The sequence below is a fragment of the Catharus ustulatus genome, chromosome 11 (genome assembly GCF_009819885.2).
Source record: "Catharus ustulatus isolate bCatUst1 chromosome 11, bCatUst1.pri.v2, whole genome shotgun sequence".
In the NCBI taxonomy this organism is placed as follows: Eukaryota; Metazoa; Chordata; class Aves; order Passeriformes; family Turdidae; genus Catharus; species Catharus ustulatus.
The window spans coordinates 9,058,460-9,180,355 of record NC_046231.1 but is presented as its reverse complement, the minus strand read 5'-3'; the positions used below and the strand labels follow the sequence as shown (position 1 = coordinate 9,180,355).

The window sequence follows — 121,896 nt, the reverse complement described above, 5'->3', positions numbered from 1 at the left end:
CCACACACATGTGGAGTTTCAATGAAATGAGAACTAGGTCAATGAAGAAATATAATTATGAGATATTACAGGTTTGGGTCTTTAAGGCAATATAAAGTATATTTCATTATTTGAAATTGTTTTGTTTTTAATAATTAAGTGTAAATATAAAAATGCCTAAGAGGGGAGTGAGAAAAAAATACTTTAATTGTAAAATTTACTTAAAGCTTCAACAGTTATCCTCTCCTACAGGAGTTAGCAAAAATATAAAAGACAAAAAAACCCAGACCTGGAAGGGGGAGGAAAGGCACAAACAAGGAGGCATGGGATTAAAGCAGCCCAGGAATGCAAACGTCTGTAACAAACTGAGTTTTGTTGCTTTGTTTCTTTAAAACAAAACAAAAAAAAAACCAAAAAAAAAAGAAAACAATCACCACCATCAATCAAACAACAAAAAAAAAACCAAAACAAAAAAATACAACCCCGAGTGGCCTTTTGTTGTTTCTTTAAAAAAAGAAGGAAGGGTAGAGGAGAGACCACTAAGGGGAGGAAGAGAAGGATGCAACTAGAAAACCCCATTGCCTGAAATGATGGCACTCTAGAAAACAAGGTGAAGGTTACTTCTCAGAGATGACAAGCTCAGTGTCTACACAAAGTACATGTACACTTTATACAAATGAAAATCTTCATTTGCCACCATAAACCTTTCTTTCAGAGGAACAGCTTTTGCAGATCAAAAGTTCTATGAGATCTCCCAAATGCCAAGAAAAGAAATTCTGAGCAATATAACTAGTAATGTCTCTTTATATGGATGTTAAGATGACAATTCAGAATATTTTCCAAACTAATCCTGAGAAAAATTTATGTTTACAATTTAAACAGTAATGTTATGTAAAAAGTATTAACAAATCCACTATTACAAATGTCAGTTTTCCTATATGGTCATCTATATATACACAATAAAATGGTAAGTATATGCAAAAATAATTAAAAAATCATGCACAAATTACTTTCACCTTTAAAGGCTGGGTTTCCCTCAAAATACAATTTTTTGCCTTTTTTTTCCTATTTTTTGTGTTTTATTTGTTTGTTACCACCCCCTAGACACACTGAGTACTATCTCTACAGGTCAGCATGAGCTGATGGGAAATACATTTATTTTACATTCAAGCTTTTATATCCTAAATGACCCTGTTGTAGCATATGACTTATCAAATGAGCAGCCTTTTTCCTCTTTAAAAAATTATTTTTTCCTTTTTTTCTCCATTTTTTTCTTTTTTTTTTCCTTTTTTTTTTTTTTTTGCAGTGATCAATCTTCATGTTCCGTTCCGTGGCGAGCTGGGAAAAAAAAATGCAGTTGCTAATCTATGTCTGAACAGTCTGAAGCTCCAGAAGAGATCCAAGGAGTCACTATCAAACTATCCTGTAGCATGAGATCATTGCACACAGAAGAACAGTCATAAAGTAGGCAACTATCTACAAAGGTCTGACAGGGCTGCATCCCTCTTGTGTTTCCTCTTTTTGCCGTGGAAAAACTGATGGTGTGATTTGCTGCCTTGGTGCTGTTTGTTTGTGACTGAGGTACCATGGCTTGAGTTTGTTGGACCTTGGAAGCCTTTGTTGGACGAGCGAAATAACCGTGCAGATCCATGCTGTGGAGGAAAGAGAACAGGGGTCAATCCCTGGAATGGGAATGAAGCGTGGCAGTCACACATCCCTGCTTCTGGACCATGAGTGTGGTGACTTCTGAATACAACACACTTGAAAAGCTTGCCATGGGCAGAAGAAACCTGGTCATTGCTGAGACAGCAGCACAGCACTGCCAATCTCCCACCTGGGTGGTTGTAAACAAATGTTCATCTCTAGCCCCAAACAGGTCCAGAGAGGAGCTGAGCGCTTGGAAATTTGGAAAGTAAAAAGATATTTTACAGAAATGTCCATAATCCAAGACAACACAGGAAGATTTCTCAAATCCAGGACTAATCTTATGCCACATCTTTTCAGAGCTGGGGTATGTCAGATCATGGACATACACATTCCAGCCTGGAATTGGTTCTGCCCAATAACACAAACACATGCTCATGACATAGCCAAGGCCAGGTGTGTGATTTGTCTTGTTAAAAGACAGATCATCAGCAAATAAGAGGAATGTCTTCAGAATTATTTTCAGGAAAAGTATTCCAGAAGGTTCTGGACTATGTTTCAAACATAAAACGTCTAATTTCTGAAAAAGTGTAAAAATTTAAACTGCATATCTCCAGGATATATTGTATATAGAGGCATAGAATATTTCCAAAATACTGAGTTGCCATAGAAGCATTCCTCAGTGTGGGAAATCTCCTAAATGCATAAGCTCTGATAGCATCTGAACATAAGGATGTTTGGCTGTAGGGAAAAATGAGGGGGAATGTCATGTAGCAGTAAAGAATCTTCACCTTCCTTAGTGGAAGACAGATAAACAAGTATCAACAGCTAAAGGAGCAGTCAGAGTTTTAAACACACATTTTTGCTAACTGCTTTCACTGTGTGTACGCACACCTCATCTCAAGATGTGCAATCAAAACTGGACCGACGTGCTTTTTGTAAAGGAAGAAATGGGTGCAACACAGCTGAATACCTCTGGAAAATTTGGTGTCCCAGAATAAAGTCAGACCAATTTAATCTGTTCTAAAGCTGGGAAAGCCATGGTTGCAAATTCATCTGTGCAATCTTAACAGAGAACCAGGTGGCTTTAGATCCAATCATTGCTGGAAACTTTTTAATGGGGCAAAAGGGAGGTAAAAAATGCAGTGTTTTCCTTTCCAGAACAAGTTATCCTTCCATGGGGGATATGTGTAATATTCAAATAATCTACACAGTTGTTGTTTTCAAACATTTCACAAACCTGAGATTTGTTCGTGTTGCTGGATGTATTGGCTGTTTGGCTATTTTGTGTTTTCCCACTTGACTGGGAGGTTTCCAGTGACACTTCTTGTGACCCCACTCTGTTTGTGGTAGACTGACGACAACTCAACTGTTTAGAGGTTTTGCAAGGTGTTCCATCAGAATCCTTCAGGAAAATGTAAAGGATTAGTGAGTTTTTCTTAAGCGTGAGTATTTCTAAAGGTGAATTTTCCTTTAAAAATAAAGTTAAGAGTGGACAAAACTGAAAACTTTTTTACTTTACTAGATATTAAAATTCTTTCAATCCAGAATTCTTATCGAGTAAAATAGATTTAAAGATGTATTGATGTCTGATTCTGGTTTTGAGATTTGCCTTTTATTTTTAACCAGAAGTTACAAACAGATTTTTTTCAAAGCTTTGGCCTGTTTGTATTTTAAAGCACATGGCTTAGGACTACCAGCCTGTTTTACTTTTGAAATACAATTTTCTCAGAAAAAAGAGGGCTGTGGAACTTTGTATCTACTATATTCACTTTCTTCATGTATTGTGTCAAAAACACACTGAAACTTGTATGTGTAGAAATTGCATAAGAGTTAACATCTTATGCAAGTTAGGATTCTGGATGAATTAACTGACTAGGACTGTGAGCTCCCAAAATGTATTTTGTGACAATACAAATCAGAAGAGAGAAAAAAAAAAGAACTTTTTAAAAGTGAAGTCAGAAAACCTCCAGTACTTACTACATCACTAGAGCTGGACAGTGTGGATGATGATGATGATAAAGGACCTGATGAAGAATTTGAAGAATGTTTACTAAGTGTTTCTGAAGTTTTATTTCTAGGTTTTCCCAGTGCTTCATTCTCTTCAGCAAGATTATTGTTGCATTTGTCCAGCTGCTGAGTATCTACTATCAAGGTTACTCCATTACCTAGTAAAAACAAAACAGAAGCATCACCACACATTTAAATGCAAAAATAAGTTGCTTTGGGTTTTTTTAATATAGCCTCTAAGATACAAAACATGAGTTATTTTGTTATTACAGGACATGCACAGATATCTGCACACATCCACACCCTAATTCCATGCAGACACATATGAATGCATCCCTGTTGTGCCACTGTAGGCCAGCATCTCCCAGAGGGGTGGTGGCTTCCCGACAGGGTCCATTAGTGCACTGAGCATTGCCCATGGTTTGAAATGGAAGTTAGGGACAGAAGACATGGAAGAAGGCAGTTACAAAGTTCAGATGTAGATTGTTTCATGCCATGCTTCAACAGCATTCAAACACTTAGATTAAAATTCTGTTCCTATATCCCTGATACTCAGCAACTACAATTTTTCTTCTGCTGGAGCTGCTAGGATCAGAACTCCAAATAAGCCTCATTGCTTTGTAGGATTTCCTACACTGAAAATTCAGGATACAAAACTTCCATATCTCACTAAGCACTGTCTTAAAAAAAAAAGAATTGGAGATTAAATCTGAACTAAATCAACAAGACAACCACTGTTACTGTCACCACTACTTTCCTAATACAGGGTTATTTTTCTTTTTTTGATTGTTGTTTTATCTCAAGTAAGACACTTAGGAGGTAGAGATTTGCATAATGTCCATGCATGCAGGCAGCTAAAAGGGAGATTATGGTAGCTCCTGGGACTGAGCACCAGCCATTCCTGGGGACAGCAGGGCCACCAGGACCTGCAGGCTGACAGCTCAAACGGCACAGCGCTCATTCAGCTGACAAATCACTGACACAAGATCTAAAAACAAATCACAAAATCCAGCCCAGTCAAAAGAATGGGTCCTTGCAACACCACCTCTGATTAACCACTAACAAGAGAACAATTCCAATAGGGAACATTCTAAAATTAACTGCAGAGTATTAAAATTATTCTGGTTTGAAAACTTCCAGACAGCAGATACACCTGCACCAAAAGAGAGTGGCAACTGGCTGCTGGAGTCAGAAGATGGCAATGGATGAAACGTGATTCAAAAGGGCATTGTCACCAAGTTCTCTGGCTAGATTTTTTGTTTCAACAAAATCAAACAAGATCATGATTGATATTTCAGGAGTTTTCTGCTTAGAAGACTTATTCCACTTATATAGTGAATCCTAGCTTAAGTATTGCTTCCTTAGACATATGGTATGTTAAAAATGAAAATTAAAAATGCAGAATTTAAGGATTCAGATCTAAACTAGCATGCCCAGCAATTCTTGTTAAAACCTTGTCCACATTTAAAGGACAAAGGAAGTGTGACACTGACAATGTGGTAATTAAATTGGAAGTTTTTCCAAAGTCTCTTTTTGGAAGGTAGCACTCTTTAGGCACCTCTCTACTGACCAAATCTATTGTGGTACAAAAAAGATGGGGACATTTTACTCTTGTACAAATCTGTCTTTTCTGGATGAAGAGACAGGAATACTGAACAAAAAAAATGAAATTGCTATTAAGAGGCACACATTGACTTATGTGAGGCGAAAACAGCAACAAAATCTATACAAGTAAAATGTGCAGGAAGTTTCCCCCCTCAGCCCTGCTGAGTCAAAACTCACCATTACATGAAGATTCTGTTCTGCTTTGCATTCCCCACTGCTTGGATATCCAGTCTCTGTAGGTGGCCACTTCTTGTGTTACTCTAATTATTCTCCCTAATATACTGCAAACCAGGGAAAAAACAAAACCATCACCACAATTAAATTTTAGACAGAGAAAAATATAAGCAATGAATGTTTCAGATTTAGACTTGGAGACTTTACCTTTCTGTTTCGTTGTTAGGATAATATTTAGCTATGGGGGAAACCGCATGGCTCAAAACAACATAGGCATAATCAAAAGCCTGCTTCACTTGCATGGCACCATAGGAACTTCTCCCAACATCATTACCTTAAAAAAAGAATATAAATAAATGAGTAAGATTGAAACTGTGGTTATCACCTTTCAGGCAGGAGACAGTAATCTGTTTTAAATATTGCCCTTAAGTCCCAACTAACTGCAGACACCTCTTACAGAACAGGATTAGCATAAAGCATAAATATTTGAAAGAGCTTAAAAGATTTACAGATATTTAGATGTAAAGAAGTCCAAACCAGCAATTCTCTGGGTAACAGTACAAGGCATGAAGAAAAAAAAAATCCTTTAGTGCATCTATGAAACATTTAACAGTACTGTTATTCCATTTTGGTTTCTGAGGATACCTGGCTGTAATGGATCCTCGATGTAGAGCATTGATGGTCTGTAGCCATCCAACATGCTTTTCTGCACTTCATCCTTGGCAACATAAGAGCCACCATCCTTTATTCGGATTCCAGTCTTCAGATAATTGAAGTGACGTCCATACAATTCAAAAAACTCTATTAAAAGAACACCATAGTTGGCATTGGGCATACAGGCATCTTCCCTGGGATGCAGCTATTAAGAAGAGAGAAAAAAAATTCATCCTTTTAAGACTTAAAATTTTTCTCCTTTTCACAGAAAACATGTCTAAATACAGTAATAAATAATAATAAAACAGGTATGTCTAAATATAGTATTTTTGCTTGATAAAGTAATTTGGCATCTTCAAAATAAGATGCTATGACAATTTTTATAAAATAATTGCCTCTTTAAAAAAAAGCTATCAAGTACTAATCTTTTTGATTTGAACTTTTAGTCCAATAAGTGAATTTCCAGCACTAATGGCAGGGTTCTTTTGAAAAAGGAGATATTTGCACCTCACAAACCTGGGTCTGCAATACAAATACAGACTTCTCATGTGGACAGCTACAATACAGGATCCCCTCTGCTGTTAAGTAAGAAGCCTGAGAGACTGTGAACAAAACCAGCTCAGACTTGTAACAGGTATGAAAACCTGACTTTTTAAAAAAAATTGTATTTTCAAATGAGCAAATGGAAGTGCTGTTACTCAGCATAAGAAAAAAATGGATTTGGTGAAATTTTGGTTTTAAACTATATGTGTGTTGCCCTTATTTCTTTTGTGCTCAGCAGGGAACTGAAAAGGCAACAGCAAACACCAAGTTCTACTTCCAGGTTCAGGTTTTAGAGTAATTGCAGTCTGGAAAAGTATGAACATACACTTGCAAGCACAGTTATACATAAAATTTAGTTCAGGAAAAAGAACAGGGCTGATACATCCAGAAATCAACTATTTCATATTTCAGTATTTCCCTCCCCCAGGCACAACAATATATATGTAGCTCATGCATTTTGTTCTATTAGATTTAAGAGAAAGTTGTAAAACATGTCTGTCTGGTATCAGCTTAGAAATCCAGAAAAGCAAGATTACACTGCATTCGTGAAAGCACACACAGGGTGTGTGACCTGGAGACCAAGTGTCATAAAGGACACCTGCAGTTAACACCAACCTTATGGAACAATTGTTCCAAGCAAGTTATACAATATTCAAGTTGTTTAACATGAATGACACATGTCATATCATGTGTATTAAAATCATATGTATCCCTGCCTGGCATTGGTATACCAACAGATGTTCCAAACATCTTTTTTACCAAAAGTATCAGAGAAAGAAGACAGGTGGGACATACCTAATTTTAAATGAAAAGGGGGTGAAATCCCAAAAAATTGATAGCTTAAATGATTAAATTTAAGGGTTGATCAAATTCTTTCTTAAGGTGATGCCCTTATGGACCAATGGCATTGATAGATTCCATTGAACTTACCTGAAGGAAACTGACAGCCATTAAAAAGAGACTGTAAGAACCAATTCCACCTGTAAATACTTCATTAAGGTCCCTCTGCAACAGGAACTGTTTCAATACTAAAACTAGAAATGGTAACACAGGATATTTCTGAAAGAGAAAAACAAAGCTGTTACAATACTGTGAGTGATGCAAGCATACAGTGGATACTAAGAGAGCATACTGAAACTATCTGTTTTATTATGTTTTATCTTAAAGCTAACTATAAATCTAATCTATAATTTTTAGTAACAGTGGAAAAGCCAATGCCCTGCCTGTGACCAACACAGGTATTTTACCTGTTTGACTCTGGTGGCAGATACCAACAACAGAAAAAAGTTATTACACCATAAAATCGGAAGTATTTGGGCCAAAAATATATGTATATGTACACACACTTGCTTTTCTCACACAAGTGAAAAGTACAGCAAAGGAAGAACTGTGGAGATACCCATGTCTGTCAAAGTGCACTGAGATTTCTGTCCTGGAAGTACTTTGGATACCCAGAGTTAAAGAAAGCCCTTCAGAATTACTACACCTAGGTAACATTTTCAAACAAGCGAAATACATTTGGGTAATTGATCCTTTAATGGGTTTATCTGCATGGATTCCCCTAAGAGGTGTGAAGAACACAGACCTTTGGGACAGTAGTGGAGGCTGGGCAATGCCTGCACTCTGTACACCCCCCACAAGGGAGGGGCAAAAGAGGCTCTATAATATCACTGCTTTTATCAAAACAGAGTCAAAAAGTTCCTCAGTGTCACAGATGAAATATAGGTCACGATGTCCGTGACTGCAAAAAGATTAAAAGGAAAGAAGAATTTTGCTGAGAATTTCTCTGCATGAGCCTTACAGTGAGAATTGTGAGCCCTATTTAACTGAAGATCCCTAACTAACTGAAGATCTTGAACTGTTAAGAACTTTCAGTCAGAAGCTGAAGTGTTGAATATGAGTATATACCAACATTTAAAGATGGGATTTTTCTCAGAAAACTGCATACTCTTAATAAAGGCTCCAACTGCCTCAGACTTCCTAAATAACCTGGATGAAGAGAAAGAGCCGTTTCCAAGCCTAATGCAAATATGACATCCCAGTTAGGTATTGTTATGTGGGACAAAATAAGGCCCAAGAGAACGCCCTGCAAGTGTTTACAGAGAGTGCCTCAAGAACACCAGTGAAGTCACTTGGCAAGAACACACCAGGTTTTCTCCAAGTCAAACAAAGGACCCTGCACAGCAGCACAGCCGCCCGTGCCACCTCTTCCCAGCTGCCCATGCTCAAGGCCAGCTGTGGCACAGCTGCACAGCCTTGGCTCAGCCTGCAGGGAAAACAGCCCTGTGGGAAAGCACCATGTGGGAAGCCTTGCTGGGAGTGCCTCCACTCAGCTGGAGAGCTGCTCCCCATCTCAGCTGTTCCTGCAGCGTCGGCCCGAGCCACTGCTGCTGATCCTGACCCTAATCCTGACCCACAGCCTCCACATCCTCACTGGCCACTGCTCAGCCAGGCACTGGCCAGTCTGGGAGCTGACCCCAGCTACTGGCACCAGACTGCTCTGCTCTTTGGGCTGCAGCCTTGCCCCCTGCACCTAATTAACTTGCCCCTGCTGCCACACAGAGCTCCTGCTCCATCCCCAGGGGCACAGACCCCTCTCACCCCCCGACCCAAGGCCAAAGGGTCACACATAACCCAGGCAACTTGTTTTCTACGCTTTCATACACAAAAATGCCTTCAGGCTTTCATGAGAAGACAATCTCCCATCTTGAAATTCTGAAGTGCATAGTTCAATGAACTGCAGCTAAAAGAGCAGAACACTTAAAATAGGGATTAGTGCATTTTCCTTAATTATTGTACCATTAAAACTACTTCACATTTTGTTCTTGTATTTTAGTATCTTCATGCCTTTTAAGACAATATATCTAAAACTTAAGAACATCCCTCACCATTATCAGACAACAAAAAACAAGAAAGTAAAAGTGCATCTCTAGTAATGATGTAGTCAAATTAAATCAGAAAATAAAATTAAGTTATCAAATACTCAGTTGTAGTCCCATGAGAGTGTTGCCTAACCTTGATAAAATCTTTGATGAGCTGGGCTGCTTTAACCCCATTCTGTACATTAAAGCTTATATCGACTTTTACTTCAGTGAAGGAATCTGTCAGTTTAATAATAGGTACCTGCAAAAGAAAGATACAGTAAGTCAACACAGATTTCCAAGACACACTTGGTTTCATTTATAACTTACATGCATCAGTAAACCTGAAATTTTTCATGAATTGATAGAGAGGAGGTAGGCAGTGAAATTAGGACTCCTGTTTATTGAACTCACTCGCCTTGCCAATCTGTTTACCTAAACTTTGCTTTTCTAACTCATAAGTGCTATTTTCAATTTACTGTCCTGCTGAACAGAACTTAATGCTTCACCTCCCAGGTGGTTTATTTTGGATTGGTTTGGGTGAGTTGCTGTTGCAGCAGCTCAGCGCTGGTGGGGACCACAGACACCAGAGGGAGATGAACACTGGAAACACAGAGAAATGATCTTGGAGACATCAGAAATGACACAACTCATGTCACTGGGGTCTTCATTTCCTCACCCAAATGAACTTCAATCAAGAAGTACAAGACATGGAGAGTACTCTGGTGTATCTCCACCTGAGTAACTGTCAAATTACCTCTCTCTACTAAAAATAGCTATGACTTAGATGCCCCAATATTCTTACATACTCTTACAATTAGCAAAAGGTAGGAAATTATAAAGGAATTAATCTATTTTTGGAAGACATACCACTACGCAAGACTGTACTTAGTACTTCTTTGCGAAAACTGATTGTACGTGCTTACTTGCAAAAAGAAAAAAGAAATTATTTACTTATGTAAAGACTCAGTCCAGAAATGCACTAGTCTAAACACATCAATGCACAACACTGACTAGTCCAATCTCTCTTAAAAGCAACATGTTGTGCATATGAAATATCAGACAATTTCCACAATAGAAAAAATGTTTTTCTTATTGTACTATCAATTATTTTGTTGGTAATAAAAATCATACAAAATAAAAAAGTTCTATATGTTCTATTTCAAATTTAATATACAAAATAGGTTCTGCTTATGAAAAGTCATTCTTTTAACCAATCTTTCTTTGATTAGAATTTTAGCTTAGAACAAAGAAATACCCTCTTCCCCCAAACTTACAGTTGCTTTATCTAGAACCTTTACTGAGTTTTCATCTGCTACATTGTGCTTTCTAAGAGCTTCTTCCAGAGTCCAAAGAGGTAATGTCTCCCACTTTCCAAACACAACTAAATCAATATCACTGAAATGGAAAAAAATATATTTTTTATATACAAATTAAAAGACCAATACACTTAAAATACAAACAATTGACATCTATATATAACTTGAATAAAGCTGACAGAACATAGCTTAACCAAATAATTAATTCTGATTTTTCTGAGGAAATGGTTGGAGATGAACTCTTACACTTAGGGAAATACAGATCATTTCAGGTTACCTAGATGAGGGAACAGATAACCATAAATCAATTAGGCTGTAAAGCCTAAGATTAGTCTCCCCAGGCCACAATGCAAGCAGAAAGGGATCTGCTCCTCTGGAGTGATTCAGAGCAAGAAATTAACTTGCTGTGAATCACCACCTTTGGGCTGTATTCATCAGGAACGTTGATGTAACAGCCTGACACCACAAGGAAAAGTCCTGTTTCCCATCCTCTATCCCCAGATGCATGGCCCTGTCTCCTCCTTTGCTCCAGGTCTGCTGTCTGCCTAATCCACTGCAAGTCAGTTCAACCTATGAATGGGTCTAGCAGAAACCCTCCTCATTCCCCCTTTAAAGAGCCCACAGAATGTTCTGGGGGAATTCCCTGCCTCTTTGGATCTCTGAGTTGGTTTTCTGGATGATCAGAGCACCAGAGGGCTCAGGGGAAGTCACTGGCCTGTAGTGCCAAGAACAGAGAGCAAGGAAAGGGAGAAGAAAACACAGCAACTTGGACTTCAGGGAGCAATAAGATATTAAATAAGATCAATAAGACCAATAAGACCTAATTAACTTCACGCACTAACTCAGTTCCTTGAAGGGGTGTATCCATCCCACCACACTTCCTCCCTATGCACACACAGAGTTATTTCACTACAACAGGGAATTCGATCACCCTAATTCAATCCCTGAACTCAAATCCAAAAGCTGGCTGGTGTCACATCTCAAGCCAGTGAGGGCTACTGTGAGAGGCTGAGCTTCTCCTTCTTTGCTCCCCAAGTCTTTGATTTCCCTGCTTGGCCAGGAACCATAAAGGAGGTGAGTGTGTAACACTACAGTTATGCCATCAGGATGCTTCAGTGATATGGAAAACTGTGTAACAGAAAGCACAGAAAAGTTTAGAAATACTTCCCCCTGCAACAGATTCTACATATCTGCTGACTGACGAACAGCACAACTTTGACAGTCCCAAAGAAAGTACATCTGCATTAGATGAGCTTTCTCCTGCCAGGCAGCAGCTCAGCCACAGACCTGACAAGGACAGGCAGCCCCCGGCCACTTTCGGAAATGCGTTCAAAACTGGCCTGGAGAGCAGGAAACACTGCTGGACATGTCTCTTATAAACTAAGTTAGTGTTAAACCCACTTCTGACAGGTAAAAACAAGACATTTTTCTGATGCACACCAAAAGAGAAAAAGCAGCTCTGTTGCCACCTTGAGCACAGACAGTGCCCTGCAAAGGGACACAGAGATCCAGCAGTAAAGCAGCTGTGTGCCCAAATCTCCAACAGCAGCTTAAGTTAATGGATACAGAGCAAATCCCAGCAAAGAGGCACAGCATTAAAAACACACTTCAGGCCTTTCAGAATCCCAGAGCCTGAAATCTAAACAAACTATGACTGAGAGGTAGGGAAAGCCTACGGCAAAGGGAAGCTTTGATAGAAGGCAACAGTGAATTAATGACCAACACACAAATGATGACTATTTTGAAAGTTTGGCAAGCACTGCCACAGGAAGGTTTTCTGTGGTTTTCTGTACTGTATTTGAAATACCTGCATTTTTTCTCCCTCAAAACCTAACCTCAAGAAAGGTGAAACAAATACTCAAGAAAGGCAGTATATGACAACAGAAAAACATTTTTGTTACATCTGAAAACAATCAAGCAAATATAGTAAAGTATCCATCAACTGGCCAGTAGTATCTCTCTAGCATTACCAGCATCAAACCAAATTTCATTAAGCCTACTTAAAATAAATTTTCAAAAGGCCAGGAATGAGACCAAATGTGAAAACAATGAGTATTTGTACACCTCACTTCTGGCTTTACAAACAAAAACTGAGAAAGTAAACTCCCTTACTACTCCTGAAACAAAAGCAGGGACTAAAGCATCTGTCAGGTTCTTTCTTTTACAAATAGAGATGAAACAATGATGAAGATATCCCTCACCTGCAGTCAGTACTAATGTCCTCCTGTTTCCAAAGTATGGAACTCAGTTCAAAAGTTATCCTCAGATTTATGCTATTTAAATGTGTTTATCCCCTGCAGCCATTTAAGCCTTTCACTCCATTTCTGTTTAGTTGTCATAAATACTCACAAATTCTACACAGAAGATACCAGTGTCACTGATTAAAGACTCTTTATGAAAACTAGCAATAAATTTGGAAAAGGTAGATGTTTACTATTGTACAGATTTCACAAAAGAAGACTGAAAGAAAGAAAACCAATTCTGCATGTAACATTTTCTCTTCAGCGCTAACATTAGCAGTGTGATGTTAAAGGTTTCAATTTAGTTGTCTGTGGAGATAAAATTTAGCTTTTCTTTTAGGGCCAACATCATCTTTTGGTATAATGAAGCCAAATCCCAGCATAAGCCTTTTTTGACCACATGGTAATTCAGACCCTTCTACTGATACATGCAAGATCTATACAGATGTGTTACAGTCAACAGTCTTATTTTTTGTATTTCTGTACACTTTGAAGAGAACTAATAGCTTAACACTTTCCTGGCATAACAAGTATTGACACAAGCAACAGATCCTGGGAGAGCAGATAAATAACCCCAGGGTTATAGGTTCAACAAGTTACTTTTTTTTTGTATGGAATTTACACTGAAAAAATACTAACCTTGTAGGTAAATATAAACCAGTTTTAAAACTTCCAAATATCTGCACCTGAAACAAAAGAAAAGGATATATAAGAAAACATACAGGAAGAAATAAGAATTTTTTCAGGCTTCAGAAGACAAAGAATTCTATTAAGCTGCTTGTAAAGGCTGGCTATTGCTACCCTCCATTGGTAGATTTTGGTATTGCTAACAGGCACTCAACACTTCTGTTAAAGCATACTCATCTTCAATGTATTACAAACAGCTGATCCTCATGGTTTTACTCATAAAACATTAATAACTTTGACTTTTCTAATAAAAAACTGCTTAGCAATGTAAAACTTGTTCCCAGGACCAAATCTGTCAAAAACCCAGAACCCAAGAATTTGGAATGCTTAACAACAACAGAACATTTAAGAAAAACAGTATCAGTTTAATATGCTTTTTGTTTTCACATCTCAAAGTATACCTCTCAGTATTTAAGTATTTTTGAAGTTTAACACATTTCCATTGCTTTGCATACTTTAAAATAAAAATCAATTCTATCATGACCCATTTTTTTCTGCATTACAAAGGAAGGAGCACAACTTTGTTTATTTCTGCTTAAACAACAAACAAAAGTTTCATAAAACTTCACATCCCACAGAATTACTTTATTAGCTGGATTTTTACTAGCACTGGAGGTGTAAATCATCAGGTTTCCCCTGTAAGCTGTCCAAAACCACGCTCTCATTGCCTTGCAGGGAGGTCGGACTCATGTGCTGGGTCTCAAAGGGCGGTTGGGGAGACTTCAAAGTAAAAAATATCTACACATTTGGGCTAATTTTCAGCCATTCTTCTGATGTGCTTCCTAGAGCCATCTTATACAGACTTGAGTATTCTGCTTTAATGAGTCTCATACAGCAGCTTGATTGCCACCTATTTGTATGTCAAGTGACCCACTTTTTATGTTTATTCCCTTCAGGATATGTAAAGGGGGAGACAGGAAAAGATGATGTTTTGCAAGTGTCTTAATACTTTAGTAGACTAAGAAGCAGTTTGAGTGCTTCTTCCTGATTATGTTTTATCACTTCTCTTAGCCTCTCACCGCATGCCCAATAAAAAGTACATGTTCAATTTAATATTGAAAGCTCATAGCTTCTCAAACTGGCAAAGACTGAGAAGTGCCACAGTACGAGCATCAATGTTGTACAAAAGCATAAAGGCATCACAAAGCTAAGAATGTAATAATAATATCACTATTTTTAATCCAGGATAGTAATAAAAGTACACTCTATGAAACTGGGTTCAGTCAAACCAGGGTTCATTTGGACACCAAAAACACCAGAAAAGTGCTTTTGCACAATAAAACAGCCACTGATGGGTTTGGAAAAAACTAAATGTGCTTTCACATTATCAAACAAAATAGTGTGTTAAGCTGAACAGCAAAGAGAGCCTTTACTGATTAAACAACCCTGAAAGTATTCATAAACTTACTGATACAACATATATGACCTTTACCAAAAGGAATGAGACAACATCTGCTCTTGTACAATAATCTGGAGTATGAGAAACACTGAACTATTAAAAAACAAACCCACACCCACACTTCAACCACTCTCTCACAAAAATTGGAAAGATAAAAGAGGAAGGGTGGGGAAATCAGAACACCAATTTTAAAGGATTTTGATTCATTACCAATTTGGAATTTAAACTGTTGAAGCTCTGTAGCCATGCATGTATTTAAAGCATCCCAAACACAGAACGCTATCATGGCTTAAGACATGAGCACTAGTTTTTGTGGTGTGCCAATGCTGCTGATCATGTTTTTACAGTTTGTGGACAGAGATCTGTATTTGCACTCATAAGATAACTTCAGTTTTCTCAGTACTGCAATGACTCCTCTATGTTATTGTTACTGTTTATCCCACATTTCTGTGAACTTATTCATATTAAATTCCACAGTTCCTGAAGGAGCTTTAATTACATTATTTGTCCAAACACATGCTCACTGAGCAAAACAGAACTTGGAAACTTATAAAAGCTTTATAAATTTCTGGTACCAAAATCCCTCTGTCAAAACAACAACAACAAAAAAATCCATCCACAGCTAATTAAATTTCTCTTTCTTCTACATCTTTCAGTAGAATTTTCTGAAGTTTGTCAAACTAAATAGTTCATCTCTCAACTTTCATTCCCAATCACAGTATTTTCATAACTGAAGTGTGTGAAGTATGCAACATTCCCTCTTTTCAGATCTATGCGGTCACATGGACATGAAGCTGAGGATATTATTACAAACGTATCCTAAATTTGACTGTGTAAGTACTTATTTATTTAGTAGCCACATTTTCCTACTGAACTGGTCAAAAATCTTTGTCTTGAAAAGTTTTCATTTAAATGTTTTGGGTTGTTTGCTTTCAGAGTAATTAAAGTGTTTCTTATGGTCAGAGTCCCGCTGATGCCAAGAACAGTTCTCACTTACTAGGAATGTTTCCTTCTAAGCACATTCCCTTGAGTAAGACAGCAAATGACACAATTGCAAACTTCTATAAATAAAGTAACAGTTTAGGATACCTAGTTTTACTCCCCTCCATCTGCTTTTTCAGCCTTTTCCTAAGTGGAACAGGGGAGAAAAAAAAAAAAAAGGACATGCTCAGGCACATTCCACATGTACATTCTCTGTACATTTAAATTCATGAAGCCTTATTTTCCTCTCCTTGGTATCTGATTTTTATGTATTTACATATTTTTAATGTCATACCTATGTGTTTAGTGAGAAACTACAAGCTAAATATGTATGTTTAACTTCCAAGTTTATTTTAGCTGGTTTGGCAGCATCAATGACTCAAAATGAACAGCTTAAACATTAACTCATCACTTTACACTACAGTTAGAGCTGAGGACATTGGACCAGATAACACTCCACCTTCTCAGAGCATGTACTCAAAACTTGAATCTTAGAAGTAGCTATACCAACACAGATTTTCAAAAGGTTAGTGATTAACTCAAAGGACTGAAAAATTACAACAAGAGACTGTCCAAGCTGAACACAGTTGAGTTCAGCAGTTCAGTTCCCAAGCTGATCTGGCAAAGCAAGTTTCAGAAAAATAACATCACAGTAATGCTGTTGTCACCATTCAGTTTCCTTTTAGCCTCCAGAAAACGGAAGGACATACAAAAGGAGAATTCTTCCTCTACGTAACAACTGCAGACAAAATGCAGTCGGGCTTTGAAGAACAGTTACTGACTTGGGAAAAAGGAACTGGCACGCTCTCTTTCTCTGACATTTTCTAGCACAGCAGAGAAAGACAGTCCTGGCAGTTGTAACTGGCACTAATTGAAAAGTGAACTTCAGTTTTTCAACTACACAGTGTGTGCTTCCTCACAGTCGCATTACAGCTAAGCCCAGTGATCAGATGTGGCTTGTGCAGGGCTTGTAATTTGCTTCCCCTCCTTAAATACCTGGTGGCTACAAAAAACTTTCAGCAGCTTAGAGAAAGACTGCTTTCTCAAGGATGCAAAATTGCATATATAAAAAAATATGTTATATATGTCTGTATGTAAAAGGGTTTTTTTAAAATACAAAATACTTTTACAGATCAAGCCTGTCCTACAGAGTATCTCTGGAAGCAGAATGTTCTTGTGCCCCATTCAAAGTGGTAGTGGTAACAAAGAGAGATCCCCTGGTAATAAATCCATTCACCCCATTAGACAGCTAAGTTTGCAGCACACAAACTTGCCTAGGAAACAGTAACATCTCTGGGCTGAAGCAATCAGTGGTTTTGTTGAAATTCTCTCCTCCAAGGCACTGGCAGGGTGTATCACAGCACACACTGTTTCATACCCACACTGCTCCCAACACTATTGCCTGTCAGATCGCTACCCCTGCTCTTGATTAGGGTCCACCTGACTATTCCACTGGGTTAGAGGAGAGCTGTGCAACACCTGTGACACATGCTGCTCTCTCACACAGTTCCCATGGAAAGGTTACTGCATTTGCTCAAAGAGAAAATTCCCAGACACCTGGAGTAATGACTCAACCACCTCCCTCCAGCTGTGAACAGGCAGCAATCAGAGTGAAGAGTGCTCCTTCCACACCATGCCCACTGATACATCACCCATAACAACAACCACTTTGAAAATGTGAGTATATTTTACACACTAACCCACACACCACATACAGAGCTTATACAGAATTCACATTCTGTCGTATTCTGCCAATTTCTAAAAAGTCACTCCAAAAAACAGGTTAACAAGATTTGAAATGAACAGTGGATTTAAGTCACTCATGTCAAAACACTGTCTTTTACTGTGGCAGGATCAAAGAGCATTCCTTATACTAGAGATTCTGCTGTCTGAATCTGGTTTGCTATTCTGGCTAACAAGCCCTTATTTTCAGCTACTGTTATCTACAAATAGATGACTACAGCTAGAAATTTACATTCTGGAAATGAACACAGTATTAGCAGAAGAATACAATTAAACTAGATTCAATTACGCCAGAAACCCAACTGTGTCCCCATAAAAACTATACTGACTTATAAACACAACCACTCTGTCTTCTCTTTAATCTAACCTTTATCAAAAAACCTACAACTCTGCATAGGAGAAACTCTCGTTTTGAATGAGTCTGTACTAGCAAAAACCCTCATTGGAAAGAGGCATTACAGATTTTAAGCTCAGTATACAGGACTACAGATTTGTTTCTTCCTAAACACAGAATCCTGAGTTTTTAAAAATTTGTAACATATACCAGTTTAGTATAACTGCCCATTAAAAATACCATGGTCTACATAATGTGACATTGCCAGTACATCACCTTAACAGATTTATCCAGGATCACAGGTCTTTGGACAAAAAGCTCTCCTACTAATGACAGGAGTTTCAGAAGATTTTTTTAATCACAATACATGCATGCATGTTTGATATGTTCCCATTCATCTTATCAAATAAATATTCATGACACTGAACATTGCCACACCTTTGCCTTCTCTTTGACTACAGCAGGACTAACTTGTCTTTGGTCCTATGTGTGATAGAAAATGTTGCCCTGCATTATTTGAGAAAGAAAGATCACCTCTCTCCTTTTACCAGAAGTCTTTTCATGTCTAACATAGAAAAATAAACAGCATTTGCAATATTCCATATAGCAAACAGGCACAAAATGTTGCTTTAACATATTAACAAATAAAACAGTGTCCTACTCACATCTGCATTAGGCCAGAGCTCTTTGATAACATTTTCTATTCTGGTCACCACTTCCATTCGCATTCTCTCTTCTTCAGGTCTGGGAGACATATACTTATAAAAGTCAATGATTTCTTCATGAAGACTAAAAAAGAAAAAAAACCCAAAAAGTCAGGAAAAAACCCACATACAAATGAAATATCAACTATTCTAGACAAAAATGCTTTTTAAGCTCCTAATTTCCAATTTCCTTCAGGGGCAATTTTAGAGCAGCATGTAATTAAAGAAAATCTGCATTCACAACACTCTTTAGCATTTAGTTCCACATTAGCTTCTTACGCCAAAAGGTCAATATTGCACTTGATTTGCTAAAAGCAGGGAAGCAAACCTAAATCCAAGTGCCTTCAATTCACATTGAAAGTCACACTCTATTCTAACGCCAGCATAACACAGAAATGGTTCAGTCTTCAACTATGAACGCAGCTGTAGCTCTGAGTACACACTTCACAAAAATTTAAACAGGAGGTTTTTAGCCAACACTTTCTAGTCAGCCCCTTGGCACCAGGCAGGGAGTTTCAGGCTGCAGTCTGTATTCAGTACCACGCTTGCAAAAGTTGACAGTAATTGTGCCAGTACTAGAGCTAGAAAAACTGCTTCTTTTACTGCTTATAGAAGTCACATAAACTAAAAATGTACTCTCCCCCCATAACCCCAGAAAATAAGTAGTACACTCAGTTGCTCAGAAGAGTGACTGACAGACAGTTAACCCATATATAATTTGCCATATTACATGTTTTTCATTGTCAGTAAGTTATGTTTACCTTGCCTGTAATGAGAGCTGAAATAAAAATGTCTTCATACAGTGCTACAAATTTCTGTATTTCTGTAGTACCAGAAGCACATCATCAACTTGAATAATAATGTAATTCCAGACACAGAGTAACTAAATTAATTTCATTTGTTTCCTGCAGTGACCATTATAGTAATAGCTAGTTATCTTTTAAGAATGTATTGTTTCTAGTTACCAAGTACAACTGCATCTTTCATTAAAGCTCTGAGGCACCACCAGAAGAGGGCAATTTATTAACACCAAGCCCTTAGCTGAAATGGGGAATCTAATACTTCCCTACTGCACTCACACTTAAATAAATCAAATATTAATAACTGGAAGCTGTATACAGGTGTCAACAAAACTGATTAAATTTTCCAACAGTTGTGTTTAACAGAGTCACAGCAGGCAAAAAACTCAAACCTCCTGTGTTCAGTTCTTCCAATACTGCAGTGCTATGAACAACACAAGCTTCTCTCCCTCCATCACCAAGTTAGGGGAACAGTCACAAAAGCCTGGCAGCTTGTGGTGGCCACCACCATGACTCTCTTTATAGATAAGGCTAAGAGAAAAATTCCTCTGACAGAGGAAATCTCTTACCTTGTCCTACAGCTGCTTTCTTGCTTTTCCTTGGAAGCGCACATCCTGGAATTAATATGCACAATCCAAACCACCACTTACACCTTATATCACAAGCTACTCTGCCTTCTGCATCTCAGCCATCTCCTGTTCTACTCTTCACTGGTATTCCATGTGTTGGCATTTTAACTTTCTTACAGTTACCTTCCCAGTGAAAGTACTGGATTCAGGTGAGAAGTATGTGATAAAGGACAAGCTGAGCACTCCAATGACCAAGTTCACTCTCTGGCCTCGATGCCAGTCACATGTACTGAATCACTAATTTAGTTTCTACATGGTTGACCATTAATCTAGCTTTCAAAACCAGAAGCAACAAGAAAAATGGGCAAAACCCCAATATTTAAACTCCTGAAAACAGAAATTATTTTTCAACTGTAATTTGGTGAACCAGCTTACAGGAAGACCTGAGAGTCAGATCTGTCTTTATGGGGTAAACAGTGGGGAACTGACCAAGAAACACAGCCCCTTTTCTGCCTCTGCTCCTCTGGACTAGCTGGAGCAGACTGGTTACATCCACAGGGCACATGATTTGCCCCAGAGCAGTGTTTTCAGCAAGTACTGAATGCCCACAAGCACTGCAAGCCACAAGGAGCTATACCATGTTGTCTGAGGGCACTGAATGCTGAGAGACATGCTGGGATGATACCAAGGGAGTATCCCTGGGGAGAAATTAATGAAAGGCACAGCACAAATCCATACTGCCCATCATTAGTGGGCCCAGCTGCTCCTGGGCTCATGCTTTATGGGAGTTAATTGTTGCCCTGTCCCATCAGGGAACTTTGAAAGAACAAGGCAATCAGAAAAGAGGTCCCCAAAGTGCACAGAGAGCCAAGCCATACAGACACTGCAGTTCTCAGGGCACTGCTCTTTATTAACTCCACTGACACTCTTAATACAAATAATTATATCAATTGGCACATTCTTTAGAAGCACATAAAATAATGATGTGTTGTCAGAGCCAGATGTATTTCTTTTTCTAAACATAAATAGCAGATGTCTGCATTTCTTCAAATGGGATCCTTTTGATTCTTAGGTAGTCATGAAAAGCTTTGTGACAAAACAAAAAATTAAGCTACCTGCAAACACACAAATTTACATTACACATGCACAGAATGATAGTAAACACTGCACATGTAGAAAAAAATGAAATCTGAGCTCTTTCAATGATAGAAGAACAGCTTTAAGACTTTACTAGAGAGAGTTCTTATCGGCACTCCAGTTGGAAATAGTACAGACATATCTGTGCTTCATCTGCTGCAAGACTGCCTGCTGCCAGGACCTCCTGTGCTGCACAGAGCCATGGTGTGCAGAAGGCAGGCAGAAACTACAGGGGCTCAAGACTACACCTGGATCCCTATTTCCCTGCCCAAAAACAGGCTGCTGCCAAAAAATACAGGAATGATTAATTAAAGCGAAGACAAACAGACACAGGCACACGTGGATTTCAGAGCAGTAGAACATGACTTAGAGGCGTGACTCCAATTACTGTGGAGTTAATTCATGGTGTATTGAAAATTAAAACTCAAGGTTATTCACTGTCTTAATCAACATCTATTATAGTCACTATTATTCAAAACAATTTGTTAGGATTAATGGAGTCTGTTTACAAAAGTCTCTAGTGAAATTTTCTATATTTAGCCAAAATGAAGATCAAAGAGACTGAGATGTTCTTTTTGGCATCATAACAGTATTTTATTATTTAATACCATTACATTCATCATTAATTTCAGATAAAAGTTCTTAAAAGGAGACTTGTTTATAAAAGGAAATTACACTGTAATAAACCTGATTTCACTATTGAAAGATATTTCATTTGGCTTTATAGCCATACTAAGCATACCCAAAATATACTTAAGATGCATGGAGAGAATTCTCTGCCATGCATAAGAGCATTAGCTTGCCATTTTTGTTACAGCAAATAGGAGTAAACAAGTGGGTCTTTGTTCTGTACTGCAGGAAATCTTCATACAAGTAGAAAAGCAAAATAAAAAGTTCTCTTACGCTTTCTCTAAACAGGTTTTAAAGCAAAGTTCTACCTGCATCACACCTGTTTTCAAGTTTGGTAAGCTGATTCCATCAGAATTATAGAGAAGCCACTCAATTTAATTTCATGTTCACCTGAGAGGGATAGTGATGCATCATTAAAAAATAAACTGTGGCTGCAAAAGTTGTAATCACAAGAATGACTTCCTATGGTAATATCACTGAATAGCCCCAAAGGAACACAAGACTCTGAGACTCGAGTCTTTTAGGTGAAAAGTCACAGCTTTTGTGAGGTGCAAGTACCATGGAACACAGTGTATTACATTACTTTCTTAGTTTGATCACAACTTACTTCATTTTGCAGCACAACTTGTGGGCTCTAAATGTACAACTCGGGAATCTCAAGCTCTTTTACATAAGATGTTGTTCTGGAGTATGAATCTTGCTGCATGTCCGGCAATCAATTAAAAAATAATCACATATGAACAAAATGCAATTTCTGTTTGATATGCAGAGCACACAGATAACGTGGCCAAGCACGTACACTTGATGTGCGCACTTCAGCTCCCTGACACCTAAACCAGCATAACTCTCTCCTGCTGCAAGTCCAGAACTGGAACCAAGACTGGCACTGGGAGGGACATCACACTATGAAACACAACTGGAGATACTACAAGTGTCACTTCCCTGCACTCAGATCCAGATGCAGAATAAATGAGCAGCTCACTGTCCTCACAGATTTTGGCAGCCTGAAGAAAGGCAGCCTGACTGAACCAGTGCCCAGGGCCCTACAGCCACACCAGTAGCTGCCTGGTGGGACCATTCCCTCAGCCTTCACTGTCCTGAGCAGCTGAGCAGCAGAGCCCAGTCCTGCTAAAGTAGAGCCCAGTTCTGGTAAAGTACAGCCCAGCTGTGCTAAAGCAAAGCCCAGTCCTGCTAAAGTAGAGCCCAGTTCCGGTAAAGTACAGCCCAGCTGTGCTAAAGCAAAGCCCAGTCCTGCTAAAGTAGAGCCCAGTTCTGGTAAAGCACAGCCCAGCTGTGCTAAAGCAAAGCCCAGTTCTGCTAAAGTAGAGCCCAGTTCTGGTAAAGCACAGCCCAGCTGTGCTAAAGCAAAGCCCAGTCCTGCTAAAGTAGAGCCCAGTTCTGGTAAAGCAGAGCCCGGTCCTGCCTAAAGCAGAGCAGCCAGCAAGGTCAAGATCATCCTGACCCATTTTGCTTAATCACAGCACAGCAGTTAAGTGTTTGCTTTGTGTGTCAACATGCCATATTATGCTAACCAGAATAATTGGTTTCAATTGAAAAAATTCCTGCTTTGGTCACTCTAGAATTCTGCTACACTTCCGCTCTCCTCTGGCTCTTCTTCATTCTTCATTGCACAGAAGAAATTACACAGGCATGCATGTTCCAATTTCTCTCATCAGGGCGTTACCCATGGCTTCTGCTCCAACTGTTCAAAATTCTGCTCATCCATCCCAAAGAGCTTGTCTGCTCTGGGCTTATATACTCCTTTGCACACAAAAGGCTATTTGCAACACCACTGAAGATAATTTGAAACAGTGCTTATCAACTATACACTAAAAAATGATCTCGTGCTCATGCACTACAGTTTGGTTCTGGCAAAATTTCTGAAGGAAGTTTCATTTGCAGAATTACGAAAATCTAAATTATTTAGAAACTCTGTGTGGATGTTGGGCTGAAGCAAGCAATGAACACACAGGTAACTTTCATCCTCCCAAACTGTATGCTTTAAACTTTAAGAGTTTAAGGTATATTTGCAACATAGTCCTGCAGCACTAAATGAACCCTTTGTATCTGAGTTTCCTTTGGAGAAATAATTCCTAAAAGACAGTATTTAATTGCCCCTATCATTTGAGGTCTCCTGTGGACTAAAAAAAAAACAAAAACGAAGGAAACAAGGAGAAATACCGTAGAATTTTAGCCACTGAAAGCATCAGTACTTAAGAGTCCAAACTGCAGCCATCCCTTCACTCCCAAAAGGAAAGCCAGCCTTGCACAGGAGAGACAATAACTTCAGTTTGAAGCCTCCAAAGGTATTTTACGAAGAAAACTGATAAATTCTGCCAAAATTTCCTTAGTTCCATGAACTAAACAAATCGTTTACCCCTACCATTCATGACCTGCTTGGCTCTGAAATTGTTTTGAACAACAATTGTACTAAAGACACAGAGAGCCCAGTCCTCACTCTCCCCCTAACAATTGTATTGGGGAATTCAACACCTTCCTAAATTAACCTTCAATTTTAATACCGATATTCCACAGCTTAATAAAATATTTTCTAGATTACTATTACCATCTACATGTGTAGAATAATGAAGTAGGAACAACAGCAGACACTGTAAAGATCATAAATTATTTTCCCACCTACAAACTCAGGCAAAACCAAACATTAAGAGTCCTAATGGGAAATGTAAATATGAAGCATCTGCTGAGGTCCTTTCCCTACACCTGGGCCTCCATAGCAGACAAATCCTTTTAATATTTGCTGGCTTAAGCTACTGAAAAAAAACCACTTAACTGCATTTGCAGGTGATTTAATAGGCACTTAAGTTTCATGGTGACTGACACATCAGTCTTCATAAGAAAATAAAATTATGCATAATAAAGGAAACAATTTTCAAAAGCCTCAGAGACTTTGACCATAATTTTTCATACCACTAGTTACTGAACCATATCAATATATTATAGGTCACATACATACAGTAACCATATTTTGAGACACACATGCCCTAAGGGAGCTTTAAAATCAAACATCTCAAAACATGTCCATAATAGCAACTTGACAAAACCAGGAAAGTTTAAGGAGCTGGGTTTTTGACAGCACATTTTTTTTCTTCAGTTCACCCATTTTAATTACAGCTTCACAGACCGTCTTTTCACAGTTTACCTAAAAACAGACATGCGGAAAAAACAGGTATTACACTGCCATATGACTGCTAAACATCACTAAAAATCAGGATGTCCACTGTATAAACAGTTTTTTAAGGTGCAAATAGAGAATTTCCCTGTGCAGACAGGTAGGCAAATGAGATTTATATCTGTCCCTGTCCATTATAGCCCAGGTGCTTGTTAAGACTGCGTGGCTTCCAGACACAGGGTCTGTTATAATAGGATTACACAAACCACCCTAATCCATCCAGGGCAAAGTTAGCCAAGCTAAATCCCACCACTTTAATCAGTTCAGGTACAGAGTCACTTTTTCTCAGAGCTGTGGGGAGCCCAAGGAGGAGCCCTCACCCCCTGAGCTTCCCCAGATGGCAAAGGGTGAAAAGATGCAAGCAGAACTCCTTCAAAGGGCACTGCTACACCCAAAAAATCAGCTTACCCTTTCTAATATTTGCTGTCTGCTGAGAAATTCACAGAATTGCCTTTTACGACCAAGGAAGAGCAAAATTTCCACAAATATGCATATGATTAGGGAACCCTGATCTTGTTCTCAGGACAAAAGTCTTTTGGGATTAATCTGATCATGTTGATACTGAGTTTTGAAAACATGGAGATAGTTTGTTCACTTCTACCAATTAGGGTGGACTGATTATGCATGTTTCTTCAAAAGATGTGGAGAAAAAAAAAACCAAAACCACTAAATGTACACTACAAAACCTACACTTTCTATCCTGTGAAAAATACTGGAAAGCCTATTTCTTCCTCCCAGTCAACACCCACTGCCCCCAGATCCCTCAAATTTGTGTTGTTTTTCTCACTTATGTTCTGTATTGTACATTAATTTACAGGTTTAACATCATAAAAGGCATTAAAATAGCACAGCTTTGTAATAACAGCATAGTGTAGCAGAGACATTAAAACATTGGCCAAAGAAGAAATGTGGACAGCTCTTTTTAATTATTTAAACTGGTATCGCTATCTTTCCAGTTTTTTGGGTTTTTTTATAGACCCTTTGTTTCAATCAGCATGAGTGCTCGTTTCTTTAAATTGATTTGAGTTACTTCTAACTAAAATTCTCAAGCATATTCTTTAGTCAAGAAGTAATGCACAGACTCTTTTCCTACCAAGGTAAAGTGAGCATCTTTAGTCTGTTTACAAATTTCATTGTGCGCTTTGCCTTCCTAAAATACGCTTGGATGTACTAGAATTTTTCCTACAGAAATTTGCATTTCAAGAGTGAGAAAAATCCTACTGAACTTTAATTATAAATCAGATGCCTGAATTAGTCCTACCAGTAAGTGATTTGAAGTGTAACTCGGCAACTAATCCACTGGCTTTTAAACCCATGCCATATGCATGCTCAGTCTTCCTCTTTATTTTTGCAGCATTTCCAGCAAAACATCAAATGCCAACTGGAAAGACTGTTTTGAGAAATACCCTTACTTCCCACTGGCTTTCTTTTTTTTTTTTTTTAATCACACTGTACATAAAAACAATCTGGCTGAATCATTGCATGTGTGGGAATAACCTTCTATTTCTTCCCTGGAAAGCATCTACATATCATCCCTCCTGTAAGCAAGTGCTGTGAGTCTTGCTTCTCTTCCCTCAGGTGATGGAAGATGCATTTTGCTAACAGAGGAGTGAAAAAAAAAAAGAAAAAAAAGAAGAGAAACTGCTATCTCAACTATCTGAAAGAAAAAGTACTTACAAAACAAAATGATGAAGCAGGAGAAAAAGGTTTTGTGCAGAAAAAAAGAGAGGGAAGAGCAGCAATTGGAAGAAGCTGGTTTTTTTCAAAATGACAAAGAGTTCAACACTAGTAGTAGCTAATTATCTTGAAACACACCAGTAATTCTAACATCTCCTACAAAAGACAGCCACAGCTTTTCTTTAGCTCACTTGCAAAACAGTGTTCGTCTGCTGGAACAGTTGCACATACAGACTATGCAGTTTGCAATCTCATCATTTAAAATACAGAGATACATACTTTCAAAGCCTTAAAGTGCAACTATTAACATGCACTTTGTATGTTCTGAAATTACAGCTTCAGGGAAATTTCCAAACATTTAAAACCACAGAGAAGATGAAGGTATCTTTTTCCAACAGTGAGGAATTAGTAAGTCCTCGGCCTGCCAATTCCCTTGGCTTAAAAGGGCACTCAAAAAGACCAGACTACAGTTTATAAATTTGCTTTAAAACAATAGTTTAACAAATAAAATTAACAATCAGTATCAACAGTAGTTCAATTAATATTAGCTAAACTTTCCCAGCAAAACATCAACATTTGGGTCTCTATTAGAGCTTTAACAAAAGCTACAGCTACTAAATTACAGTAAGATGTGAATAGTTCTGACCCCCTCTGAACCAGCACAACAGGTATGAGCAGGGAGTTTTAAAACAAATAAAGGTCTATTACATCACTTCTGCAAATCACACCAGTGGTGTTACTTTTAAACCAAACCAGAAGGAAACAGCAGCTCAGGTAATCTGCCTTTCTGTCTGTCTCCATAAAGCCAGGCAGCACAGATCTTTATAGAGCTCTAGCATATTGCTCCTATTTTGTGAGTGCAGTAAATATTATCCCATAAACAAACAATCTGTGACCTTCTGATAACTAGCACCACATGCTATCTGGGCAGAGGCGATGCTAACACACTCCCAGCAGACTGATGAGCACTCCCGGTGGATAACGGGCTTGGGAAAAAACCTCCACCTGGAAACTCTGATGGGAGCAAAAACCTGCAGCACCTGGCAGACCTTTGCCACCATGTGCACAGCAGCAGGTCACCCAACAGGAAGCTTGGCAATCCTTGCACAGGGTTTTGTCACACAGAACAGTGTGGAGAAAACTCTACTTCCACACACACAGTGGGTTCTGCCTGGCAAATAGTCTTGTTTATGACTTGATAAAATATTTGACTTGTAAGATTAGTTAAATGAAAGAATGGAGAGCAATGTAATTATTAACTGCTGTCTCTTTCCATCAGAGTAGATTTACATTTTCAAATGTCCACTCCAAACAAGCCCACACCTGACCCCAAGAAGGAAGGGACACTACCAGGCTTACCCTGCTCAGCTCAGAGCCAAGACAAAAGGCAGTCTGAGGTCCGGGTTTCACACTTGGCCACACAGAACAGTTACACACCCTGAGCACTGTGCTCACTCCAGAAACCCTCTGCACATCCATCTGTGCAGCAAACCTGCTTTGGAACTGCTCAGTAGGCAGGGCAACCAAGAACAGAATAAGACTCTGAGCACTTCTTCAGGAACATGGGATGAAACTGAAAATAATTTAATATCAAATATTAAGTCAAATAAGTAGGCACAGTTGCAGTGCATTAATAACTTTTCAGCTCCAAGATAAGAACATTTTCAAATTAAATCTGAAGCGTCAGAATGCCATCTGGAAAGTCAATGCAGAATCCCAAGCCTTTCCAGTATCTTCCTATATTTACAGTCTTTTGGACACTGGGTTTTTTTGTTTGTTTGTTTTTTTTAGAGGAGGGATTTTTGAACAGCATTTTGGAACATTCAAGGAATACAAAACTGAGCCCCAAGTTACTTTGCAACATTTCCTATACCAAAAGTATTCAAAACTTCTTACAAAAATATCTGAAGCTAGCAATTACAATTCAAATCACAAGGCTGAGTTTGTAAGTTAAATTCCTATTCCCTGAGCAAAATGGAGAGTGATCTCTCCATTACCAAGTCACCTGTTTTGAAACAAGTTTATCACCCGTTTATTACTTGTTACTTTGGTGACACTGCTACAGTACTAATACAAGTTTAGATGCACTGCTGTCATACCAATGCAAAACGAAAATGTAGTTCCCCTTCTCACTTCCAAGTGCTTAAAATCAACTGCAGTGGGTGCACTTTGAAGAAGGAGGAACAATCACACCTCCTATGGTAAAGGTATTAAGAACCTTTCAGGTAACTTTTTACTCTGATGAATTGTTATCTTTACAGTGAACTATGTTCAGATTAAACAACACAGTATTCATTTTGGAACTCATGATGTAGTATTATGTTCCCTTAAAGCTGCATATTAGAAACCATTAGTTCATACTCCGATCTGTTCTCTTGTCCTCAGATACTGTTACTTACAAGGCAGGACGCACAGGTACCAGGAACACCAGAGAGCAGTAACACTGCGAAGTATTTTGGAGTCAACAGCTCCATTTGCTCTGCTTATCACCCCAGGATAGAAAGCTACAAAAAATAACAATCAAAAAAGGATCTGTCTAAGCAGATCACAAAAAACTGTTTGCTGTGGTCCCCTCTATCAATCTAGTGATAAAAATGCACGCGTAAGAGCTTCCATGTTATGAATTGCAAAAAATGCTTCTTCCTCTAATGTAGGTGACAGATCTCATCCTTCCAAGTACCTGGAGAAGTTGGTCTCTGACTAACTCTGTGGATCAAATCACGGAGGCTTACCTTCTTTATTTCCCTGAAGCTTCAGCTAGTATATCTGTCAGAAAACTACTGATACAAAAATGAGAAGAAAATATTAGAAAATATTGCACTGAAATATTTCCCATGAGTCCAAAATGTTAAAAGACCAATCCACATGGAAAGATGACTTAGTAAAGACTCCACACAGCTACCTCAATTTCTGGATGTGAAGACAGAAGAATCAGCACAGGATGGAAAAAGGGGACTTTCAATGGTCTGACTCAGACCCAGCATCACAAAGGTGATTACTGGAACTCACACCAGGTTGGGGCACCCCTGGCATGGCACACCTGCTCACACCATCCACATGTGCATTAACACGTGTCCACAGTCTTCCAACAGAAGTAGTAAATGCAGAGTGAGAGGCTATGCAGAGCTCTGAGAAACACCCTCAAGATTCATCCAACTCACTTGCTGGAACCAGTCTCTAAAAATAATTTGAAGACACATAAAAGTGTCCTGTGTACCCAAAAAGTTAGAAGATGCAGCAGTGACCAGTTGAAAGACAGGCATAAGAGGGTCGCTGTGAGCTCACAAAGTGCAGAATCAACAGCAACTGAAAAAGCACGTTTCAGCATGCCTGAAGCAGGTTTCCTTCAGAGGAGCAAAGGCTGAAGTGAACTATTCCAGCATAAAATGTTCAGTGACTTGCTGCCTACAGGCAAATACCACGCGCGGCACAAAAAACAAGGGAGGAAGTTTGTTAATACAGTTATTCTCTTCTTTACTCCTAGGTACTTCTATGACAGGAGCTGACACTGTTACTTACTGCCATTGAAACTTTATCTTTTACCAACTCTATGTGCCCTGTCACATTTGTCCAGGTTGTAATAACTGCAGCTTCACTGGTTAGATCAAATAAACAACACAAATTATGTACAATGCAATTACAAAGGACTGTACTGTCCTTTCTGCCTCACCTCAAAAACTATCCCATAAGAAATCTAACAGCTTGTGGAGGCAAAGTTCTCTTCCACCTGATGTTGGAAACAGAGGTATATGTAAAGAAGCTGCTTACCTTATTAAACTAGTTCTTCAAGGCAAATATCGACATGAAAATTTTCTCATGTGCGTACCTGCCAAGTATGACTACTATAGCAGTCATTCCCCATGGATGAATGGGCATAAGATACTGAGTCTGAAGCACAACCTGAGTATATAGAAGACCCTCAAACACATGAGTTGAATCACACAACTGGAGAGTGTTACAGAACAAAGCAAAAATTAAATAAAATTAGCCTTAGGACCTAACTTTTTCAGCCTGACTCAGTACTGTAACCTAAGACTGATCTGCAATCACTACCATTATTCAGATCAAGACAGTTCCTTCACCACACTATGTTTAACTCAATACTTTAACTGGCAGCTGTGGAAAGCTTGCCAACCAGGAGTGCCTCTGAATACATAAGAGATAAAGCTAGATGCAAGGCACGAGTCCTTCACACCACTTCCAGAAATGATATGCATGCTTTAGATTAAAGCCAAAATCTTACTGAGGGATAAGGGGGAGGAATGCAAATGCATAGAAAGGAGTATACTTTTTATAACAACCCCTTTGAAACAAAAAAAAAACCCTCAAAACCAGAACAAAAACCACTTGCTTTTTGTAGCACACAGGAAAATATAGCTGTTCCTGAAGTAACATAGGAAGCGAACAGCTCTAAAATTAACAGTGAGAATTAAGAAAGCTTAAGAAAGTAAGTTATCGCACTTCCTCAGTCTAGCTTAAACACAGCATCAAGAGGTCAGGCAGGGTCAACAAGCTTTGATTAAGGACTCCCTGTCTTCAGACTATACACACTGACTCATAACAGAAAGATCAACACCTTAGTCATCACTCAAACTACAGCACAATATTCCTGCACGCTGTACTTTACAGGACAGGTAAAGAAGAGCTTATCTATACTTAATATTTGTGACAGGTTAATGCAAGTTATTTCAGGTGTTACTACATCCATAAACCAAGTAATTGTAAGAAATCACGTGATACTTTCAATGGGTGTCCTTAAATGTAACCGAAAGTCAATCTACACTGAGTGAAGGTGATGAGCCAATGTTGCTACTCATCTATACACCTCTCACTTATCATAGAATACTACCCTCATTTCCCTGATTCAGAAGTTTCTAGAGGATTTTAATGTTTGAATTTATCCCTTATTATATTCTATTATATATTATATATTACATTACTTGTAGGATCACAATACTATTTCCTCCACACCATCTTAACATATATCTTCAATATAATGTTGGCTACTTCTCCCCTAAGAGACTACACTGACAAGACAGAAGAGTGGAGGTGCACAAACACCGACTTTAATTTTATGCCTCTGCTGCCATTGCTGTCCAGTAAAAATCCTAAAAAATCCAATGTAAAACAAAAAATTGCACAATGCACACAACAGAGTATGGTGATGCAGAATACCATACCATAAAGCCTTCTCAAGCAATTGTAGCAAGACTGTGCCTCTTTCACAGAACATCGCTTTTGAACAATTCAGATATGGACATCATACCATGGAGGATGTTATGAGACCGTCAGAGAGGCTGATCTGGAATAAGGGCTGCCAAATAATCTTAACTGTCATCATGGGAGGAAGAAAATTAACAGATGCTGCATCCCAGCATAAGACATTCCCAGCCTCAGGCAGCCAGTTCACCCTCACTCTGAGCTGCTGGCTAGAGCTGCCCTCCCACCTGTGACCCACCCTGAAAGCCTGGCAGCCCCAAGGGACACGATCAGGGTGGCACAGTCTTGCACAGATTTTGTGACACAGCTTTAAGGGTCAGGAAGACAAGCATCAGGGACAGGCAGTATCAGAAGACCTGTACTGAACGCAGCAATACTGATACCTTGACTGCATGACTGTGATACAACACACAGTATCACCAATACAAAGTTCCTGGGAAGATTTATACCAACTCTAGTGATCTGTAGGAGTGAGTTTAGTACAAACCTATAAACAAGAGTTCTGCTCCCTTGATTCATGTCTGTCTCTTGTTTTGATATCCTAAGTTCATAGTATTGCCAGAAAAAAAAATCCTGCTGGGTTATCTATTGCTTAAAGTTACAAAATGATTAAAGTTCAAATTGCTCCTGCTATAGCTATTTGCAGCCTAGGAAAAACACCTGAAGCTCATATTGAGTTCAACAGCTTTCCTCTCGTTTTCTTGCTTATAGAAACCTTTCCCTTAGCCCCCATTTCTAGGCAAAGGCACAGAAAGTAATACTCAAATACTCATGACATTTTGAGCACTCTTTGGCAGCTCATCCAAAAAGATAATTCAAAAAGAGAAACACTCATAATTTAATAATTTCTAGCGTGTTTAAATAGTTAATGAACATCCAACTGCCCACTAAGAACAGCAATAGCTTACACTTGCTTATAATATGTATTATGCACGATTTCCACTGGTTGTGTTGCTCTATCACTACCAGCCCAATTCCCTCCCTCAACACAACACCTAAGCTGGCTCCTGCTGCCAGTTCCAACATCCAGCAAGGAGAGCATAGAAACCACTGTTTTACATCACATACAACATAAACAAAAAGCTTTGAAGCAACAGTCACCTCTGAAATTTTGGCATAGGCATGATTTTGGGAGCATGTACAGCATATTGAAAGATGTGTTCAGAATGCCCACATGATGAGATCAACAAAAAAGAAATATTAAGTATTCCTATTATTGCCTATTCTATCATTTTAATAGTAAAGTTATGCACACAACTCCTGAAAATCACATTTAAATTTTCCAAAGTAAATTCCCAAAGTGAAAAACAGACTTTACATTCTAATTTTAAATAAATTATTAGAAAGGGCCAAGGAGCAAAGTATAATATGGAGATAACTGAAAAAAAAATTGTAGAGGAGAAAAAAGTAATAATATCCTCTCATGATACAGGTCTCCATCTATCTCTGTTTCCTAGTACTGACAATATGATACCAGGCTTCCTAAAACTGACCTTAAGCTAACAGTTTGACAATTAAAAAACAAGAGCTACAACCTCAACATAGTTTAATATAACACTAATAAAGATCCAGGGTGAACAGATCCTCCTTCTTCAATGCATACTGCTGTGTAAAACACACTGCAGCTCTAGGGAATCAGCAAGCACACAAGAGGGAATGACACACTCTTCCTATTACTTAATATAGACATCTCCATCTACCAAAAAAAGTCTGCCAAACTTCTGTTCCTTATATAGCCACTCCAAGGTAAATAGGTATCCAAGACCCAAACAGAAGATATGAATTGGAGAAAACAGAACAGTTCACAAGAATACATCCACATGCTGTTTCCTTGCACATGCAGAAATCAGCAGCCTCTGAAGCCCTCCTCAAACTGTTTAAACAAAACATGCTGAAATGTCGGCCCTATTCCAAAATACTGCAACCTCAAGTAATACTGTAATATAATATTCACCATATACCTCTCAAAAGATTTCATCAAACTGCCTTTAGTTTGCATCTTCATCCCTAGAAAACCTGTTTCTCTCTCCCAGCCCTTCCAAAAGAAGTAATTTCTTACTACAGGAGGCTGTGGGGAAATATCCGGTTTCACTTCCATAAAACCCAGCTGACTGCCTCCAAGAGCTGCACAAGCTGTCACAAGGGTACTGCCAGCACGGTGCTGTGGCATGACTCAGGACGAGACAGAGTGACAGTGGATCTCATCAGATGGGAGCAAGGAAAGGATCTGCACTCCAGTCACATCCCTGCACTTGCACCTCCCAGCCGGCATACACAGCCACAAGCGAGCACAGAGCACTGCTCTAGAAGGCTTTCTCAGGAAGCAAGCAGATTTGTGCCTATGGATTCTTCCAAATAACTCCTTTTTTACACATGATGTATGCAGCGAGTTCACCTGCAGCCTATGTTTTAATGTGCCTGAATTCACCAAATCCAAAACACATGCAACTACTCTAACAGAGGATGCATAAAGTCATGCACACATCTTGTTGTTCCATCAGAAGTCTGTGCACAAAGGTGTTTGTTTCACCTACATTAAGCTTTTGTGTCAAGTAATGTAACAGTAAATCAGGCAACAAGTCTGCATTTGAGTTAAGCACTTCAGAGTATATAATGAAAACCAACACAAATTATAGGGATTTTATCAGCTTTCCCTAAGTCAGGCATTCCAGCTGGTTTTACATTTTGCTGGAGGTTCACAGGCTTGCTCTGCTCACACTACACTCAGCTCTTTCTGTCTGTGCTCCAGCCCACATGGAAATCATGCTCCCATGGCTGATACCACGCAAGGGCCTGAGCAGACAGAGCTAGGGACATGCAGGGTAAGTTATCACAGGCAGACAGCAGCCTTAATGTCCCTCCATGTCCTCTGGTCAGCTCACACCTGGGACAATGGGTTTGTGTCTGCCTTAATGCACTTTGCTTCTTTCAAAAATGAGACTAAAAGACCTGAGAAGCTGACAAACTTCACATGAAAAACTCATAATGGAATTTCTATAGCAAAGACTTACAGCTTTAAGCTATTTTCTTCCCTCAAGTAGTTATGGTTTTATTTCATGGTACTCTCTGTAATCCTGGGCAACCTGCTGGGAACCCTTATATTAAATAAGCAGAAGTCTGCTCAAGTCTGTGCCAACCAGTTCAGCAGCATGGGATTGTGTGCATGTCTGTGTGCAACCCCCTCCTGTGGGGGTCACAGGATTCTCTCCCTTTCTTGGCCAAGTTTCCATCAGTACTTCAAAACATGCATTCAGTATTTCAAAATGCAGACTTCTATCTAATCCATGTTTCTTCTCAGCAGTATACACCACAAATTTACCTCCTTAAACCCACACATTAACAGGGTTCTTGCCTTCAGCTGCAGATTACTATGAAAACAGCTCCCTACAGAGTCCCAAATCCACATCTCCTTCCTGGGAACTGTGTAGCACTGGGCTCTTTCCTTTGGCAAAAGAACCACAGAAACCTACAATAAATAGGCCAAACTTAAGTGCAAGTCTTTATTTTTGGGTTTTGTTGCACTTAAGGCTTCTCGTTTCAGCAGTTCTTTTGTCACATTTTAGCCAGGCTCAATCTAAACACGGTGAAAGCTGTAAAATAGCTATTTCAGTATCCCAAATACTTTTTCTTCCTTTCTAATTGTGACACTACTAACATTATTTACTGCTGCCCTTGAGACACACACACAGAACGCTGTCCAAAACCCCCAACCCACACATCCTCCTACACCCTTGAGTTTTGCTACTAACTACCCTGCCAAGGTAAACGAAATTTAACTCCTTAAAGATATGTATTAAGTCAACAGTAACATCATTCTCATGTTGTGAAACCTTTCATTCATATTCTGCATTATCTGTTCTTTTCAGAACTGCTGTCTGATGGCAATCCCTGGAGGATAGAAGACATGGAAGCTGACACTGACTGGTGCAAGGCAACTCGCAGGCAGCACTACAGAATTGATTTACCACCATGTTAAGAGTGCTACAACAAAGTAGAGTACCTGTCATGCAAACACCTGCATTATTAATAGAACTGCAAGTCTGAGAACTCAGACTAAGGAAAAATATTAAAGACAGGCCAGAATACAAGGTACACAACAGCATCATTAACTCCAAGGGAGCAAAAACTCCCTGGTGTTGAATGTATTTCAGCACAGGAAAATGTTACGAAATACTGTGCATACTTTGTAAATAATCTATCTTGAAACCAAACCCAACACCACTGTGGGTTATTTTTAAATTATTTTATTATCTCTTCTCATATGTGCACATAGCATTAACTAAGAGAGTATATTTCTTAATAATAATAATAATAACTTAGCGGAAAAAAACCACAAGATTTGACTGAACAGCTACTTAGCTTTTAACCAAAATTTCAACATATGTACCTCACCTAAATCTTTAGACAGCTAGTTACACGCTGTTATGTGTTTACATAATCTGTTCAACTTGCTAAAAATTATTGGACTGGTTTTCCAGACAGTTGATCAATAGAATTGCATATTCAGAGCTCGTTTTGCACAGCCATCCACACAAGTGTCATCCATGGAAATATGAATGCCACATGTCAGCTTTCAACTGTGTTTGCCAGCAAATCTGGTCTCATCTTTCTGAAAGAGGGACTGTTCCACAACTCCGTTGTATTCCAAAGAATCAAAAGTTTAAAGTGATCAACTTAACAAAATTACAGTACGGTATACAGGGAAAAGCACTGAGAGCAGTTACTACATTTTCACAATTTGCATAGTAACAATTAGGGAAGAAAAAGATACCCTATAACACACAGGTAATGATATAATAGCAATGCTTGTATCTTTTTTCCCCAGTAACTTCTAGAATTACTGAATGCAATTTTGGAGGTTTGCATTGGAAACAATGCATTTAAAATATTTATTTTAGCAACAACGGTATTTGCTAGGTTACAAACCTCTCTATCCATCCTTACTGCCCAGCATCTCAGGAAGCAGACAGACCTTAGAACAGACAGGTGATGACGAGAAGCTTGCAGTGGGGACAGAGCAGCACCTCAGGTCACACCACAGGCACAGGAGGCTTCACCCAGCCTTGCCAGCAGGTCACACTGCAACCTCCACAGCACCTAGGCATTGTCCAGGCTTTCTGAGGAAGCTTCAGCTCCTTTTAGAAATTATTTCCACAATTTTTCATTCAAGATTGCTAGCCAACAGCCTCTAAAACTTTTTATAGCTTTTTAAAAAGGAAATTTCCATAATTTAGGAAAAGCAATGTAGGGGTGTACTTGAGAGACATTCTACCTTTGCTCTGCTTTGAATAAAGGAAACAGCTAAAATAGAAGCTCAGTATCATGTAAATTTATGTCATAAACTAGACAGTCAATACACATGCAGACTAAGATATCTGAGTATGTCTTGATGCTGCTAAAAAATACTCCACAAGGGCCTACCACTTGGAGTTTGAAACTGATTCCACCAAATTTTAACTCTAGTAACACTTTGAATACTTTGGCAAAGTTGATGTTATTATTGTTATTAACCTCTTGTTGAAGCTCAATCTTTTTTCACCCCATTATTATTACTATTACTCTCTTGTTGAAACTTACCCTTTTCCACTCTGTATCCTCAATACAGAAAAAAATTTACTAATTTAAAATAGAGAGCAATGCACTTCTAAAAATGTTCCTCAGCCTCCAAGTAAATAAGTTACAAGGCAGAATACAACCAGAGTCCAAAAACTAACCTACAAAAATTCAGTACTTAGTTGAGTGAAGAAAGTTGCAGAAAGTTCCAAGGTATGATGACTAAAACACTTTAAAAAGCATACTTCTGCCGTGCCATTTTATGAATTATTATAACGCCAGCAGTAGAGGTAACATAGGAGCTGGCAAGGAAACAGGGAGCCAGAGGTGGTAAGAACTTGTCTTCCAAAACAACCAGCGAATTTGAATAGTCATTTTGGCAAATCTGACAGAACAGCAATTGTGGAAGGCAAAGAGGTTGTTACTTTCCTGCGTGAGGGGGCTGAAGGACCCTTAGGTACAAGCTGAGCACACAACTCATGCAACTAAATCACTACTGATTTCTAAACTGAGCTCTGCCAGGCCTTCAGCTCTTACCATACACCTCCGTCATCTAGACCATGGAGGGTTCAAGGCAAAGGTTATGTTTTGAAAAGCGTGAACTTTAAAAAAAAGAAAAAAACACAGTTGTTACCAAATGGCCTTTATCCAGGGCATCACCCATATCAAAAGCCATCACTGTGTTCTAAAAAAGGGGAGGGCTCAGGTAAACAGAAAATAGGTGATTGCCTGTCCATCTCCATGGGCTCGTGCAATGCCAACTGATGAGACCTAAGCTAACACAAAAACACTAATGACAAAATATTTCCATCAGCATATGCATTCCATAGTCAGGGATCCATGACAACCATTAATAACCCCACACTAAAATCCACTGCACACTGTACACGCATGGAAGTTATTTCTGAGAGCAGGTGCCTGCCTGTATGCAGACCTTCTTTGTCAGGTCTCAGAAAACACACTCCCCGGGAAATCACCTAGTCTGTGCGCTTTCTTTTGACACCAGCAGATGATTATTGTTTTTTTAAGTTCTAGTTCCTACCACGCATTTGTTCCGCAGGCAGCACAAAGCGTTCGAGGCGAGCTTGACAGCGCTGCGGAGGGCAGGAGGGCAGGCGTGCCGGCCGTGTGCCTGTCCCGGCCCCTGCGCCTGTCCCTGTGGCTGTCCCAGCCCCTGTCCCTGTGCCAGCCCTGTGCCTGCCCGGCCCCGCCGCACGTGCGTGAGCAGCGAGGGCAGCCCCGGCGCGACAGCAGCGAGCACAGCGCGAAGCGGCGCTGACAGTCCGAGGAGCCCGGCGGCACCGGCGGGCAGCGTGTAACACGTGCACGGGCGGTGACAGCGGAGGGCCGGCGGGGCTCCGGTCCCTGCGGATAGGCGTGCCCGCCCCATCAGCATGCACACGGGCACCGCCGCCGCACGCGTGCGGCCCCGGCCCCGCGGAGCCGCCGCCCCGGCGGGCGGGACGCTCGGGCTGCCCTGCACAGGCCGCTCGAGCCCCGGCGGGGCGTAGCTGTCAGCCCGGCCGGGCAGCGCTAGCCCGGCACCCACCGCCCCTGCCCGACCCCGCGGACGCGGCCCGGCTCCCTGCGCCACCCGCCGGGCCCGCGCCGCGCCCCAGGTGCCGCGGCCCAGCGGCCCCTCGGCGGCCGCTGCCCGGCCCCGGCGTGCGGCCCCGGGGCGGGGAAGGACCTCGGCCCCCGCCTCCTCCTCCTCCTCTTTCTCGGGAGGCCGAGAGCGGCCGGGCCCGGTGCCCCCCTCACCCGCCCCGCGGACGCTCACCCCACGACTCCCTGGCTGTAGTTCCTCTTCTTCCAGGGGGTGCCGGTGTAGAGCGGCTCGGCCAGGCCGGGCTGGGCGCGGGCGGCCGGCTCGTCGGCCGGGGCGGGGGCGCGGCCCAGCAGCAGGCTGTAGTTGAGCCCGAAGGTGCTGGCCTTGTTGTCGCGCTTCCTCTTGTTGCTGGCGGCAGCGGCGGCGGCGGGCGGCGCCCCCCGCGCGGGCCGGGCCCAAGCGGCGGCCCCCGGGGGCGGCGAGGCCTGGCGGTGCCCGCGGCTGTGCGGGTTGTTGGCGCTCTCGAGCGGCAGGAAGTCGGGCGGGGGGTCGGCGCGGGGGGCGCGGTACATGCCGGGCGGGGAGGCCGGGCCGGCCGCGGCGGGGGCGCTCTGCTGCTGCTGCTGCTGCTGCTGCTGTTGCTGCTGCTGCTCCTGCTGCTGCTGCTGCTGGAAGTAGAGGTTGCGGACCCCCTGCGTGGTCTCCCAGATCTGCATCCACAGGCGGTTCGAGGGGCCGAGCTGCTCTGGCTGGAACCAGGCTATCCGGGGATCCATCAAACGGGGACCCACCCCGGCTGATCTGCTCCCCGCGCCGCGCCGGCCGCCGCCGCCGAGACCCTGTCAGCGGGTCCCAGCGCTAATGGCGGCTCCTATGGAAGGGCAGCTCCGCGCCTGCCTGCTCGCTGCTGCCGCCGTCGCTCCACAGCCCCCGCCCCTCCTGGCGAGCGCGGCGAGGCGGGGCTGGGCCGGGAGAGCCGGCGGCACGCGGGCCGCGCGCAGCACGGGGGGCGGCGGCGCCCCGGCCGCTCCCCCGGCACCCCCGCGCTGCCCCCGGGCCGGGCCGAGGCGCGGAGCGGGGCCCGGGCCCGGCCGCTCCTGTCCCGGCACAGCCGCTGCCGGCGCGCAGCGGCCCCGCGCCCCACGGGGCAACAGCCGCGCTCCCCGGGCCGAGCGCTCGCTCCGGCCCCGCCGCTGCCAGCGCGCCGGGCTGCGGCTCGGGCACACGGAGAGCTGCGGGCAGATCCGCGCCAGCGTGCCCCTGTCCGCACACCGACAGCTGCCGCTGGCCCCCAAAAAACTCTTGGGAGGACGCGGGGGGGTAGTTCACGGTCTTCCTGCCTTTCATTCCGCACCAAAGGAGGGGCAAAAGCAACCTCGGTGCAGATTTTGTGGATGGAAAAATGCAGCACATACATACACAGTACCCCAAACAGCAACACTGAGTAGTACCAGTTCTTGTCAGACTCGGTTTTATTTTTAGTGTTTTCATACTACAGCCTTAAAACATCTTTAATATCAGCTACAAAGTTTCCAGCATTTTGCAGGAAGGGCCTGGTGCTTCCCCCACTTTCAGAATTGCATGGGAGAGGATTTCTCTTTAGGAAGCTGGAGGTGGAGGGTTTAGAATTAAAAAGTCACATTCCAATTTCAAGCATTCCATGAAGAGTTTGCAAAGAAGACTCAGCACCATTTCCTGGTGACAATCAAAGGCTGAAGTTCTCGCCTCTCCCCACAACCCCAGAGCAGAACACACTGTCCTCTGCACTCCTGTGTTGTGTCACAGTGTGTCTGATGTGCAGTGCCAGAGAGAAAACGAACCACAGCAAGAAGGTGAAATTTGGGGGGTGAGTTAACAAACTTAATTGCTTAGAAAATCAGTACCTAAAACTACTATTGAAAGGCAAATAGAAACTAGTGGGACTTGAACATGTCTTGGAATTGGGGAATAACCACTATGAATAACCCTATTTTTCAAACTCCATGTTCTTCAGTTATCCTGAATATTATAAGCATAACAGGAAAACATAAAATGTTCCCTGTACATCAAAATGTTAAATAAAGTTTCAATTAATAAACTTTTAAATGCAACAAAGTGTAAGTCAAATAAAAGATTTCACATTATCTTTAAGAAAGTAACAGGAAAAAACAACTGATTTGTTTCCTTTTCTTTTTAAATAAAGCTAATTCCGCAAAAATCCATTAGGCTACACTGACAGTGCATAAATGCCAACAAGTTTTGTTATAGGACTGAGGTTCATTAATTTACAGGATTCCTCAGTAGCAACTGTAGTCCCAAGCAAATATAGCCAAGATGAAATACACAAATGCTTTAGAATAGCAAGTATGCCATGGGGGACATAAAAAACAAAACCCACACTTCAAGATGGTCAAATTGGATTTTTTTTGATCACCATTTTGAATTTTAACTCTTTTTTTTACTAAAAAGGGAACTTGCAGGATAGGTTATTTGGAAACATTTGCATTTACTAGCTGAATCAGCCATTCTTCCATGAAGTTCTGGAAGTGCTTTTCACTCTCCATTTGAAGGGGTGGAGAGGAAGGAAGAGGCTAATGCAATATTTCTTAAAAGTTAAAAAAAAATCATGTCAGAGGAGAAAGAAAACAATTCTCAATGGGATTTTTATCATAGCAGGAACACAAAACCAGTAGACTCTTTACTGAAAGCCCAACACATCTTTCAGCATGGTGCAGGGATTTATGTGGGCACCTCCCAATGCCAGGGCCGATCAGGACCCTCACTGTGATGAACACACAGCAGCCCCAATCACTCCAACAGCATACAGATTATTACAGTGGGATCTTACTTCAGCTCCCAAGTAGTCTTATTGAAACCCATAACATAGCAGTAATGCAAGGAGCTCCTGACACCCAGATTCAAAAGCAAAAGCATCTTCTTATATCCTTGTGAGTTCAAGCCTCAATTTACAGTTTATGTGGTCACTGATTTATGTCTCTATGTTTGACAAAATGTTCCTCACAGAGACAAGAAGCTTACAAAAATTACACAGAGACAAAATGAAATTTAAATGAATTTACTTATATGGCTTCAATTGTTTTTCCAGAAGGTACAAAATTTAACAGTTTTAAATTATTGAAAATTAGACCAAAAAAAACCCACCCCCCCACTCAAGTAAAAGCTGCTTCACACAGAAAGACTCACCATGTGTCAGTCCTGGTGGAAAAACTTCATGTTCCTTAATCTGCTGTCTGTCAGAGACCTCAGATTTTGCCAAATATCTTAAAGTTATGTATCTTAACAGCTTGTCCAGAACAAACTATATATAGATTGTTTGCTAAAGTCACTCGTGCCAGAAAGGAACAATTACATTATTTCCAATTACCACCACCATTGCCTGAATTGGAATTTGCAACAGTAAATGCAAGGGTAGACATTTCTATCCAATCCTTGGGAATGTTTTTATTGAAAATCCCTCACTAAGGAAACAGAACTTGAGTTTATGGGCATTTTTGGTTGGTTGTTTTATGTCAATATTCCATAAGATACGAATTTCATTTGTAATGCTGAAACTACAAACTAATTTTAAAATAATTTGCTTTCCAACACAGTTCTCGTTTTGTAATTTTACTGTGCTCTCTCATTCTTTTTTGTATTTGTCTCTCAAAATACAAACATCAAACAAAGCCAAGTAGTACTGGTTGAAGTTATTCTTGCTCCTCTGAGACAATCTTCAAAAAAATAAAAGCCCATATTGTGCAAAAAATTACCTTCAACACACACCAAAACCCCAAAAAAGTTAAACTGTTGACTCGACTGTGGTATACAGCCATCTGCTTCTGAATGTCAAGGCAAGATCTATAAACAACAAATGCATATTTAAATCTTGCCACTTGTTTCTTTTCATAGAGAGCAATAATAAAACCACACAAGTGATAATTCTTTATTTCTACAGCTGGGAATTCAACATTTTGCAGGCTGCAAAGACCAAGGCAGCAGAAAAGACCAGTGGTCCTGCTGCTCCTGAAGAAGGCAGGGGAGCCACAGCCTTCTTTACACTCTACTTGATACCACAGAGCAAGGTAAATTCAGCAGCTATTTTGGTATTGCAGCTCAGCTCAGAGCCAGTCTGTTGTGCTCAGCATCAGACAGGGACACAAGTAGAGCAGCAATCCATACTTTCCAAGGACTGGGGTTTTCAACTGAAGCAGACAGATGATGCCTTAGGGACCAGAATAAGCAACCCAATTCAGATACATGTTTTGATACCAGTCTTATCTGTTTGATGAGATTAACTGATGAAGATCACTTACATCTAGTACCTATTTACTTATGCTACACACCGTCCACATCAGTCCAATTTCTGCCGCACTCAAAGTATCAGGATCTGTCTTCCCCTTTGTAGGCTGTAAAGGATCCTGTCTTTGTCTGAAGCTTATCCTAGACCTATTAAATGAGCCAGTGTTCAAAGAGCCCCCAAAACATTTTAATTTGCACATTATCATCACTTCTGCTGCTGCCTTAATTTTCCTCAGTTGTGCCAGAACAACTTTTGTAGCCCCAATCTTGTAGCTTAGCCCTTTTGTGCCAGTGTATCTCATCTGGTTTTAGTCCCTGATTTGACACTTCTTTAAATCACTCATAACTTGCCTTAACTTCCATAGATGCATTAATATTCTTCTTTAAGTGATATGGTTTGTACTATGCACCAATCTTGTTATGAAAATATTTTTTCAAGACATTCAGCTGATCACTGCATAGCAAAAAATAATCTTTGCATTCCTATTGCCAGAATAGTTGAGGATCTAAATGTCAGTCTGTTTTTTCATTTGAAGGAAAAAAAACAGGACCTAACTGATTTATATATTAAGAAAACCATGTTTCTAGTGGGTGCCCTATCCTCTGTATATCTGCAACTTTCAGATTTGTATTTGTACATGAAATGTTTCTTGTCATTATCAACCTGAAAGAAAAACCCAAAACAAAAAATAACATACTTCGGTTTTCTAACAGTCCCCAGGAAACAGATTCTGGCTGCTACACTTGTAAAATGCAAAGTCCTACATTTGTGACAGTGCTCTTGACTGAATGACCAAAAGACAGCTTTGTAGAGAAGGACCCAAAAAAGTCCTGGTGGACAGTAAGTTGAAGGCAGCAGTGACAACAGCTAACAAATAACAGGCTGTACTAGCAGGAGCATGGGCACCAGGACAAGAAAACCAATGACTTCTCTATTCAGCACCTAGGAGATCACATCTGGAGAAGTGTGTTCAGTTTTGGGCCCTCAGTACAAGACAGAGAAGGTCAAGAAGAAGGCCAGTAAGATGGTTGGAGGGTGAGAGGGCGTACAAGGAACAGCTGAGAGAGCTGGGTTTATTTGGCCTGGGGAAGAGGGAAATACAATTGCTGTTTTCAGCTGCCAAGTGGGGGTTAGGAGATGGAGCCAGGCTCTTCTTGGTGGTGTGCAGTCAAAGGACAAGAGGCACATTTTGCAGCAGGGGAGAAGTCCTACAAGGCACAAGGGGAAAAGGGAAAAAAACGTGTTTCCAGTGAGAACAGTCAAGCCCTGAAAAATGCTGTCCAGAATTTCCATTCTGGGAGATGTTCAAGGCCTAGCACAACCTGTCTCCCAAGTCAGCCCTGCTTTGATCAGAGGACTAGACTGAGACCTCCAGAGATCCCTTCCAATCTAGAACATCCTGCAATTCAACGTAGCACCCAGAAAATGAGAGCAGAACTTTCCACATGAAGTCCTTTAAGTGCTCCAAAAAAATATCAATACCTTTCATCAGGCTGACAGTACAGTGTGCTCAGTGTACAGCAAGTATAACTAACACCAGGATTAAAATCCACACACTGTAGGGTATTATGCCATAATCCACCTTTCCTCAGCTGTTACACTCCAGACCTCTTCACTGCCTGCCCTGCCAAATCCCTGGATAACCTCTCGTCCACTCCATGCTCTTGACGTCTCCTGGTTTTCTCTAGTACAGCCTCAAAGGCCCCGGAGCCCCCCCAGTTCCACCCTCTCACTCCTTTGGCTAGCAGGTATCACATCACACATTTCATCTGACTCTTGAGAAGTAACAGCAGTGACAGCACTTTCAGGCAGTACAGCTGCTTAAACTTCTCTTCCTCTTGCATTTGACAAAATATCTGGTCAGGATTTCAGAGTCAGTCATTTGCAAGTTACCAGTCAGTTCTCAAGTCTGCTTTCCAATCTTAGAGACTGAAATCTAACAAACAGAGCAAATTTGGTCTTTCTAAGTTCCATGCTTCTAACATGCGATAAAATCTGCCAAAAACTGGATGCCTGAGCTAAGGCAGCACACAGAGAGAGGAGTAAAAAACCTCTTGTTTCAAAAAATGCTTTTGTGTTTAGCTGTGGGTTTTTTTCTTGAAAAATGTGTACAAGAGGCCTCACAGAAACAAAACCAAAGCTTTGATATATGGAATATATCATACAATTTGCATCGAACAATGATATTTTAAAAAATATTTTCTGGTTTTTACAGCTTAAAAATCTCCACCACAAGTATCACCAAAAGGTATTTTAAGCAAATATAAATTTACTTCAGGTAATACCTCAGTATAAAAAAATACTTTCTGTTAGGTTTACTACTTCCCTGAATTCAAGCTCATGCTGATGTAGAATTACAAGGAAGACTGTAAAATAGGAGACTTAATTTTCAGAAATACTAATCAAAATAAAGACAGGGAGTTGTGTCTAAGTGTAGAATCTGCTTAAGTGGATTTTCACAGCAAAAAGCTAGCATACTGAATTTATCATAAATGATAAATCTACACGTTTGTCACACACTTCTTTTGGGAAGTCTGCCATAAGTGTCTGTGCAATTCTAGGAACAGGTAAGAGCAAACAGCAAATATGAACATTCTCCCACTGCTCCATACCCTGAAATAGATCTTGAGTTTTTACTTTTTTTTTCCCCCCCTCCAATCTGTCACATGACAAGAACATTTTCAGAATTACTTTTTCATGCAAGTGTAGTTTTTTGCCAGGGCGCATGACAATATCCAGGCAATGACAGTGGTGCTATGTACAGATCTCAGGACCTAAAGAGCACCTTCTTTTCACTGCAACAATCTTAGGGTATGCCATGGGGTTTTTGATGCTCATATGTCTTTCATATTGCATCAACCCAAAAGTATAAAAATACTGAATGTCATAAAATGTAGCATTAACATCAATGCAAAACTGCTCTGCTCAGTAAAGTTTGGAAGTTCAAAACAGTTATATTTTTTGTAAACATTTCTTAATAAGGAAAACCTTAAAAGTTCCTCAGTGTTTCAAGTTGGGGTTTTCCCTAGTGTCTCCTGATATGCAATGAATCTTCTCAAATTCATCTTCACATTGTCAAGAACACACAGTTGATCTGTACTATATTGTCCTTTGCCTTCTTTTCGCATCTGCAAAACCAAAAGAATACATGGTTTACTAATGGAGAAGTCTCTCCTGTTAGACCACCTCAAGTTTACTGTAATTCTGCATATAGGTGTTCTATCAAGAAATGCTACCTGTGGCTTGTGAGAACTCCAAGGTGTTCACACGTGTACCTGTGCAGCTTAGCTATTATTTCTGCAAGTCAATTTACTCTAATACATTGCTGCCTAAAACTAGACTAATGGCACATTACTGCACCCAAAAATCTGAGATATACACTTCTTTTCTGTGGCTTTTTATATGGACAACCTTGTACATTCAACCTAATTACTGAAGCACCATCAGGTATCTACTTTGTGAGTACAGTGCTTAGCCTTTAGACTATGAAAGTCTCTCCTCAGGCTGCATCTGACCAAAGAAACAATGTGTATGAGGTCATTCTCTGTTTAAGTCTAGGATGTACCTAAAACTACAGTTTAGAATACCAGCCTTGTTATTGTTGAAAATACAGGATACATGTACTGTTTTAATTAACCAAGAATGGAACAAAAACATCCAACTGCAAATACAAGTTAAAAACCAAAGATGTCAATGTAACTTCAGAAAGGACTTTTCTCCTACCTCCAGAGACATCTGTAAGATTTTTTGTATAACTGTCTCAGAACAATACAGTGATTTGGACATTAGTAACACTGATGGTGTAATACAGATGTTGCAATGCAGGTGCTGCACTGTTACCTTGACACTTTCATGAACCTTTAAGGTAGATGTATTTGTTTTCCTCTCAAGTGGAGCATCAGAAAAATCAAGCACTTTTTTTCTGTCATCTTATAAACTAATTATGTCTTCTAGGAGCCCAAAAATTCAACCTTTAGCCTACATTGTGTGCTGAGAACCTGAGCTGGCTGCCCTTGATGCCTACCCTCATTCTGAACACTGGTTGAAATTCCTTCAGTGTTGGAAGCAACTTGATCTGTAACGCCGCCTTTTCTGCTTCTTTACCGTCTGCAAATACATCAAAAAGTGCATCCAAGGCTTCCCCTGCTACCACAAGAGAAGATTCCTTCATAGCAACCTCAAGAAGAAATTTTCCAATCATCTGTAATAAGAAAGAAGAATTGATTTTTCCAGCAATGCTAAAGAAAATTGAAAGAAACATCAAAATTCTTTTCAGCTTGCAATGCAAAGTTTGCTTTTTCACCTTCAGTGTTTCAGCTGTATCTTGTCCTTTTGCCAGGACACTGCCAGAAATTCCAAGGATGCTCACCACATTCACTCTAACACTGGCATTGCTGCTTTGAATACCAGCCTCACACAAAGCCAATAGCTGCTCAGGAGTCATACACTGGTCAGCAAGGGGAAAGGAGGGGAAGAAGGAAGACAGACATGGTTACATTTCATGGAAATTTTGAAATACGACATTTAAACACAGCACTTCTACAGAACACAGGCAAATTCTTCACAATCAGAGTCCTAAATTATGAAAACTATATGAATTCTGAAAATGCAATTACCAAGAAATTAAAATTCCCTTTCAGCTTGTTTCTTCCAGAACATAACCAAGGCTGACATGATGCTGAAGGAAAAGTTGAGATTTTCATAAATTTATCTAGCTCAATAGCTGCTTGCAACTCATTACAACTTACACTACAGAAGCTCAGTTTTCAGTTTAAGGCCAGAAAGAACTATCTAATACTGTGTCTTTATGATTTATTGTGTCATTATGATTCATTCCTATATTCAACTCACTAATTCATATCCAACCAAGATTCAAGGACTACCAGCTTCAACTAGGTAACATCAGGAAATAAAGAATCCACATTTCTAGGTGCTGGTTTTCTATTTGTCATTATAACTACCTTTAAAAGATATCTGTGGTTTATTGCTATTCTGATTTTGAAATACCTTTCATCTGTTTACATGTTGATGAGGTGATATATTAAAAAAGTATTCCTGTAAGGTCCATGAAAAACAGTCAATGCTATTAGATCTGTTCTTTCAGTGTTCACAGCTGCTGAAATTTTGAACTAAATTTATATTGTTTTGTTTCAAAAACTTTCCAGGCCAATCTCACAGGAATTTGAACCTACCAGAGCACTTGAGTTTGAAAGCTTTTACCTGGGAGATGTTCTTTGATGCCATTGTTTGTAGGAGAGCCCTCAAAGCACTGGTTACAGCTTCCAAGAATTCTGTGTCTTTAGGGAGTTCTGTCAAAGAATAGAACCCAGAGCCAGAAGTTAAACAGTAATATGAGGGACACACAAAGCAAAGAAATACAAATTCCTTAATCCCTTAATTGTTCCTCCAGGTACCACAACAGGAAAAGCTAGATTTTCAGAGACTGGTCTTTGTAGGTTGTAACCACAGTGATTTGTTTGAATTCAGTATTGACTGAGGTTAGAACAGAGCTGGGCCTCCTTTTCAGGCACATCCCTGGTTGAGACACTCTTGTGACCTAATAGACAGTGCCAGCCACTGTCACCAGAACAGCAGCTGAGAACTGCTATCACATGGAGGCCATAATACAGGAACTGAGAAAACTACAGAAGCTGACTGCATACTTTACCTCCTTTTTTCTGCCTCCTTAAGCAAGCTTTTCAGACACCCGAACACTGGGGCTCTTTCCAATTCATATAAAGAACATGTTTTCTGGTGGTTTAATAACATTTCAGGAATGTATGACTCAAACTCTGCATTATTCTTGTTTAACTGTAAACTCATTGGCAGCAGCCATCACCTTCAATCTATGTTCTGCATTTCTTGACACTTTTCATTTTCCTCTAATGTGTTTATTTTCTGGACCACTTCAGATGCAGAACTTCATGATTTATGTGCATCTCCTCCCTTCTCATGTAAACAATCAGATCTCTATTCCTCTTTTTCACCCTGGAAACCACAGAATTCATTCCTTCTAACCACATGTTGGTATGTTATCAGCTCCATCTGGCAGTTTTCATTACACAGCATTTAAACATTAAAAATTGGGCCTGTGCCATTAATTTTAGCATCCTTAGCTGTCTTCAGATAGCAGCTTCTCCAGCTTCATCTGAGAACTTTCTATCACAAAGCATTACACGTAGACTCAAAATCTTGGAAGTCCTCTCTTCAAGCATGAGACATTTTATGTGAATTTCCCTGCACATGTTTTCATAGGTATTTTCATTTCTGCATTTTACTTTTCCACACACTGCACTCTCAGTAATAATGTTCCCATAGATTGATCACATGTCTTTAAAGACACTGAGAAAAAAGTGTGTTTTGCAGGCAGATGTATTTTCAAGCACTAATGCAGTGTCATTTTATACACCCCAGCAGAGCACTATGCAAGCCACATCTGTGGCTACAAATGGAGACACTTGAAGGAGGGGAAGGAAACTGTGTTTCTTGAGCTTCTAAGAGATGAGAAATGACAAAGCCACACATATGCCAGACTTCAACAGAACGGGCTTAGGGAAAACGCTTTCTGACAGTTTGGAGAATTGGCAGCTTTTCCAGGCTCTAAGAATATCTCTTATTTTTTGAAAACCCATCACTACTGACCTTCAAACAAAGATTATCAGAATAATTTGAAGGAAACAGCCTGTCAGGGATCCACACCTTCAGTTTGGAAACAGGTGGAGTTTTCTTAAACCTTTTTTCTTTTTTTTCCCAATCTTAGTTCAGCTTCTTTCATGTCAGTAACAGAGAGATCATAGCATAAATGATCCAACAGGATTATGGAAATGATGCTGCTCTCATGTATAGGATCACAGAAAGCAGCTGGAAATGATACCTGCTGTACCAATGATCCAATAAGACTGTACTATCAGATGTATGGGGAAACCTTCACAGTATGTCTACGAAATAATGCACCTTGCAGGAACTACAGTGAAGACATTCTAGTGTTCACCAGGATGTATCACAGAATCTGTGAGGCTGGGAAAGACCTCTGAAATCAGTCCAACCTGCAACCAATCACCACCGCGCCAACCCTGGCACTGAGTGCCACGCCCAGTCTGCACTTAAACATCTCCAGGGATGGTGACTCCACAGCCTCCCTAGGCAGCTCATTCCAATGCCTAAATACAGATCTAATGCATATTCTAAAATAGTCTTTTTAGAAGAATTAAATTTATTACCTTCTCTGTGGAAATTGAACCACAACCAGAACAGGAAAGTTTAACATTTTGCACACTTTCTTACTACAAACATAATTCCAATAAAGCTAAATAATCATAAGCACAAAGCATGTCCTGGGGACAAGGTAGCTGCTCTCTTTCCTACTGTAATAAGCACAGACACTCTTGAGATTTTCGCACCAACTGCTTTTGCCAAAATTTGGTCAAATTACTAGAAAAAAAATTACGTGAAAGACTGTGCTAGACGTGTTTTGTTTTCACATCTCCTTAGACTAGCTAGTACATTTAAAGAGAAAATGTCCCATCTTCTTCATGCTTGTCCAATTGCTGAAAAACATAATTATTACTACAAATACAATCAAGTTCTGGTCTCTCCACCAAGAGACTTTTCTGCATAGACCCAAATGTGAAGCGGATTCTTGCACTACAAACAGACTTGCTCAAGATGCAGTTTAGATAAACACATCTTAACATCTTATATCTAGATGATCAGCAAAAGGGGTCAGCAAGTCCCCTTTACCAAACATCTTACCTGCTTTAGAAAAGATCAGCTGTGAGAGATGCTGCGCAAGGGACTGAAGTGCTGAAGCTCCCCCAAGACTATCCACATCTGACACCAACAAAATGCTCTGAAGACATGTTAAAGCTCTACACTGCACTGCATTCAGTCTGAAAAAAACAAAAAAAGACACTGAGCAGGTATTTCTGAAAACATCTGTTGCAATATAAAGAGGAATCTTGGATTTAATAAGGTTGTGATCCAGTATGTAGTTCATAAAAACATTTTTATCTCTTTATTCAAAATCATATATCAGATTGCCAATTTCCAGATCTTAAGAGCAGCCCAACGATGGACAATCCTTCTAAGAGTTCTAAACCAACTGAATATACATGAAAAATAGTAAGAGAGATAATGAAATGCCTACTTTTTAATTAATGGTTTCCAAGACGGATTTTGCATACAGATGTCTAGAGCAACACTGTTCGGAAAAGCAGTTTTTTCAAGAATCTGAGGAGGGGAAAAAGAAAAGTTTAGCAATAAAGCCCTTTTTTTCTTTTTTTTTTTTTATAGTCTGTTCAGAGGGAAGACTGAAATGTTAGCTTAATGTCAAACAGATACTTCAAATTACATATTTCAAAGTTTTCCAGATAGCAAATATCTTGCCTGCTAAAAATGCCAGAATTTTCCTCAATCACTTGAGTGGTGCAATTACACACTGGCTTTAGCATAGTGTATTATAAGTGTTCAACTGTACTAACAACAGGGGATTTTCTACATTTCTCCTATTCTTTCTTATTTAGTTCTTTCTTCTTATAGATTCTGCTACAGGATTTTCAGATAGCTTCAAGTCTGGAAGGTCTTGCCATGAAACTCTGGCTATTAAGTGCAAAAAGCCTTCAAAGTTTTCACCTCACACTTTGATGCCTTAGCTCAGAATTCTACAATGCTGCTGAACTAGCACAGTAACTGATTCAAATAACAAACTTCACCTTTACAACCCCAAATAAAAATGAGCAAAACAACTCTGAAACAAAACCATCTAATTTCCTGTCAGTGCCAAATACTGTATTTCAGACACATTGTATAAAACAGGGAGAGAGGAACTTGCACTTTTTCAGTGCTGACTGCTGCCATTCATTAATGTTACTTCCACCTCATTTAGCTAATACAGAAATCCGGCTGTCATGTTTCAGCCAAGTTTCCTTTATTTTGCGGGTAGTCTTTTTCATGTCTAGATCAAGGAATAACAACCTTTGTATTTTGCGGGGGAAAAAAACCAAAAAAAATTTAAAAGCCCTACCACATTTCTGAAACAGATGACCTTTCTATTCTCACTTACATGAGGAAATTATTTAGGTCATGCAATGATGCACCACCTCTAGGCCAAAAACATGAGGCCAAACTCATTTAAAAAAATATTCCCTTCAGGTGGATTGGGATAATTTGTTTGCCTAACCTGGGACACAAAGCAGGAGTGAGGGAAAGACTGCACCATGTGTAGGAAATAATACAGAAGACAGTACCTTCTTGGGAATGAGGTTGTTCAGAAATGCAGAGTTCACCTCATCAGAAAGGCACAGGGGTGACAGCAGCAGCCCACTCCCCTCGTTGTACGAGCTTTCCATGAACAAGTCACTCTCATCACTGCTGGAGAGCTCTTCCCACTCGTCATCGGAGGGATCTGACAACAAGACAGACTTGTAAATGTAACAGCCCTCATACAACAGGTATCCTACTTCCCAACTGAAACTGGCTCCTCCAAACTTCTTGCTTTTGGAATCTTTAAGCTCTTGGGCTCTAACAAACTCCTCACAAACCAAGTGCCATTAAGCCACAGTTCTAAATATTTTATAAAAATGTATTTTATACTCATTGTGACACAAATATTTTTATGAGAAATGTTCTTCATACGTGGGCATGTTAATCTCTGATACTAACAATGTATTTAAAAATATTTTAAAAAAAGGTATAAAAGAAACATTTCATAAAGATTTACTAAGATTTTAACTTGGATTGTACCACTTCACTTTTTGAGGTTGATTCAAGCATGCAAATACACCAGTTTAGCTTATCTTGTCTACTAACTGCAGTCAGTTTAAGGCAGTTGTTCCCTCTGGCAATACTGAAGCCAAAGGCAGATGTCCTCTGCCTGGGCAGTAACTGGGCTGGATGAAGATGTTACTCTCTCCGCCGCAAGTCAGTTGAAACAAAAATGATGACAGCAAAGAAAGACAAATAATCTCTGATAGTCATTTCAGGCAACACATTTCACATAAATTAAACTAGGTTTATAATCTTAAACCTGAACTAGGCCATACTTACATGACTTATTCTACTAGCAGATCTTTAAGGGCAGATATGGTGAGAGGAGTCGAAGTCCTATTACCAACAGGCTACTGTGTGAATAATCTGTCCACAGCTGAAGGGGCACTCGGGCTGACAAGCACAAACTAAAATCATCCTCATTTATATTTAAACTCATATGTCTACATCTACAGAGTTCACACGCATTTAGCTGAAGTTTCTTTAAATCTGGTTACATTTTAACTAGTGTTTACCCAAGTCCTAAGTCTACAGGTTGGACTGATCCTCCTTTCCAATAGATGAAAGCTCCGTGTACATAGGTCAGGATATTTAACTACTGTGACAAAAAAATACCGTATTTGCCCCCAAGTAATTTTGTTTGACAATACAGATTCTCCTAAAATGTAGGTCCTGTAGTAACTACAGGAACAGCCATGCATTTCTGTGGCAAAAGGTAAATTCACAAAAATACAGCAAGAAAGATCCAAATGAATGCATTTCACTTGTACTGTGCAAGTTTAAGAATTTATTTGAAGGTGATGATTATGGTTTATCTGATGTAATTAACTCATCAAGGTGTGGCAATTTGATCACATAGGCAACTCATGGTAATATCCAATTAATTCTACAGCCATAAGGTGCTGGTGTTAATAGCCTTTGCATGAGAAAATGGTTGTATTTCATGCTTTACCAAACCATGGCAGAAAGAAACAAGAAAATAAAGCAGACATCCCCCTTTCAGTCCCCTGCCTCTTCTAAAAAATTCCTTTTGCATCTCTAGAAAACAAATAAAGCAAAAGATATCCCTTGAAAACTCATTGATAACGTTACAAGCTCACAATACAATTCAGCAATAACAAAGAGCAGCTGTCCTAAGTTGACAGTGAGTGACCAGGGCAGAGCAGGAACTGGGATCTAGAACACTGGCCCATAACTCTGATCAGGTTTCTCATAGTGTTCTGTGAAACACAGAGGCATTTCCAGCAGCAATCCCATCTTACCTAGCACTGGTAATCCAAGAACTACAGACTGGACAGCAGTGCTGGAGTCTCTTGGCTTCTTGCCCAGGTGCCATCAAAAGGGAGCACTCTGCTGCTTCCAAACACTGGCCAGTGCTCAGTAAAATACATCCCTCACCAGCCTGGTTATTTCTCAGTTCTATTGCAAGCTGAGTGTTTTTATGAACTCAGCATAATGGCTAAAGCTATTTTAGTCCTCAAATAATTTGAAAATTAAATGAACAGCTGCCTCTGGATTCCTCTTAATTTCTAGAGACTGTCTGCCCATGAATGGGTAAAGTACTGTAGTGAAATACAACACAATCAATCTTACATTACACTGAGTGAATGGCAGAGTATGCAGCTTATCCACAAGAGATTTTCCAATTAAAGGGGAAAGCTTATGAATTACAGCTCATTAGATGAGAAATGCAGTTATGAAAGGAGCTTCATACACTAGTGCAGAATTTCCTTGTGCTGTAAGACAAAAACAAGTCACCATTGGGAATAACTGGGTATTACTGTGGATTTTTTATTAGAACCTGAAAGTTTTACTCAGTTACTTTCTACACAATTATTCCTGCATCAGGCTGAAACTACAATAGCAGGCAAAGTTTTCAGGTTTTGGAGGGTTTAGTGGATTAGTTTTGTTTGTTTGTTTGTTGGTTTTTTAAAATATAATTTAATAATCTCTCATTTATTTTCTTCAAGATTGGAAGAAAAGTTATCAAAATAGAGTTTCACAGTTCATAAAAGATACAGAATTTCCTACTCCTCTCCAAATAACAGCCTCTCTTTCTCCTCCTTCTCAAGGGTCATAAAGGCAGAACACAGGAAGCTGAGATCTACATTGTTGCCACAGATGCACAAAAAAAGCTGTCCCTACTCCTAATTTTGCAACACTTGTTGTAGCTCTGTTTGATTTAGTTTTGATACAAGATTAATCTCCTTTAAAAAAATGGATGTCCCCATCCTGCAATCAGATTCACACACATCTTGCATCAAAAGAACAACTGAACAAAGATTTCGCTGTAACACTTCAAGGAAATCTCTCCCTGGTGTGAGTGCTTTTTTGTTTGTTCTTAAATGCTGGCACATGCAGGATCACACACACACATACAAAATAAATTAAGCTATGTAAATCATTTAAATAAAGAAAAAGCATTTAGATTAGTAATAAAAATGAGAAAACCTACTTTGCCCCTAGATGAAGATACCAGGGACAATATGCACATGGATGTTTGCCCTTAAAAACACACATGACTAAACATCAAACTACAGTAATTTCACGACTATAAGGCGCACCCTTTTGACTAAATTTTTTCCCCGAACCCAGAAGTGTACCTTATAGTCCGGTGCGCCTTATCTGATGGACAAAGTTGCGAGATTTGCCAAACCGGAAGTGCGAGCCGCAATGGGGGGGCGGTGCTTCGGGAGCGCCGAGTCACAAGGCGGGAGCGGGCGGCCACTGCCGGCAGGAGCCAGGCGGGGAGGGAGGGAGCTGCCGCTGGCCCCAACCCAGGCGGAACGAGAAGCCAGGCGGTGCTGGCCGCAGCCTGGGCGCGGGGGAAACGAGAACCTGGGCAGCCCTGACCCGGGCGCGGGGGAAACGAGCAGTGCGAGCCTGCAACAGCCCCGAGCAGAGTCCGCCCGGCAGCGGCATTGGAGCGGCGGTGGCCGAGCCCCTGTGACTGCCGAAAAGAGACGGCGGCGAAGTGGCGGTGGTGCCGCCCCTGCGGCCACCGAAAAGCGGCGACAAGTGGCGCAGCCCCGGGGAAGCAGAGAGAGGCGGCGCAGCTGCTGCTGCCGGCCACGGGGAAGCTGGGACGCAGCGCGGCCGCGCGAGCCGGGTGCTGTGAGCCACGCCAGCCGGCGCCAGGGGCAGGCAGGAGCACCGGGGCTCGCTGCACGGGGAGGGCGCCTGGGGCTGCGTTTAAAGGCTACACCGATCTTTGAAAAATGTTTGCAAATTGAGCACCTGCCAGTAATTCGTTACTTTGTTGCACGCCGCGTGGCTCCTCGTTGCAAAAAATAGTGCGCCTTATAGTCCAGTGCGCCTTATGGTCGTGAAATTACTGTAAATGTGACCTATTCAGAAACAAAACACAGCATAACACTTGCATGAATGAGACTCCTACAAACCTTCACTGCAGCACATATTAACAATGATTTCCAGAGCAGTCTGCTGAGCCGTCAGTAAAGCTGTCACTTCTTTCAGTTCCCACTTATCAGACTGAAAAATTAAAAACATGAACCAAATTTGATTTTGGAAAAAAACGTTTAAGTGCCATTTTAAATATCAAAGCTGTCAGTTAAAAATACAGTCCAGCCACTTTATCTTCTCAGTCTACACACAACTTGAAAAAAATCCCAAACCCAAAACACAAACCCAAGCAGTGCTATCTACCATCTTTCTGTTGGAAGTTCCACACTTACTGGAAGTAAATCTGAAACATCATTTTCTCTTCTGAGTTTTCCTTTTGGTTCTTCTTCCATGTTATCATCTTCACTCAAAACACAGTTTTCTGTAGTATCACTCATGTTTTCCTCAGTTTCTACTTCCACAGCAAGTTTTAACCTATTTTTTTCAGCTTCATTCATACGAATAATTGTTTCTCCAGCATCTATTGCCAAAGATTCCGAAAATATCTTCAGGATTGCATTAACTGTGCTTCCCAGGCTTCCTGGTGGGATGGTATCCTTTATATTCCAGATAGTGCCTAAATATGAGGTAACCAAATTATATAAATTATTAAAGTGCTCAATTCCCAGCTCTGTGATAGCCATTTTGCAAGGACTTAGCCTCCACTACTTAAAATACTCTGTGCTTATATTCACTATAAATGTTCAAGCCTTTTCTCTACAGATTTCTATTTTTTTTGTATAACATTTCATATACTCATTTGTAATAACTGTTATGCCCACATCTTAAGCTCAAGTAAATTTCAGTATGTAAGTATTGACAGTTTATGTGGAATAACCTTGGTGTCACTACCTGAGATAACAAATCCACATGCAAGAATAGTTTTCTAAAGAGTCTCAAAATTAATTTATTACACTCCAGTATCAAAAATCATCATAATTAAGCATTTAAGGTAATAAGAAGAATACAAGGTAGAGAATCTGAGGTTAAAAAATCTACAGTTAGCAAGATCAAAACAACTCCTGTACCACTTATTATTGGCTCATTTAACTGTTAAAAAATAAATGAGCATTTAGAGTGGGCTATCCCACTGAGTAGGGGCTGAATTCGAAATCAAGTATCTAAGCCAGTTTTAAAACTAGTTGCAAATATCTACTTGCAGTTCCAAAAGGCAGATATAACCTCACAAACCATCTGTACAGGCCTTGACAATCAGATGTCCAGACCACATCAGAGAACACTAAGCCTTCTGTCCTTCCCAGCCTTTTACCTGCCATGCTCCCCATCTCACCCAGCAATGAGCCCCCCTGAGCACTGTACCTGCTATCAGAGTTCTCAGAAGGATGTGCTTCATGGTGCTCTCTGGACACAACATCACTGTTTCCAGTATTTGTTGTGCAGAAGTATTAAATGAAGAAAGAAGATCTGGATTATCTTCTGTCACTGCCTGCAAGCAGTTTGCTGCAGTAAACAACGAGAGCAAACAATTAACAAACCCACTAGCAGCTTTTGCTCTGCTAATGAGAAAGCATTATCTTCCTGAAAGCTGCACTAATGAAATGCTGACACAGGCAAAAAATTTTATGCAGCATCATGTTCTAATGGTCTGACACTGTCCTTCACAAGCTGTGTTTTGGATTAAAAGACATTCTGTGGCAAACCCATACACAAAACAAGTGAGGACAATGCCACATCAGCCACGGAATTGGTTGCAGTAATTTCAGCTACTCAAAATTAAATTTATCCATTGTATGCTGACAATGGACAACATAGAAAAATGCTGGAAGCACACACACCTGTATGACCATTATGAAACTAAAACAACAGTGATTTGAATTGTTTGGGGTCTTTCTAGAAGGACTATCTCCTCTGCTCAACAAATTAAACCCTCCATTACCAGAACATGAAAACAAAATTAATAACACAGCCTCCCCCTAAAGCCCTCTTCCCCCAGAATCTTTCTTCCCATGTAACCACCAATCAGCCATTCTCTTTTGGACTGAAAACAAGCACAACAGATGTCAACTTCTTTATTATGTGCTGTTCAAAAAAGAATTTAAAGTCTTATACTCAGTGCAAAGTCAAGTAATGCCAAAGTAGGTCTGTTACGCAATGAATATATTATCAGTGTTACATTGATATAGCAAAAAAGGAAAAAAAAGTATCTTTAAACCCTTATCTTCTCTTTTTACCACTTACCTACTGAAATAGCCAGATCTACATTTGTGGCGAATTTCTTCATGTAATGTAACACAGCCTCCAGACATCCTTCTTTATTGAATATATATAGGGCAGTATTGTTGCATTCACTAATGTATGGAAAAGATCAGTCAAACATTTTTCCAGGAAAATAAAAAGATACTCCAGCAACATCTTAAGCACCCTGTACTTGTTATTACTCACATTTTTACAAGATACCTAAGAATTATGCACTAGTCAAAGACCTATGTTTCATTATCGAGGTTATGATCAATTCCATACTGCTTAAAGAGAAGCTGCAAAATCCTGGACACTTTTAAGGAAAGCTGGTTTGTGCCAGCTGCTTCTTCATGCAGTGTTTGGATTTATTTGGGAGTCTAACCACAGGCTCCTGCTGGAGTGTGGAAGGCAGCTCAGTGCTGTGGGCTGCAAGCCAGCCCAGGGCTTCCTGCAGCCATAGGAGACTTCACCCACAAACCCAGTGCCAGCAGAGTGGGCTGCTGCCTCTCACAGCAGTACTCACTCACTCCACAAGATGACTGCTCTTACTATTCAGAAATGCATTTACTTTCATTATCTAACAGTGGATTTTTTTGTTTCTTCAAGTTCTCACAGCTACTCTCCCTTTTAAGCTGATATATTGATACAAGCCTAATTCAAACTAAAAAAAAGCACAGGAGCTTACTAGCTACAAGCATCTTCAAAAATTTAATTTTGAAAATGTTATGTCTCAGCATTAATGACAGCCCTAATGTTACCAGTATCAAACTCAGCAACTAAAAGAGCAGCTCACATTCATTGCCACAAAGCTCAAAATGCAGCAGTGATTTACATCACACTTAATGATCATACTTCCTGTTCTCAAGCACTCACTAAAAAGATTTAAAAAAAAAAACCACACAACATTGCTGAGTCAGAGTTACAAAAGGTCATGTATTCTGTGCAAGATGCTGAACAAGGAGTTTATCTAATTGCTCTAGATTCCAATTCCTGAAAAATAAATATCCCAGTTTAGAAATAAGGCCTCAAGCCAGAAGCCATGTCACACAGACAGGCATACAGGCAGGTCCACTGAGGCACAGCACAGCACTACACAAAATCCTGTATGCAAAGTGTATAATGTGACAAAAAATTAAGAGAAACAACACAAAGTTCAAGGAGAACTTTTGGAATAGATTTGTATCACTTCAATGCTTATAGTCATTTCTGTATTAATAGTGTTGTCATTTATCTTCCTTCAGTGGTGTTTCCAGATACAACAATTTATATTATTTTCTCACATAATAAATTTTTATTGGTGTCTCAGTAACTAAGGGGTAGTTGCCCCAAACAGTTAATATTAACTTTTGGGATGACCTGCAGGGGGAGGAAGTAGTATAAAAACTCCTCATATTCCTAGAGCACTGATCCAACTGATCAGAATTTCATTTTCTCTGTTTCTTGTATCATGATATAGATCTACAAACTTTACAGCAGACTATTACAGAACATGTTCCAAAGACAGGATCAGAATTCAGGATGAAGAACCAGTAGAAAAAAGAATTTGTTATTCTTCTAAATCTAATGACCAACTTTGTGAACTTTTAGAATCCTTTACTTAAAAAAAAAAGTCATCTATACTAGAAGATAAACTTTTATTTCAGATGAGATGAGGGCTCATCATTATTAAAGCAAGGTACATGTAGGAGCAACACAAATAGAACCAGCAAATGAATGCATCTTCCCATGCCAGAACAGTAATTTCTTTTCTGCCTCCATGACCACACTCCTTTTCAGGAACAATTTAATCTAGCTAAAATGCCAGTGTTTACACAGTACTTACCATATATTCCACAGCAAATTAACAGCTTCATTGGCAATGTCTTCAATATAATTTTTGTTCATCTCTTGGCATTTCTTTGGAGAGAGCTGGTTAGCATCCAGTCCAGTGCTGCACTACAACCAAACAAACAACTAGGGTTGGGAAACAATCAAGCCACAAAGAGAAGTAAAACCTTAAAGTATTGTCAGCATTGAGTGAAGTGCTTATTACCAGAACACCTGTCTAGTTTCCTTTCTTTATGAAAACTTCAACCATTGATAACTTTTCTCTTGTAGAAAGACTCTTACAGTACTTTGCAGTTAGTCTTTAGAAGCACTTTCTAATTTAAAAAAAAAAAACAGTTGGAAATTTTAGAACCTGAAGTACTGTTTCTTGCTAAGAGTGTATATGCAGTTGTCAACAGTTGTTTCTAACCACAAAGATTAACTCAGCTAATACCTTACTGCACTTTATAGTAATGCTATTATTCATATTTTAAAATGGGGAAGAAACACAGAAAATGATGGTATTGCTCAAGGTAGCTCATACAAAGACAGCAGGTAAGAAAAATCAATGCAATTTCCAAACCTCAGTGCAACTCCTGGACCAAACAAAGAATACAAATTCAATACAGGTTGCTCTACAGTAACTACCCAGCTGTATATCCAAACACCCATTTAGACAAAATTGCTCACCAAAAAAACCTCACTAGAATAATGCTGCAACATAAACGAAGTACCTGGATTCTCACTGACAAAACAAACTTACCTTAGTTGACATTACAGACCCCAAATCTCCAGACCTTTCACTCAAAAATCATCCTAAGCAGCAAACCTCACCACGGACGAGTTAGCTGGCCAGGAGCCAGAATGTAGTGGTTAGAAATCTTTGGAGCAACTTTTGTATCACTAAACCTTTGGAAACATTCTTTTAACAGATCTTTCAAGTATCTTATGGTAATAATAGTTACAAAAATAGAACTGTTTTTGTATACAGGACAGTTCAATGCCTAGATCAGGTTTAAAAACAAAATAAACACACCTCTTTCAGAAGTGCAACCAGGGGTGTCATGATGTCATTTGTCACCATGTCATCACAGACATCAAATCCTCCACAAGCACTCAGATTTCTGGGGAAAACAAAAAACATTTATGCTTTGGATGAGATACAATACTTTCCAAGAACGTTTCAAAAACCCCATGCCTTTTATATTCTTCTCTAAAGGTACTTTTTGTTTTAAATTTATTTTGCTTAGATAGTAGTTTTAGTCTTCTACCTCACTAACACAAGAAAATAACTTCGGTGTTAGAAAAAAAAAATTATTTTCATTTATTCATCAAGCATAATTAGAAAGTTCATCTGTACAAAAACATCACAACACATAATGCCATACAAACTGCACTCAAGTTCTATGTCCTCATAAAACCATACATTTCTAGCACAAAACCTGCTCCTGATATTAAAGTCTCACAGAGCAAGAAAAGCCCCCAGACCTCAGCTGAAGTGGGCACAGTTACTCAGACCAGAATTAAAGCAAGAGAGGCTGGCACCCAAGCTCACAGCTGTCACCAGCAGAGCCCCAGAGTTTCCCTCCTGTGCTAGGATCCCCTGATTCTACCTGTGCAGTACCAAGTTCTTACCGGAGAGCGCCTGCAGCTGTTTCCCGCACAGCTAAGCTGTGATCCATCAGCAAGGGCCCCAGACAGCGCACCACGTCCCTCTGCACAAAGGCTGGGATGACATGCTTCTGCTGCAACAGCTTGGAAATACTGGCACAGGCATACTCCCTCACCTCAGCACTTGGATGCTGCAGCTGCAGAGACACAGACAGGGCACATCACAGTGAGGGAGAAGCAAGCTGGAAGGTTTCATCGAGTGAAAAGACTGATCAGGGCCAGTACTGTGGCTCCCGTTTTATATCTGAATGGAAGCAGGAGCTAAAAGCTTTCATGAAAGCTTATAAAATACTTGCCTAGGTTATGTGTGTTAACTTTATGACTAGATAAATGCTATTCTGGATATTTGACAAGACAGCCATAGTCCAGACACAGATTTGACACTAGCTGGCACTGGTGAGACCTCAATTACCATGTACTGAAAAAAGACAGAAGTGGGGGAAATACCATCAATGAAGTATAACAGACATAACACATGCCAATATAAAGAAAAGTTGAAGAAATAAAAAAACAAAAAAAATATTACAGTCTGTAAATTAAAAGTATCCACATAACAGCAAGAAACAATTGTTTCCTACATTCCTCAAGACGACGTTGTCTTGTGCTGTAACAGAGTTTTAGGTGAGATACAAGAATTGGAAATTGCAAAAATAATAACACAGTAGAAGTGCATATCCTGGCAGGCTACAGAGTTTATTGAGAACCTGGTAGAGAAGCATCAGCTAAAGAGTAGAACAGAACAGTGGTAATATCAGATCCTACCTCTATTGAAAAAGGTGTCTCTGCTCACCCTCACCTGTGCCTTTACTTACTGTCTCTTCCCCTCTCTCTCCTAAACAGGTTAGTCCAGAAGAATAATCAATCGGTACTCGGTTAAATGAATTAAGTTGGGTGAAGGGCGCAAAGTGGATTTAATTACTTAAAGGAAAACGGATTTTTGCTCCTGATTCTAAAGTCACACCTGCAGAAGGACATTTACATCAGTTTTCATCTGCAATACTTAAACCAGGACTCTGGCATACAAGTGCCCAAATCCAGTCTTTTTCAGCATTTTCTGTCCGTTGATCATTACGTGCGGCTCTCGGACTCCTGGCTCTGGCCACCTGCAGAAATCTCCGGCCGGGGAGACGGAGGGGGAGCCCGGCAAGGACGAGGGGCAGGAGCTGCCGCTCGGCCGCAGCAGCGCACGGGAGCGCGGGCGGGGCCGGGGCCGCCCCGCCGGGCCGTGACGCCGGGGGAAGCGACAGGCAGGGAGGAGCGGCCCCGCGCGGCCGTTCGGTTCCTTCCCGCCGGGGGCGGCACCGTGCCCGGGCCCCCGCCCGGCACCGCCGCGGGGGAAGCGGAGGCTTCGCCCCCCGCGCCCGGCCCCGCAGCCCCCGCCGCTGCCCCGGGCCGGGAGCAGGTTCGCGCCCAGCCCGGCCGCGCCCGCCGCCCGTCCCCGCCCGCACCTTCTCCAGCAGCTCCGCCGCCGCCTCCTCCTCGGGGCCGCGCTCGCCGCCGCCCAGCGGCGCGGGGCCGGCGGGGGCTGGGGGCGCCCTGCGGAACCGCCGCGCCCGACTCTTGCCCATGGCTGCTCGGCGCCGGCGCGCCCACGTGTGCGGCCCCGCGCAGGCGCCGCGCCCGCCCCGCTCCGCACACCCCGCCCTGCCGCACATCCGCGCTCAGACCCAGCCCGGCACCGCAGCATCCCGCACCGAGCCGGACACCGCGCCGGCTGCGCTCAAACACCATCGACAGAAACAGTTTCCTCTAAGGGCACTTACAGAGGTGGGATTGACCTGGAGCATGGAAACCTGGAAGGGGTTTCCTCTCTGGTGTCAGTATCTTAAGAGTGTAAGAACCACATCAAATACAGGAAATGTTGGTCCGGTATGAAAGTTACAGAATGCAGCTATAAATTTTCTGAAGTTCTTCTGTGTTCAGTGGAGATCTGTATTTGCACAGTACAAAAGAAGATAACACCTGTTTATACAAAGATTTTATTTTATACACATTTACCTACAAAATATACAGCAGTTAAAAATAATGGATGGGCAGAGGACTTACTGGAAAAAAATCCAGAAGACAATTCTTGAAGTTTCAACTGACAAAGTTACATCAATAGGCTGCCTTTAAAAGCCAGTCTACCCTGTAGGAGGGGTTCTGAAGTTGCAAGAGCTTTGCAGTTAGAATCAATTTAAAGAGTTCAAAACATTTTAAAAGGCACCTTGAACAACTTAAACTCTTAAAACTTGACAGTTTTAGCTATTCAAAAGTTACACTTTATGCGTATATCATCTACATCTTGTTGTTAACACTCTGAATAACAAATTTTCTTATTTTATTGTGGCACTCTTTAGATTTTCTTCACCAAATCTGAAGTTATACATTTGCAATACGAGTTTCATATTCTGACTATCACAGCATAAAAACCCACTCAGAATGGTCGTGTGGATTTAGATACAGTACAACCTTACAACTGGGAAGATACAAGCATATTTAAGACAATTTTTAAAAAATTAAAATCTTAAAATAAGTTTTGAACCAGATCAAACAAGGAACTATGTATGACCACAAGGAAAGTGGCTGGTGCACTATATACACAACTTGACAAATATGATCCTCGATATATTTGCGAAGTTCTTAAACAGTAAGACCAGTTTTCTCCGGCACAAACAGTCAGTCTTCCTGCGAGCCTTTAAACCAGTTCCAAAAACAGTGACCAGGAGACAAGGACAGCTGTAATGAGGAAGTGTGCTAATAAAACATCAGGAGAATTTCAAACGTTCCTTTCAGTACTCTCCATGAGAACAAGAAAATCCATACGCCAGATGTTACTTTTTTCCCCGAACATTGGCATTGATCTGCTATTTACAATAGCTTACAAAGACAACACAAATGAGGTTTCATTTTCAAGTTCAACTTCATTGCTGATTAACATACTTCACCTGTATGTTCTGTTCTAGCTGAAGTAAAAAAGTGACACTAATACTGAAAAAGAGGTAATCAGAAGTAGCAAAAGCACTGATAATGTGGTAACAAAGAATTTGGATAAATACTCAAGAAAGTAATATTGCACACTTTCACTGTCAACTGTGTTAAGACTTTTACTCCCAGGCAGTGACAACCAATCCCATTTGATTTTTTGCTATCATACTACCTTAAAAAAGGTCATTTTTGGTTTCCATGGCAGTGGAAAAAAAAATGAAGGAAGACAGCCCTTATTGAACATGAGGCCTAGGTTTCAAAATTAATTTTCCAGTCTGCAAGAAAGAAAACAAAATAAAGTTTAAATCCTGAAAGTTGAATCCAACAATTACACTTCAATGTTACAAAAAGGTACTAAGTATTCCACATTCCAGTTTTATAGACACACAGAATTTGCTGAGGTATATAAAAATGCTGTTCAGAAAAAAAAGGATGTGTCTTTTTTAATTTTTTTTTTTTTAACAAGCAAGGTTTAGGCAATGAAGCACTAACACTTACATCATCACAGGACATATTATATTCTGCCAAGACAGTTCGACATCGGGCTGCTATACTGTGTGGATTGTGTCAAGGAAAGCACCTAACACTTCTACACACAAGTAAGTAAAAACTAAAAAAGCAGCATAGGTTTCAACAACTGCAGTAACTACACTTTTAACATGACAAACATTATCAAAGGATACATTGATGGTGCCACCACTCTTTTATGTATTCCAGCAAAGAACAAGCCTATTAGGGTAATACAGCTAATTGTGAAAAATGGGTGATTCCAAAGTGACGTGAAAAATGACACCTAGGAAAGAAATCAAGATTAGTCCAACTGCATACTTTCTAAAACACACAAGTCACTGCCTAGATCGCTTAACTAAAAATAAAATACTGCTCCTAGCCATTTCCAAGTACTTGTGAACAAATCTTTAGATAAGCATTCCGAGTAAAGTATTTTGGCAGACATTGTCCCAGGACACATTCCACAACAATTCCAGACAGCTTGATAGCTTTACTAAAAATCACCTCCCAGTTTCATGTGAGAATGTGTTTAGCCTTTCAGTTTTCAATACACCACTGCAGCACCAAGCTAGGGAACACAGCACACTTGGCATTAGCCTGACCTTACCTTTTGTGTCTCTGGGTCTATTAACCAGTTCCAAGCCCCAGTTGCTGTGCAGACTGACACCACTATCAAAATCACTGATGAAGAAAAGAATGAGAGTCAAACAGTATACCTCACTCATATTTAAATGCATTTATTTTTTAGCAGTAACTCTTACACGTTTATTTCTTTTCTCACTTCTGAGGGAGGAAAAGCTCCTAATTGGAAAGCAGAAATGAAAATATGCAAAGAAACTTCTAATGTGTGAAACCCTAAGGATTCTGTACAAGCTTCAGGGACAGAACAAGTGCATCTGAAAATCTAAATTCTGTCAAGTAAAATCATCCTGGTCCTTTGGAGAAACCAAAGTTACCTTTTCAGAATAAAGTTCAAAAAGATCTCTCAAATCATAGAGCTTCTTCTCTACATCATATAACTTTCTTTTCAGGGTAACAGGAAGAAAAGTTAACACTGGTTACATGTCCCATCATAATTAAAATAGAAAGTCTCTCTCATGTGAAATACAAAACAAGCAATTTGGGAAAAAACAAGAGCCACTGAATACAATACTAGTTATGCAAACCTCATTTAAATATGCTTAAAAGTTTCTAGTATTTTATTTTAAATTCTAACTGTCAGAAAATAGTGATTTTGGAAGCCAAATGCATTCCTAAAGTAGGTGTACAAACTCAGCAGAACTACATATAAATATGTGATTGCTCTGAAACAAGAGGGTTTGAGGTGGTGGCAGAGTTCATTGCTTTTTAGGTAGTCATTCCTTCAGTTCCTTTATTAAAAATCTACCTCCCAGGAGAAAAGATACTATTTTATGTGTTTGAAAAAAAGTCTGCATTTTTTGAGTAGGAAAACTTCAGCAGTCTCAAAACAAAATAAAGTTGTGTGATTCCACCACAGACCACTGATCCCAAAGCTGGCAGCATACCTGTGGAATTTTTTTACTTACTCCCTCCTTCAAACCTCTCTGTCATAACAAAGCAGCCTTTATGGTACACTGCTATAACTTTTTCATCTTCAACTTATCAGGGACTATCTCACCTGATCATATTTTGTTTTTGTAACTGCAGTAACTGAGTCTTGAAGAAAAAAAATTCAGTAACATAATAAAAACCAAATAAAACAGAAACAAACACAACTTCTTGTTTCAGATATTCCCAGAATAATTCCACCTTGAGCCAATTCAATCCTAACTTCATTTTTCTAACTCTAGCTAAAATATTAGTTTATTATCCTGTATTAACTTGTTGCAGAGAGTTTGAATGTATGCCACAAATTTTAAACCAAGTCTAAATACAAATTTTTCTTTGAGTAAACTTAAAAAAAAGATACATAGTGGTAAATCTAACAAGCTTGAAAGACAGACTCCTATTTATTCCTTGGAAAATCAAACTTACTTCTCCAACGTCCTGTAGCTGGTTGCAAACATGCAATGTATTCAGTAAGTCTTCTTTCAAAAGCTTTGAGATCTGGGGAAGATGCATATCAAGCACAGTTAGATCTTCATCTGTTTAGTCATATTTTAAAGTAGAAGATAAAAAGAATTCACTTTTGCCCCATGCACACCCAGTTCTTAAATAGGCAGAGAAAACCAATGCAATAATCTTTGATATGCAATAAAAGTCCAGTCAACTTCACTAAAAAGTAGAGTGGTGGAGTTGATCTAAAAGCAAAAAACAGTCCCACTTACAAAAAAGAAAAATCAACACAGCTGAGAAATCACACTATTTCGGACATCTTTGGAAATAGTGACTTAGATTTATAGTAACTTAAAATTGCCTCTCAAAACAAAACCAAAAAAAAGTACTAAGTATATCAGGAAACCATGATGTTCTACTATCAATATAATGGCAATTAAAAAAAAAAGTTGGCCATTTGCCACTGTTCAAGGGATGATTTGTAGCAGTACGGCTTTGATGGCCTTGTTTTGTAGAAACTTTGAGTGTCATGATATAGATACATACATATGCAAAAAATCCCACAGCAAACACTACTCCAGTAGTGATCTTATTCCAACCACAATTTTTTTTTAAATAGATCTTTCTTCTTATTGCTATTGTTCTCCAATGGTCTCTCCACTGAAATTGTTGCTAAATCCATTTCAAGTTGATCCTTCTAATTGTCTCCAAGGGGCTGTTTCACCTTAAGCCCAGGTTAAGATTTACACTTCTGTTCAACAAGGTCAATATTTGATAACATTCCAGTTAAAGCTAGAATTCTACCCAAAGTTAAGTTTTAATTACGATCAACTTAACTTCCAGCTAAGTCTCAGCATCAACGTGGAACTTCAGCTTCCAACTATTGCTATCTTAGTTATCACAATAAAGCAGTTAAAGAATAAGCTTAGAAAAAATAAATCTATTATGACTACTATGAAAGCGGTTTTTTACACTGTGAATTTACTCCTAAGTTGTTTGCAGGTGAATTTATGGGGGGAAGATTATAGTATCTTGACTTCTGCCACAAAACAGCTAACTAGTCTTAATTACTGCCAAGAACACGGTAGTTAATGGCCTGTTCTCCACTTTCCTTCTGGGGAAGTTAAAACCACTGCCAGCAATTACAGCTAATTAACTGCTCCCTGACTAGCACAAACCCCTCCAACTAGTCACTGAGGAGAGAGGGGGAACACAAGGCACCACATGAAAACCTGCTATTTGAGAAACAGCACCCTGAAGGCACAAAAACAGGCTATTGTCAACAAAGCTCTAGAGAAAACACTCACAGAACGCAGACATCACTGAAAGGAAATATGGAAAAAACTTTTTCAGAAAAAAAAATAAAAGTTTTAACTTAATTTCAACTATGCAGGTTCTGAGAACCTTCTCTGAGTGGATCCCTTTGGCAGCTGTGACTAGCAGGGCTCACTTCTGGGAACCCTCAGCTTGCACAAGCATAGCAACAAAGCCCTGACAACGCCGGACTATCGGCATCTGCCGACACTGCCTACTTCCAGTGCTAATTCCGGAACACTGGCCCATTGTAAAAATCTCTACCAGCCTTTGGACACTAAAAACTCCTTTCAGGGTTTTGACATCCTGTAGGCTGTCACTTCAAAGAGCTTGTAACCCAAACCACCGAGTGTCCCCAGACAAGACGGGGCTATTTGAGGTCGCGTTCTTCAATTGCAAAGGGAGCCTTGGCTCAGTGTAGCGCCTAGTGGGGCTCAAGAGCTGAAAGAAACGCGAAAAGCCGTGAGCGGGCAAGGAGCTCCCACAGCCCAAGAGGATTTTCATCGCCACAGCCGAGCAGCGGCAGCGAAAGCGAGCCGCGGGCACTCCCTCCTCCCAAGCAGGCGGCAGGCAGCCCCTCAGCACAGGCCCTCCCGCGGGCCCTGCTCCCGGGCCGGCCGGAGAGCAGCACAGCCCGCCCCGAGCGCAGGACGCCGAGGAGGCCCCGGAACCCCGCCCTAGCTCGCCTGTCTGGGCCGAGGAGGAGCGCCGGGAGCGCGGTGCAGAGGGAGCCGAGGCCTCCCGCGGCCGCTTCGTCCCGCTCCGCAGGGACGGGGCAGCGCGCTCGGGCAGCCCGGACGCAGAGCCGGCAGCTCCCGGCGCGCCGAAGAAGCAGCTCCGGGCTCGCTCCGAGCGGCCGCACTCACCCTCAGCCTGGTCCAGGGAGTTCATGGCGGGCGGGCGGGCGGAGCACCGAGCACCGGGCGGAGCACCGAGCACGGGCCGTTCCCCGCGGCCCCCGCCCCGCCCCGCCGGCCCGGCCCCGCAACAACGCCCCGCGCTACTCGCCCGCCGCGCCGCCCGCAGCAAGCGCGCCTCGCATTGGCCACCGGCAGCGAGGGGGCGCGGCTCGGCCGGCTCGGGGGTGTTACCGAGCGCTGTGTTGAACTTTATTCGACTGAAGCATCGCGGGTTTTTCTTTTTGTTTTTTTTGGGCCTCCTAACATACTCACTTGAGATGCTGTTCTGTACGTGTCTCGGCAGAAAATAAAAGCTATAAAAGAAGATGCAATATTCTTCCCTCAAGGCAGCCCAGGGCCAACCTCTGCACTTGTTCATTCAGGGGATTTTCTGCACCCTCCCACTCTCAGCCAGCAGCAGTGCTCTGGCACAGCCAGGCTGCTTGCCCAGGTGCTTGTGAGAGCCATGGCAGCACCCAGATTTAAAGGCTGCTTTCGAAAACTGGTCCAGCAAGACTGATCTGGGATCTCCTCAGCAGGGCCAGGCAAAGCTCTTGCAAGCTACAAGCACGAGCAGTAGGTTGAATATCCTACACACACAGTTTCAGTTCATCAGGGTTTCTGTGCAGGAGGATGGCACTGGCACAAGGACCATCTGTCTGTCTGTCTGGGTGTGCATCTCTGCTAGAAGGGTCTGAGGTGCTGCCACACGTCACCCCTTGCCCCCCATCCCTTGTGCCCATCGCTGCAGGAGCGTGTGGCACAGGGGGTGGCCTTTGTGACAGGGACAGCAGCTGTGCTGGTGTTCCTGCTGTGCTGCCAGGCCTGGCCCGGCTGTGCTCCAGCGGTGGCAATCGCAGACTGGAATGACAAGGGCTGAAATAATCGTCACCCAAAAGTAGTGCTCAAAGGTTGGGTTTCTTTGCTGGGTGCAAGTGTCCCATGGGACATACAGGGATCAGCCATCAGGATCCCACAGCCCTGCCTGCTGCTGACCCAGCTGGGCTACAGAGGTGGCTGTAGACTGGACTGCTTGCTGAATGAGAGCTTTCTGAGTTACTGAGCGACTCGATTAGTGAACTCTCCAGAGACCCGGGCTCTCTGCACTGCCATCTGTTTTCAGCTAACTGGTACTGGAGCCTGGGTTGTATTTTGTAGTCCAGTAAGAATTTTGTGTTGCTTAAAGCAGATGCACTGCAGTGCTCTCGGGGTTGGGTTGTAATTTTTCTCCTTCTGTTTCTTAAAAGGAACCTAGAAAATAATTAAAATACAATTTATAGTAATTTTACTCTCATTGGTTTAAGCATAATTACAAAAAATGGTGTATTCTAGAAATTCATACATTACTTTTGTGATGGCTCACTGAATTTAAACGATGGCCTGTTATTTTCTTAAGTGTGTTTGAGTCCAGCTTGTTATAGTTTTGTCTAGTTAGTTTACACCAGTTTAAAAAACAGAAAAAACGTGATACTGGTGGTGATTGAAATTATGTCTTCCATGTGGAAAGGCAGAACACCTCAATGGTGTTTTTTCTGGCTACTGACAAAGACTACAGCAGATATTAGCACTGGAGTTTCACTGAATCAAAGACTGGTATGTGGGAAGTATGTGTTTTCTTCCTTTCTACAACTATAGTCTTGCAGTTTGTAGAACCTTAAATTAATCAGATCCCAGAAAACTGGATGCTGCTCTGAAAAAGTGAGTTCTCTGCATACCCCTTGAAGATTTCCACATCATGAAAGGATCAGAAAGTTGTCATTTGCATTAAACTATTTATATTTATGTGAGCTTGCTGATGTGCAGATCTCCTTTGGTCTTTTCTGTTGCTCCAGCTATTAAGTTTATGTCTGAACAGATAAAGATATCATAAAGCTGTTTTTTTTAATTCAAACTTCAATGATTTGTGACACTTAGAGGCTGAACATCAGGAAAAAAATTCCAAGAGCTATAACCCTTGAGATACTTAAATGAATTATAATTCCTTTATTGTTTCTAATGTAAAACTTCTTGGACTGTTAAAAATGTTTTAGGGCTTTTTTTCCCTCAAATATCTTTTACTGTCTGCTGTACAACTCTGTTGAATAGCCAAGATAAATGAGGCAAGGCAGTGTAACTGTCATCAGACTACAGCTATGACTTAAATAAACTGTTTCTTAGCGTTAGTGCATCTGTTAATAATCCTTGATATCTTTTCTGCCAACACCTGTGAAGCCTGAAAAATTTAACAGCCTAAGCAAAAGGGCTCAGTGTACACTTGGATTGCTTCACAAGGCAGAGATGGTTGGAAGAACCATGCTTTGTCAGTTTAGAGTGCTGTCTCAGGTATCTCTTCTCGAGGTGCAAGGGATGCATCTTTCTGAGTTTAACATCTTTGGTATCTATTTCTGGTTCTCACAGCTGTACTTGGAGCATAATGTGAGAGCATCTGTTGGCAGCATCTGCTATCAGAGATAATTAGGATGGGTCACTTGTTTCTTAGTTTGATTGCTTTTCCAGCCTTCTGCATTTTTTAGTCTACATATCCTTTCTCCTACTCATTTTCCTCTGAACAATCCCTCCCTCTTGAGGCAATATGTTACTTCAGAGATACTGTGGTAATGTTTAAGACTGTTACAAATTCTTTTTGAATTTACTAATCCTGTATTTTTATAAATCTGTTTACTGTAGTAAGTTTGAAGAGCATAATCCTAACTTGCATTTTGTGATACAAGGATAGTGTTTACATGCTTTATATTCCTTTTTTTAGTAGATTTTGGAAGCTTAAAGCTTAAATCTTATCAAGAGACTGTCCTTTTTTTCTTCATTCTATCTCATTTTCCCTGAGAAGACTTTTACTTATCTACAGTACTGCTGGGGTTTTCTGTAAGAGAATCTGTAATTGGGTCTTCTTGGTTTAGACAAAAAAAAAAATCTGATCAGAAAACTCCATACCTTTTTTTTTTGGTAGCAGACATATAGAAAATAATTTAAAGTTTATCCTGGAAGATGAGCTTCATCGAAGAGATGCATATTCTGTAGAAAAGAGAATGCCTTTTGTTAAACATCTGAACAAAGCCCAGAGGATCATCTCTACACAATCTAAGTATAGTGCAGAAATATGGATTTTGTGTGTGTGTGTGGCTTGATGTAATAGAAGATTCATTTTCACTTCTTAGAAATGTAGTTATGAAACTTGTTATGTCACAATGAACATGATAAGTAATGGCTTGAGATGCTATAATGGTTTGAATTTTGGTAGACTGTAAAACTAATTTGTGTTCCTCTGCTCTTTTTCTGCAACTGGAATGAGATTTTTTGTAATTTTAGATACTTACATCAGATGTGGTAAAACTTCAGTTGTATTCCATATAACACTTCAGGAGACAGGCTTCTTTTATTCAGGACAACTTAATTCCTTATTTAGCTTACTGTTCTTTTATTGTTCTTCTTTACACATCTGTCACACAAGAGGCACATCAGTTTCTGAGCAAGAAATCGAATCACTGCCAGCAATCCAATAAGTATCTGCATTTCTACTGCTTCAATAATTTGCTATTTGTGAATCAGGCCGTGATATTCTTATGGAAGGTGACTGAACTTGTAGTGCTGAACTGACTCTGCATTTACTTACTTACTGTGCTGAATTGGCTTTTAGTCAGAAATTAGGCCCAGCCACCCCCAGCCCTTCTGATAACTGAGGATCAGCTGGAATGCAAGGAGATTTATTTTCTGCCAAATTTACTTACACTTAGCACAAGAAACTCTCTCATCAACTTCTTGTTCACTTTTTCGTATTTTTTTTAAAAATAAGATATGGATTATTGCTCATTCTTGAACCATATGTATTCGGCTTTTCCATTTTCTAGTTCTTCCCATTTAATTCTTCAGTAGTCTTCTCAGCCTCTTAATCCTCATGTTCTCCTACTCACTGTATTTGGTTTTCTAAAAGCTGTCAGGGAACAGATGTATTCACCTGATTTTGCCTTGTTTTCAGTGCTGCTTTAGTCCTTCAAATGTCACTCCTGGTATGATAGTAGAGTGACAATGTTGTCTTCTTTACTTTCAGGTTGAAAGTTAAGTGTTTAAAACGAGGACATTTTCTTGGAAATCTTAGATTTATGCCAAAGGCATTGCACCATAACAATACAGGCTTGTAAGAAAACCAAACTATTTGTTACTAACAATGTAGAGAAGGCAAGACTGGAAGCTGGATTTGTTTCATTTTTTTTTTTTTGGGTAGTGGTGTGGAATCTGTGCTGTGGGCAGGCAGACCTGGAGAGGTGCTGGGGCCACTGTTCCTGTGTGCCTGGTCGTGGACCATGGGTATGTCCCCATCTCCCTCCCTGGCTGGCAGTGCCACCTCGGAGTGGGGTAGCCCTTGGGTGTTCTCACCAGCTGTGATGGGTGCAGAGCTCAGTGGGACAGGTTGTGGTGCTGAAACAGCTGCATTGCTGTGGCAGCTTCTTGGGAGCTGGCCTCTAATCACTTGTTTGAACTGCTCTGCTCATAGCCTGCTTTGTGCCAGACATGGGAGTGTATTTTGAAATGATGAGCTGTGTACACTGCTGGCTTGCCAGGATATGCTGTATTTCTTGCTGTATTTCTTCTTGTTTCCAACCATCATTTTGGACATTTGTTTGTTCAGCCTGAGTTCCTAGTCACAGCAGCTGCTTGCATTCAGTTGTCTACTTGTTCTGTATGATTAAAGTTGATACTACTTCCAGCCTAATAAGTGCTTCTTATGAAAAACAAACAAAATAACCACAAGCACACAAATTTGGTTATAGCTTTTTTTTTCACATAACTCCATCCTATGCTACTTCCAGAAGGGCGTGTCCTGAAATAACATGGTAATCCCTCTCTTAAGTAAACTTCCCTTGCTTTTCTCTCTGTAGTATTGCAGCTATACTAGAGAAGTGGGAGATAATTTCTCTTGAGGTTTTTGGTTAATCGTCTTCTGAGGAAAAACACTGTTTCTAGATAAATACAGAATTTAAATGGATTCTTTAATTATTGTACTCAGGTTATCAGTACCTTTGAAAAACAAAATCCATTGTTAATGCCCATTGTAACTGGCAATCCTGAACCCACTTTCCTGTTGCTTCAATAAATGTACTATTTATGAACCTATAATCATAGAAGTTCTTGTTGAATTTGACCAGACCTATAGTGCTGAATTGATTCTAATAAGAAATGAAGTCTGGTCACACCCAGCCCCTCTGATCTCTGAGGACCAGCTGGAATGTAAAGGGGGTATTTTTTCTGCTAAATTTCTATTCCCTTAATGCAAAAGTCACTTCTAGCTGCTGATGCTTAATGAAGGCACTTGCTGCTGTAGACTTTTCAGTACCTCTTTACTTAGGGGAAAAATGGATGTAGCAAAAGCTTTAGAAGCATCTTGTGTAAGCAAAAGTTTGGATTAAAATGCCCCAATGTGGCTGCAAATTTTTGCTGTGACTGTTGTGATGTCAGTGTACTTCTTTAGGTTTTATTATAGGCAATGTCAGGAGGAGCTGACTGAGCTGCTCTAAGTCTGTTATAAGGCATGCAGTAATTTAGGCAAACCCAAAGAAGGAAATCTGACCTTTTCACATCTCCCTAGAGTTTGTTAATGAAGAGTGGTGAAGGAAAAATAGTACATCACTTCTAGGTGATATGGCACTCTTTACAAAACAACTGTAGTGTGAAAATCTATTAAATATGCTTATTTTATCTTTTTAACACTTTGGATTAGTCTAGCTTTTAAAAGTGTTTTCTAGTAATATATGCCTAAACTCATATTCTTACATTTTCTAGTAGAAATCTTTACAAAATGCACTGTACCTTTAAATCAAGGTGAGAGAAGCTTAAGCAAATGATCATATTTAATAGTATCTAATAATAATAGTAGCTTAACCAAGTAATGATGTAGATTCATTGTGCAAATATTGCCTGAATAGAACTGTGTAAATATGCTTGTACTTTTGGCGTTTGGTATGCTGTGTGTATATTTTGCAGATCCTCAAATAATTGGAAGGTGGCTCCTCTTGGAGATAAGCAAGCAAGCTCATTTCTGCTGACTTCTACATTGGTGTATGTCTATTGTAGGTATTTTTTCAACTTGGCTTTAAATATGTCTAGGAAAGATGTTTTGTGACACCAGTGAGAAATGTCCCTGGTTAGTCTCTAGTGTCTGGCTGTAGTCTGGTGGCTTTTCCTAGTCACACTGCCGTCCCTTGGAGTGAGATTTGAGTCCCAGCATCAAAATGGAAGAAAGTTCAGGAGAGAATGCTTCAAAAGTAATCCTCTGTGGATTGGAATACATGAATGGTCTGCTCTCAGTAGAATAATTCTGAGAAGTTTTCAGCCCAGTTTAACCAGCCATGGTTCTTATGCATTCTTTACATGTCTAACAAATATCCTCATGGAAAATGAAAAGTGTAGGGGGGTACCCCTTGCTTGAAGGAACTGTTTTTATCATTTGTTGAGCAGTAAAGTAGTGAAACTTGGTGATGTTCTAATACAGTTTTGCTGTCTGTGCTGTTCCTTAACTGATTTTCCAGTTGGTTGCAGATGACTACACCAGGGATGATTGTAGAGAGAAGCTATACACACAGTTTTACCAACAGATGCAGAAAGATTGAGACACCTTCTGATTGTCATTGCTGCCACCAGCAAGGAGGAAAAGTAGGCTTCTATTAAAGGTAGGTGGGGTTTTTTGGCTAATTCTGTTACAGAGATGGTAATTACATAGGTAGGTGTAATCCAGTTTAGAAATGTGACCCTGCAAATATGTAGGTAATGTTTGAAGATCCTGCCTATTTAATGTTTCTGGATCACCTTAAAACTTCTGGTTAATTTTAAATTTTGTTATGCATCTAGACAATATTTTTTGCAATATTTAATTCCCTTCCTCCTCACTGACTTCCAAATTTGACATATCTCCTTCTGATAGTCATATGACCAATTCCCTACAGCAGAGATTCTCTTTTGGTTCATGGAGTGTTGCACATGTGTAGTGGTACATAATCTCTTCAAATGAGGGTTAGAAATTCTGTGCCACAATCACAGTTTAGTGATCTATTGAAATGTTTAGGTACAGGAATCCAGATACAACTATAGCTGCTTCAGCTGGGTTGGTTAATGTGTCTGAAATGCAAAGATCACATGGGAAAATTGGAGCAGGTTGTAAATTAACTTATCCTTTTTTTTAAACAATTAAGTAGAGAAACTAAGAAATTAATTTGTTTTCAGTTTTTAAACCAAATATGTGACTTTATTATGTAGATTAAACTCTTTTAGAACTGCTAAAAAAGTAGGTGTATTCCAATATATAAAAAATTAGTTCTTCCTTGACTATCTACTGTTTCATTTGTAATTTCAGGATCAGTGTTAACAAACATTTTTCTGGTGAATCAAATGGAATTTGTGAGTTTCATCTCTCCACATTGCTAAGAAATGTAATCTTCCAAGTTAAATTACTAAAATCAAGTTATCAGTAAAATTCTTAATGTTCAGCATCAATCCTCAGAACATATGTATTGCTAGTCTTAATTTTTGTGCTATATTCAGTATTTTTGCAAAAAAACAGGCTCCTAACAAAATTACAGTAATGTAAGTGTAATAGTTTATAATAGACAATATTCTTTTCAGCTGACTATTTCTCAGTATGCTAGGATGATGAGATAAAATCAGACTATAAATATAAATTTTAGCACTTTTTCATTCTAGCACTAAAATGTGAAGCAGGAATCATTAACTGAAAATCTTCCTCATGTATTACAGCTTCCTACTATAACAAATAATTTCAAATTTTTCTGCAAAGCTCAAAACAGAGATCACAGATACTTCCCATTTTTGTAGAAGGTGTTTCTGATCAAAGAACACATTGTTCTGTGCATTTCTCACAGCTCAACACTGGATTTGATACTTGTGGCTTCTGGCACATACAAGATGGCAACAGCACAGCAATGGGAAACAGTAACACAGACTCTTATATAACCAACTTCTCTTTGCTTCAGGGCATTATTCTAGAATTATAGGCAATCACTTACATGAACCTGAACATGAGGTGAAAATAACATACCTCACTTAAGTCAGATCTCACACCTGCACTCCAAAAAGTTAAATGACTGTTTTGTATTCTTGAACAGCTCAACACAGCATTTTCCTCTTGCCCTGTAATCAGACTTCATTATTCTATCTAGAGAAAGTTTAGGTTGTTTGAGAAATGTCACTTAAAATATTCTCCATTCAGAACTGCAGTTTAAATTTCTTTCAACCAGTTTAAATTTTAAACACAGATTCGTTGCACTTCTGGGTAACAGAATTTGACCTAGTTAAAATGAGACAGCTTTGAAATAGTTGGCTGAATTAATTTCTAATAATGCATAATACATGTAGTGATTAAATGTCTGTCCTGGATTGCTGCTTACATGGCATAAAATGCACTTAACAAACTCATATATAATAATTAAATGGTAGGAAGCTATATAGCAATTGCCTAATTATAATTTCAGTTTCTTGAGTTGATTCTATGTAAATAAATAAAAATGCTTTAAAATATTTATTTGTTTCAGAACATTTTTTTTGCAAATTTACAAATTTCACATATTTTCATGTATCAGGAACACAGTAACAAAAATGCCATTTCTCCTAGGTTAAAGGAACTGCCCTGTTCTTCAGTTAAAATTATTCTGAAATTAAGAAAAAAACTGTAGAAATCCTATTACAGTGATTTCACGACCATAAGGCGCACCGGACTATAAGGCGCACCTCCGGGAGTTGGCAAATTTCGCAACTTTGTAGATCATATAAGGCGCACCGGACTATAAGGCGCACTTTTTTTTTTGCCGCGAAGATCCGTGCCATGTGCAACAAAGTAACGAATTAGTAACAGAATCCCACGATCGTGGAGTTTACTGGCAGGTGCTCAATTTGCTAACATTTTTCACAGATTGGTGTAGCCTTTAAACGCAGCCCCAAGCGCCCTCCCCCATGCGTGGGGCCCAACACTCCCGCCCGCCCCTGATGCCGGCTGGCAAGGTGGTGCTCGGGTCTGCCGTGGCTCGTGGCTTCTGCGGCAGCCTACTCCCTCCCTCCCCACGCTGCCCCAGCGCTCCGGCAGCCCCATGCAGCTCCGGGAGCCCCACGCTGCCCCAGTGCCCTGAGTGCCCCATGCCGCACCGGGAACCCCGGGCTCCCCCGGTGCTCCAGGAGCTGCATGCCACTCTGGGAGGCCTGCGTCCCCCTGGGCTTTTCCCCCGCAGTGCTGCTGCCCCAATGCCAGCAGCTTACCCCCAGCCACCCAGGCTGCGCCGCTGCCGCGCCGCTTTCCCGTGGCCGCAGGGGCTGCATTGGCGCCGCCGCCGCTTTCCTGCAGCTGCAGGGGCTGCACCACCGCCGCTTTCCCACGGCCGCCTGGGCCGCACTGCCGCTGCCTCGATGCCACCACCGGGCGGGCTCTGCTCGGGGCTGTTGTGGGCTTGCACTTCTTGTTCCCCCTGCACCCAGGCCAGGGCTGCCTGAGTTCTCGTTTCCCCCGCGCCCGGGCTGGGGCCAGCACCGCCCGGCTTCTCGTTCCCCCTGCTCCCGTGCCTGGGGTGGCGCTGCCCGGCTTCTTGTTCCGCCCACACCTGGGCCGGGGCCGGGGCCGGGGCCTGTGGCAGCTCCCTCCCTCCCCTCATGGCTCCTGCTGGCCATGGCTGCCCGCTCCCGCCCCCCCTCGCGACTCAGCGCCCCCGCAGCACTGCCCCCCACATTGCGGCTCACGCTTCTGATTTGGCAAATTTCGTAACTTTGTCCATTATATAAGGCGCACCGGACTATAAGGTGCACTTCTGGGTTCGGGGAAAAAATTTAGTCAAAAGGGTGCGCCTTACAGTCATGAAATTACTGTAATTTGGGTGTAGATATTTGTGAGAAAGCCTTTGTATAGGACTGGGAATCTATATCTTGTTCATGATCTCAAGTTAAAACTGACCAATAATGATTTGACAGGCGGAAGGAGAACTTACAGCTTTTCATTTATATTTCAAATTAAGTTCATGTACTGGTTCTAAATCAAAACTAACCTCTGCAGCTACAGGAGGGCTGTGTCAATACTGTACCGGTGGCTTTAAACATCTCACTCTGTTACATTGCACATTAACAGCTGTATTTTTCTATCTGTCTGGAGAAGTGCAAAGTCAATGAAAATACCAGTTTGATAAAGCCATCTCTCTCTTCTCTGTAGTATATCACAATGTGCCTGTTCAGGATGCACTGGCTCTCCTAGTTAAAGCTCTTGGGAATAGATTTGCTGAGTGTACCAGGGTTTCACACAAGATAGCTGATCTGGCAGGTGCCTGCCTAGCATGAGAGCTGTGAGATGTGCTGTGTGCCTCTGGACATGAGACTTATTTCTGTTACAAGCAGGGAAACACTTGGATTGGTTGGAGCTGAACCCAGCAAGTGAACCTGCAACTACCAGAAGATAGACAAATGAAGGTATTAATTTTTTTCCCGTCTGAAATACAACTTCAAGCATTATTTAAGTAAGAAATAATCTGTAAATAAATGACAGGCACTAGAGATCAAAAATTTGTGTAAAAAATGCTGGCATGTCTATTAATGGGCATGTGCATCCTGCAGTATGTGCAGATATTCTTCACTAAATTAGACATGTTCTTAAGACATATGCACATGTCCCTAATGGGGAATTGCTCTCTCACAGGTTACAGTTGCAAAGTGTTTGATCATCTGCAAATGCAACTCTCGGTTTAACAGGATTCAGTAATATAACGGTGTATAAACTTATTTTAATTAAAAAGTTTAAAATTCAGCAGAATCCCTCAAAAAAAGTCCCCACCCAACCACATATATAAATTATGGACTTGGAATATAGGTACCATTTTGTCTATGAAACTACTCTACAGAAAATTCTTGGATGCCCTTGTGATAAGAGGATAGTGAGAGTCTCATAAGCTTCTACTTGTGCTCCTGATTTCTTTTGAAGAGGTGCTCACCACTTCTGTTTATTTAGACTCAAACTTATAGAACAAACTCATCCTTCACCTGAAGTTGAAGACACAATCTCATGAGGATGTAAGGCCATGGACAGGCACTGCCATCCACACCTTAAACACACCTTCACCTCCTCTGCTGCCAAGCAGTATTTCTGTCTTAGTCATCCTTTCCTAAGGTTAAACCTTGATTTGGGTGAAAGGCTGTCAGGGGCTTTTCTTCCAGCACTCTTTCAGTTTCATATTTCAAAGTAATTCATTCTGTTTCCGTGACTGACTTGATCACTTGCCACAGTACATTTATTCATAGAAGTAGAACAAAACATAGTAGATACTACATGAACTGCAATCAAGTGGATGGGTGAGATGTGGAAGAATCTGAACTTGCAAATATTTGGCAGTGATCAAATAATAGTTGAAAGAGTGGAACTCAGCCATGCTATTTTCAGAGCAAATTTTATGTGAAAGAATTGGAGAGTAGGGGAGTATACTATTCTTTATCTAAAAGTGAATTCGTTCTAACGTTATAAAAGCATAAGAACATAAAACTCATCTTTCATGTCCTTAGTCTGAAATCAGATTCAGCTACTGTCCTTGCATCTGTTTGAAGTTGGTATGGGTTGAGGTGAACACCTGGCTATTTTAGAATGCTTTTTTTCCTCCCCTGTTGTGAACTTTTCCCATTCCACAAAGCTTTCTTTTTTAGTTACCAAGTTGGTTGCAATTCTTTTGAGTTACTGAAGCTCATGGGGAAACCAGAAGGGCAGCAGAAACGGTGAGGGCGGATCAGGTTTTAAACATGAATATTCTTGGATGCATAGGATTAGAGTATAGGGTTTTGTTGTAAATTAAATATTGCTTTAATGATTGAAAATGATGGGGAAGTCAGCAAAAAAAAAATTGTGACATCTGCTTAATTGGATTCTTTTCTTTTATTAAATGCTGGTGTAAAAAGAAACTATATGTACACTCTTGGCAGCTATTGATGTGCTGCGTCTGATTCCTTGGATGAATACTACACAAACTCTATCCATACTAGTGACCTACATTATGGTCATGGATTAAATCCTTGCTTAGAAGCAGCCTCAGATGATGTCTGTTTGTCATGAAATAAAATCTGGCTTTAACTTTTCATACCAATTGCACTTCATTTGTCAGTTTGTTTTAATTTGTGTGCAGGTTAACATTAATATCAGAGAGTTAGGCTGTGTAGTGTGCTCATGCTATGATTAGTAACGCTGCAGGTCAGTGTGCTCTGTTGTTAACGCCTACAGGACTGGTAGCTCAATGCCTGTACGTCTTTTAAAGTAGGGCACTAAAGGAGAGAGCCAAGGCGTTTGCAGCTGTTGGGGTGTGGTGCCCTGCTTTGGCTGCAGTGCTCATTGCTGTATCCACTGTCACCTATCTGTTTTCAGGCATTTCTTTAGCCTGGTGGTTTTAGACCTTCACAGTTAAAGGAGTGCCCTGTACAAACAAAGGTAGGTTTTACTGTTTGTTTTAAAACAGTTGACAATAAAACACAAAAATTATTTCCAAACAAGACTCTCAAATGCAAAGGATAATCCTCGACCTCTCCTTTTAGCACCTGTTAAAAGGTTTGGACTTCTGGAATGTTCTTGACATCAACCTGCAAAATGGCCACAGCTTGGAGGGACACCTGGCCTTTTGCCACCAGGTGAGTGACAAAGCCCTGTAGCTGTTTGGTTTAATAACTGTAAATCATTTCTGGTTAGAACCTGATGCTGACACCCACATAGCTATTCTAGCTGGAGAACTTAAATCATTTAAATAATGGTTTAAAGAACTTTTCATTTAAATAATGAAAACAGCAGCCATTTTTCTTTGAGCATGTGTCAGCCTGGAAGGTACTGTTTCTATATTGAAAATATTTCCTTCCTTCCTTCCTTCCTTCCTTCCTTCCTTCCTTCCTTCCTTCCTTCCTTCCTTCCTTCCTTCCTTCCTTCCTTCCTTCCTTCCTTCCTTCCTTCCTTCCTTCCTTCCTTCCTTCCTTCCTTCCTTCCTTCCTTCCTTCCTTCCTTCCTTCCTTCCTTCCTTCCTCTCTACCTATTACTCAAAAATCCACCACCATGTATTTATACTAGAAGGGACTAAATAACCAATTTTTCATGCCAAGCGTTAAATTCACTAATAAAATGTTGTGAGTTTTTGAGGCCCTTCTGTCATTCCTATCAAGCCATGGGCATCTATCCAACTGCCTGAGTCTTTTGCTTTCAGGGTGGGACACCACAAGGACATGGAACACACAAAAGTATATATAAAATCCTTAGGTTTGATAATGCAATAAAATGAAACATTAAGGTGGCAATTAACCTTTCAATGATAAAAGAGGGGATTGATTTTCAGATGTAAGCAGATGTGGGGAGAATGACCAAATACAGAAACTAAAACTCTTAGAGTATTTGTCATATTTTGCCATTCATGTTAAACCAGAGCAGCACCAATGGAGAGCTTTAGCTAAGAAGACACTGCTGACAGCACTGAGAATAGTGGAAGTCCTGCAACTACCATCACACCCTCTGTCACCTGGGAGAAATGTAAAATTTAAGAAGGCTTCCCATTAAAACAAATGCTCATGAATGTCACTGCTGCACCTTTGTGATTTTAAATTAATAAAGTAAACAGTAGCAGAATAAAGTTGTGTGTTTGCCACCAGTTTCAGCTTGTGTTTGAATTTATTCAAACTATTCAGATTAAAATGGGCAGGTCTCATCAGACCTGGATTTCTCTGCATGTTGGGTAGGATGGATGGAATTTCTCTTAATTCATGGAAAGTCTCTCAGGCATTTCTGCATTTTACCTTAGAGAGATGAAGGTGAAGACACTGACCAAGAATTGTTGGTGTGAATTGCTGGTCTGTTAAGTGACAGTTTGAAAGTTTTATATCAGTCTCTCAAATGTTGAATTTGCTTTTTAATTTCCAACTGCTCTAACTTCTATTATAAATTGAAATTATAACAGTGGGGAAATAAAAGAAAAAATAATCATTATCATTAGAAAAGCAGTGAAGAACTGCCTTAATGTGTAATTGCATACTTTCCAATCAAATATCAGATTTAAACATTTTAAATATCCATTCTACAAAAATACCAAGTGTACTTGGATTTAATACATGCAAAATAAATGGCAGATGGTCTGCCAAAATATTTAATATTAAGATTAAAATATTGCTTATAGATTGAATATAAACAAACATTACAGCAATGCAGATCTTGACATTTTATGTGGATTTTCCCAACTTCTGAGAGAGACAAATGTTTTCATACAGAAAATAGTGTAGCAGTTGGTGAAGTATATGTCAGCTTACTGAAAGTAACTTTGGCAATGCATTAAATACATCACTACCTGCAACCATAATAGGCACAGCAACTTTGCAGAAATGAGTGAAATTTTAAAATGATTGCCATGTCTTTAAAAATGTGAAGTAGCTTTTGCTTCATATTTCTGGTGTGTGACAGCTGTTTTTCATAATAGTGGGAGAAAATTTCCACTGGTAGTGAATAGCAAAGAACATGACTAGTATGTGTTCTTATCAGTATATCAGAGTAATTAAATAGCAATTTAAATAAATTTTGCAATTAAATAAATTTTGCAAAATCACACTGCCTAATGTCATCACAGTACATTGTGTAGTGCAGCACTTCACTGTTTAGAAGGTTACACAATGACTTCAGTATTATGTTTTTCTGATAGTGCTTGCTGGATTTTCTCTATCACAATTCATTGTCAGATGTGTTTTCAGTATTAAATTCATTCATTCTATGAATTAGATCAATTCACAAATTTATTTTTTGTCACGAAACAATACCAACTATAAATCTTAATGGAACAAAATTTCTCTGCAGTGCAAACCATAGAAAATAGTCCTGTGCTTGAGAGCTAAGTGGTGTCTTTCTGTAAGACCTGCCAATTTATTTTTATCTTGCAGCTTTTTTCATTCATTCATCATTTTCATTAATACATTAACTAAACCCTTAGGAACTACCTGTCAGCCCAGGAGTAAGTAATAATGTAGCTTACTATTTTTCAAGAATCTAATATCAATTTTTAAGAATGATTTGGGGTAAGTGATAGCGTAATGGTAGTGCCCTTATTGAATAGGTAACTAGTCCTCAAAATTATTGAACCTCACCTAACTCCTAACTATGAATTTATTTAGCTGTTGGTACTACAATGTCTGAGGGCTGCACACACTTACAAATTGCTCTGCTGGTGTCCATGTGAGATAGGAGATTGCATAGGCTTTCCCAGGGGAACCTGGAAGCTTGTTTCAGAATCTGGAATTGAACTAATTCTCTTGAGCCCCACAGTAGGTCCTTAATCACAAAATCATTCCCCACTTCCCCCAAAGGGATTAAATGTAATAACTTGTATCATTTAAGGGCTTTTCTTTTTTAACACTTGAGGTTGAGGGTTTGAGGTGAACTTTGTAAAGAGTTAGCTGTCATGGTGTAGAATTTCTGTTTCCAAAGGCAGGGAGTGGAAGCTGAGATGCTGCTCTGGCACACAGGGATTGATTGGACCCTGCTGGCCCCGCAGTGGCCTCCAGCTCTGAGTGGCACTTGGTAAACACCAATCCCTCTGTGTCCTGGGGAAAGTGCTAAAACCAAGTATCCCAAGGAAACAGAGTGAAAGACATACATAGCTGTACTGTGAAGAATGGAAATGATCATGTAAAAGGGAAAAGGAATTAATATGTTGCCGTTTTAGGAGTGAACTTGGGCCTCTGATTTCACATATGAACATAAAATTTAATGGAGCTAAAAAACGAAAAACCCATTTATACCTCCCTGCATTGGACACAAGTGGAACACTTTTGTGCTTACCTTTCAAGTTAATTAAAGTTAGTGTTTTGGCATTAAATTAGTGTAAAACTAAATTCAGCACGCCTGTGCACAAAGGAAATAATGTTTGAAACTTCAGTAATTTGAATACAGGAAAAACCCACACAAATCAACCAAGCCAAACAAACAAACCCAAGCCTTGCAGAATGCTGTCATCTAAGTGAATTGTAATTTATTTTTCTGAGAAAACTTCTGAGCAGCATATGGACTTTTTTCATTGTCCTGCTATTTCCAGATTCTCACAAGTGGTCTTAATCATTATTAGACAAATAAAAATGCTTGTTTCTCCTTCAATTAGGTGTTCGGGTGAGGTATACTCATTTAAAATAGGTTTAAAAGGCCAGGTTGTCCTTAAACATTCACAGTGCTGGAAAGTGTGGTAGAAGAAATTGCGAAGCACTGTCCAGGTGAGTAAAAATAAAGAAAAGGTAAAGTGATCTGTGGACAATTCCTAAGTCCTCTGCACTTTGGAGGAGCTGGCAGGGCTTCCCTTGGGGAAGAACGTCCCCGTGGTTGAGGCATGGCGTGAGGGAGGGGGGTACAGCACTGCCCAGCACGGAGCATCTGCTCTGCCCAGGAGAGTGAGGGCTGCAGCACAAAGAGCCTTACACCCCTGCTTGTGGAAGTGGAGACATCAATTGCCACTTGGCTGCCTTTGCTGTTGGTTCTGGAGCCGCCCGTGAGCTGCTGGCGGTGCTGTGCTGCGCCCAGGGCCGCGGGCCGGCTGAGGGGCTGTGGGGCTGTGGGGGGTATGGGGCTGTGGGGCTGAGGAGCTGTGGGGCTGTGGGGCTGAGGGGCTGTGGGGCTGTGGGGCTGAGGGGCTGAGGAGCTGAGGGGCTGTGGGGCTGTGGGGCTGTGGGGCTGTGGGGCTGAGGGGCTGTGTAGAGCTGTGGGACTGTGGGGCTGTGGGGCTGTGGGGCTGTGGGGCTGTGGGACTGTGGGGCTGAGGGGCTGAGGGGCTGTAGGGCTGTGGGGCTGAGGGGCTGTGTAGAGCTGTGGGGCTGAGGGGCTGAGGGCTGTAGGGCTGAGGGGCTGTGTGGAATGGTCACCTGAGGCCAGGGTGGATAGCACCAACCTGCTCCATTGTCTGCCTTCGAACGTCTGTGTTACACTGAGGATGGGATTAAAACCTACGTTTGACCAGCACCAGGGCCCATAGGAAGGCTGCAAATGGCTCTCAATTCATCCTTTGATCAATCTGCTGCTTGTTTTCCAAACTGCGCAGGAGTCACTTGAGGCCTACATCACATTTTGCCAAAAAGAAAACCTATCAGATGAGATTTTAACCAGAACTCTGCTCCAGTGATCAAGTAGAAAAAGGAACAATAACTTTCATCTATAGTTAAGGCTGATATATTGCCCAGAGTGCTTGAATTATTGACTGCTCTTCATATAGTCAGTAGTGCTGTTGATTTCCACTTCCTCAGGTCTCATGTGGTGATTTATTTTAAAGGCACTGTATTTCTCATCTTGCCGTTTTACATCTTTAGCTGGATTTACTTTTCTGGCAGAAAACTTAAAATTTATTTAAAATATTTTATTTAAAATATTTTTCAAACATCAGTGCTACTCTGACCTGCTTTTGACCTCAACTGTTGTACTTGGAGTAAATGAAAATGTTGTTGTACTGAAGTCCCTCCGCAGAGGCCTGGTAAATTTTGAGTAACCAAGGCAGGAGAAAGTCACTTCCTTGTTTAAAATGTGTATTTTAGAGCACAGAACTTTTCTGCAGTGTACCAACACCCTGACTGCATCTCAACCTGATGCCTGCCCTGGTGCCATGCACCTGACATGACAGGCAAGGAGTGAAGGTTCTGGAGGCTGCCCATTTCCCCAGCTAGTGGCTCTGCTGCACCTTTGTGGGTAGAGCTGCCAAGGAGGAAAACAGCTCTCACTGCTAGCCCTTCACCAGGAGCCTGGGAATTGAGCACAAATCGTGGAGGGCAACGAGGCATCTGAAGCTGGTCTCCTGCTGGAGCAGATCAAAGTGACACAGAGAGCCTTGTAGCTGCTGCAACCCAGCCAAGAGGGAGGAACCAGTGCCCTCACTTTGCCATTTATTTTCACGGACAAAATGCAGGTGGCATGCTCTCTACCCACTGCAGACTGGAGAGGAAAGTGCACTGCTCCCTTTGCCTGTCTTTCATCCTGTTGCTTCACGAGCTGGCAGCTAGTGACAGGCAGGTGAGTGTTGTGGGCAGCTCTCCCATTCCATCTTGAAGGCTGCCTGCTGCTGCAGTGTCAGGAGAAGGACCCTGACGCAGGTAAGAACTTCTTCATGATACATTTGTCTAAAGTAATCTGCAAGCTGTGAAAGAAAGCTTTGGTCAATGCAGTTTTGCTTATGCCTGTTGCAAAGCTGCATGTAAAACATCAGCACAGTTGGTTTAGTAGTTTCTGTGCCTTGTGCTCAGGCACAGCATGAATCCTGGGTGGGCTGTGGGAAAACCTGTCAGCTCAAAACCCCTCAAATACTCATATGAACTGTGGGATTGAGAAAGAAGAGTTACTCAAGGTGATTTCTCATGTTTTCCAGCTGCAGAGCATGAGTGGGGAGACTGTGGAAGGGCAGCAGTAAACTGCCTATACTGTCTAAATGGTCTTTGCAACAGATGTGTTAAAAAACACAAGTAGTGGTTGGCTTATTAACTGCTGAGTGATGATGGCTGTTGCTCTAGTCTGAGTGCACTAATACTTAAAATAATTAATCATCAAGCTTCCATCATCTTTCACTGAGTGTATGATGACAGAAGTTTCATGATTAATTATTTTAATACCTTTAGATACTGTTCTTTTAAGCATTTCCTAATTCTGCATTATTTCTCAAACTCTGTTGTTTGGGGTTTTTTGGAGTTACCTGTGCTACATTAAGTTTGTCATAAGTTCTTTATTGTATTTTTAGTTTGATTTTTTGGTTTAATGAGTTTTACTAAAGATGAGAGTATTCTGTGGGTACCAGGCAAGATGCTGTTTCCTCTTGTGATAAAAAATTTTCACATGTGCTTGGTTTTTCTTGGTTTGTGGGCTGACTAAATGGTGTGAGCCTAAGGCTCTTATCTTTTCTTTTGGGCTCATTTGTGTGTTGTAAACTTCCTACTGATGTTTGCAAAAGTACATATTTTATTTGGTATTTTCCTCTTCGGTACTTTTTCCTTATAATCCTTTATAGTGTTTAATGGGGTGTAACACTGTTGGGGAGGTAAGTGGAACGTGTAGAGGGAAGAAAATTTCCATTCTCAACTCTGTTATGAATGAAATTATGTACAGTGCTGGCTTGACAGTACTTAAACTACTTTGATGTCTTAGCAGCTTCTTAATATCCCTTCAGTGAGAACTAATTGTTCAGAAATGTTCCCTGGCAAATTCTGGCATCAGTAATTATAATTCCTGATTTCCTGGGTAGATCTTAGACTCAAGTCTAAGTCAGAAACTGAAAACTGTGGAGTTCTGATTCATTTGAGGTATGTTCAGTGCTGGTTTATGTATCAGGGCTACATTAACAACACTAAAGCTGCAATATCAAGTGTCTAGAAGACAATGAACTGAGTCTCCAGTCCTATCCCAGGTGTGAATGTGATGTTTCTGTATTCTCTAGTTATGGTTGTCCTCTGTTGTGTGTGACCATTCTTTCACTTATTTGTGCAGAATGTTTGTCTCAATATATCTGGGGTATTTCAAAATCAAAACTGCTTTATGTAATAAAGGCAGAGGGTGTTGCTGAAATTGGAAGGCTCCTCATAGGTAAAAGTCAGCAACACACTGCAATTTTCTAAGGCTGTGAAAAGCCTGGGAGCTGAGATATCACAAAAAGCATTATGTTCTTCCTGGAGTTTCTTGCCTATCACAGCATTTCTGTGTAACTTTGGGCAAACCAAATAGTGTCTGTAACTGGATCCTGTTTGTGTGAGGATTTCTTTATTTTGAGTACCCAGGTTGGCATGTTGTCAGTGGATATCCCAAACTCTTTTGTCCTCAGTGACAAGGGACAAAGAAAAGTTAGGGGAAGCAGGATGCCGTGTCCAGTGTGTGCTAAATGCTGGGTGACAATAGAAGGCACTCCTCTAGTTATACTCCCTATAATAAAAAAAACCCCAAACTTGATGATAATTAAAATGATGTTTTGTTCCTTATCAAATAGACAGGCACTCAATTTAAGTGGTGCATCTTTATTTAAATATGTAATCTTACAATCAAATCAATTGCCATACTTTACATGGGTATTGGAAACACCTTCAACTTGGACACATTCTAACACCTGAGCACTTTGTTCTGCCCCTGTAAAGCTTCAAGAGGCTTCCTAGGGTATGAAAAGCAAACAGAAGCATCACTGTATTGCTTTATTTAGAGTCAGTATTGCTTTACTATATGGCTCTGTTTTATTTAGTAGCAATTTCCTACACATTTCAGCACAAACCAGCTGTGGAACATTTTAGTGACGTCTGCTTGGGTCCTTCTTTCTGACTTTTGGGGGGAAGAGTGCTGGATTGTGTAATTTGTGTAAACTAATGAGCTGTACTGAAGTAAGACACATATTGTAGATGGCATGAAAGGAAGTAGAAACTTCTTGGAAATGTATCTGCTGCCTCTTGTGAACTACTCTGAAATTGCAACAGGAGGTGTACTTATTTCTCATGAAAGCTGTGAGGCTTCAAGCCTCTTCATCCTTCACTGTAAGTGTTTAGGATTTGGACTGTCTTTCTGAAATTCCAGCTATTGACACTCCTGTGGAAAGACTGGAGGCAGAGACAGACTGTGCGGCAGGCTGAGATGGTTTGTCAAGCCAAGGACAGCCTCTGTGCCTTAGATCAGCCTCTTCTAAGTGATGGGACCCTTTTGTGGCAAAACTTTCAAACAGCAAAGCAGCAAGGTAGTAAATAACCAAGATTTTGTTTCTGGGTGACTCATTTGGCTAAGTGGACTCAGTCAGCAAACACAGACACAGGCCAGAGCTGGCGTTTGCACATCCGGGCACAAAGAAAGCAAGTTGTGTTTCAGCTGGGAGATGGTGTTTGCAGCTGCCCCTGTAATACCTAGTGCTGTACTGCACCGAAACACGAGCCAAATCCTGGCATGGCTTTTTTCTCGTTTGGTTCCATTAACAAAGCTGACTTCTGCGTGTGCTGTTTTCAGAGGAAAAATACTGCAATTGCCTGGTCTGAGTCCATATTTTAAGGAGGATTTGGAGCTACACCAGTATTCTATTAGAGACCACAGAAATGAACCATGGCTGTGGAAACACACATCATGCTGTTAAAGTGTTAAGAGATTGATTTTTCAAGAAAAGAAGAAAAGAAAAAGAAAAAGAAAAAGAAAAAGAAAAAGAAAAAGAAAAAGAAAAAGAAAAAGAAAAAGAAAAAGAAAAAGAAAAAGAAAAAATAAAAAGAAAAAGTAAAAAGAGAAATAAAAAGAAAAAGAGAAAAAGAAGAGAAAAGAGAAAAGTTGTTTCGATGTGATAAGAGTGTCCAGGTACCTCAGCAGAGAAAAGACATCAAATAACTGGGAAGTTCTTTACCCTTCCTGACAATGAAAGCGTGTGCCTCAAGTCGCAGGGCCGGACCCATTAAATCAGGGACTTCTCTTTTTAATTTTTTGTTTTGTTTTTTTTCTTTCTTGTCCTTGTCCTTCTTAGGTCTTGCCGAAACCACTGCTGATGCGATATTTCTCCGATGCTTTTTCCACAGTTTTTAACTCCCCAGAGTTAAGTTCTTTCGAGAAGTCACCCGGCTGAATGGGCAGAGTATGCAATCAGATAATCTAAGGACGCTGGGCTCAGGACCCTGGCAATAGCCGGAGGGGCCATCAGCGCCTCCCGCCCGTCCGGCCGGTGCTGTCGCTCGTTTCCTGAGCTCGATGAACGGTTCTTTCAGTGCTTTTGTTTTCTGCAGCCCCAGACTTCGCTTCAAAGGGATGCCATAGGCCTGGAGCCCTCAAGCAGTGACGTAAGGGGGAGGGAAGGGGAACACAGCCCTTTACATAAAGTGCTCCGCGACTTTTTAAGTTGTTCGCACACGAATATACCTGTGCGCTCTGCTTCCTCTGACCGCCTGCTCGCACCCGGTACCAGCTCTCCAGCTTTGTGGGAAAGGGCCGTGAGGGTTAGGAAAGTTGGAATTTAAAGCGAGTGGAAGATGGGAGCGGGTCGTTAGGACAAGCGGGAAGCCGGAGGGCTGTTTGCTAAGTTTCTGATAGGCTTTGCCAGGCGGAAGCAGCGCTCGGTGGATCCCGCTTTATCTCAGGCTTTGGCACAGCCCGGAGATGTGGAGTAGCAGGTTAAGACAAAACCTACAGGAAACCCAGAGGCTGCCCGTGCCCGCGGGGCGCGCTGGCTCTGCAAAGCCCACGGGTGCCGCCGCGGGGAGGGGTAAGCGCCCCTGCAGCAGGACGAAGAGGAGAAGCCCGCTCCTCGAACCTCCTTCCCGGGCGGTGCCCGTGTCCGCAGGGTCCCGGCCCGGCTCCCCTCGCCTGCGCTGCCGCCCGTGCCCGCCAGGGGGCAGCGGCGCACCGGGCAGCGGGCGGGGCGGGGGCTCCCCGGCCCGGGCTGGAATCGCGCCGCGGCCCGGGCCCTTCCCGGCTGGGATGTTCCTAGGGAGCCCGGCCCGGGCCCTTCCCGGCTGGAATGTTCACAGGGAGCCCGGCCGGGGCGCTTCCCGGCTGGAATGTTCACAGGGAGCCCGGCCCGGGCCCTTCCCGGCTGGAATGTTCGCAGGGAGCCCGGCCCGGGCCGTTCCCGGCTGGAATGTTCCCAGGGAGCCCAGTCCTCTCCCGGCTGGAATGCCCGCAGGGGCCCGTCGTTTCCCGGCTGGAATGCCCGCAGGGAGCCTCGTCCTTTCCCGGCTGGCACGTTCCCAGGGAGCCCTGTCCTCTCCCGGCTGGAATGCCCGCAGGGAGCCCGTACGGTGGGGGATGGCCAGGGCGGCACGGAGCCGGGGCAGGGCAGGCTCAGCAAGACTCCTGCCGAGGGGCGGGGGGAGCGGCCAGCAGGATCCTGGCGCTGCAGGACACACTTGGCTTCTGGAAGCCATCGGAAAAGAAAGGAGCTGGGGAAAAGCAAGAAGGGGAATTAAAATAATGCGTCCGAGCATTGTTCGGCTCGGTTGGGATGTTTCTCTTACAGGTCGGGATGCTTATGTCAGTAGAACATGATGGAAGGGCTGTATTGTTTCCCTGCTATCCATCTATACCAGTACCGTATCCTATCGTATTTTTAACCATTCAGTATGGAGCCTGCTCTGGCTGATGATTACAGAAAGAACAGAAAAGAAAAATAGATCTGCATGACAGAGGACTTCCTTCCCTGGGCTGAGGGGTTTCCCGTATCCTGAAAGCATCAATCAGGACAGCTGGGGCTGTGTGGCGGCTCAGGGGGCGATGGGCGGGAGCTGCAGCCCCGGGGCCGGGCACAGAGAGCGGCTTTGTGCTGCTGCGCTCCCGGGCTGTCCTGCTCCTCGGCACAAGGGGCGCAGCAAGGCTCCGTAGTACCACGAGGCTGAGGAAATCACCAGCCCTCACGCGATTAAACTGCAATTTTGATTTAAAGTTGTTTTATTCGGGGAAAATGAAAGGTTGTCTTCTGTTTCTGCATCTGTGTTCCAACTGGTCTGCCACTGAGAGCTTGTGGAGATGAGCTTGGAAGCAGAGGGCCAGAAAGTTGTTTCTGGGTTGCATTTTCTTTGTTTGAATTCCTACCTGGAGCATTTATATAAGAACATGTAACGAAATGAAAAACTTGGTTTAAAAGATGGAAATTTCTATTTAAACATTGAATAGATTTGGGTGAGAAATGGATACTCTTTGTTAGCTACCTCTGAGTTTTAAAAACAAGGAAACAAAACTGCCCCCAAAATTAGAAACAAACTCCCCTCCTCTGCCCACCACCCCCGCCTGTCCCAGAGGAGTGACTTCAGTGTTGAGGGGCAGTGGGAGTGACGGAGCACTTCACCTCCTGTGCAGGAAGCTCTGCGCCCACCTAAATGATACAGATCAGGTAGAAAATTGTGTCTTGCTTTGATTTGCTATGATAATCCATAGCAAATGCAGACTAGCTCATGTATTAACAGTTTCCTTGAGATAATATTGAAATATTTTATAAAAGCAGCAGCACTTAAACAGCTGGTTTTGTCCAAATTTCTGCAAGTTAGAAACCCTGCCTTGGCACACTGGATTCTCTCCTGTCTTTCCACAGTGACAAAGAAGGCTTGAAAACTCTTTACTCACAAGCCTCAAATGGGACTCTGAAGGAAAGAGTTAAATTTCATTTTTTGATGTAGGAAGTTAACAAAATTAGCATAACTGTGCTCTGCAGGGCAAGTGCTCTGCAGGCCAGCCAGCCACAGAATGCTAAGCTCTGTGCAGCAGAGCAAGGTGCCCTGGCTGCTGCTATTTTGTACACCTCTTCAATTATTCTTGCTGATTTTTAGAATGAAACTGATTCCCTTTAATAATATCTTTTTGTAGAACTGAGAAGTATTCAGAAAAACATACTTGCTCCCTTCTCCATATGGCTGTGTCAAGGAGGTCACTTGGCTCAGGGGTGCACCACAGCTGCTGGGGACATTAACACATCCAGCAGCCCCTTAGCAAAGGGCCTGGAGCTGCACAACAGTCCCATGAAGGCACCTGTGCTGCTGATATACCATGTGCTGGCCTGGGCAGGGCAGGGTGGCTCCTGCCAGTGTGCTGGGCCTGTCTGCCATGGATAAATGCACCCCTCAGAAGTGGAATAGTTTTTCACTGTGGAAAACAATCCTTCATCACACTGGTGTGCAAAGTCACCTCCCGTGCTTAGGCACAAACTGAATTACCTGATTAATGTTAGTCTTCATCTGTACTTTCAGACTGGGCTAATTTTAGAGCTTGGAATAAGGTTGATAATGGATTTGGTTGGTCAGAAATAGCTATTCTGCTTTGAATACACTGAGCTGGATGGAGATGAATTTCCCCACAGAGGCAAGTTGTTGAAACTAAGTGGCTTTTGCCCATGTAGTGTGCCATCTACAATTAGCCATTTTTCAGAGGTGGGCACTGGGCTCAGCTGGGCTCCTCAGACCCCTAAGGGCCCCATTCCATCCAGAAAGAAACAGGGGGCTCCTGCAGTCATCCCAACCTGCCTGCCAGTCCCAGCCTTTCCCTGTGGGATGGAGTACCTCAGCCTCCCAATGGCAGAACTATGAGCTCCCTGGAGGCACAGGCTGGTTTTGGGACTGCATTTATGGTACCTTGCAGGTGACACTTCACTGTCAGTTTTGCAGGTTTCTGTTTAAAAATAAATTGCTGTGTCAAAAAATTGATGCAGATGTCTGGAATGTTTTGGAGAATAACAAGGTTTGAGAGGCACACTTGTCTACAAATAAAAGCATATAGAAGTTCCCTTACAATCTCTTCCCAGTACATTTGCATTTGTGGGCCCCTTCCACATCTGCCTGTCCCCACTGCAGTGCTGTGGGTTGTGGTTATGCTGTCACACAGGCCTGTGACAGCACAGTGTCACTGGGATGGTACCACAGCCACCCAAGCCAGTGCACAGGGCTGTGTGGAGACATTGGTATTTCAGGGAAGTCTTGAAAATAATCAAAATTCCATCTGGTCTCTTCTTTAAAAAAAATACTGACAAAAATGTGATGCCAAAAATCATGCCAGAAATGAGATTCCAAAAGGAGGAAATACCTCTCGTCAAGTTTGATACCCCTCTCTGTGGGTCCCTCCTTTCATACTGCAAAGCACCTGCCCAGTGGGGATGTGGCTGTGCTGGATATGCCCACAGTGTGCCCACTCTGACTCCCAGGCTGATGGAAACATTGGAGGTGAGATTTCAATATTGAGGTTCAATATGAATGAAGCATGGCAGGGATGTTGTTTCATGAAGAAATTGTTTGAGAGAAAATTGCCATGGATCAATGTAATCTAATTCCTTTGCTTCTGTGATCTAAATACATGCTTGAATAATTTATTAAGGGGGAGAGTCTGATGGACAGGAGGGAAATTATAAAGGGTGGTTTAACAGAAAGTGGTATAGGGCAATAAAATATTGAAGTCAGTCATTAAAAGGTGGGTGATGTTGAAGTAGTTAAAGGTGGGAGGAGAGAGAAAGTAAAACAGGCTTCATATGTTGGGCAAGAAGCCCTTCAGGACCCTTAGAAAGTCCAGTGGGTTTGAGGTTTGTTTGTGCCTTTCCATAGAGATCCTACAGGCATGGGCTAGACTAAAGGGTCTTTAATCTCTGAATTTGATTTAAACTTAAAACTGAAGAGATACTGTAGGAGGTTTCTCAAAATTCACTGTTCTTTTCTCCTCTGCTATTAGCTTAGCTCACAGAAAGGGTTTGTTGTGGCTTGAGCTGCTGGACTGGGGGCAGAGCACCCCTAAAGCAGCCTTGCAGGCAGCTTGGTGCTGTTGGGGGACTCAGGTGCACAGAGCCATCCAGGTGCCGTTGTGTCAGCCATCGTCCCTTTCCTCTTGTTGTAGGGCCCATTTATGGAAGAAAGTAAAAGCAGACAAAAGCTGTTCTGAGGTGCTTTTAAAGGGAAACATCCTCACTGCTGACACTGTCTGTCCACAGAGAGTGAAGCTGAACAGCAATGACAGTAGTTGGGGCAAAAATAGCACCAGGAGGTACCGAGAGGATTTAATTGTACTGAAAGTTCAGCAGATCTTGTTCAGATGTTTGAATGTAAGGATTCAGCTGAGTCTCACCAGGATCACAGAGAATGGTACATTCTACTTCTTCCTGGACCTTATTTTCTGTACTTGTGGGGGTCTTCACACAAACTGACACACAGGGAATGTGGGTCCTGCTCACACTGTGTCTTTGCATTTGCTTGTGCAAAAGCTTTTAGCATGGACATGACATGGACATCATCTGGTAAACAGCAAGAATAGAGGTGTGGGGAGGGGGGGTTGGATTTCTTTGCCTTATTTTGTCTTTAAATACCTTATAATGTGCTGTTTAAGTTCCTGGATGTAATTCTGTATTAAATAGAATGCAATAGGAAGGACTTACCTGAGACTTGCTCTGCCTTTCAAACAAGGACTTGTCCGAGATACCAGTTTGATTTTCTGACACACTGGAAATTCTTCCTTACAGCTCTGCAAATGTTTCTGAGCTGCAGGGTCCTGGTGATGGGACAGTCCTCAGGCTCGTGAGGGCTCAAGGCTCCATGTATCCTTGATTTTGCACCCAATAACAGTAATCATAGAAAACTGTAATTTGCATTGATTTTCTACATATTTAATGGTTTTTTAAAGTTTACTCTGCAGAAAAGCGTAATTGATCTCTTATACAATTCTGGATCCTGGCTGTACTCTGTGATCTCTTCATGTATTTATTTTGCTATTAATAGTACTTACTGATTTGTATGTAGTAAGTGATTTAGTCAAAACTATTTGGAGGCCAAATTTTCTAGGGACTTCTTGTGGTTTTACAATACCATTACTAATGGGATGAATTTCAAATACATTCAAATTTGTTTAATATTTAGCCATCTGAAGTCTATGTAAGCATTGCTTCTGGTGTGCCTGCTCTAAATGGCCAGTGTGCATTAGGAAAGGTTTGTATCCACGACATTGCTTCAACACTAAAGCACCGAAATAAATAAATGCAACGGTAACACTTGGCCAAATTGTGTTGCAGACAAAATCCTTCCCCCTACTTTCATTCACCTCTAATTATGACTGGCCCCTCCCCTCTCCCCCCTCTTGCCAGGCTTTCATTCCTGCATTTATGTGGTGCTCCGGAGCTGTTGGTTGGAGGAGCTCCACAATGGAGACAGGAGTTGGGACAGAGCGGCTGACAGGAGTAATGGCTTTGCTTTGTAAGTCTGTCATCTAATGCTTAACTAATGCAGAATTACTGTCAGTCTCCCGTGGAGCTCACTTTCCTCTCCACCTGAATGCGTAATGACTCCGTGGCAAGGAATTTGAAATAAACACTTAATGGCTGGACATTTAGAAAATTAGGAAAGTAGCCGAAAGCTCTCTCTGCCCCGTGACAGGTGTGGGACAGGAGGCACTGCAAACCTGCCGTGCCAAGCCCCTCCCTGGGCAGCCTCTGCCCACCGGGCACCGACCTCTCTGGGATGCAGCGCTGCCTGCGACACCAGCAACCTCAGCTGCCTGAGGCTGTGTGCTCGAGCTGGGGCCGACTTCCCCTGAAGGGGTGCTCGGCTTGCAGGAATCTGCCCCCGGTACGGAGCCCCTTGCTGGCAGCTCTGTCCCACGGCAGTTCTGGTGCGTGGGACTTCTCCTGGGCTGCAGTGCACCCTGGAGCCACCGCGATGCTTCGCCCCAGAGAGCAGAGCAGTCCCTGCTGAGCTCTTGTCGCTCAGTTTGCAAACCCCTCTGGAACCATGTGGGAGGAAATATGTTTTCTAAATGGCAATCATTACCAGCTAATGGGAATGTTAGCAAACGGGGAGAGCTTGGAGACGCGGGGGTGGTCGAGTGGGGGCCAGCAGGAGGGCTGTGCTGCCACAGGAGCTTGGCAGGATGTGGGGGCTTGCTATGGGCAGGCCCAAGACAGCCAGTGCCTCCAAAAATGACTGCTGGACTTGGTGAACTACGGCTTGGTAAGATGGAGGCAAACCCAGGTGACATCTCCTTGTAGTCAGGATTATGTTCCCCCTCCTCATTGTCTGTTCCCTCCCACAGAGGGGCCCAATGGTGTATGGGAACATATGAGCATTCTCATGCTGCTTTCAGACAAAGTGGTCTGGGTTACTTTTCATCAATTTTGGCTGAACTCTGCATGAGCTGTAGTGGCCTGCAGCCTGCCCCAGCAACACAGTGACAGCTGAAGCCAGCTGTGCTTCCTAGAGATATTGCTGGGATCAGAGACAGTTCTTTGTCCAAGGTCCAGTCCTCCTGAGGTCTCCCTGGAATCTGCACCAAAATCATTCTAGGTTATGCATTTCTACCTGCCTTGTCTGTCATGAGGCACATTTGGAAAACAGCCTTGACCTCCCTGTTTTGGGCAGGAAGTGTTGATGTGCACAGAAAAATTTAGGAGGTGGAAACATTTCCATTGCTGTTGTTAAAAAAGTTATACATCCCCTTCTTCAGTGGACTGAGTATCCTGCTTTCACATGTGGGGCAATAGCTGCGTTAGATCACAACTGAAGAAAATTGGGTGGGCTGAGATACCTGCTGTGAATGGACAGTTGTGAGCTCCTCAACACAAGGATGGGACCACCCTGCCATGTGGGAGTATTTTTTCTGGCCTCAGTGGTCGAATTTGAATTTGTTATTGTTGGTTTTTTCCCAGTATACTACTTTTCATCTAGCAGAAAACATTCAGGAGAATAATTGGGAAAAAAATTTACATTTACCATAATTTCTCAGTACAACCACCAGGGAAAGTACATGGTACATACAAAGCAGTGTCAGAGGTGATTGGTGTTTAGTCTTTGAAATACTGAATCTTGTATTTGAAAACCCAAACATGAGCCAAAAGCACAGAGGAAAGGCTGGAGCTGCTGGGTTGTTGTGCTGAAGTGGGTGATGGCAGGAGGCCACAGCATGAGCTGGTGCCTGGCTGCTTGGCCAGCCTCATCACAGGCATCAGTTTCAGGAGACAGTACCTGCAGCCAGCTGTGGAAGAGGCTGGCAGTGTCCTGGGGAGTACAGCCGGTGCCCTGCCCCATGACCGTGCCCTGCCCCATGACCGTGCCCTGCCCCATGACCATGCCCTGCCCCATGACCGTGCCCTGCCCTGTGCTGCCACAGGTGCCTTTGATCCACTCGTGCCGTGTTATGTTCACACTGCCTGTTGAAGGGTAGGGCTGTAAGGTGATGTAAGCCCTGGGGAGGACATGCCTGAGCTGGCTCCTGTTCCCAGCAGTACCCTGGGGCTCAGGCAGAACTTCCCACTTCCCACATAACTTGTTAATAACCAGACATGGAGCAAGTCCTTGATGCTGGGATTTAATATGGGCTGTAGTTATTAATGCATCTGAAAAACAGAAACCACAAGTGAGATGCCATCTCCAAGTTGCACTAATGGAAGGATTGTTCCATTTTACTTAACACAAGCCATTAAAACAAGCTTTCAACAAGTAGCCTGTGCATAATGAAATCTAGGAATCAACTGGTCACTGAACCTTGGAGTTTGTGCACTCATTTGTTTCCTAAGAGAATAAAATATATGCTTAATTAATTAGAATTATTAATTTAATAAGGACTTACCACTTTTGAAAACAGATTGGAAAGCTATTTGTGAAGGCTGTGTCTTTCAAGAATGTGTTGCACATGTTATCTGCCCAGAGTGCCTTGAGGCTGATCTGGTCTGCATACCTGAACTCACACCACTGCTGTAGTGACAAATTGCAAAGCCATTAATCTGTCATGCACTTCTGGTTTGCTTCTCTCCACTGTGTCTAATCTGGGCTCTCTAATGTGAGCTGATGTCTCAGGGCTCCTCTGCTGATCATGGCACCTCCAGCAATTGCTTGCTGTGCCCAGACCTGTTAATGTGTCCAAAGCAGGGTGAGCATTTTGGGTTGCACTGAGTGCAGTTTGTGTATCTTTGTTCCTTGTGCCACACCACTGTTCTTATGGCTGACACTTAAACTGAGTAAAAAAACAAACAAACAAACAGAGGAGATAAGGAAGGGGTTAGGCAAGGGTTCTGTGCATCCACAACTGTCCCACAAATTGACTCAGCTTCTGGAAATCACCATATTTGCCACCCTATTCCCCAGGCTCTACAAAATGCTTGGTGACCTGGTAGACCTTTGCCATGCAGGATATTTTTGTCTTCATGTGCTTCCAAAGAAGGTAACTCAAATTGCTTTGGGAAAGCATCCTAGGTCCCAATGCAAACAAATTTGCACAAGGTTCCTAGGGCCTGACTACTTTGAATTCATGGGTCCAAACCACCAGATTTCTCAGCTTTAGAGCCTTGTCTCCTGTAACCTGCCAGAAACAGGAAGTGTCACCCAGCATATTCCTCCTGCTTGCTTTTTGCAAGCAGTATTTTGGGAACCCAGGTTATTGTATCCTGTTCATTCCAAATCCAGTTTAGCTCCTTTACTGGTAAAGGATGTTTTTTCCTAACTGCAGCTGTTGTGAGCCAGCCTGACAGACAAGCTGGAGTAGTTCCTTTTCAGGGATTACCAGTGGTAGCTGAGCTTTTGTCAGTCAAACTGGGCCTTCAGAGGCAGCTACGGCAATGCAGCTGAGACATGTACATGTCTGCAGCCAAGGTCAGTGTGGCCACAGAGACTCTGGTTCCCAACATTTCTGCATGACCAACTCACTCGTGTCACTGGGTTGAGTCACACAAGGTCTGTTGGTGGGTAGGACAAGTACACAGTTGTTATGTGTTGGTCAGTCACACCCTGTACCAGATTCTACCATTTCCCCATAAAGGGAAATTGATCTTATGTTTAGACAATGTCCTTAGGAAAACTTATTTCCAGCTCATAGCAACCACAGTGACCCCCAGGCTTCCACTCTTGGGTCTTCCAAAGCTGTACAAAATAAAGGAGTGTTTGCTCAGCTCTTCCAGGGATTCTGCACTTCTGCCAAGAAGTGACAAACATGGTATGCCTACCTAGATCCATGTGGACCAAATATTAGCTACATCCACATCCAGCTGTCAAAAGACTTAATTGGACTGGACACCCCCATCCTTAACAGAGTGCAGATCTCTCCTTCAAACAGCCACTACCACATTCCATCAATGTGTTCCCCACAGCACCATCTCTTAACAGGCACAGCTCTAATTGTTTTGTTAAATTTGATGTGCAGTTTGTAGAATCCATTATCTCTTTTACATGATCCCTTTTGTAGGGGAGGCTCCATGCAGGCTCATTCGTGTAGTTCCAGCAGACCTAAAAAGTCAATCTGCACCTCTTCTTGGTACAGCTCCATCTGCAGAAATCAGAGCATAAACGCAGAGTGAGAAAGGGCAGCAACAACAAGAGCAGAAGAAAGCAGCGTGCCTGGGAGAGGGATATGAGGAGTAAAAGAGAGAATTGTCTTTGATGTATTCGTTTCCTCTTATTAGTATCCATCTAGTGGTGCTCAGGCTGAGATAGCTGACCTGTCCAAAAGTTAGTGATCCACACACAATCCACTCCCAATAGTGCAAAAGTACAGACATCACAGAATGAAAATAGCAGAAGTCAAGATGAAGGAGGAAACCACGGGCTGCCAGATATGAGTGGGAATAACTTAAGTTCACCCAAGTGGCAGAGGTACTATCTTAGTTTGTGGAGAGTGAGGGGAAAAAATGTCTTAACAATCTCATTCTCCCACCTATAAGCACATCTCTTCTGTTTTCTATGCTGCTACTGATAAAGACTGCCCATGCTTGAAAGGACCTGGCAGGGTACAAGGTCAACCTTACACAATTTCCTCTAATTGTGTGGGTCTGGCTGACCTCCTTATTCCAGTGCAAGAAGGGATAACGGCAGGCAGAGATGACAAAGGAAAAAGACAGCCAAAACTTTTCCTGTCCCTGTGTCAGGAGACTTCCTACCATCACAGTGTGCAATTTCCATAAAACAGGCTCTGGGTGTGTGGGCAGCTGGCTCCTCCCCTGCCTGTCACGCACTGCAGCCTGTCCACACTGCCCAAGCAGAGCACATGGCAGGGGGCACAGGGCATTGCACACCCAAATTACCCCAACCTGCCTGGAACACATGGCAAGCTTAGGTTTGCCCCACTCTTGGCTTTCTATTCCTCTGCCAAGGCACTGGACTGTTCTGCAGAATAGAAAAAGGGGGAAAATACACCTGTGTGTGTCTTCACCTGTGTGCTGTGAGCCAGCCCTGCACTCTGCTGCATAGTTGCCTCCTTCAGCTGCAGGTCCTGGACATGCTATGTGCTTTTTCTTAATTCAGAGGATGGAGTGTTGCAGAGAATGTTTTGCTATTTGTAGGAGATTTGTATCATCTGCATGGGTGAAAGTGGTAATTCATCCCCTGGGTGACCCACCACCCAGACATTGTGTCATGGCCTCCAGTGCATTGGCCACTCCAAATCAGAGGGAAGTGCATCTCAGAGCTCTCCACAGCAGCACTTGGACAGCTCTTCCCAGTCGGTTTCTGTAAGTCTTGCCAGTCCAGGAAGCAGGTGTGCTGAGCATTGGTACTAGCTTAAAAGTTTATTTGAATTGTTCCCTGGGGACATGGCCAGTTCCATGTTCAGTTCCATTGGAAAGAGTTGAGAAGAAATTTCACAGAGACAATAAGTCAACAAGTTTCCCTTATAAGCTCATAGGTGTCACTTCATAATAATCTCTTTTGACAAATTGATGTCAGTTCTCCAGAAACTTAACTCAAGAAAGCAGAAAATGAAAAGTTGGTGCAAGTTTTATTGCTAATGCTTCATGTCCAATCACAGGGAGCCTGCAGTGTCTCCTTTCTCAGCGCTTGTGTTCCTGAGGAAATGAAAATCTAATAGATGGACAGCAGTAAAATATATCACTGACTCTTAAAACTATAGGAAACAGCATCACAGGGAATAATTATTCAGAACCACTAAAGAGTTCTGTAAAGAGGAAATGTGTTTTTAGGACAGATCTGTCACTGCTAGAAGAAGCTGCAGAGTGTGCCCAGAAGCTCTGTAGCTGTGCTGGCCCAGAAGCAACCTGACTTGCCATGAGAAGTACTGGAGCAAGAGGAGCACACCATCCCTCCTGCAGCAGGACTGCTGGCAGTGACAGCTGTGGCACCTCCTCTGTTGGCACTTGGTGGCTGGAGGCACCCTGGTGCTGGGAGACCTCTCTGTCTGCTACCTGTCCATCAGGGTGCAGATGCACTTGGGAGGGGGTAAGGACTATTTTCATGGTTTTCCCTGCTAATATCTTATCACTGTGAGAGAAAAATTAAAACACTGTTGATTGTCAAAGAAGTCATGTGCCTACAACTGGCATGGACTCTTGTGGGACCTTTATATGCTCAGCTCATTTGCAGTGGCCCTCCCCAAAACACAGGCTCATTTAAATTATATGTGCTCATGGTTTTCACTGTGCTTTTCTGGACTTTCTGCAGCTCATGGTGGGTGGCCACTTGTGCTAGTGCCTAGAGTTGCTGCTGCCGCCAATGGCTGTACCACAGTGCTGATTTCTCCACTGGCATTGCTTAGCAGAGATGGGGCTGTGTCTGGGGTTTTCCTTACCTCCTTCAAGCCCCTTTTCAAAGGTCTCACCTCACTCCTGTTGAAGGAAACACCAGCAGCTGAACTGAGAGTGTGGCTGGCTCTGGACCAGCTGCTCCCTGGGCACTTGTTGCTGCCACCCTGCACTGCTGGGGCTCAGGAAACCAGTCTTGTCTGTGGCTGCTGTTAATGCCATCGGTTCTGGCCTCCCAGAGCTGCTGGAGGTAAAATGAATCCACTCCCCCACACAGGGAGTGAGTGGGGCTAAAAAGTCTGGAGGCTGTGTCCACTGCCAGCTCCTGCTCTCTTTGTGCCCCAGTGCCATCCTCCTGCACAGAAACCCTGATGAACTGAAACTGTGTGTGTAGGATATTCAACCTACTGCTCGTGCTTGTAGCCTTTGCCTGGCCCTACTGAGGAATCCTAGATCAGTCTTGCTGGACCAGTTTTCAAAAGTAGCCTTTAAATCTGGGTGCTGCCATGGCTCTCACAAGCACCTGGGCAAGCAGCCTGGCTGTGCCAGAGCGCTGCTGCTGGCTGAGAGTGGGAGGGTGCAGAAAATCCCCTGAATGAACAAGTGCAGAGGTTGGCCCTGGGCTGTCTTGAAGGAAGAATATTGTATCTTCTTTTCTAGCTTTTATTTTCTGCTGAGACAGGTATGGAACAGTCATCTCAAGTTATGTGCGGATGTTAGGATGTGCAAAAGAGAAAAAAATGGGAAGATGCCATTAAATAAATAAAGTGATGGTGATGATGCAGCAAGTCTATGTGCTCAAGACACCACATGACCACAGACCCCTTGGGGGTGATATACTAGGGCCAGACCTGCACCCCTCAACACTGCTCCCCTCCAGCACTTGCAAGCCACCCCAAATAAGCACAGTCTCCTGGTTTTTACTCCAAAGGCTCAGTGCTCATCTGCTGTTAGCTGCAGCTAATCACTCATGGTCCATGGAGAGCTTTCCAGTTGCACTGTTAAACCCTTAGATATGCACTTAAATCTTATGTCAACAATAAAATGTGAAAATGTGCATATCCAGGTAAAGGCTTAATGGAGAATGGAAGCATGAGGCTCAAAAATATCTTGACTATATAAATATTTAGTTTATTAAAAGGGTAATGTTATATGTATAATTTGCCAAGGAATTTCTAGCTGTCTGTTTTCCTGAGTGTCATAGTAATATCTTGGAATAATTACTAGGTAGACAGACAGACAGACAGACAGATTTAGCCTTTAATGTAACAGAGCTTTTTAAAGCTGGATGTAGTTTGTTACTCTCCATGCTGTGCAATCATACTTGGCTGCCCATCATGAAGGGCTTCCTGGGGCACTGGGATCAGATGGTGGCATGGCACTTTGAAGGTCTATTCATGGTATGGATACCATGAAATAGTCTTACCTCAGGCTTTGCATGATTCAAGAGTGTGAAGTTGTATAGAGTGGTATGAGGAAAAAAAATAACTAATGCTGTGGGATAAATACATACCCGAATATTTTTAATTTTTGTTGTTTACAAACCAGCTTATGCCCAGAAATGTTCAAGATGAGAGCCACCATCCTTTTACCCTTTTGGCCAACAAGAATGCAGGCTGCAGGAACCAGCATACCATGGAAAACAGAATCTAATTCAAGGACTGCATAAAACTACAGCTGGCCATAAATCACAAAATTTAACCTCACATCCCAACTGTCCTACATTTTCCAGGAGTGCATTTATTTTTCAATCTTACATTTACCATTCTGAAGGTTACCAGAAATTAACATGAAGCTCATTTATGCCAATGTGGTCATTTTAGTTTCTATGTGTGTGCTGCCTGAAACAGCACATTAGTGATTGCTGTAACCTCTACAACCACAATTTAGCAGCTGGCATGAAAGTTATGGTGACACAGAAAGTGATTTTATTTAATACTGAGTATACCTAAGACTGAGACTCGTTCCCTGTTTGGGGGAGGACAAGCCAAGAGTGAAGCAAGGCCTCATGTGAGATGGGGCTCCAGAAGGAGGGATGGATGCTGAAGCAGTCACCCTTGTCCTGCTCTTTGGGCAGGCTGTTGTGCCACAGAGACACTGGGTTTGCTTGATGTAGAAATTTCAAATCACACAGGTTTACATTTCTGCCACAGAAAGCATCTGATCCTTTTATTTGAGGTAGCCACTATGGCAAGTACTGTTTTCTCCAGTTAATTTTAGACATCAAGAAAACCTAATTCCTTGGGGTTGCTCCCGGTGCCACAGCCTGAGAAAGCGCAGCACCGTGTTGGTGATCTGTTTTCCACTGGGGCTGCCGTGATGTGCTACTCCACACCGCTCCAAAAGAACTGGGGCTGCTGTAATTAACATAGCAAAACCTTGCTTCTGGTGTCAGTTAATTCCTCATGTTTATATGGTGAAGAGTGACGAAGAATGGAACTAAAATATTCAATGTTGGAAAGCGGAAAAAGAAAGGTAAAACCAAAAAAAGGTCGTGGGGATGAAACCAGCTCCTGTGCATGGAGAATTAGGTTGAATTGGCAGGCCCAAGGTGCGGTGCAGTGGCTGGGAAGGGCTTGGACAGAGCAAGGTGTACACTCTGGCTGTGGAGACCCCCATCATCCATTTTCCTTGAAACAAAGATAATCATGGCAAAAATTTTGCAGTTACTTTTGCAGGGTAATGAAGGGCAAGAAGTCTGAGCAGCTGAGCAGGACCCCCAACAGTCTGACCTCCTAGTTAGTTAACTGGTGTCTAAATGAGACCTGTGGGTGTCAAAAGCAGGGAGCAGGAAGGGCTGGTGCTCTTCAAAACAGGTCAGTCTTAAAATACACATTGCACATATCCAGACAAAAATTTTTACCTAGAAGATTGTGAGTACAGTGCAGCTCCTGCTGCTAGACTTTTGCTGACTGCTGGTGTAAGGTTTCAGGATGAATATTTCTGGATTTTCACATTCCTCTCCACATGGAGCTGCACCTTTACAGAATCCCCCAGTAACAGCACTGATGTTTTCACACCTGTATTTAAGTCATCAGAACCTTCAGGTCTCAAAACTAGACCTGAAAAAAAATTTTAATTGAAGGTTAGCTAATTGCTGTCAGAAGCAACCTCTACTATGTGTGTTTGATGAACGTGAAGACTGGGACTCTGTGAAGCTCAAGCAGGAGAGGCAGCATGGCCCCAGTGTCACAGGAAGCTTATCAAGAGAGGAGTAATTGTAGATTTCTCTTTGTGGGATAAACCAAGGAGTCAGTTACACTTAAATGAGGATATGCTTAAGTTAATTTGATTTTCATACTAGATAAAGCATGGTGATCATTCACCAAAGCACTTGAGCTCAGAAGAAAGCTCTTTGCGGCCTGAGGAAGGCTCACACGGAGACCATTTAAGCTCTAGCTTCCCCTGTCCATCCTCCTCTGGAGCCAGCTGGGCTTTTGAGGAGACTCCCTACCCCGGGGGATTGGTCCCACCCATATGGATGTTTTCTAGTTCTCTTCAGCCCAAATGGGTCACATTAGGGCAGATCAGCATGAACCCGTCTGCCTGTGAGCTGGTGCAGGAACCCCAGAGGGGTGCCTGGCAGCCATGTGGAGGGGGTGGACGCTGGACACTGGTGTGTTCAGCAGATGATGCCCTAATTCAGTTTCCAAACAGTGTTTTACATTTAGGTTATGCTGACAGGGAGTACCTTGCAGCTAAGCAGGAAAAAAATCCCCAGATTTGCATGCTTGGGGGTTTGCACCAGTTTCTCTTCAGCCATGTATAAGCAGTGCAAGTGAAACCGGGCTGCAGGTTCTGCAGGCAGGCAAAGCTCAAACGATTTGCCAGGCCAGACGTGTCACTGCAGCAGAGCCATAGCTGAGCCCAGGCATCCCCTGCCTCGTGGGCAGCTGCTACCCACAGCCTGGCTGTGATGTGCTCCCTCTGAGGGTGCTTGGCTTCCTCGCTGCCAAGGCCAGCTCGTTTTTCTGGGAAGGAGGCAATGTTGCAGACAGCAGAGCTGCTCTCCTGTGTGCTACTTAGGAGGACCTCCCATGCCCCAGATACATCAAAGTGTATAACATTATCTCCTCATGGAAGCGCTGGGATTCTGCTGCAGGAGTTTGCAATGTTGGGGCGGTTTCTCGCTGGGAGAGCCAGACCCATAGGTGCTGGTGGTGTGGGCAGTGGCAGCAGGCAGCTCGAGGATGTGGCACCTGCAGGAAGCAGAGACCTGCCAGGAGTTGAAACTGGATGTCCCTGCCAGGAGCCCCATGTCACCCGGCACTGGGAGGTCTCCGCTGGTGTTAACCTCACTCACGTCTTCCTGCTGTGCTCCCTCCAGGGATGTGTTTGTAATGGGATTGGAAGGTGCCAGCAGTGCATAAGAGTGACAGACAAGCTGTTATATTGTTATATTTTGCTACCTATCATTTTAATGTCACTTTTAATGTATGAATTATACCCCCATTGTGTGTAATTATATTTCTCCTCCCAACCCTGCTCAAGGAACAATGAAAAGATGGAGCTGTTAATATTAAAAACAGCACATCTCTCTCAAAAAAAGTTAGAGGTCACACCTTAATTCCTAGTGCATAAGGATAGTTAATCAAAAGATGATGGGACTAGAATGAGTATGGGGACAAAAATATCCTGCACAATTTCTTGTGGAATTTAATTAGAAAGGAAGTATTAATAGCATCTGTATATGCAACTTTATTTTGCCTTGCAATGTGAGCCTAACCTGGAGCCAGACTGATGAAAATCCCAATGAACTTCTTTTTCTTTCCTCTTCTTTTGTTTTTTTTTGTTTGATTTTTTTCCGCTTCCTTTAATAAGGGAAAATAATGAGGTAAAATCAATAATAATAATAATAATAATACTTAATATCAACAAACCCCAGCAGGAATCAACTTCCTATCATCTCTCTTTAGAATTTCCCTTTTAGGTCAAGAGATGATGCTAATCGATGAGGCATTTTGCAAAAGTTCGTGCTCTACTTGTCCCAGTAATGAACCTTCAACCTTTAATTCTCTTAGTAGCATGTAGTTCCTCGATGGGAAAGTCACTGTGGGGGCCTTCGTGTTGAAAAGCCAATTATTTATGCTAACTGGGGGCTTGGTACTGTTTGCCTTTGGTCCCTGGTTGCTTGGGTAGGCCTGTTCCAGGCCACCCCGACACTGCGGGATGAGAGCTGGCTGCAGATCAGAGCTTCCAGGCCGCTTTCTTCCCAAATGAGGGACTCTGCTCCCAGGGCAGGGACCTCCTTCTGCCTTCAGATTCACAGAGTATGCCTGCTGGATGGCTTGACTGTAGAATGTTTTAGCAGAAATATAGATAGCTCATTATAACAAAGAAGTGGATTTCTTTCCCTTCCCACTCAAAACAGAATCAGGTTTTTAATACTCTTTTTCATTAATTTTCTCACAAGATGAGAAAAAACTGAATTTAGTCAGTGTCTTACAACTTGATTTCAATTATGAGATCATAAAGCAGATTGTTTTTTAATGAATTAAAAAATTCATGATGAAAACTGCAACTAAAATATGAATTATTCTTTTTATTATTAATTTGTTCACTTTCCCATTGTGGTTGCCACACAGGTGGGCTGGAGGCTGGCTGGGGGCAATGGGCAGAGCATGGCCTAGCTATACCTGGTGCTGGGGCACAGGTTTGCAGCTCTGCTGGGATGTAATGGGAGATGTGGACCACGGGGAGGTGAGAGAGTGTGAAGAGGAAGCCAACATTAAACAGGATGGGTCATCCCCTGAGGTCATACATCTGTTCCCAGGTGTGCTTCAATTAATGCTATATATGAGGCAAAGAGTCCATTCTTCAAGTGCCTCTTTCTTTTTTTTTTTTTTTTTTTTCTGTTTAGCGATCCTTATGCTAAAGGAGATCAGGCACATAAGCCGAATTAAATTTCATCCTTAGTCCCCAAGCACACTCTGGTGTGCTGGTTGCTGGTGCCAGAGACCTGAGTGAAGCCAACCCCACTTGTGCCATTTCCTTTAGCTGGGGCCAGGAGCTTGTCCAGTGGTTTCAAAACAACAGAAAGCGTGCTCAGGTGTCCCCTAGGACACCTCTGCCCAATGCAAATGCTTTAAACTGTCCTTCTGCTTCTTCAGGTCATTGTTGTAATTTCAGAAATACGCCTTTTCTTAGGACAGTAAATGACCTGCACAGCCCATCAGTGATGTCAGAGCCTTTCCGTGGCAGTGCCTGTCCCTCAAGGAGCACAGACCAGACAGCCATGTGGAGCAGGGCCTCAGTGCAGAAACTGCAAGGAGACAAGATAAACAAAGACCATTGCCATCCCAATCATTTGGTGAAGCCAGTTCCTTGCCCTGACATGGGGCTGTTTGCCCATTGAGGTTTTATGGCATCACAGGTAGAAAAGAAGCCAAAATTTTTGCTGAGCTGCACCATAAGTGACGGTGTTTCAGCAAGAGCTGCCTCCTTAGTGTTGGTGTCAGGAGTAGAGATTCCCAGAGCAGCAGCAGTGGGATTAGCCCCTCACAGCAGGGATGGCCAGAGGGGGAGCAGTGGGAATGGCCAGAGGGGGAGCACAGCAGGCCACTCTATTGGCAGATGCCTGTTAGGAAGGGGGAGCACTTGGCTGCCTCAAAGCTTGGATTTCTGCCTCCCTAGGCAAAAGAGCATGTTATGCAAGGGAGGTTTGCATTGACCTTTAAAGACAATCTCTGCTAAGCATTCAGACTATTGTTTTGTAGTAGCACCCTGTTTTCCTGAAGATTCTTCAGTGTGGGCTTCTGAGGAAAACTGAGATCTTATTTTATATATGACATATACAGAATGATCTCTCATCATGTCTGGAAAGATTTAAAAAGTATATGTGGGAGCAAGTGTCATCTGGGCGTGAATGTTTAAACATAGACCTTCTGAGATAATTTGAGTCCCTGGACTGAGGGCCTACACTTAGATCACTGACTCAGCTGAGTGATTTTTATGATTACATGGAGCCAGGCAACATGCTAAGGGCTGAGCACTATGTGAATAATAAATAATCTCACCATTTGCATTCTTCCTGCATGCCTGTTTTTCCAACCAACGGCCCTGTCTACCTTCTGGAGGTGGTGGAAGTCAGTGCTTGGTTTATGTCTCATCAGATGGTGGGACAAAACCAGTGAGTGCACTGACCTGACATGCTGTGCTGCAGGGCCAGCTGTGCCTGCCATAGGACCACTGTGCTCATACAGCCACAGTAGGCTTGTCCAGCCAGCCAGGCACTGGAGAAGGGGATCATGGCTGGAGTGAGAGTCCACTGCCAGCACTGCAGCAGAGAGACACTTCTGTGGCAAGGAACATATGTTCCCAAGAGATTGTGGTAGGATGAGCTCATGGTTTCTTCTGCTGCTGTGAGTGTCACTGCAGAGGAGGTGGAAATCCGGATGGGCCTGGGCATTCTTCCTTTGCAAAACCCTTTATTTCTGGATGGGAACCAGTGGCTCCAGCTTGAGTGGAGAAGAGGATGGCTATCATCTCTGTGCAGGGGCAAAGGCAGGTTCAGGCACTGAGGCCGCTGGCCACTGTCGAGGATTTCCAGCAACTCCTAACTCTCAGGCTCATGCAGGCACTTGGGCTCCAATTATAGTGATATCTTGCTCTCAGTCCAATTAAAATTTCATAATCTCTCCACCAGCTGGGGTGGACAGAGTGTACACCAGGTCAAGAAATATCTTCTAGCTACAGTACTTCTCTGGGAAGTTTTTGGCTCCATGAGGAATAGTACCTATACAGATCTGATGGAGAAGGGCTGTAAAACTGCAGAACTTGCAGCTTCCTTGCAGCCCTTTTTGCAAACTATTTTATTCTACGTTTGGGGGCAGGAAAATTAGGCTTTGAAATATGAGTTGTAGATAAGGCTGTGAGGAAGCTTAGGATCACAGCCTTAGGTGAAAATAAAACTGTAATACATAAAGCATTAAAAAGGTGAAGTATAATGGCAGCCTCCAAAGACTTGTGAACAGCTTCAAGGCAGTCTGCCTTATTGCTGCGATTTTAACATGAATTATATGACACTAGGAAAGACCTGCTCCTGATCAGAGAAATGGCTACATGGCTGTTTGCTGCAATACACCAAGGGCTCTATTTTAATCAGAGGTAGCTGCCATTCGGCCACCTTTTTGTTAATAGTATTATTGATTATTCGGAGCTGCTCACAAGCCTCAAAGCACTTTACGGAATTAGGGGAAGCCTCTGGAGCAGAGTTGTTGTTTGTTAGTTTGTTTTTCTTCTGCAGAGCAGTTTCACTGCAGACCAAATCCTGAGCTCTGTATTTAGCTCCATCTTAACAAGACCTGGCTTAGCCAAAGCTCCCAGTGGCTTTGGTGCTCGCCCAGCAAAGGCAGTGAGAGCCTCAGACCCCAACCACTGCAAGTGGCCAGTGCAACCAGTGGCACAAAATACTTGGAATTTTGTCTAATAATGCCTAAGAATTAAATTTGTAAATAATACGTGAATTAATTAATTTGGGTCTTGCAGATACCCATCTTTGAGCTGAGCATTGGTCACAATTTGGGAACCGCTTGTTGTGGGCAAAGCCAGGTAGGATGCACTGCTGCAGCCCCACACAGAACAGGACGTTTGAGGCATCCAGCCCAGGCATTTCTGGAGCACTTGAGCATGTTTTGATTCACCAGCCCCAGTGAATACAGATTCAACCCCAACAATTGCCCATGTCCCTCCATAGAGGTTTGGATTGAGAAAATGATGTGCTGGGAGGTAATTTGTTCTCTGAACTTGCACTGAAGATGCAGTTAATGAGGGGCAAGGAGATGGGCAAGCATGACTTTTCATCAAGTAGGAAAAGTTTCAGAGCAGAAGTCATTGCCTGCTGTGAGCAGCTTCGGGCCTGGCATGACAGCAGCGGTGCTGCTACCATCTGTTGGTGAACAGCAGAAAAGGAGCAACAATAAACCCTCAATAAATCACATCCCAGACATGCAGGTACACGTGGCACCATGCTGGCCACCATCCCTCAGAGAGCACATGAGGGTGTGCTGTGCTGCAAAGACCCCTCAGAAAAGCTGGGTCAGAAGCTGCCCTGGGGACAGTGCCGGCTGTGCTGGCACTGGTGAGCAGCAGGTGACATTCAGCTTGGGGCAGAGAGGAAGGCAGGCAGCAGGAACACAGGCAGAGCACTGCAGCAGGCTGCCAAGCAGCAGTGGCCTCCCACCTTGTTTTCTTCCAAAATCCCATCCCTGGTGGCTCTTCTTCGGTGGAGTGGCAGGGATGGCAATGTCAGGGGGACAGCACAGCTCCTGGGCTGCAGCTTTGCCAAGGCCACCCCGTGTGCTGTGAAGCACAGGCTCTGCAGGCACAGCAGGTGTTGGGGCCAGCAAGCCCTGCAGGCTGGCTTCTCCAGGGCACAGCAGCTGTGTGGAGCAGCCCTGGCACGATGGAAGTCTCCTGGTGAGTTAATTCTGTACTCCCAGGCCCCTTTAGCAGAATGTCCTAGTGTGAGGGAGCCTGGCAGAGCTGCAAAGAGAGTGGGCTGAGTCACTGCAAACAATGGCTTTAAGAAAGTGATGGTATGTCTTAACATCCAAGAAATGCTTGCAGAGATCTGAACCTGCCCTTGAAGGTGCTACTAACCCCTGGCAGAAGGGTTATGGCTCCAGAGATTTATTTTTTGGTTTAAAAGACACTCTATTTATCATTTAAAAGTGCTCTCTAAAATGGCAACCAGCCTTGACCACAGCTCATCTTCCCAGCTCCCTGTGGAGCAGGGCTCCTGCAGTTCCCACAGAGGTTTTCTGTAAATGTTGTAAAGCTCTTTTTGTATTTTTAATAACAAGGTGGACAATAACTCTATTTACAGGGAAATCTTCCTTTTTCAGGAGTATCATGTATACCTCTTTCTTATTTGTTGCTCTCTGTTCCTACAACCCTCTTGCAAATGGGTAATCCTTGTTCTGATTTTTTTTCTAGCAGGGATGTTTTGTTTTCCTGTTGGCTGATGCTGTCTGTTAAGTCTGTGGAGGATTAACCTATGTGCTGTTGCTAGGTGGCCTTAAGCAAAGAAATAACGCAGATCACAGATTCCTGCATTCCTACAGTATGTAACTCCCTTGTTCAGCAAGATTTTTCGTTCTCTGTCCCCTCATGTTTTGTGCTTATGGTTGCAGAGGTATTTATTAGAAGATGCACACATAATTTGAACAAAAATAATGGACCAGAGCCTTCTAAAACATCAGGTTTATTTGATCTTAAAATATTTAGTAACACTCTTTGCCAGCTCTTTCCATGGCTTGTCTTCTGACAGTGTCTAAGCCTCTTCCATAATTTTTAGATTTTTCTCTTCTTCATGTGAAGTCTTGGGCTCCTGAGGGATACCCAGCTCATCATCACAGCCCACAGGCACTGGGAGAAAGGGGTTCCAGTGGGGCTGGGGATTGCACCCCTCTGAGACCACCCAGGTGTGTCAGGGTCTCATCAGGGTCAGAGCATGATGTGTCTGGGCATCCCATTTTGTACAAAAAAAATACCTAGAGCAAGGAAGAGTTCAAGGAAGAGCTGCAAAAGTGATTGCAGGGCTGATAGAATCATCTGGGGAGGGAAGATTAGAATTTTGTTGCTCAGGCATGCCTTACTGCCAGGCCGCTGTCTACCAGCACCTGTCATATTCTGCAGCACTTTAATGCTTTTGCTCAAAGGACCTTTGAAGTCTCTTATGACCCAAATACAGCCTAAATCATGGAACATTCCCCAGAGAGACATAGCAGTTATTGGCTCAGTTTGCTCCTGGTGAAACTGAGGCACAGTGATTTGAGAGCATTGTTTTCCTCGTGGCATATGCTCAAATGTGCAGTTCTCAAGGTGACTGCACTTCCCACTTCTCATGGACACAGAGCCAGAGAGGCAATGCCCCAAGGCCATAGAATACTCACCAAAAACCCAGCTACACTTCTGTTGATTCCAGAGCCTAACTTCTGTCTCTGCTCCATCTCCTGTCCCTGCCAGTATTGCTCTGGTTCTCTGTGCCCTGCCTTCACAGGCATATTTTCTGCTACCAAAAATAGTGAGAGGGATTTGTGGTGTGGTTTCATAGTAAAATAGGACTCTGCAGCCTTCTTTTGTGTGTGCATATCTGTACCAACTTCTGACAGCATTGGAGAGGCAGTGAAATCAAAGGTACCTTGTATCTTCAGGTGAGCGGTGGAAGAGCAGCCCCTGTGAGGGCAGGTGAGTGCTCTTTGCTGTGTGACCCTGGAGAGAGCACCTGGAGTTCCAGCTCTTCCTGGGAGGTTGGTGTCTGCACCTCCAGAGATAGCCATCAGAATGAGCCCATTGTATTTATCTGGGAAAGTCTTTTATCCCAACCTTTTTTTAATTCTGTTGTTGGACAAGTCATTCCCTCTCCTGACTGCTAATATCCTGGGATTTAACTTTCTTTTTTACTTTAACCCATCCTGCTATTTAAACTGCTTGTAAGCAGCATTTATCAGCCTTCTTCAGAGGCTGATTAGAGCTGAGCAAATACATCACTGTGAATATTTAATGACTTGGAGTTTAAATTTTTCACATCTTTTCTTGAGAGTTCATTTTATAGACATTTTCTGATATGCAGTTATTCTTAAATCGTTTGAAATCTCCTGAAATTGCACACTGGACTCCTAAATGAATATTTCACACTGATGCTGCACAGAGCAGTTAACAACTGGCTATGTAAAGCCCACACTGCTGTAGACAGGTCCAGCCAGCCCCATCCATGGCCCCATGCAGCTGTGCTCCGAGTCTGCACACTCAGGTGTGCAAATCTAGGCAGCAGTTGGCATAAATATTTTCCATATCCAAAGCATGTTTGCTGTTGCTGTTTTGTCCATGGATGCTCAGGTCATTTGACAGTAAGGAAAAGGCAGGTACAGTACAGCCCCAGGCAGAGCTGGCAAAACCCACACCAAATTACAGAGATCTTTGTTTTGCATCACTATCAGTTGCCCGCCTCTATTTCTGATTCCCAGCTAGGAGTGATGTGACTGACGGGCCTGCCGAGTGCTTACTATGGATACATTCCTCATTCTCAGCCTCTTGTTTTTCAGGCTGGCTCGCATGTTGAATCTGGCAGTTTGCATTAATAAAATAGTTGGTCTGAAATGCCCACAGGAGTTTTTTTTCTCCTAGCACAGCAAGGTGGAGTTTTTTTGTATATACAAAGGACTCTGATGTAAAAATACATATTTCTACAAAGCTCTTCTGTTCCTCCTCCTGTAGCTCTTTAGTTTGGCGGCCCCAGTCTGGCCCGGCGCTCAGTACTGGGGTGGCCATCTGCACCCTGTGAGCTCAGCACTGCAGCCAGGATGGGCTGGTGTGGGTAGAGCTGCACTGAGGGCCTCACACACACTGCTGGAGCTCACTGCAGTGAGGAAGGGTGGGCTGGAAACAGGGCAATGGCCTGGGGTTTCGGAGCAGTCTAGGGCATGGTTAGCTCTGACACTTGGTAAGCCTTGGTTCATTACCAAGTGTCACTGTGCCTCAGTGACCTGTTCTCATCCAGCTAGGCTGCCTTTATCTTGAGCAGGAGACTGTTAAAAATACCCTGAAAAGGCAAGCTTCTTTGTTCACACTGATGTAATTAGTAGCTCCTAGGAACTGGAGGAGCTGCAGAGAGTGCCTGGAAACAACCCCTGTCCCGATGCCACCCTGTGACTGTGACAGGAGCTCTGTGGTGGTGCTGGACAAGGCACACCTGAACATACAGAACTCCCAGGGCAGAGCAGAGGCATGAGAACCCTTGGGCATGGGTCCATGAGGACCTACAGGCAGAACCCATCCCAGGGCTGGTGCCACTGACCCCTGGAGGTACAAGCCATATTTTTCCTCCTGCCATGGTAGTGTCTGAGACAGCAGCCGACATTGTTTCCTCCGAGGGACTGTCTCCAGCCCCCGCGTGCTTGTGGCCACCCAAGGCAGTGAGGAAAGCGGCCTGGAATGAGCAGCAGCCCCGCACATCATGTCTCAGCCCATGGGGGACAAACCTCCCTCTCCAAATTGCTGGACAAGAAACAAACTGCTGTGTGTTGGTAATTGTTTTAGCTCCTGAGGAAATCAGGACAGTTGTTGCTACCTTCTGAAATGACTCAGCCCTGCGGTAGCTTCCAGCTGAGAGCTCTGCCAGGTGCAGATGTCTGAAAATGCCAGAAGAGAAATTGTGATGGTTTTGTAAACTTTATATACAAACTTTTGTAAACTTTGTACAAATAAGCAATTTTCTGCAAGTTGTCTTTCCCCCCCTTTCTTATATAGGAGAGGACCCTGTTCTCTATTCCCAGCTAAAATTGGGAAAGTAGTGAAAACCTGGCACTATCGATGTCTAACTTTCAAAATATGAAGGCTAAGGTTTTGAAAAGGCCTGAACTTACTTGCTGGGAATTTGTTTCCACTGAAAGTGAAGAGAAGCTTGGCATTTAGCTTCCCTAAATTCATTGGGAAACCCCAGCCTACATGCCTGTTAGATATGCTGGACCCTTCAGGAGCATTTCACAAACTAAAAGCAGAATCATTGATGTAATCGAAACTTCCTGAAGTTTCTGCTGGCCTGTGGTATGGGGAGTGCTCAGCTGTTGGTTATTAATGATCTCACAGCAAAGAGAAGGCTCGTACAAATGTTATGTCTTATTGCTATTGATTGGTTGTACGGGTATTACTTGACCAGAGTATGGTGAAATTGATTAACTTTATTAATTATTTATTGCGCAGTAACTAGATATTTAATGTATCTGTACAGCTATTGTGTCTCCTCTGCATTTTGATTAACATTTCCTTCATGCAGAAGTACAAACGCGTGCAGTAAAACATCCTTTCTGACGAAATCCAAAGGCTGCGGGCTGCCTGCTCCCGGCGAGGCTGCTTCCCCTCGGGAGCTGGACCCTGCGCGGAGCAGCCACGGTCGGACCGAGCCGTGCGGAGCCATCCAGGGGCCACGGCCCTTGCAAAGCCTCCCGCGGCCCGGGGAGAGGAGCCGTTCCGCAGCCTCGGCCGAGCCAGCGGCGCTGTGAGAAGGCAGCCAGTGCTGGAGGGGGCACTCGGTGTGTGCCCCGGCTGGCAGCGCAGGGGAGGCAGCAGGGCCCGCGGGCCCCGCTGCGGGGCTGGCGGCAGCGCCGTGCAGGTCACGGCGGGCTCTGGGGGCCGAGCCCGGGGCAGGCTGGCACGAACCGGAGCGGCCTCAACCCAGCGGCTTTGGGTGGCGTTCGGCTGGCCCGGAGAGGAGCCGTGCCCGGCGGGAGGGCCCGAGCTGCCCCTGCCGCCTCCTCCTCCGCGCCCCCGCTCCGCGCCCCCGCCTCGCCCCGCGGCGCCGCTCGCTTTCTCACAGCTCCCGCTGCTTCCCGTTCCTCCCCCGGCTCCCGTTGCTATGCCCCGCCGGGCCGGCCGCCGGCAGGAATTCGTGGCCTGTCCAGCTGCTCCCAGCGTGGCCCCGCGCCCCGGCTGTGAGCCGTGAGCCCCTCCGAGCTGCTCGCCCGAGGCTGGGCACAGCACCAGAGCTGCGGGCTCCCAAATGGTGCACCGGGCTCTTTCCCACGGCGTGGCTACACGGAGCTTTTACTCTCGAGAAGACGTGTCAGGACCTGGCATTATGTTGTTCCCCGAGTGGCGATGGCTCCCGAGAACGGCCATCACTTTGGAATCACATTCCCCCGGGATGTGCGGGCAGGAACACTCAGCCCTGCAGCCGCCACTGTGGCCGGTCAGAGCCGGCCTCGCAGCGCCCACCGTGCCCGGCGGCTGCGTGGCGATGTTCGAACTGCCCCGGTGCTCCGGTGCCGTGCCGTGCCTTTCCAGCCGGACCCCCATGGCACTGCCGACCTGGGAAATCCCCTGGCAGTCCACGGGAGTCTGACAGCAGTGGTGGTTGCCCGGAGAAATGGGCAAGGTTCTGAGTAGGAGTTTTTCATCTGCTGCCCTCGTGGATGTTTGTGCCCGCCTCTGGGAAATTCCACGCACTGGGACCCTGGGCATTCGGTGCCTGATTGGAGGACACAACAATAGTATTCAGCAACGTAGCAAGATGACCAAATAAACAGCAGGGCAATTTTTTAAAGTGGATACCATTATAAGTACTTTAAGAATTTGCACTGATGCATTTAAAAATGTGCTTTAGGACTTAAAAATAAAACCCTAAAAATAAACATAAACAAATCCAGTTCTCTTTAAAATCCTGTGGCTCTCCTGTTTTGCCCAGCTGGCTGTAATCCTTATTTCTGATAAGACTTAGTCCTTTCTATCTATGAAAGGAGTCCTAATAAGAGAAAAATAAACACTGCCAATCATAGGATTTAAACAGAACATCAATTGGGCTGATAACAGGGAAATATTCTGTGACCCTTCCAAAACCCTCTGGAGAGATGAAACTGAGAAAGGTCTGAAGAAACATGCACATTCTATAGAAACTACTTGACAAATCTTACTGAATTTAATAGAGAATGAGATCTTTTCCCTGGGTTTTTGGCATCATAATTCAATAGCAACGAGATAATTTTCTATTCAATAATTTTCTATTCAATAGTGAAGAGATAACTTTCTTGTGAAGTTTTTTAGAGGAATAAAAACTGCATGTTCTCATGCTGCTACCTGTTCCCCACCACAAGCTCATCCATGTTATCGCACCAAATCAGAAGAGGTACCATAAATATCTTGATATTAAAGAACAAACTTTCTTTAAAATGCCTCTTTCAAAACTGCCTGCGGGTCTGCCTGTGCAGCTGTGGGGTTTGCTAATCAATAGCACCATGCAGTACGTTGTGTCTTTTTGTGTAATTACAGAATGAAAGCGGGCACAGAAAAGAACCAAGTGGAAACTATTAATTTTGTAGAATGGGACTTGATTTGTGTTTCAGTTTTCTTTTCTTCGGTTCAGTGGGAAGGAGCTGGAAGAGGAGGTGACAGCAGCAGTTCGGCTGCCTGTCCTCAAGCTGCTTGGTTTAATGTGAAGCCACTGTTTGGAATTTGCTTTTCTGGACCTGTGAACAGCTCTGAGGGTAGAGAGGCAACATCTCCCGGGAAAGGGATATCAGGCAGGGACAGGCTGAGCTGGGACACATTGTACTGCAGTTGTGAGCTTCGTACACTACTTGCCAAAGTAGAAAGTGATGGTTTTCATGGCAGAGACAATCTCGAGGGTGAGAAGGTTTTGGTGCAAAGCATCTTGGTGCACACTTTTTTAAGACACAGCAGCAGTAGTAGATTGCTGGGTAATGCTGGCATGATTGGAAATATCCTCAAGGACTATTATTTTTGTTTGGTTTATGGGGAAACAGGTGAGGAGAGACCACTTCTCCCTGTTGTTTTATTGGGAAAATACCAGGGGAATGGAAGCCTTTGGAAATATAGGAATTTTTAGACAAGCTGTGCCTACCCATGTAAAATGTTTCTAAGAGTCCAGAGCCTGGCTACAGGTTGCTCTGTGACTCCTGATAGGAGCTGCTCCAGACGGTAACTGTCTGCTTGTGTTTGGCAGTCTTTGATACCACATTTTGAGAGTTCCATGGTGTGGGTGCCCCCAGGTCTAGTTTCCGGGGTGAGTTTGCACCGAGGCCTCACAGCACTTCCTAACCCCTGCTGGGACCGGGCTTAATGGCTGAGAAAATCCACCATCCACCTCGAGAGATGATCCCAGACTAGTGTGAATGGGACTTTCTGACTGCAAGGTGGAAGGAAAAGTGGTGTGCCCACTATTAGTTATTAACATTGCTAAACCTTTTCTCTGGGTAGAGAAATCTTCTGTCTCTGGAGTGTAATTCTGAACGTCTCATAAAGATTACACAGATACATGGCACAGAAATTTATAATTGAAAAAAGAAACAAGGATGCCTGAATGTATGGGGGACATGAATCACTCCTAATGCTGGAGGTCGATCCATAATACCTTAAACAAGTACTCAGAGTCCAAGTGCTAATTATCTGCTAATGGGGTATTTGTTCTCCTTCAGTTATGTAAAGCACACAGCATTCAACTTAAAGAGTGCACTCAAATGGCTTTGTACTGGAGAAGAAGGAACAGCTTTGAAGGCTGCTGCCATGCTTTGCCCTGGAGCTCCTGGAGCCCCTTGCTGAGGTCCTGGTGCTGTCCTTGCTGTGCCTCTCCGGCTTTTTCACTTATTCCAACTGTCTTTCGTTCTCCACGTCTCAGCGTTATCCTAGCCAGCAATGCTGGCAAAGATGTGAATAAAATTATGAATCCTATATGGTGGCTTTTGCCACCGCTGCTGGCCAGAGAGCAGTGAAGATGCCTGTTGAGTACAAGGGAGCTTCCACCCGGGAAACAAAGCCCGGTAAAGTGAATGAGCTCTTTGATCGCAACCCTGGTAAGAAAGGGTCTCACTGGGCACGGTGAACTATTCTCACGGGGAAAGAGATGCAGTGACCCATCCTCATTGCAGAAATGCCTTGTCGGAGCTTGAGGAGCTGAGCTGAGATCAAGGAGAGGGTGAGGGATAAGGGCCCGTGCTGGAGGCTGCAGCTGCAGAACCTGTAACATACCTCCACTGGCCAGCTCACCCCACAGCCGAGCACCTTTCCTTCAACAGGGCTTCATCCACTTTTAACTAATTCAAATGAATAATGTATTTTTAATTCTTTATGTCCTTTGAGCAACAGTACAGACCAACGGGAATAAAAGAACGCAGAATATGTGGATCACTGAGAGAGACTTTTCTCTGAGCTGTGATAAAAAATATAGAAACATGATACTTTCTTATACTAAACATCGTAAGTTATTAAGTAACATAATAATGCTCTAAGTTATCATTACAGGAATATTCAAAAGGCAGATGCAGAGCCTGGAAAATTCTTTGTTCTAAAGGTGTTTTTGTCACGAAGTGCAGATCCTCTGCCTGACTCCCTCACCTGATTGGAACAGAGGCCAAAATGAATACTTTGCTTGGTCAGCTATGGAATACCTGCTTATATTTGTAGGACATTGCATGACCTGTGTCTTTAGCACTATTATCAGTAATGACTTTTACTGTAACT

At 42.4% G+C, this 121,896-nt stretch overlaps 3 protein-coding genes and 1 long non-coding RNA gene across 5 annotated transcripts in view; all 4 read right to left on the bottom strand.

Moving 5' to 3' along the window:
• Positions 1–1,242: 1,242 nt before the first annotated feature.
• On the bottom strand, positions 1,243–40,110 carry TENT4B (terminal nucleotidyltransferase 4B). Its single transcript, XM_033069934.2, has 12 exons — positions 39,434–40,110; positions 18,839–18,962; positions 13,669–13,715; positions 10,748–10,868; positions 9,625–9,732; positions 7,540–7,668; positions 6,058–6,271; positions 5,620–5,746; positions 5,416–5,519; positions 3,604–3,791; positions 2,864–3,028; positions 1,243–1,631 (listed from the first exon to the last, which is right to left on the bottom strand). The coding sequence occupies exons 1-12, from the start codon at positions 39,976–39,978 to the stop codon at positions 1,452–1,454; spliced, it is 2,052 nt and encodes a 683-aa protein (XP_032925825.1). The 5' UTR covers positions 39,979–40,110; the 3' UTR covers positions 1,243–1,451.
• Positions 40,111–42,241: 2,131 nt separating this feature from the next.
• HEATR3 (HEAT repeat containing 3) lies at positions 42,242–65,533 on the bottom strand. 2 transcript variants are annotated; one of them, XM_033069517.1, is made up of 16 exons: positions 65,464–65,533; positions 64,088–64,254; positions 62,289–62,461; positions 61,690–61,777; positions 60,670–60,782; positions 58,848–58,957; positions 57,969–58,109; positions 56,942–57,225; positions 56,648–56,738; positions 52,727–52,884; positions 51,628–51,710; positions 51,234–51,370; positions 48,702–48,790; positions 47,785–47,928; positions 47,506–47,682; positions 42,242–46,609 (listed from the first exon to the last, which is right to left on the bottom strand). In XM_033069517.1, the coding sequence occupies exons 2-16, from the start codon at positions 64,109–64,111 to the stop codon at positions 46,490–46,492; spliced, it is 1,932 nt and encodes a 643-aa protein (XP_032925408.1). In that variant the 5' UTR covers positions 64,112–64,254; positions 65,464–65,533; the 3' UTR covers positions 42,242–46,489. The 2 variants fall into 2 exon arrangements, with proteins under 2 accessions (XP_032925408.1, XP_032925407.1); XM_033069516.1 differs by lacking the exons at positions 64,088–64,254; positions 65,464–65,533 and adding an exon at positions 63,773–63,848.
• On the bottom strand, positions 64,286–70,109 carry CNEP1R1 (CTD nuclear envelope phosphatase 1 regulatory subunit 1). Its single transcript, XM_033069518.1, has 6 exons — positions 69,998–70,109; positions 67,797–67,868; positions 66,409–66,482; positions 65,975–66,084; positions 65,790–65,844; positions 64,286–65,566 (listed from the first exon to the last, which is right to left on the bottom strand). The coding sequence occupies exons 1-6, from the start codon at positions 70,020–70,022 to the stop codon at positions 65,525–65,527; spliced, it is 378 nt and encodes a 125-aa protein (XP_032925409.1). The 5' UTR covers positions 70,023–70,109; the 3' UTR covers positions 64,286–65,524.
• A 48,107-nt stretch (positions 70,110–118,216) lies between these two features.
• Positions 118,217–121,896, bottom strand: part of LOC117001278 — a 9,050-nt gene continuing 5,370 nt past the window's right edge. The window contains exon 3 of the long non-coding RNA XR_004419004.1: positions 118,217–118,891. This is a non-coding gene — a long non-coding RNA (uncharacterized LOC117001278). The remainder of the gene's footprint in view (positions 118,892–121,896) is intronic.

Excerpts from the sequence above, each read along its gene's own strand:
- TENT4B (XM_033069934.2), bottom strand. The coding sequence starts at position 39,978 with ATGGATCCCCGGATAGCCTGGTTCCAGCCAGAGCAGCTCGGCCCCTCG. Across the intron at positions 9,733-10,747 it reads AGGTTCTAGATAAAGCAACT|GTACCTATTATTAAACTGAC; the intron begins GTAAGTTTGGGG and ends TTTCTTTTGCAG. Across the intron at positions 3,029-3,603 it reads TGTCCAGCTCTAGTGATGTA|GATTCTGATGGAACACCTTG; the intron begins GTAAGTACTGGA and ends ATTTTCCTGAAG.
- CNEP1R1 (XM_033069518.1), bottom strand. The coding sequence starts at position 70,022 with ATGAACTCCCTGGACCAGGCTGAGG. Across the intron at positions 66,085-66,408 it reads TAGACCCAGAGACACAAAAG|GTGTCATTTTTCACGTCACT; the intron begins GTAAGGTCAGGC and ends TTTCTTTCCTAG. Across the intron at positions 65,845-65,974 it reads AGAGTGGTGGCACCATCAAT|TATAGCAGCCCGATGTCGAA; the intron begins GTATCCTTTGAT and ends CAATCCACACAG.
- HEATR3 (XM_033069517.1), bottom strand. The coding sequence starts at position 64,111 with ATGCTCCAGGTCAATCCCACCTCT. Across the intron at positions 60,783-61,689 it reads TGGTTGCACTTCTGAAAGAG|TGCAGCACTGGACTGGATGC; the intron begins GTGTGTTTATTT and ends GTTTGGTTGTAG. Across the intron at positions 51,371-51,627 it reads TGGAAACCATTAATTAAAAA|ACTGAATGCAGTGCAGTGTA; the intron begins GTAGGCATTTCA and ends TGTTTTTTTCAG.